This window comes from Cervus canadensis, chromosome 4 (assembly GCF_019320065.1).
Source record: "Cervus canadensis isolate Bull #8, Minnesota chromosome 4, ASM1932006v1, whole genome shotgun sequence".
Taxonomy (NCBI): domain Eukaryota; kingdom Metazoa; phylum Chordata; class Mammalia; order Artiodactyla; family Cervidae; genus Cervus; species Cervus canadensis.
Window position 1 is genome coordinate 78,473,992 of NC_057389.1, and position 144,179 is coordinate 78,618,170.

A 144,179-nucleotide genomic window follows, 5' to 3' on the forward strand; every position below is an offset into this window, starting at 1 on the left:
CAGGTGCCTGAAGATGGTCCACGCCCAGGCGCCAGCCCCCATGACACTTGTATGTACCTTCCACCCTTCCTCCCATAAGACTTCTCTGCCCTACATTACATTTGCCTATTTTGCTTAAGTTAGCTTAACAGGTTTGTGCTACTTGCAGCTTACAAATCCTCCACTAAGCCAAGGTGGCATTAGCAGGCAGGGGTACACAGGTGAGCCTGGCAAGAATGGAGGGAGCCTCAGGCCCTAGGAGCCCTCATAAGAAGTGGGACAGAGATATGTGGCCTTCTGGGAGAATGTTGCATTTATATTCAGCGCAAGTTCATCGGCTTCCATCACTAGACAACGAGGGGGAAGTCCCTTCAGCTGACCCTGGGGACGCTGCTTCGTCGCCTGCATGACTTGAGCCTGCCTCACCAGCCAGAGTCAGCCACAGGAACACTGCTGGGCCCCGAGACTATCACACGGGGATTTTAGAAGTTGCTCTGCCAGAGCGTGAGGCCCCTTGAGATAGTAATCATTATAGGTAGCGGGGCTCTCCTGCGCTGCAGGGCACTTTCTGCCTCTGACCCTGCTGCTCAATGATTGGACAACCAAGACTCCAGGCGAGGGGCAGAAATGAGTCACCCCAATGCCCCACCTCTGGGCACATCTGGCTGTGTGGGCAGAGGGCCTCCTGGAGCTCCTGGCTGGGACTCGCATCCTGCTTCAGCCCCAGCCTGGGGGCAGGATGGACCAGGAGACAGTCTGGTCCCCCAACTACTGCCATCCTTTATTGTTTGTCCCTGTATCTCATCACCGAGGGTAGAGTGGGGGCTTGGGGGTTGAAGGCAGACACACAGGTACCTGGGGACTTCTGAGGCTGAGCCCAACACACTGGAAGGTTTATGAGCTTTGGTCACAGAGTCCCCAAAGCAAACGCTTATCTGTGCACCAGATCTTTGCAGTTGGCCAAAGGTCCATAGGCCCCTCTGTGCCCAGTTCTGTAGACTCCTGGAGGATGCATAGAAGGAAGGGCCGTGCAACGCTGCTGAAGGGCTGTGAGCCGGCGTCTGAGCTTTCAACTGCCTGGGAAACACCAGGCCCTTAAGAGGAGCTCAGAAGATGTTTCCCAAATGAATTCTGCCTCCTATCCTGTTCACCCACTTTCAAAATTTCTTCTCTAGAAGGAAGTTAGTTACTAGATCTGCAAGTGCAGCACTAGCCCACCCCCCATCAAGTCAGGGTGTCCATCCTCCAAGGGGAAGCAGGTTAGCGCGTGCACACTGGAGCCCAGAGAGGGTTGGTCGTGGGTCAGAGCACTGGGGCCATTCCATTGTCTTCTTCCTCACCAAGCATTCTACTCTCTGCGAGGAGAGGTGGGTGGAGGCAAAGAGGATCACGCCTTATGCAGTACCGGACCACCTAGGACCACTGGACCACCTAGAAGTTACCACCTACGTCTGCCTTTCCAGCAAGCACAGGACTCTCTTCAGAAGCAGACAAGGCTCCTTCTCAACCTAAATTCTCCAGTAACCCTAAGTCAAAGACTCCAAGCGTCGGCCTGATTTCTTTCTCAAAGAACCTTCCTTTTTCTTGGAAGGGTAAGAATCACCCCGTGTCAGGGGGCTAATGAGCTTTCCCTTGGAATACCAGCGCCTGAGGCATGCCCTTCCTAACCCGCCAGTCCCCTTACCGTCTCTCTCCCCACCTCCACTGCATGTCTGTTCCAGTAAGAACGGTCCTGAGCTCCTCATTTCTCTCTGGAGTGCTGTCAGCTTGCCTGGGGACAAGCTGGGTCCCTCTCAGTCCTTACAAGCTATAAATTCCAAGAAACTTGGGCAGGGAAAAAGGACAACATAACTCCGGGTGTGTGTGTGTGTGTGTGTTAGGGGTGGCAGTGAAGATAGGCACCTGTTTTTGCCACCAGTAGAGCCCTACTTGGCAGGTTTCTAAATCCTTTTTCTTGTCTGGGATGTTTAGTGCAGCCCATAACCCGAGTTCTTCAATTCTGTCCAGCCACCAGACTCTTTAGGGGAGATTCAGTTCCTCCCAAGGGTGCCTCTGAGTTCTGCTCAAGTGCAACCACCTGCCTCATCCTGCCCACCCACACCCATCCTGTATGCAGACCTACACCTTGGAAGAACCACAGAGGATGCCAGGAGAATGTATCAAATGCCACGGGGCCTCAGGAAACATTCATTCTCAGACAACACAACATTTACCTCCTTCTTCTTTCCCCTCATGGAACTCCGGTTCTAAACCATGTCAGCCCACCGTGCCCATGCATGATCCCAGGGCCCATTCTCATCCTTCTTAGCCTCAGAAGGTCTTGACAATCTCATCTTCTTGTCCATGATGATTTAGGAGATGTGACCCAGTTCTGGCCGAGGAGCCATGGGGGGATGTCTGTCAGAGGCATCCAAGAAAGGTTTCTTCCCTCCTGAGAGAGAGACAGACTCAGTCCTGTCCCCTGGACATTGATGCCTCTGGATGGGGCTCCGCAAACTCTCACAGCCATCAGAGGAGGAAAAAAACAGGACAAAGCAGAGTGGTGCAGAGAAGCAGAACCAGCAGTATGGAGGGCTCTGCTTGGAGCTCACCCCACTCTCCGCTTCATGTTATGGAAAAAAACACTTTTCCTTATGGCTTAAAGGCATTCTGAGCCATGGTTTCTATACACGAAGCTGAAAATATCCAACTTCACAACCATCCTGCTAGAGATGCCCTCCTCTCCATGACTGTGCTAAGAGGTCACCCCTGCTAGGCTAGGGACTGTACCCCTCTTCCACTAGCTAATAACCAGTCTAAAATAGATCCTGCAAAATTTGAGATCTGATCTAGAAGCAAGGGGTGGGTGGTTGGACTACCTTCTCTGGAGAGTGATGGGAGATGGGACCACCTTCTGTTTCCACCCTGTAGCCCTTCAACGACTGCATGGTGCTCAGGGTGCCCTTGGGCCCCTGACCCCTGCTACCCTTATTAGGAAGAATTTTCGAATCAAACAGCATGACCAACCCCCAGCACATACCATTTGGAACAAAGGCCTGCTGTAATTTTTTTTAAGGCTTCTACAACATTAAAATAAAGTAATTCCAATAAAGGATTACAGAAATTATAGTTAAATGTTTACTTTCTGCAAATGTAAATATGTTTCACATATACCCACTCCCTAATAAAATATACTAGAAAAGGATCTGGTTATTGGAAGTGAGTTTAAAGTTGTGGTTTTAAGGTCTTCCTTTTCTAATCTTTTCAGAAACCCTCTGGGACAGTAAGCACATCATTTGGAGCTGATTAAAGGTCTGAATTGGAGACCCTTTGTGAGACTCTATGATGGTCTCTTCGAGAATCACAAAATCATCCACTTTCCCCGGCAACCAGTCAGCCAAGCACCCATTCCCGCCAAGTCCAACTCTTTTCATTCTGAGCTTCTAGTTATCAGATGTAGGTGGTAAATGATTCAAGGAGGCAAGGGCCATCATGACAGCCAGAAAAAAGGTAAGATTTTTGACAACTTCTGTCATCTGTGTGCTGAGGACCCTCCAGGCTTCCAGGATCTGGGTCTGGGTCGCCTCCCCGGCTCCAGAAGACTCCACAAGCATTTGTCTCATAGCAAACTAGAGACAAAGGCTATGCTTCTCTCACTGGCCCTTCTGAAAGTAATACATAGGCTAGCTTTTGTTAAGGGCTTCCCTGATAGCTCAGTTGGTAGAGAACCCACCTGTAATGCAGGAGACCCCAGTTCAATTCCTGGGTCAGAAAGGTCCTCTGGAGAAGGGATAGGCTACCCACCCCAGTATTCTTGGGCTACTTTTCTCAGATAGTAAAGAATCTGCCTGCAATGTGGGAGACCTGGGTTCAACCCCTCCCCTAGGTTGGGAAGATCCCCTGTAGAAAGGAAAGGCTACCCACTCCAGAATTCTGGCCTGGAGAATTCCACGGACTGCGCAGTCCATGGGGTCGAAAGAGTCGGACACGACTGAGCGACTTTTCACAGCTTTTGTTAATTACCTAGGGACTTTAGGGTCCTTTTCTGAAGCAGCACAACATAGTGGTCACAAAGTCAGACCATCACTTACACAGCGATTTCTCTCACAAGTTTTATGTCTTTGCCTAAGTTTCCTCAACTCTAAATGGGGATAGTGATTGGTTGTCATGAGCATTAAGTGAATTGTTTATGTGATGTGTTTAGGAACAGTGTCTAACGGATACTAAATCCTATATAAATGCTAGCTCCTATTATTCTCTGTGTTACGATTTCTACCCAGGCGTAAAGGAAATTGTGTTGGGTGGATGGCAGGGAGAACAATGACCTCCCAGAGAAGTCCACTTCCTAATCCTTAGAACCTGTGACTATGTTGAGTTGCACGGCAAAGGGAAAACTAAGACTGCAAATGGAATTAAGGTTGCTAATCCACTGACCTTGAAATGAGGAGATTATCCTGGATTATCTGGGTGGACCCAATTTAATCAGGGATCCTTATAAGAGGGAGGGAGGAGAGGAAGCAAAGCTGTGATGACACAAAATCAAAAAAAAAAAAAAAGCACACAAAAAAACCCCTCCATAAATCAAAAGAAAGATGAGTCAATAAATAATGATTCTGGTTTCTCGACTTTTCTGACTAAAGGAATAATGGTTGCTTTAAAACACTGAAGGTAAATAAAATAACTTCTAAATTTTCTAATAATGGGAAGCACAGTTCCATGTTAAGTCTCCTGGCTTGAAAATGAGGGGTTTCTGACACCCTTGAAAGATACAAGGTCATGATTCCATCACTCAAGATGTCAGTTTCTCAGAGGGATGCCAAACTTACTTTATTTTGATCCATTTTTAGCAGCTGCCTGGAGACCTGGCCTGAGAACTCGGTGGGATCTCACCCATGTGAAGCTGGGGAGTTGGAATGATTAGTCATTTCTGCTATGGACCCAGGTAAGGAGTCTGGCCCCACGTGCACCAGCTACTCGTTGTTCCATGAGAAAGACCACAGGTGGGTCAGGCCACCATACACCTGACCATAAACTTGGACTGTGAACTGGACCACATTCGTGGGCATCTGTGTCTTGTGTTCATGATGGCCCTGGAGAGCTTTCTTTCCTCTCAATTTCCAGGTCTGTCATGTTTCCTTTCATTTTATTTTCAAATGTCTAAGTTAAAAAAAAAAAATCTTCACCGAAATGTACAGTGCATCTGGAAAGCTCCCTAAGTTTATTTCTGTACATGAATCAAATGACACTCCTTGTGGGAAGGAAATCTGAGTTCAAGCCCAGCAACCACGTAAGAATGACTCCTTTCTCCAGGTTTGCTAACTGGAATGTCTTCACTCCAGGGAAAAATAATATGCATTTTAGAGAGCTAGTGTGAGGATTTTTAACAACATACATAAAGTGCATTTTCCAATGTGAGGTGCTGTGAGTCAAATTCAGCCCTCAGACATGGGTTTTAGATTGAATTCATTTTTAATCTATAAAAGCTACTAATTATTAGGTTAAAATCTAGGTCATCCAACTCTGTTTTTAGAAGATCGGGCCCATGTTGGTCAAATGAGCACCCCCACTACACTTTCATGAAATCACCAGGCATCACAGCTGGCTTTTACATCTTCTAAAGGAACAAAAAACAAGAAGGCACAGTTGTGTATCTGTGGGAGGGGAGGTGGGCAGGAGATCTGGATTGCACATGACCAGCTGGCTCACAGCCTGGGGTCGGGTGGTTAAAAGTTGCTACTGGCTTCGGGTGGGTAGAGCCTAGCTCAACACCCTACAATGTACACAGTCCAGCCCCTACCCTCAGCCCCTAACAAAGAACATGCTCTCTAACTCTCCAAAATGTCCATAGTGCCAAGGCTGGGAACCCCTGCTTTAGAGAGTGATTCCGTTAAGGAAAATAAAAAAGAAACTATGACGGAGGCACTGCTAATAGTGGGTTTCACTCTGTTTTTCTCTCCTAAAGTTAACTGAAAAGCAAACAACATTTATGACTCAAGCTTCTGCAGGAAGCAGGGAATGGATGACTGTGGTTAGTGACAAAAACAGTAATAAATGGCTTTGCCTGTCTTGTCTGTTTCAGAGTCAGGGAGGGAATGAAATGACCAGTAATTATCATTTAAACTGCTATTTTATCCTGTATCAATCAGAGCTATTCATTCTGGTTACTCTCAGACCCTTGGGCTGAAACCACACTAAATCAGGGTCACAGTCAGGGTGAATACATAAGGCCAGCCTTTTTACCCAGTAAGTGCTAATGACCTGGGCTGAACATCAATGGCCAGTTTCCATGAAAAAGCCATCTGAGATCCTAACTAGGAACAAATGGTTCTATACAGAGCCTATTACCTTGTTTTTAATATTCTGTATTCGCTGGGACCACAGCTGTAAACAACTCTTCAGTCTCATTTCTCCATGAAGTTAATTTGCACTGTGTTAGCACTGCAGGCTTTTTGCATATGTTTAGGACAAGTTGATATGAGCAGGCCTGGAATGAATAATGTTTAGTAAAATCAATAAACCCTATTATTAGTCACTAAGGGGAATGATTTTATGTCTATAAAAGTAAAACAATTAGAAGAGTATTAATGGCAGATTCATCATAGTAATATAATAGAGCCAAGTAGGCTTGTCTTTTGGGAATCTTTAATTTACCATGCAGTACTGACTATGTACTCAGCCAGAGACATGGTACACATAATATAAACAAGCTCTGGCCTTTGGCGATTCATGTTGTCATCAGCAGGGACAACACTGTAACAGTAAGGGGAAGAAACAAAACTTCATTCAGTGATTCATGGAAACCAGTTATGAATAATGTTCCAGTAAAAGCCTGCGGGGAGAGTTTATTCAAGGTACAAAGTGCCTTTGGTCATGTACCTCTTTGTATTTATCAAGACTCCTCAGCACTCTTGTTTATTGCAGTAGAAGAGTTAAGCATGGTCTGATGTCCATGTTTATATCCTATCTATTTAGGCACCTAACTAGAAGTATAATTAAAAGTCTGTATGTAATAAGCATATATCTACTCCTCTACAGCTCAGGTGAGATGAGCTTCCATATGATTTTTATTATTACTAAAGGCAGTAAAATCACCAGGAATCCACAGTATTCCCCAGCCACCAGCACCAGGAACATCATCATGCAGCTGGCGAAGATGCAAGCTGTCCTTAGTTCTGGTTCTGTGCCAACACTGAATTGTTCAGTCAGTTCAAGAACTGAGGCAACATGTAGGCAACCAAAAGTCACACTTCAGATGATATTCTGAACAGAGAAAACATCATCGTTTAACCGGAATAAGACGAATCACATTAGATCTTCAAGGATACTTCAAGATGTGGTCTAAGAACTGAAAAAATTTGATAACTTTAAAGAATGAGGAAAAATAGGTGGAATCCTCTGAAGCATAGGAATAAACACCACAAAAAATGTTGGATGATATTCATAACAAAAGCCGTTTTCAGGTGACTTCCAAAAATAGAGCAAGTATTTTTGATTGCAAATATCTATTCATCTGTGAAGCAAAGGCCCCTCGGTAGAACTAACCAAAATATACCAAGACAAAATCTGTCAGCTTAGGAAACCAAGGGATAGAACCATCATTAGCAATTACAATAAAAGCATTAGAACTTACAGCTGGGATGAAGCATCAACCAGTCCAAACACACGATGCACATCCCCACTTTTAGGACTTTGGCTTTGCTTTTGCATCTCACTGAAGCGCTTTCCCCCGGAGATGCACATGGCTGCTTCCTCATCTCCTTGAGCGAGATTTTCCCATTCACTCTATTTGTAAACACCCACAAATCCCTCATGCCCACTCCCAGACTCTGTTTTTCTCCAGGGTATTTATCAACCATCTCACATACTCTGCATATTACTTACATACTTTATTATGCTTACCCGGACCTACTAGAAAATGCAAACAGGAATTTTTGTCTGCTTTGTTCATGGTTGTAACCCAGCACCTGTACAGTGCCTGGGATAAGGTAGGTGCTCAGACAGTATTTGCTGAGAATAAGGGAGAGAGAAAGGGAAGGAGGGAAGCAAAGAAAAGAAAAAAGTGAGGAAGCAGTTAATTCTGTATATTCAGCATAATGTATGCTAGTAAAACAATTTAATGACAAGTCAATCAAATGGCTAGCTGACTAACTTTTCATACATTTTACCTACTGTCCACATGTCCAAAAGACTAACATCTTTGGAATTATCATTCCATACCACAGAAACCTGAAATTTGTAGTGATGCTACATTTCATGTTTAGAGTAAATACCCAATAAAGATACATATATGCACTGAATTAAATCCACTATTTGGTTGTTAAACTTGGGTATCATGTAAGAAAAGTTAATATCTCTGTACTATATCTTAACACACTGGACCTTCATAGATATTAAGGAACTGTTCTTTGAAAATAAGAATTATTATCAGGCAGCTAGAAATAATACGAGACAGACAAGAAGCCATTATATATATAAAAAAAAACCTTTTTAATTCTGATTGCCAAATTATTTAAGGCAGGTATAAAAAAGGAAAGCATTCAATATACATTTTACATAAAATAAACTAGATTACAGCATAAAACAAGTAACCAGGCAATGGCGTTAAAGTCTCTCTCTTCTAAAACTGGATAATTGTAAACATTAAAAAAAAAACAAAAAAAAACTGCAGGACTATTCAAGTAATAGAACAATCACAGATGTCTCTGGTATGCAGGCTATTGGGTTATTTGCCATTCAAGATTATCAAAAATGACACCTCATTATTCACAGATGCTCATTATTTCCCCACTTTAATCTTTACATTATATACAACACAGTTTTTGTGGTACTGGCAACCCCATGCCTTCCAAAAGTATTTTTTCCACAATACACAAGTACAAACAGTGACTACAGGAACATTTTACACTGATGCGTCTTAACAGGAGCCACCATATAGACATCTAAATTGTACCAAAGTGTCATCATCACAGTTAGCCTTTCTGAGGGGTTTATGGGAAGTATATGAAGGATATGCAAGGTTCAGGCACACTGATACATAACATTATTTATTTACAATTTTGAAAAGCAAAAAGAAAAAAAAAAAAAAGAAAAAAGAAAGTAAGCAGCCTTCTGAGGCTAATACTTTCCAACTTGACAAATACATTTTTTATCTCCTTTACTGAGTGGTTTGCGACTTGGCAGCAGACCCTGTGTGTGCGAGCCTGGTTACTGATACAAAAAGTAAAGAATATATATATATATATATATGTATATATACATATATGTATACGTATATATATATAAAACAGAAGTTTAATTACAGCAACATTTGTTACTCTGTGATAAAATCTGTAATTTACAAAAATGAAATGACTGGTTTTTGCCTGCCATTAAGGCATTTCAAATTAACACCATGGAACTGATGTCTGTATAAAGCGCTTCCCCATGTGATCCAGTCACATGACAACGTACATTTCCAATCTTGTTATTCTCTGCAAAAGAAAAGAAAACCTTAGCAAATGTTCCATCCACATTTGACACTGAAAATAAGAAAACTGTAAGACTAACAGACTTATATTTAATTCTGTTCAATTCAAGGAATTCAATCCCAGAGAAAGTGAACGAACACAGGGGTAATGATACACAACATGAAAAATAAATTATTTTCCTTTTTAAAACAACTTGAGCAGTAACTGAAAATATCAAAGAACAAACATTGCTTTCGCACTATGAGAGTAAATTCCTTCAGTTGCAACTTCATTTATAAACAAAATAAAACAAAGGGAGTCATAGTGAATTGTTTTAACAAAGCATTGAAGACAACTTAAGAAAATTTCAACTGTTTAACAAACAGATCAGTTAATTACTAATGTACATTACAGCTATAAAAATGAGGCTCACGGTATAGAAGCTGCATCTGAAAACACGGTGATGTAATAACTACATTCACTACAACAATATCAAACCCTTAGGAGCTAAGTTTTTGTTCTAAAAAGCCTACACTTGTTTCCTCCCACCCATTACGAAGTCTCTATCTAGAAAACTGATTCAAAACATGACGCTATTTACCTTCTTTGTGCAGGAAACATTCCTGACGCAGATGCCTGTGCAGCCACCTGCTGAGAGGCAACGAGGGCAGCAGAGGTCAAGCCTAATGGGGGAAAAATGCAGGGTTTCTGTGACTTTCAGAAAGGTTAAGAGTAGATGCAGGTCCAATGGTGAAAGGCTGCAGACCAGTGAGTAGCAATCTGGCCTTTGTAAACACACATACACGTGAAATGTTTCATGTAGCAAGGACAGACTACAAACTGCTCGGTCTAACCAGAATCCATCTCTTCATTGAATACTCTGTGGTTTTCTTAATAGCTATTCAAAGAGAATATAGCATTCCATCTCTCTGGCTCTGCATGGTGTTAAATGGTTTGCACGCATTCCTGAATAGGAAGCCCAGGAGAAATAATAGGTACCAGGTAACAACAGGAATCCAAAGTCACAGTGAATTATAGGAGCGACACGCTATTTGCTTAGAATACAATACTTTCATAATAACTTTTATCACTTTAACGTTTTCCCCAGTGACTGAACAATGCATCCCATAAGGTACATGGAATCACTGAATTGAACTTAGAAACAGTCTTAACTTTCACCCTACAAGAGCAGGGGAGCAGTAAGAGAATATAATAGATCCAAATGGCATGAAGTTCCCTAACAGGAAATTCTTTTAAATTCTATAGAAAACAATCATGGAAAAAAGGTAGAGGAAATAAAAGTAAACCCTGGGGAAATAACTCCTTCTATGTTCTCTATGGTTTCTTTAATACCACTATTTGACACCAAGTAACATGGAATTAATAAATTAAAATGACCCTTTCACACCTGGATGGCACTTCCTACTTTTGGAAATACCTTCAAACGTATTAGCTCGTATTCAGACAGCAGAGTAAGAAGGAACCTGGCAAGCAGATACTTGTCCTTTGGAAGGACACAGATTGAATTGTGTCCTTCCAAAATTCCTACGTGGAAGCCTTAACCCCCAAAGTGACTGTATTTGGACCTATACGGGGTAATTAAGGTTAAATGAGGTCCTAGGGGTATGGTCCTGATCTTGTAGGATTAGTGTCCCTTAAGAAGAGATAGTAACTCTCTTCCCCCCACCTTCTGGTCCCCCAAGAAGTCACAGGAACACATAAGCAAGATGGTGACCATCTACAAGCCAAGAGGAGAGCTCTCTCACCAGAAATCAACCATGCTGGCACCCTGGTATCAGACTATCAGCCTCCAGAACTATGAGGAAATATATTTCTGTTGTTTAATGCCATAAAGACTATGGTATTTTGTTACTGCAGTCAAAGCTAAGACAGCAAGTTCCTAGCAAGTGCTCTACTGGTAAAGCTATTGCCAGTCCCCGCCCAGGCCATGAGCTGACAAAGCTAGGACAAACAATCTACTAAAACACCACAAACTGTTCGTGGTTCCCCATGTCAGTGCTGTGGCTTTTACAAATGTTTCTCCTCTTTACTGCAAGTTTCAGGAGCATAGGCCTGGAAGAATCTCAGGATTAGGTTATAAAAAGTGCTGACCCTGACCACATGACTCCCATTACTTCCTTGGGAAAAGGAGCAACTTGGAGGCCTGAAGAGATCAAGGAAAGTCATTTCACCAAAGCCTCCCACCATCCCTCCCTGTCTTTGACAGTTTTCCTGAAGCAGTTATCTGATCTTCTGATTGTTATATTCAGTGCCCCAGACACTGGCCATGACCAATAACATCAATAAGCGACAATTATTAAGTGGTAGCCACTTCACGTCTCATTAGAACACAGAGATGTGGGAATAGCCTTACCTGTGTCCCAAGGATATACCAGCAAAGAAGTGTTAAAATCCCACCCCAGAGCTAATTAACTAGAAGCTCAACCATTTCATTTGAAGACAAGAAACAGTTTTGGCAACGTTTTTCAAAGCAGGATGAACAAAGACAGAAGGAGAACGGATCTGCTGACCTTGGAAAGGGTCATACTGCCCAGGGATGAGTGGGTACCCCATGCCCACGTGGGTGTGGTGGTGGGTATGCAGGTGCCGCTGGCCAAAGGGGGAATGGCGGTCCCTCTCCCTCTCGGCTTCCCGCTCCCGCTCAGCTGAGGCCTTTTCCACAGGCTGCAAAAGAAAAGACAGAGTCCCCCTCCTTAATCCTTTGAGCAACCATTTGGAGGGGTGTAGTAAACCTCCTTGGTCCCTTCAGCAGTGGGTGCTGCTAATATTAAAAAAGTAAATACACAGACTCTTAGAAATTCTTTATTAATGGTAAATCATTTCAAAAGACAGGCATTTCAATTGGAATTAAGCCAACACTCCAGTCCTGCTCTGCACCACAGCAATATCAATGTTTTCCTCAAATGACTGAAATAAGAGGACCTCTCTATTCCCATTCATAACTGCAGGTTTAGATTGACCCAATTTCTTCCTAAAAACAAGTTTCACATAGGGATTAAGGAGAAGGTGTTGCAGAGACTTCTTTAAGGTCAAGTTTTCTGATGACTCTTCTATTTAAACTACATTTTGTGAGGAGAATATACCTCACAATTTTAAACCTATCTTTATATTGGGCTCCACTGAGAACACACATCCTAATATTACATATTACATCAATATCAAGCACATGAAACCGTTGCCCTGTGCCTCTGGAAGAATTCCAAAATCTTTCCATCTTTGAACACTCAGAGAAGCTCCAGTCCTCTAAAATCATAATTTGATTGAGGATCCTGTGTTTCTGAGACATTTTTTACCCATCTGAGCTTAATCGGCCTTTCACTGAAGCTCTTTTTCTTACTTCTTGAAAAAAAACTTTATACTAGGAGGGCTCACAGTTAAAGATGCATAAATCACTTTTTTTTTTTTTAAGCTTCTTTAGAGTTTCACGTAGACACACTCAGATACACATCACAAAGCCTATGTTTAATTTTTCCAAGCTTCTTTTTTCTAGACCAGAACTACCACATCCTTTGTATTTTCTCCCTTCCCAATAGTCTCTGGGGCTTTCTTTGCAAGGGGTGGGGAAGCAGAGCCATCTTTCACAAAGATATATGTCTGAATCACTTCAGCAGAATTACAGGGATGTGTGGAGGAGTCAGTGTTGAAGCAGAACGGATGCAGTCACCACTCTTTAGCCAAGTGACTCAGCAGCACACGAGTGTATCACAAGTATTTTGCTCCGAAGGTTGGTTCCTATGAATTTAAATGTCTGGCTTAACTAGCATCCTCCTGGGTAAGCAAGGTAACAGATTTTCCAACAGAAGAGGCTGCTACTACCATACATGCTTTAACATTTTTTCCCCTCGTGTGTGAAAGCATCTTATTTTAAACATGCCATTCTTTCCTTATTAGAAAAACAAAACAAAACAAAACAGCATTCTTAAATCACAGCTGGGTTCCAAAGCCATTTATATTTCAAGACTGTTCTCTAGCTTGTCCCCTCTTCCCCCTAAAACATAGTGCTTTTAAGTGACAACAAAAGGAAGCTTACAGCAGGAGACTTGCTGCGGTACTGGTTGGCATGCTGCTGGAGCAAATCCAGTGCTTTCGATTCAGTGGCTGTTTTCGTGTTGATGCTAGGGCTGGTATTGACTTTCTCTGCCTCTTCTCTCCCTGACATCTTCCCATAAACAGGATAATGAAATCCTGGAGAGAGATAGGCCCCTGCAGACACACAACAAATGCCACATCAAGTTACGAACGACATCTTTAAACAGAAACAACAAACCATTTGGATTGTATGAATTTGGGATAAGAGTCGGAGATCTTAAAATAGGGAATATTCCATTAAGAATGGGCTATATCATCTTTAAACTGTATCGAGGTTCTCCGATTCTCTTCTCCTCGTTAACCCATCCTGATGATCAGAGGTTCTAAAAAAGAACGAGCTTACGGCCATTTCATCTGTTTACGTCAATTAAGTCAAAAGAACAGTAACTGTAATGATTATGACAGTAAGTGTGCAGAATATATTCCTAGGCAATAAAGTATCTTTCAGTCTCATAGCTACAGCAGACCATCAGATCCTATGGAAACTACAGCTAGTTTGACATTTCATCTAAAAAAAATAAATCTTCCATTGATTCCATTTTAGCTTAGGGACATCTTTAAAGAGCATTAAAAACAAGCCAAACATTGTCACTCTTGAAGCCTCTAATTTATCCAGAATTTTAAAACAGCTAGTACTTGAACACAGCTTCTTCCCTCCAATACAGTGAGATCCCATGACACGTACCAGGGTAACTGTGCATTAGGACAGGAGAAACAGCCCGGTATGCAGGGTGGCTGGGGTCATACATCTGCGGGTAAGGATAAGCATGCAAGTACTGTATGTAGGACTGATGCTGACTCATGGGCGAGGAGACAGCCACTCTGGTTCCCCGAGAGTCCTTCCAGTTCACGGGAGTCTTCCGGTCATCATTTTTTAGTTTGCCCTCATCCAAGGACTGAGAATCAGGACGTTTGACCTCTTTGGGCTCCTCTTTGATGCTTGTTAACGATACAGGAAGGCTGGGCACACCACTCTCTTTGTTGGGGGTTTTTCTGGGACTATCCTCTTTTAATTTCTTTTCTCTATCAAGTTCTTCTGACTTTTGTGGATCCAGGTACTTGGGTTGGTAAACATAATGATGCCATGTCCTTGTATCTGGATCCTGGTTTTGGAAAAAAGACTTATTAAAATTAAATTAACATTTTTAAGAAAAACTCATCCATCACCATGACAGCACTATTACTATTACCTCTAATACTGAGGTAACATTTATTTATATGCTTACACTGTGAGCTTTACTGCCTCCTCTTATGAACGAATGATGTCTAAGGCTGGCATGATTAATAATCTCTTTTACAGAAGACAAAAGCAAAGCTCTTAAAACTCAAGCAGTATCAGGGTCACACTGCTGCCCAGTTTGTGGAGCTGGGCTTCAAAACTTAGCTTGGCTGGAATTCAGAGCTGGGGTGTTAATGTCAATTCTTAACATTAAATAACACCCTCAGACATACTCAGTCTAACTCTCATTTTCCCCTTTACTATCTTACATAGGTAAAAAGAATATAAAAAACTCAAGCTGATAATAATGTTTTACCTACTGTTTAAGTTTTAATATAGTTTAAGTAATTATATCAATTAACATCATTTAGAGGGGAAAACTCTTGGTTTCCTAATACACTTTCTTCATCTACTGCAGCCAAGGCTGACTATATGCCAGATCGTTTCATTAATCAAAACAAAATTAAAAATTACCACCACACATCATGGCTTTACTACCAGGAAACAGAAGCATCCATAACATGCCCCCCCCCCCCAAATTGTACAGTTCTAATGCAGCCCTGTGATGTCACGGCCTGATTCGACTCAGAAGTGGAGAAACTGAGGGTCTTTAAAATGGTCTTTGTGGCTCCCCTGTAACCCATCCCATTCATGCTACAAACCCACTGGGTGCTTAGGGTTAAGGGCCAACTTTGGGGCAGAAATAAGCATGAAGAAAGGATTCTGTTGCTCTGATTCACCGGGGACCTCTATATGCTGCCTCTAAGTGAGGGCTGGGGTGCTGGGAAATACCAGAATGAATGCTTCTGGGACTACAGTTGAGTCAGGATGTCTGAATTGTGACAGAAAATGCTAGCACGTGTGGTTTCATGGTGACCGATTTTCAGGTGTCGGCACATTTAACCTCAGGCTGGCCGACCGCGGGGCTTTGGGATGACTGCCTGAGGCCCATCCCCCTATCTCCTCACTCTCCTCACAAGCAAGAGGCACTGAGCCCTGCTTTGAGGCCCTTAATATAGAGCATAAAACAGAAGTCTAGACAGTTCAAGACACTCCAAGTTTCATTAAAAAGATAAGTAGGAAATGTGAATTTAAGGACCCTGTGTCTTAATATTCCCAGAAGATGCCAAAATAAATTTGGAAATGTAAAATAACAAATTATTTGAGTTCTCAGACTCAGAATCTTAGAGTTAGAAGGGACCTCAGCCACCACAGGGTAGAATTCCCTCACTCTGGACTCAGTAAGACAATAAGGGACTTCATCAGAGTCAGTTAGTGGCAGGGAACATGAATCTGCAAAGCACACGGCCAAGATTCTTTTTACTACACAACATAACAAGGAAATAGTGAGCAATGTACATTTCAGAGGTACACAAGAAATCCTGAGAGAATCACTTAAAACACTTTTCAAGAGAAGAGAAATCCAGCCTAAGGAACCCTTGGTTGATTTCCTGTGAAGAACTCTAACCAGATCGAGACCAGCCATGTACAAGTCGCAGGCTGCACTCTCCCTGTGGGGGCCACGCTCCCCAATCTTACTTGTTTAAATCTCGAGGTTGGGTCTACACCTGTCTGCTTCATAGAGTCCATGACAGATTTCATTTCTACAGCCTCCTTAATAAGCTGGTGGTTTTCCATCTGCTTAGCTTTGAAGCTGTCGGCCTGAAGCTGCTGCTGGTGACTGGAGAGAAGCTGCGATTTACCTGTCTCCTCAGTTTTATTAGGCACTGACGGCCCTAGTTTAGAATGGTTTTTGTTAGGCTCCGGAGTAGAGGGAGCTTTTGAGACTGTGGCCGATGGCATGTTTTTCTGTTTACTGTCCTCCTTGCCCAGCTCTTTCAAAGGGAGCTCGTTTTTCCTTTCACAGTCTCCTCTCCCAGTTTGGGCCATTTTCTGCTCTGCCAGCCTCTGGTCCTCATAGTACTTCTCATACTGCTGTCTATAGGCAGGGCTGGTGGCCATCAGAGACTTCTGGTCCATATAGAGCCCGTAGGCATACTGGCCGTAATACAGCGACTGAGCCAGGGCCGGGTGTCTCTGGGTGATTACCGACTGGTGCTGAGGCTGTAAGGATGCAGGGTTATGGTCCACCTTCTTAGCCTCGAGCTGCTCTGCCCTGTCTTTCTTGTCCGCCTCTTCCTCGGACTCCTTCTTGATCTTCATTCCCTGTGTGCTCCCGCCGTTCCCAGCTACAGGGGCGCCCACTTGTCCAGGGTGCATGTAACTGGGGGAATAATAAGGATCGTAGCCATGGTAATAGGGAGAGTGGGACTCTTTCATTTGAGATGATTGTGCTGTCGTTGAAGAGTGCCCTTTCACAGCGCCGTCCTTACTAGAGAGTATATCTGATGGGGAACTGGTCTTCGACCTCACGCCCTCTGACCTGCTGTCAGAACCACCGTCATCAGCAGCATCGGAGATGTCTGAGTAAGCGGGGCTGCTTGTCTTGGCCGCGGAACTCTCGGCCCCATTCTGGGTCAGCACGTGCAGCGGGGCCATGGGCGCCTGGCCGTTCACCAAAGTGCTGCACTCCATCCTTGAGGCACTCCCGATGGAAGGGCTGGGAGCGTTGTCTGTAAAAGTGTAAACCTTATCAGCCTCGGCTTTGATACTAGCCATCCGACTCTCTTGAGACTCGGATAGTCCATTTGCCAGCCCATCATTCTTGCTGAGGTGGTCCTTTAAAAAATGTCCGGATAAATCTTTCCCAGTGCCCTTGGCATCCTCTAGTTTGCCCAGCTTTGCATCCATTTTCGGGCTCCCCGTGTCTTTCCCTTCTTTGTCCTTCAGCTTTCGCTTCTCCTTTTTCTTTTTGTCCTTGAGCGACACGAGGGCTGGGTTCACGGTGATGGGCTCCCCCATAATTGTGGGCTTTGGCTGAATGGGTTTTAACGGAGGACTCTTTGGTGTGGCCTGAACAACTGTGGTCAGTCCGGGTATGGTCCCCGTAGTGGTGCTTGGAAAGGCTGCAGTGGGAATAGCGATTAGCTGTGGGGGTGTGGGAGCCGGGGCAGGGGCGATGGGCCGGGCAGTTTTAAGTTTAGAGAGGTTTTTGTCCATTTTGCAATTGTTGGCTTTTTTGCCCTTTTCTTTCTCTCCCAAAGTTTTCTTGTCAATTAATCCTTCTGCTTCCAGTTTCGGCATTTCCACAGTCAAACTGCCGTCCACGGCTGAGCAGCTGTCTAAGGTGGCTGTCATGTTGGAGATGACTGGAAGATTGCTGAGGTCATTATTAAGACCCTTCTTTTTGCCAGAATTCTTCCCAGCCTTCGATCCAATAACAGAACCTGGGCCGTTGCTCAGCAGCTCTCTCTTTCCCTTGGGGGTGCCGGGGGGGTTCCCTGAGCCAGGGGACACTGGCGCCTTCACCTGCTCGTAAGCTGATACACTTGTGCTTGGCTCGCTGCATTCCAGCGCCACACTGCTCAAGGCCTCCTCGCAGTCTGAGATCTTGTCCTCACTATCTGGTTCGAACTCCAGCTTGTTCTCTGGGTCTAAGTGGGCATGAGCCTGGTGGTACCTGAGGCCGTTGATGTGCTTGTACTTTTTGTTGCAGTTTGGGTGGGGACAATCAATCAACACGGGAGAAGAACAGCCCTGGTCCAAAAAAGTCGTCTCTGGTTTCCCTTGAGGGGTGGTGGGAGTGCTTCTGGAATTCGTGCGGACACGCTTCCCAGGCTTACTGTCCTCAGAGCTGGAGTTCAGGTCTAGCTCCATTGGAGGCTTGTTTTTCCTTTTGTTGGTGGAGGAGGGGCTGGCTTTGATGTCCTCAGCAGCACAGTTCGGGGGTGTCCTCCGCCCGCTGGCGTTGAGGCTGCCCCGCCTCCCCTTCCCATTGGCCCCCCCTCTGTTCTTGTTCTGCAGTCCTCTGGACTCTGCGAAGCTGGCCTCCGAGCCCGGGGCAGCTGCGGTAGACCTCGCTCTTTTCCCTCGGCCGCGGCCCCCTCTCATCTCCAGGTCGCTGGTTGGTGACTCGCAGAACCTAGGGAAGCAAGTAACAGCCATCAAAACGAGCATTTCCAAAGGAGCCAGGTGAAATCACAAGGCATGCAATGCAGTAAAGAGCAGTCAACACCCCAGCAGCTTGAGGGCGGGGCCCGGGTGAGGAAAAGACACCCAATTCTTCCACCGACAGTTTCAATACCTATGACAGATCAGGCTACCCATGGCTTATGTTCTTCCCCAGAAAACCAGCTCAGGTAGCTAAGTTTCCAGTGCAGTTCCAATTCCCGTGTGGACAAAAAGAAAACAAAGGAGATAGAGCAGGGGCAGGAAGTAGCGATCACCCTAAAAACAAGCAATGTGGCATCTGCATTTTATTGTGTTCAATCCTGAATTGCTCATTGCTCTTTTGCTTAGCTTCAATTACAAATTGACTTTCAAGTATTATTCATCTCTCTGCAGTTTCCTTGCAAAGAGAAGGAGAGGGGAAGAAGAGGAAGGAGAAGAGAAGGACAGAGGCTGAAATCAAAGCCCCGTGCCTACCTGGGAGGGGCCCAGTCGTGTTTGGTGCAGTCCAATAAGGTCCCTACGTAAGTCTTGTTCCTCCACGTGACATTGACCACTAGGACACCTGCAGGAGTGGGGAGTGAAGAAGGACCAAGGTTAGCACAAATTACCCTATTTCCAGTTCATTTATTATTACCATTCTTTTTACCAGCAAAGCTCTATTCTCATTTGCTTTCAAAAGCTGTGGTTTGCATTCTTCCTCTTTCTGGTTTCAGTGACCTCAAGCAAAAACCCACAGGAAATCGTGTGTGTATGTGTGTGTGCGTGTGTGCGTGTGTGTGTGTGTGTGTGTGTGTGTGTTCATGAGCATACTTGTGTGGTACAAAAGGGTAAGGCTGTGAGTGAGAGGGTAATCAAGATACTGCTGACAGAAGGAAATGGTTTTTGCCATGTCCTGCTGTAAAACAGCAACACTCACCTCTTAATTTTTCTATTATTACACATAATTGCTTTCGTTTGGCAAGCAGCCAACAAAAACTAAGTGCCAGTTACCAGTGCTTAAAACAGAAAGTGGCTGAAAGGAATCGGTTTTGTTTCCAATTCAACAATATAAAATAATGGCGATTTTTATTTAGGGGAAAAAATGATGTGCGTGCACAAAAAGAGGTCTAGAGGCAGGGAAAGAGGGAGCTTGGAGTTCAGATAGGAGACAATCAGCTATGATTTCTTTTTCCTAATCCTGTCCTCTCTGGCTTTCTGAGACAAGAATTAGCCTTAGTATGGTATCTATTTCACTGTTTGGTCTTGTTTCATATTAAGAACTCCTAAAATAGCCCTCTGAGGAAAATATATGTACACAATAGGTTTGCTCTTGGGGTTATCTTTAGAATCAACTTTAGTAAGCATTTGCCACAGAGGATAAGAAAAAAAAAAAACAACCCTCAAAACCAACACACTTGTTTCCTGCAAGCCATTCTGCTGTTCCCAACTGCTTTGCACACAGACAATTTAATTTAGCACTGCATCTGTGAATTACTAAACTTAAGTGCACTTAGTATACCAAATGTCATAGGGAAACAAAATATGACATCCTCTTTATTTCTCCAGAGGACAAGTGCCTTAAAAAAAAAAAAAAAAAAAACCTCATTTCTTTAAAAGCACACATTAAAAGGAGGTAGATTTTGCTTTTGAGACGTATATAAACTACTTGGGTAAAGAAATAAAGTAAGTGTGTCTTAGCTTCTATAAACCACCAATCTCCCTTTTTCCTTGGAAACACCAAGGGACAATATTCAAAGTCTATTTCTAGCTGGTTTACACACGTGCTCACTGCCATTTGAATTCTGCAGAGAACTTGTATTGAACTCCTTTGTGGTAAGGGACACCTCACAAGGTAAGACTCATTTCCTTGGGCATGTCTTTAACAGCAGGTAAAATATTTGGATAGTTGGGACTCAAGTAGTGGGGAAGAAAGGATTTCTTTCAAAAGTCCCAAAAAGAGATTTAAAAATTATTTCCCATATGGTCCCGTGACAGCTGAATTTACTCACTATATCAATGGTGGTGGTGGGAGGGGGAGTTACATGAAGGAAAGTAAAGCATTTCCTCAAATCATAGTTGATTCCATTCTAATTCCTTCACAGGAAAAAAACAACAAACACTCAAGTCATTGAGTATAAAAATGCTTATTGAGATGAGAGTCAAAGGTAATTAGGCATTTGGTAAAATATGTGCACAAGACAGAACAATTGGAGGAAAGGGTTCTTTATATGAGCACAACCCTTCAGGAAAAGGGAGGGGGTGGAGACAAGGCGAAGGGGAAGACGGAGCTGGTTTTCTCATCATCTGCTCTCTGGGGCACTGTGTGTGGTGTCAGAGACCTTTGCAGCTGCTTAAAATTCTTTAGCATGTCAGCTATATTTACAGTGCAGGAATATATCTGTATTGCCAGAAGGTTACTGCATTTTAGCTTTAGATGCAATAGGCTGAATCACTGCGTTCCTGAGTCCCTGATGTAGCACAAATGTATAATTAAAATTGCTTGAAAGGAAACATGAAAGAAACAACAAACCCTCCTTTCTTACAGTAATAAAATTAAAAACAGGAAAAGTCTGCACAGACACTTAACATTTGTCTGCAGTGAAAGGCTTTTGTTATTGCTTTTCCCCTAAGGGTTTCGCGTTTCCAGCAAATGCTGGCCGTGGATTGGCCGGCGCCTGCGGGGAACGCCAGCGTCTCATTGGCTGAGCCGAGGGCGGCCGCCCGGAGCAAAGGCTGGGGATACAGGAGTAGCGCCGGGGGAAGAGGCGGCGGCCCGGCTGCCGCAGCGGTGGACCGTCCGCAAGGCGGGCGCACGCTCCCCAAGCCCGGGTTCTCTTGGGGACGGAGGGCTGCCGAGCTCCGTAAATCAATGCGGGCTGGTCCGTGTGATGAAAGGCTACTGTCCACGTGGCCGTGCTGTTTCCCACCACGACCCACGCAGAGTTGCTCCATGAAGCACCCCAACCTGCACACCACCCTCAGCGTCGAATTCCTGGTCTTGGAACAGCACAAAGGGAAACGTGGGAGCCGGAGAGAAGGACGGGACCCCGATATGCAGTAGTTAATCACTGAGTGTGTGGGGTTATCGGGTGAAGCTATCACAGGCGAAACAACTTCCACACTGCAAAACTGTTCCCATCGCCTGACACTATTTCTAGACGCCACACTTGTCTAAGTACAAGTAACAATCACCATTATTAGCACTTGGTGGGAATAAAATTCTTTTTTAAAATGTCCATTTTCCACCTAAAAGGGCCTCAATAAGTTAGGCTAATTTCCCTAGAATCCCTCCATATTTTAAAAGATGCTCAAAATAAATGCTCTAATCCCGGGAAGATCTGAATAGTTTCTCTAATGAAATACAGGTGTTTAGTCTATTTTTCTGTTATATGCACAATCCACTTCACAATGTCATGGAATATTCATGTCAGCCTAGAATTCACTTGCGGAATACAAGCATGCACATGTTTATGCAGCCCGATCTGCTCTGTGTGGGAATGAGGGCTTAAGGAACGCTTCTCATACAAACTACAAAGCGTACTGTTTTGTCAGGAAGTCTATGTTCAGACAACATCCTATTGTGAGGGGCCAAGTACAAAGGTAGTGTTGAGCTCTAAAAAAAACATATAAAGGACTTATCTTTTCGAAGTCAGGACATCTTGAATACTTTCTAACCCGTGGTGATACAAAACAGACTATACTTTTGTGAAAATGAGTCCTTTCAAAGTTTAAATTTTATAAATCTGGGCATGGTTGTTTTTCTCACATAAACTAAAAATAAAGGTACATTTATTCCAAAAGAGTTAATTTTACTGCACATTTATTCTTTCAAACATCTTGCTAATTTGTCAGGTGCTGGGGACACTCTGTACAAGTCCTTTTCATCTTTATCGTCTCAAGTATCCCACCAGATTTATCATCTTCCCTTCCTACCCACATAGGGCTTCCCTGGTGGCTCAGATGTAAACAATCTGCCTACAATGCAGGAGACCTGGGTTCAATCCCTGGGTTGGGAAGATTCCCCTGGAGAAGGGAATGGCTACAACTCCAGTATTCTTGCCTGGAGAATCCCATAGATAGAGGAACCTGGTGGGCTACAGTACATGGGGTCCCAAAGAGTTGGACACAACTGAGCAAGCTAACACTTTTACTTTCATTTTTCCCACCCACAATGGTTTTTCTCAAAATGCTAATAATGCCTGCCCTGTAATACTTTATATTTGAAAAATATCTTAAGATTACTACCAATGAAGTAAAAACAAAGCTGAAAAGAGCAATGGGTGGTTTGGGTGAGCTTCCCACATAGAGTTTTCTTCCTTGTATTAAGGGTATGTCTTAGATCCTAATGCACAATCTGAGCTGCCACCCCCACAAAGCATTACCACTACAAGACACTTTAATAAGAAGGTGATCTGCGTTCTATAACATGAGCCCCTTCCCTACCTCTACAAGCCAAAGAGCCCTGAGATCCCCTAAGGATTCCACATTCACGGCATTCTATTATCTCCTCTTGTCAATACTTAGCAGTTAAGTGATCCCAGAGAGATGGTCAGGCCCATTAAGCATTTATTGTACATCTACAGGGTATATACAACACTAGGAATCTATTTAGGGTTATGGAGTCAGCCACAGGTTGCCTGTAACTCCATCCAGACTTTATACTTTTAAAAGTCTGCAAACAGCACACAAGCATACCTGCTAGTCCAGAAGTGGAAGTATAGTTAGCATATTACCCAAACTAAAAGTAGGTCCCTTACCCCATCTTATTGAACTAGACCCAGCATGAGACTTTCACAGTAACTGCTCTGCCTGAAGTTCCTGTTCAGAAGGAAGTCTTAGGCAAGTAGGCTCCTAGACCAGTAATCCTAACCGTGGCCTCATCTGACTGCTCTAGGTAACTAAAGCAGAGGATGACTAAACAAGGACTTGCTTTGGGAATCTGACTAGTGATATGGAAAGCGAAGTTGATAGTAAGAGTAGAAACCTATAGGTCACAAGGTACTGAAGGTTGAAAGGCCAATGGGTGGCACAAGGCCCTCATATTTGTGTGTCCCCTTTCCTTCGTGCTTCAACTCTAAAGGGGCAGAGGATAGGGGCTGGAGACGCTCGCACTGGTATCCGGGCGGTCCCATTATTTTTTAGTCATCTTGTTAGAAAGATGCTCCTGGACTAAAGATCTGTCTTTGAACACCTAGGTCCTGGCTGTGCCTTCTGATACCATACAGATAGTCCCCTTGACAGCCTTTCACCCACACAAGGACAATGACCACGTCAACACTCCCTTCCCCTCCGGTTGTCCTCTTTTTTTCCCCTCCAGCATAAGCAAGTTTCTTCAATCATTCTTGATACCACATTTTTAACTGCCCTGGGGCAGGGGGGAAACTTTAACGATGGACTCATCCAAATTCTCAAGGCAAGTTAAGGCTTCTAATAAATTAGAACCAGAGACTGGGCTTCCCAGGTAGGGCTAGTGGTAAAGAACCCACCTGCCAATGCAAGAGACATAAGAGACACAGGTTAGATCCTTACGTTGGGAAGATCCCCTGGAGGAGGGCATGGCAATCCACTCCAGGTGAATCCCATGGACAGACGAGCCTGGCTACAGTTCACAGGGTCGCAGAGAGTCAGACACCACTGAAGTGATTTAACACAGAGAGACCAAGTCTAACGTTGGCTCTTCCATGAATTCTCTCCAGACACAAAGACCTTGTATACCATTCAAAAATGGCTACTTCCTCCTGGGTCCCCACTACATTCCATCCAAATGCTCTCCCCAGTGGATGCCCCCCAGAATCCATGGTTGCCCTCTGTGTCTACCGCCAGCAGCTTTTTCAGCCTCCCTATGGGTTAGATGGGGCCCTGTCCCTCAGTTCTATAAAAGGCAAATGAACTGACAGGCACCACTGCCAGGACGAGCCCAGAAGAATCTCCCACGCACATTCCTCTGATTTCTTCACCTTCCTGGCTGGCTGGGACAGAGACCACGGTGACTCTGAAGGTCACAAGAGGATGGGAGAGTCTCCTTTAGCTAGGAACTTACGACAAGGAGAACCCCTGTCCTACAGGAACACCGAATTCAGTCCACACTAGATGAGCGCCAAGTAAACTCTTACTATTTGAATACTGCTGAGGCTGTTTTAACTTAAACTACATGGTCCCTTTAACAACGTACTCCACTCATACACACGAGGCCGGTCTCTTCCAACCAGACTCCATTCCTTGAAAACAGGAGCAGTGCCCAGCCCGCGGAGGGAGTGCATTCAACCCCCAGAGACTACCAGGTGATGACTGAAGAAAATCTAGATCTGAATGCTACCTAGTGTCTTCTTTTCACGATTCCCATACTTTTTCAATAAGTATCGTCTCCCACTAGTTTAAAGATGATGGGAATTCTCTGTGGAGAGATTTTGCTCTGAAGATGTTATAAATGTGGTTTATGAATTACTGTTTCTGGTATTTGTGAAGATGCTTCCTCTAGAACTGGGCAAATGCCTGATTTCCCAGTGGATCAGCCAAACTCTGTTTACATTACAATTTAAAGACTCTCGCAGCATCTTTAAAGTGCCTCATCCCTGGGACAGAAGTCTTTGCCAAGCAGTGCAAATGCCAAATTTGGTCTCTGACGTCGTTTCTTGGCCCTCTTATTCAGACTGCCACATCTGGACGACCAGAGTGTGCACTTGTGCAGAAAACAGGAACGTCACTGCAATAACACCAACATGGAACCCATTTATGGCACCATCTTTTTAGGTTTATACATTTCTTTGCTTCTGTGTGTGAATGTGTGTGTGTGTGTATGCGTGTATATATATATGTTTTTTTCTCCTCTAGCAGAAAACATGAGTGACAATAAAAATGTCACAATCTGCTGTTTCCTAAGTACAGGATAAAGTTCATATATTCAGGATATCACATTACTCTTTTTCAGACAATGTGACTCCTATACAAGGTAACATTTATCACCTCTCCTCTGTACTGAATCCCCTCCCTCTCATATTTTGTTGTGCTGGTTTTGTTGGGTCCAACACTGGTACTATTTAAAAAGCCAAGTCTTGTCTAGTACACTTGTTCATTTTTCCGGCTTCAGAGCTTCCAGTCTTATAGGTAGGTCTTCTTCAAAGGTCAAAGTGGAATTTATCATTCTTGGAAAGAAAGAAAGATAGCACTAAGTCATGTCCGACTCTTGTGATCCCATCAACTGTAGCCCGCCAGGTTCCGCTGTCCATGGGATTCTCTAGGCGAGAATACTGGAGTGGGTTGCCATTTCCTTCTCTAGGGGAACTTCCCGAGCCCTGGAATTGAACCCAGGTCTCCTGCATTGCAGGCAGATGCTCTACCAACTGAGCTACACAGGAAAGCAGACTTTAGGGGGGGATTTTAAATTCCCCAATTGGATTGCCAACAAGGCACCTGAGAAAGAGCAGAGGGACGTTTTCCTATTACCTCTGCTAAGGATATACAAAGCATCAGGACCAGGAAAGTAGGTGTCACATGGCCAGAAAATTCAATTTTTTTTTTTTTTTTTAAAGAGCTTTACTGCTGGGCTGAATGTTTGAAGAGTCACTTTAACCACATCCTGTAATCAAACCATCTGGAACACAGTGCTGCAATTAGTCACCCTGAACACTGGGCTTTATCTGAACAAATAGTGGAGGCAATGGAGCTGGGAGATGGGGCAGCACTAACAAGGGGAAGCGCAATGAAGCCCTTTATACCCTAGCGTGCGACACCCCAGTCATAAACCCCAGAGACACACCACCCTGGGGTTAACGTCCAGCTTTATGAAAGCACAGTGAGCTTAAAGATTAAAGGGCTGAAGGGCTAAAAACTGCTGGTTTGGATAGTTGTTCTCTGTCCACGACTGGAAAATGTTGGCACCACTCTATCTATGTTAATTATAACCTCTCTGATGACAGTTCAGCATTCCTAGCAGGGTTTGGTGTTATTTTCAGGACATTAAGAACAAGGTTCATTTATGGGAGGAGACTTATGATTCTTTATTTGCCACAGGTTAATCTGAACACTGAGACAGTTCTTTTTGGTTCATCTAAAGCCCGTCCATAAATAACAAGAAAAAAATCCAAGGCCTTAATCCAAATAAATATGCTAAACTGATACCAAGAAGCAATTGCAAAATGCTGCTTCTAATCTACATTTTAAAAGATGGTATCTTTCTTGCTTGACTAGCTTATCTCTTTAAAAAGTCCATTTGATCATCAGGATACAATCTATGGAAATCTTAAAAAAAAAAAAAAAACACCTGAAAGGGTTCCCCCCGCCACCCAAAATACATAGAATAAGCTCTAAAAAGAAGGGAAAAAAACCCCCAAAAACACTGGCTAAAGAAACCTTGTTTCCCCATGGGCCTTATGGTTTAATACACAAAAGAACACAGAGCCACTTCCATCACTGTCGCCTCCCCTGCAGCCTTTGTTCTGAGGCCTGATGAGCTGTATTGATTTGGGAAAATCATTGAGCTTCTTGGAAAACTAGACTCTCGCTTATTCACTGCCATCTATTTCTTTCCTGTGAAGACAGGTGGTCGATATCCAGTTGACTGGTCAGCGCAAAGAAGCTCTCACTGCTTTTCTTTTCTCGCTTGCCTAGAAACATTATCCTTCTCTACTTCTAGAAAACACAATGGCCTGTGAATAAGTCTTGTGGGTACAAAGAGGGAGCAGGAATAAGGCTTTTGTGAGGCACCCCTGGGGAACACAGAAATACCACCCCACATATTTGCATGGAAGCTTGCACTGCCTACGGATGATGACGGTATTTTCACTACCAAGAATTACGCAAGTTTCAGCACTCACGAAAATTTTGAGAGCCCAAAACGTAATTAAAAAAAAAAAAAAAATCAAAACACTCGAGATCAGTAGATCATTGGAGCTCAAATAATATTTACTCAAGAGGTGCTTTACTTCTTTTAATAATTAGTGCTTATGTTTTAGCAAGTTTCATAGTTTATAGGTGTCACTTTAAATATGGTCAGTAACAACTACAAAAAGAATTGCTTTTAAGTTAGGCAGACACACATCCTAAAGCAACATTATGCTTGATGGCTTGAGGCTAGTGTTAAATATGTACACACATACACACACACACACACACACACTCTTAGATCAAATACAGAAGCCATTAACACCACAACATGTAGCCTGTGCTCCTTAGGCAGTTTCTCTATGAGTTTCTGTGTAAAGTCCCAGCTTGGGGACAGACAGCAGGACAGGTTGTGATGACACTGTTGGGACTGTGGGGGTCGGGAAAGGACAGACCCCTTAGTTTGCTTCAACAAGGGCAGCAAGTCACAAACACGTAGGTAGGCTGCATCAAAAACCACCCTTCATGTCCCAAGAAGACGCTTTTCAGACTGTGATCCGTTAAGGCTCAGCCAAAACACAACAGGTAAAAAGATAAAAGATGAAGGAGGGGGAGAGGCAGGAGGGAGAAAGAAGAGACGGAACAGAAAAACCAGTCTCTGAGACAGACATTTAGAGCAGTTTAAATGCATTAACTGAACAGGTACATGTGCGGAGTATATGTACACACATACACACATATGTACAAACAGATTTCATTTCTTGTCTTTGATGGAATGTTTCAGTAAGGTATCCTTTGAGGCTTGATAACATGGAGGTAAGCAATAGCACCACTCTTGAGTTTCTGGGGCAAAGTTCTTAACTTGAACTTCTCCTCCTCCTCTGCAGGCAGGCATTGGTTTAAATGAATGACTTCAAGTGCCAGCAGGTTTCTCGCACCCTCTCCTTTTCTGAGGCACAATTTCCCTCATTAGAATAGGAGGATGATGTCTCATCTCTCCCCAGGCCTCCCCGCTCCCTCCCTTTCTCCCTGGGAAGATGAGGGTTCAATGCCAACAGTAACAGAATAGCCTCCCCTCCCCCAATCCAGTCTCACAAGCCTCAATTATTAGCTCGTTGGGAAATAATTTATTTTCTTCGTTTAAATAAAAGCATTTCAAAGTTTGAGGAAGGTATGTGATAAGTATTTACTGAAGGAGGCCTACAATGAGCCATGATAAGGATATGGTTGTTATTTTATTACCTCTTAACACATGATTCCTTTAAGAGGGTTATTTTCAGAGACAGCTGTGCAGGGGGGGCCCTGGGCAGACAGCACAGGGCCAGCTTCCCCCCAGGAGGAGAAGGAAATAGCCTCTACACACTCCCACTTGCAGCCTCTCGGGCCACTGAAGATAAGCAACTGAAAGAATGCAGGCCTTTCAAATCATCAGGCCCAGTTTCCTGTACTTAATATTAATTACAGGATCTTTTCAGCTAACAACTTCTACAGCCAGGATCTCCACAACGCTGTTTCTGCAACTTGAAAAGCAGGGAAATAGACCAGCAAGACCAGACCAAAGACAGACTATCCTGAAGGCAGAAGATTCCCCTCAACACCACTGCCCCTAAAAGAGGGGTCTCTGGGGCTAAAGGGGAAGAAAGGTGCAAGCAGCCAGGAATTCAACAGACACCAGCCCTGTCCCCTGGCTCCTGATGCAGACTGCGGTCTGTCTCTTATCCAATGATCCCCTGAGGCAGGAGCAGGAGGAGAAGGAGCAAGAGGGGAGGCAAAGTAATAACTGAGATGAATGAAACAGAAAGATGCAAAGGAAATAAAATCTAAGACTGAAAACCCTCACATATTTGGCGAAGTCGGTTATGGAGGCATCAGTTCTCCCAAACCTTTCATCATCTGTCTACCTCCCAAACCTCTTGCAGATCAATCTCGGTGGGTGATGAGCGGATTTAAATGCTAGTGGATTGCTTGGCAGAATCTGTGTAACACAACTGCAGATTTGGGGACTGTGTTTTAAAATACTTTCTTACCATCCACCCCCAGTCCTTGAGATACAAGGAGACGGTGGGAACCAATCGACAATTACACTCACATCAAAAAGCTGCTACTGATGCATGCATCTCCCTGGGACTGAAGAGCCAGGCTTCATATAAATTATGATGCTTTATTTAAAGCCAGAGCGCTTATTTGCTTTTGTGCCAGCTCTGGGCCCTTTTCATCTGCAGCTCTACTGGGCCCAGGAGAGCACACATTCCTACAGCTCCGCTGGCCACCAGCTGTGTCCCCGTAAATCATAAAACCTCTGAACAAGCCATTCTTTACAAAGGCCAACAGCATTTACTGGAAATGATCACTCTGCTATTATTCCACTTGCTGAAATTTAAAATAGCAATTTACAACAGCAGCTGAAAAACAGGGAACTGCCTCTCTCAACTGTGTGTGTGTGTAATAAACAGGAAGGCTGTGTGTGTGTGTGTGTGTGTGTGAGTAAACGGGAAGGCTGTGTGTGTGTAAGCAAACAGGAAGGCTCTGATTAATGTGTATGGCACACAGGGGGGTGTATTTTGTGTATTACCTAAAATTCACCATCTTTGCACAAATAAAAAGGAAACAAGGAATGCAGACGTCAGAGAAGGCAAAATCCACACCCTCACAATCAAAGGCAATGGGTGAGTGAGGAAGTGAGGATTCCGTCACCAGTGACCCTCCCTGTTCGCACCTGGACGTGGCCGTGCCCAGCAGGCAGCGCTGGAGGTAATCCACACCCTCTGCTAAGTAAAGCCACATAACTATGGCTCCGGTTCAGAATGTAATTTAAAAAAAAAAAAAAAAAAGGAAGAAAGAAACTGAAGGAATAAAGTCTAATCAAGCTCAGAATGCAATCAGTTTTACTGCAAGGACGGGACAAGGGAAAAAGAAAGGATAAGAGTCACTAGGGATCGAACAGAATAGCCTGAACTTCTGAAGAGATGGCTCTGGAGGCAGACTCACCAGGCTCAAAGCTGCTTCACCTTGAACTACCACTCTCAGAGCCTCCATTTCCCCATCCACAGAGTAGGGAATAACATGAGTATCAAAGAACGTGTAATTTATGGAAAGCAATTAACATGCGCGCTGACACAAAACATCATCGGCAAATGAACTCTGGCTTCCTCGCCTCTGGACTCTCTCGTAATCCAGGTGGAGGGAGATGTGAACATACTAAGAATCTCCTTCCCAGAAATACAGCCAGCATCAAGCAAGGCCTCCTGAGTCTCCTCCAGAGAAAGCATTGTCAGACAGGGGCACCTGCACTGATTATCCTGTATTCCTAGTGGCCAGGCTTACTGTACATGTGCTGTATCTGTCTCTTAGAATCTTAGGGCTGCAAATTCCAATATTAAAGACTTGTATTATTTTTTGATCCACAACAAGGTCCTACTGTATGGCACAATATCCTATGATAAATCATAATGGAAAAGAATATTTTTTTAAAAAAGAATTATATATACGTAAACCAATCACTTTGCTGTGTAGCAGAAATTAACACACCATTGTAAATCAACCACACTTCATTTTTTTTTAAGTTTTATTATTTCTAGACCTACCACCAATTTCAACCAATCAAAAGTCATCATTCCAACCATATCCATTATTTAAAGTGAACATTTCCTCATTTCACCACCCAACAATAATGCCACTACAAAATGCAATCTGAAGCCTCATCTCTGGGCTGGGGGTAAGGAAATCTCACAAGTTTTCAAGAACAGTGAACTGAACCCCTGACATCTGTCTAAATTATCAAAACTAAAAATCCAAGGTCCCCACCACCTGACAACAGAAACCAGGCCCAGCAGCAAGGCTCTTGGGGATGCAGAGAGAGGTTAAATGCAAACTCATCTTTCCGACCCCAGCTGAAAAGACCAGTTTTCATGATAATGGTCAGAGGCTGTCTTCCCACCCTCCCCCACCCCACATTCCAAAGTTCTTATCTCTCAGGGAAGAAAACAGCCCCACAGAGTTACAAGTATTTCAATAAGGTGCTTAGAGACCAGCTCTTTTCTGTAAACAAGCCTAATGAAGCGTGACTAATAGTGCTCTCTGAGAGCTGAGCACGGAAAAGCGCCTTTGTTAGCACTTACTGGAGCAAGTCATCGTTTTGCTGGAGCAGAACAAAACTTAGCTGGTTATTGATTGACCAGCCTCGCTGGTGTCACTGCTCGGCTGTATGCGTCTATGTACCATGTGTATAAATACATGTGTTTATGTGGAGGCAGATGCTCTATACACACACTCATGCATAGTCACACGCAGCCATCTCAGCTAACTTTGGGTGACCTATCTTCTGCAAACCTGATGAAAGATTCAAGGCACCTAACTGTAACCTAATTCCTGTATCCCTTCCAGCCCGTGATACTCCCTAACATTTTCTCTCCACGCAGTCAGTACCACAGACCTCAACTTCACAGGCTGTAAACCAACACTCCCATGGACACTGTGCTGGCTTCCAAAGTCCTATGATTATATCCTAGAGGTGGTTTTCTTTTGCTTTTTAATAAATTCCAAATTGCCAGTGTTTCCTTCCCCAATTCACCTATAGATTCTGAAATTTAGCCTCACATGATAAACACCAAATAAATATCCCATGAAGATCTGAATTCTTTTCTTTGGTTAAGTTTGCCATTAAGTATTATTCATACTCAAGCAGTGATGTCAGCAGGGAGACCTGACGTTGACCTGGACTTCTTTTTAGAACCAATAAGAATTTGTGTCAAAACGTGCTTTCCTTGTGACTCTGAGCACAAATTTCGGTATAAATTATTGACTGCACTTTGGCCTCATCTGAAACATTAGCCCCGCAGGCTGATAAGTTCTGACCCCAGGTGGCACATCAAGCCTCTCAGAAGAGGCAGGAACGTTCCTGCTTTGCACCGGGGACTAAGGCGTGAGAGCCAATCCATCAAACGCTCTGACAGCCTTTACGGCCTCCGAGCATTAAGCCCAAGTCAACCTCCAAGACTCCCATTGTTCGCATTATTCTCCTCTTCTCCGGTCTGATGAAGTTAGGGTTAAGTCCAAGGCTTCAGCAAGAGAGAAAGGCTATTGTTAGTAACTCCGTCTTTATTGACTCTGACCTGCAGGGCGGCCAGTCTGAAGTCTTTTCCAGAAAGTAATGCACTGCTAATTGCTGTTCATCATCAGGGTGTGTTTCATATACCTCCTTCCACGGAAAGAAGACCTGACTCAACATTTCAACATCTTTCCAGGTTTCCTTGTAATTCTTCTGAGTGAAAACACACTCTCTCTGTGTCTCTCCCTCCCTCCCCCTCTCCACCAAAATCTGATTTGTACCCACCTCATATCCTGAATCTCTAATAACTGACTCAAACATAGAATGTTTGGTGGGACAATGCTAACACTTGAGAGTTGGCATATGGAACGTTATTTTTTTTCCTTCTTCTTTCACAGCAAGTATCTGTGGGGATTAGTACACAGGGCAAGAAAATGCTTGATGGAGAAATGAGGTGGAAACGTATTATTTCCTCCTGATGTCCTTTGCTTAAAATAAAGATCTTTTCCAGCTAAAACAGGAAGTTAGATTTGTTAGCAGCTAGCAACTGACTGGGTGAGGGTGAAGGTACAGAATTCCACTCAGGTTCTGTTTGAGGAATGTTGCACTCTAAAGCAGTTGCAGAATTACTGGTCCAAAGGCTTTCTCAGTTTTCTCTGAAAGAAAAACCAGGCAGATCAAAATAGGCCTCCCAGAGAAGAAGGGCCTGGTAAAAGGTAAGCACCAGGGTACCCAGGACTGTCCCTCAAGTGCAATGGGTGCCCAGACCAGGCTAGTCACACGGCAAAATGCCCCCAGACCTGCTGAAACTGTTGACCAACAGCCCGAGTCTGACTGGTGCCAGGGAGAAAATTACATGTTGACACTGCAGAAATCAACCTTCTTGGATACAGAAAAAAAAAGGGCAGAAAATCCCAATGGCTTAGTGTTCTACTAAGCTTTTGATTTAGAGGTTTTGGGTCATGAAGTCCAACAACATTTAGCCACGAGACCCATTATGCTACTTTATTTCGTATATCCCAGTGTATGAATTAGTAACAGAAATTAGTGTTTTTCCAAATGAGTGAACAGAAAGCCATTTTTCACTGTGTGTTTGATAGCGCACTAACTCCAAGGTATGTGAATGGAATACTAGATTTGATAAGGTTTCCCAAGGGGTGCTAGTTAAGAGAACAAAGTTTCTTGGTGCTGCGGATTACATTTTCTGACGCCACTCAATTCAAGTTTAATATTAAAGAAAAAGAGAATTTTCTAATTCAACCAAGAATGCATGGTCAAAGAATTCAAGTATCAAATGATACTCGAAAGTATCAGGGGGTACCAGGGCCAAACACTTTATTTTGTAATGTACTCAAGACAAAACTGCATGTGTACCCTGTTCTTATATAAAAGGTCTTTCTATGTCTCAATGCCCAGAAATAAAAGATTCTGAGAGAAATCAACTAAATATTCAAGTAGCTGCTATATATAAAAACATACTCTGTCTTAGAGTCAATAATATTAAAGCTGCAAAGGGGCCAAATTGATCACTAAGATGAATTCGAGATTTGTTCACTGAATCTTGGGACAGTTGCATTTGGGGTCTCCTCTGAAGCTGCAAAGATGGCAATCCAAAATTATTAAAAGCAGCATTATTTTACACAACCGGCAGTTAACATTTGTGTTACTGTCCCCAGGGGGTAAAGAGAGAACATAAATATAAGAACATTGATTGAGTGCTTTATTACGTGTAGGTCACAGGAAGAAATGTTTGTTACATAGATTATCTCATTTTTTTCTCAGCGTCTACATGCCGGGTTCTTTTATTATCACTATTTTACTGATGAACAAATTAATAAGAAAGTTTAACTGACTGACTTGCCCCCAGTCAGAGATGTGAAGACAGGCAGGCTGACTTTTGATACCATGCTTCTAAATGCATTGTTTAAGTTTAAACAAACGTAAGTTTATGAAGAACACAATTTCATGAAGGAACTACGCACGCATGGATGAGAATCCACAAGGTCACATGTAAGTGACGATCAGTAGCTGGCTTGCAGGCCAGCGCATGCAGCTTTTCCCAGCTCTACAAGAGACGCCAGTCGTGGAAGCTTAAAAGTGACCATGGTGAGAATATATACCACAGAAAATAGCAAAGAATACACATGGGTGTTCTCTTCCTCCCAGCCCCCAACTCCCACCCCAGTAGTTAACAATTTATCAGCACCTCCCCCTGTTTTTCACTCAGTCGGGTCCAACTCTTAGCAACCCCATGGACTGCAGCCTGCCAGGTTCCTCTGTCCATGGGATCCTCCAGGCAAGAATACTGGAGTGGGTTGTCATTTCCTTCTCTAGGGGATCTTTCCAACCCAGGTATAGAACCCGGGTCTCCAGAATTGCAGGCAGATTCTTTACCACCTGAGCTATAGGGAAGTCCGATTTATCAGCACACCAATGCTTAAATGCTTAGTTTGTTAAATTACTCATCTCTCTTATAAAGTACCTTGTCAGAGAAAACACTGGTCTGGGAAAAGCACAGAATCTGGAAACGCTTCTATATTCAACCTATGTTTAACCGCTTAGCTGGTATTATCTATCCATATGGCAACCCACTCCAGTACTCTTGCCTGGAAAATCCCATGGACGGAGAAGCCTGGTAGGCTGCAGTCCACGGGATCGCTAAGAGTCAGACACGACTGAGCGATTTCACTTTCACTTTTTTCATGCATTGGAGAAGGAAATGGCAACCCACTCCAGTGTTCTTGCCTGGAGAATCCCAAGGATGGGGGAGCCTGGTGGGCTGCCGTCTATGGGGTCGCACAGAGTCGGACACGACTGAAGTGACTTAGCAGCAGCAGTATAAAATCAAGGGATGATTCTAGAACTCACTATGGACTACACTTCTAACTTCTTAGGATTTTAGACATGTTTAAAAGGAATCACAATTCACACCTCCAAACTTCTAGTCTATTTAAGCACTCATATCTCATCAGTCATCAAGTCACGCCTACTTTGACTCCTAACCAATCTCGACTCCATTCCCTCCCTTTCATCCACACCACAGTCCAGGCAGGCCTTGGTTACAGCCCCTACCCTGCCCCACTCACCACTTACCTCCCCCCTCTGCCTCACATCACAGAGTGCATCTAAACGTCCCTGGCACACAATGCTGGTCACTTCATGCTTTGTTCCTATCTTTTGCCTAGGGAACCTGGACTTGCCTTAATCTTCGGAGTACAAGTTCAGGTGCCTCAACTCAAGGAAGCCCTGAGGCTGCCTGACTGCATCTGAGGATACCTCTATCATAGAACTTACTGTCACATTTCAGATGCCTGATTTTTACCTGCCAACCTCTCAGAAAGGCCAAGCACGAGCTCTTTCAAAGTGCCTGGCAAAGAATAGGTACTCAATTAAGTGAGTTTGGCAAAGAATAGGGACTCAATTAAGTGAGTTTTTGTTTTAAGGCAAGTGAAACAACAAAATGAATAAAAGCACAGAAGAACCCTCCTACACTGTAGGTGGGAATGTAAGTTTGTGCAGCCACTATGGAAGTTCCCTAAAAAACTAAAATACAGTTGCCAAATGATCCAGCAATTCCACTCCTAGGCATGTATCTGGACAAAACTCTAATTTAAAAAGATATATGCAAGCCCTATGTTCATAGCAGCATTATTCAAAATAGCCAAGACATGATAACAATCTTAATGTCCATTGACAGATGAACAGATAAAGAAGATGTGGTACAGATACACAATGGACTACTACTCAGCCATTAAAAAGAATGAAATGTTGCCATTTGTAGCAACATGGATGCAACTAGAGATTATCATACTAAGCGAAGTCAGAAAGACAAATACCATATGATATTACTTACATGTGGAATCTAAAATATGACACAAATAAACCTATTTATGAAACAGAAACAGAATCATGTACATAAAGAACAGATTAAAAGTTGTCCAAGGGGAGGGGGCTGGGGGAAGGATGAGTGGGAGGTTGAGATTAGCAGATATAGGCTGTTATATATCGAATGGATAAACCACAAGGTCATACTATATAGTGCGGGGAACTATATTCAATATACTATGATAGACCATAACAAAAAAGAATATGAAAAAGAATGTATGTATATTCATATATAATATATGTATAACTGAATCATTTTGTTGTACAGCAGAAATTAACACAACATTGTAAATCAACTACACTTCAACAAAAACAATGAAAAAAGCATAAAGCAACCACTACATTATAACTATATACACAAATCAAAATATAAAAGTGAAAAACCATGTAACTGAGTATTCATCACCTGATTCTGATAATTACTAATTAAGGGAGCCCATCTCAGTTGATTCTTTCCATTTTTATTTTTTATTTTTTTTTTTATTTTTTTTTTCTTTTTCTTATTTTTTTCAGAATATGGAACGCTTCACGAATTTGCGTGTCATCCTTGCGCAGGGGCCATGCTAATCTTCTCTGTATCGTTCCAATTTTAGTATATGTGCTGCCGAAGCAAGCACGATTCTTTCCATTTTTAAAGTAACTTGATGATAATATAGATGTAAACAATTTGGCTTTATTTATCTATTTTTTATTAGAAAAATTTGTGAACTAAGTATTCTTGTAAGTTAAACCAGGAACTTTCCTCTGTGATTTCAAAAGCCATTCACTTCTAATGAACTATTACAAAAGCAATTGATGAGGTACATTTGTTGCTCACATGATGCAGACACTCTCAACACGGACCATAACCCGCCCAGTCCTGGCAGATCCAGATCTGCTAACCTCTCCCCTCACTTCTTCTAAAATTTAATGAACAGTCAGATCCAGCAAATCTCCGCCCAGTAGCCTGCCACTGGTTCTTCTCCCGGACTCTGGGCCCCAAAGAGAGATTTGTCATTGCTTAAATAAATTTTACAGATGTAACAGATAAAGTAATAAAGAAAACAGAGCTTTTATAAAACAAAGTTGACAGAGCAGAAAGCTCTGTCTCTATAATGGGACGCACGGTGGTACGTGCTAGGCGGCTTGTGTGTACCAAAGGGAAACAGACAATGAAGCTTAGGAAGCATGAAATGACAGCCTTCTTTGCCTTTCAGGGAACATAAATTTTATTTGCTGAATGTAAATCTTAAGGCTGTGGTTTTCAATCTGCATGTGTGATCACTAGAAACTGATTTCAAGGAAATATACAATTATTTAACTTACTGCTCAGCAATGCAAATCCAGGGTCACACATTCATGATTATAACCAGTGGAAGACTCAGGTAATGTTTTGAGCGATGTTTTTCCAGGTGTGATCCTTGTTGGCACAGATGACATCACCTGCCCCTTGGTTAGCGTTACTGGAAGTGGTACAAGCATCATTTGTCCTCAACAAGGAGCCTATGACTTCTAATAGGGACTTGCCTGGTGCCAACTGAAACACAGAATGATGGTTTTCTTTCCCAGTGAACATATCCCTGTTCCCCTAATAACATATATAGTTTCTTTTAAAATGTTATGTCTTTAGGCAGTTTGGGAGATGCGCCTGGTTCTTCATACAAGGCAGATGGATACCAACCTCTTCCATATTCTTCACAATATAGTAAAGGCAGTTCCCTCCACCCCAGAAGATTAGTAACTCACTTTGACTAGTCTCTACAACTTAAATGATCAACATATAAACTGGGTTTGCTCTGTGTGTTTTAATGGCCTTATCAGATTGTGGCGTTTAATGCTGAATTCTAGTTAATTAGTTAATTAAAGTAGCCTGATTTTATGTGAAGGCATATTTTTAATAGAAATCTTGTAAGTATATGTAAATCATGGTATGCAGGCATACCATATTCTACAAAGCAGAACAACCAAATTATAAAAACTGCTATTCTAAAAAATGGACATAACAGCAATAATACAAATGCCAGTAATCGACACATGAGTAAATATGGTCAAGGCAGATGCAGAGAGTGTCTTGAGGAGAGAGGACAATAGACACGTAAACTTTTATTTACTTTAATATGAATCAGCAATTCAACTGAGAATGCATGTTATTTATAATCAATCCTTCAAGATCATTTTTACTTAGGGTCCACTCACAATCCCCTCAGAAACTAAAAAAAGAAATTTACTGACGTGAGTTTGGGGGCTGGAAAGGGGGCAATAAATATGTCCCCATGAAGCACTGTTCCCAGTGACACCGGTTCTACACCTCTGCCTGTAGGTTACACTGCACACGACCCACAGGAAAGCTGTCTGACAAGCACTCAAAGTGGCCTCCCAGGAACGAGTGCTCATTCACGGCAGATCCCAAGAGCATGCATTCCCTGACCACGGCATCTCTCTCTGCTCACGGTCACCCAAGCATGCTGCAAGGTCTTGCTGTCAAGGCACCTGCTAGCCTGACATAAGTGTCCGAAAGGACACTTGATAACATTAACACTGCTCTGAGTAACTGTAAGAGAACCCATAGGAATGAGGGTCTTCCTATCTTCTAGGTAGAATGCCACATTTTAGAGAATGCGCTGGCAGGCTAATGAAGAACACTACTGTCTTTGCCTACAACAAATATTACAACGCTCGGGACTGTACTTTTGTTTGCCTGTACATTTAACAAGTGCATTTTGTGATGAATATATTTCAGGCACTATTCAAAATGTCTTACAGAACTGTAGGACTCAGCAATCCCACTAGTGGGCATATGCCCTTGAGAAAATCATAATTCATAAGGACACATGTACCCCAATGTTCACTGCAGCACCATCTATAATAGCCAGGACACGGAAACCACTTACATCAATCAACAGATGAATGGATAAAGAAGATGTGGTGTACAATGGAACAGTACTCAGCCACAAAAAGGAACAAAACTGAGTCATTTGTAGAGATATGGGTGGACCCAGAGCCTGCCATACAGAGTGAAGTAAGTCAAAAGGAAATACATACAGGATATTGATGCGTATATATGCAATCTAGAAAAATGGCACAGATGAACCTATTTGCAGGGCAGAAGTAGAGGTGCAGAGGTAGAGAATGGACTTGGGGACACAGGGGGAGGCAGGGTAGACAAATGAAAAGTGCAGCACGGACATATATACACTACAACATGTTAAACAGATGGCTAGTGGGAAGCCGCTCTATAGCAGAGGGGGCTCAGCCCAGCGCTCTGTGATAACCTAGAGGTGGATTGGGGAGGGGGGTTCAAGAGGGAGGGCCAGTATATATACACCTACAGCCGTTCAATGTGTTATTCAGCAGAAAGTAACACAACACTGTAAAGCAATTATACTACAATAAAAAAAGAAACTGTCTTATGGATCCTTAGTCATTTAATCCTCCTATAAAACACAGTATGTTGGGGGGGAGGGCACGAGGGGGAGAGGCACAGTATATTCATCTCCACTTACAAAGGACAGACGGGGGCATGAAGCAGGCAGTGAGTTACTGCCCAAGGTCACACAGGCAGTAGGCTGTGGAACTGAGAATTGGAACCCTGGGGGTCTGGCTCAGTTTGTGACAATGACCCAATGTCCCCATATACACTGGGGCAGAGGATGAACGCTGACCCTCGAGTCAAGGGCTTTACCTTTTGCTCTAGTTTCTTTTGGGCTTCCCTGCTGGCTCAAATGGTAAAGAATCTGCCTGCACTGCAGGAGACCCAGGGTCCATACCTGGGTTGGGAAGGTCCCCTGAAGAAGGGAATGGTAACCCACTCCAGTATTCTTGCCTGGAGAATCCCATGGACAGAGGAGCCTGGTGGGCTACAGTTCATAGAGTTGCAAACGGTTGGACATGACTGCACAACTGATACTGTCACTTCACTTATTTATTTTATACAATAAGTTTCATGATATCATATCTTGAATTCTCAGAACATAAGCAAATCAAAAAGCCATGCAATTTTCAAGCACAAAAGAATCTTGAAGATCACTTATCCCAAACTTGCTCTCTGTATGGAGAAGGAAACCGAGACTCCAGGGACATTAGATGTCTGGTCCCAGCTTCTAGGACAAAGGGGAACAGAGCCAAAACCGTAACTGAGTCTCCAACATCCTTCCCTTCCAGTAATCCTCTGCATCCACACACAGGTACTCAAGGTGAGCAGCAAAGGATGCCCGTCAACAGGCTCTCGGCGCTTCTGCGGGGAGCAAAGGGTCCCTTCAGGGCCCATCACACAGCTGAGTGGTCTGACCACCAGCCAAGAGCCACCGCAGGATTTTGCTCCAGTGGGACTAACGCTCAATCCAAGAGATTGGAAATTGCTTTGGAGGAGTGGGACGATCAAGAAAAGGACTCTGAAGTTTGGGCAAAGAAAAACCTGGAGCATGAGCAATAACCAAAGTCTTGCAGGAACCAGAGACTCCCCTTCTCATTTAATGAAGCCTAAACAAACACGCACACGTGCCACCTGCTGAGTGAATGATGTCAAAAATAACATTGCAAAGTAGAGTTTATCTAAACTTGTACTAAGAACCTTTTGTTCTACTTGCTTTATTTTATCACAGGGTTCAAAAGTAGCCAATGAAGGCTGAAAGTCTGGGGCTGCATCCCAAGCATTTGCAGTCTTTGCTTTAGAGAAGGAGGTGTTCTCAGGATGGCTGGCAATCAGTCACTACACCTTCCTGGCCTGTGGAGATGGTGTGTGGCCAAGACGTCTAGCAAGAATGGATGGGCAACACACGATACCTAAACCAAACAGGGTGTTAGCTACAGTAAACTCCACAGAGCAGCACTATTCACAATAGCCAGGATACAGAAGCAACTCAAGCGCCCCTGATCAGTCAGCCATAAAAAAGAACAAAATTCTGCCATCTGCAGCAACGTGGATGGACCTAAAGAATGTTATGCTTAGTGAAATCAGGCAGACAAATTATTGTATGATATCACTTAAATGAGTATATATGCAAAACAGAAACAGACTCATGAAAACTAGTGGTTACCAAAGGGGGGGGTCGGTAAAGTCAGGGTATGGGATTAAGAGACACCAACTACTACATATAAAATACACAGGCAACAAAGATATGTTGTATAACATGGGGAATTATAGCCATTATCTTTTTGTAATAACTTTTAATGGAGTATAATCTATAAAAACACTGAATCACTATGCTGTATACCTGAAACTAATGTAATATTGTAAATCAACTACACTTCAGGTTTTGTTGTTTTTTTTTCTTTTAAAAAAAAAGGAATCAAGGTTCCAATTTTGGAGGAAATATAGAGCAGGTTTCTGATTGGACTACAGAGAAATCCGTCAATCTCTTCACACACACACACCAAGATGATAGATATGGGTTTCAAACCCAGGCTAATCACATTCTATTTTTTTTTTCTCTAGACTCCAAGGATAATACAAATCCCCTTGAGTGCTTATTAAAAATACTGATTCTTACCACTACTCATGCTCTAAGCATCTGAGGCGATTCTTACCAGAGAAACTAGGCTAACAGACTTTAAAGAAAAATGTTCATCAAACAAAAAAAAAGATATACATAAACCATGTTGAGTTTTAGTAGGAAAGAAATGGGGCATAATGATTTTGATTAATTACTTTCTGACATTCTGAGGTAGGAGGTATTATGTTATTCCTTTGGGAAAAGTCACCAAGGAGCTTGGAATGAGGCTGAGAACTTTTTATCTGCCTGAGCCCTTTGACAGGAGTATTAATACAACAGCTTAACTCGGTTTAAAGCAAGAATTATTTCACCATCCACACTAATCTCTTCTGGCAAGAGGCAGAATTCTGCTATGGCTACTCACAAAGGATGATGGAGCCCAGCAATCCTTTCTTCACTGAGGGGAATTTGGGGCTTTTCAAAATATTAATATAAGCTCACTTATTAAGATAAAACGATGTGTTAAAAGTACTGGAAATTCTCACAGTGGAGCAGCTTTTTTTTTTTTTTTCTTTTCTTCATAAAAACAATCTATAATTAAGGGTATCCATTTTCACATCCTAGCCTCAAATATTAGCATCATGATATGCTAATGCTACATATTGTATGCTCTTTAATCAGAGATCAAGTAAGTGGACAGGTACTGTGCAGATCAAAAATAAAGTGCAGTTTAGAGGCAATGCCAATAGCACTGTTATAGGCAGGATGCTTCTGCCAGAGATACAGTGTTAGTCACTCAGTCGTGTCTGACTCTTTGCAATCCCATGGACTGTAGCCTGCCAGTATCCTCCGTCCATGGGATTCTCCAGGTAAGAATACTGAAGTGGGTAGCCATTCCCTTCTCCAGGGGATCTTCCCAACCCAGGGATCGAACCCAGAGATATATAGGCTTACCTGAGGTAGGTTTGGCTGAGTACAGCTTCTAACTCCCACCTACTCACCCAACCTCAGAATTAGAGTTAAGCAGTACCCTTTTCATTAAGTATATCAAAGCCCTTTTCTTTGAAAAGGATGAGAGAGAGGGAGGGAGGGAGGAAAGAAAAGAGAATAGAGTAGAAAAGAAAGGAAAAAAGGCGGGGGGAGGGGAATGAAAAAAGAGAAAAGAAGCAAACAAGCTTGCCTTTCTATACTGCTCCACCACAAAAACCTCTTGTGAGGTCTTCAAAAATAACAATTCAGCAAAAAGGGACAGCGGAGCAACCACTGAGGCAACCCTTATAAGTCCTTTTCAAAAGGCTGCTTTCAGTGAATCAATTTTCAATGTTGTTTCAGTTATTCTCAGAAAACTTTCTCCCCCCTCCTCTTCTCCTTTGGAAATTTGGTAACCATAGTTTCTGTATCCTGCTGAGACTTGATATGTAGAGCTGTATTCTACCTGCTATTAAGCTGCTGATAGCAGTGTTTCTGTTGCAATTTATGAGCAATGTCAGTTGAAGGCAGAGAGTATTGTACACACTATATTTTCCCAGCTGGAGATCTCCGTGAATGGAAAGCAAAAACATGAATACACATGCATTGTGAGCTTGAGGGAATAAAAAGGCAGGGGAAAAAAGTCAGCAGGCTAAAATCAGGTGGGTGGTCCTGATTATAAACCAAGGAGATAATAAAATATTCAAAGGAAGCTCTAACTAAATAGTCAGGAAATGGAGACACACAACACAGTGAGAAACCCCAAAAAAGTCTTTTTTCTGCCTGTATGTCTCCCACTCAATTCTTAGCATTGGTGATGCGCCAAGACTCACCTGACCACCTGGGGTTTTCAAACAACTTGCCATAATCAAAGGTCATTTGAAACCACGGAAACAAATCCCATTCCACATTAAGTTTCTGAGAATGACTTTAGCCTATGGTTAGTACAATGGATCCAATTCCCAACCTTCTCTTCTAAATGCCTCAACTCACATGGTACCTAAAGAATCAAATTTGTCTCTTTGCCCTTAACCAAAAGTATTTCAGAAGAACACAGAAACTGGGTTTTATTTTTGTGATTAAGCAACAGACACGTTGGGCTTCTTTATCATGGAGCACACAAAAAAGATAACGGAGCTCCTGGACGCTCAATTCTACAGAGAAACAAAGGATCCAACAATGATTCCAGAAATTACCCAGGAAAATTATTTTAAAAACAGGAAAATACCTTTTCCCTAAATACTCTAGAGAAATACAACATAAAATATTAATAATTAGCACCTTGTTAGATAAACTTGATTGGCTTGTATCAGTTGTCCCCATTAGAACTATGGGGGGAAAGTTTTTATAATAACCAAACTGTGCTCTGACCCAGAAATATCGTGATTCAGTTTATCTGCGTTCCAGGACTAGCACTTTTTAAAAAACACAATTCTAAGGACTTCCCTGGTAGTCCAGTGACTAAGATTCCGCAATCCTAATTCAGGGGACCCAGGGTTCAATCCTTGGTCAGAGAACCAGCTCCCACATGCCACAACTGAGAGTTCACGTGCCAAAACTAAAGATCTTGCAGGCTGCAACTAAGACCCAGTGCAGCCTAATTAATTAATGAAAAAAAAAAAAAAAAAAAAACAACCAAACACGATTCTGGTATCCTTCCTTATATGAAAACATTCAATCTTAAAGGAATAAATCAAACTATGCCCTCAGTAACATCAGTAGGCTAGAATGACTTGTAAAATGGGAAAACTGTTTTCAGTACAAAAGGAAAAATGCATACAAAATAAATAACCATGAAAAGCAAAAGGATCATTCACTTATTTTCATTGGAACATAGTTTAAGATTTTTCCTAAGCTAACACTGGAGCAGATCTTTAATCAAGGTGTTCAGTTGTCTTCCTAATCAGAATTTAATGTTTTTGATTCAAACATCTCTCTGTACCAACAATATAAAATAAAAAGACCAAGTCTGTTGAATTTATCAAGCCCAGAGCTAAACCAGAAGAAAAGTAATTACCATTTAAATAGCAACATGAAGTTCTTTGAAGGAACAGCCTTTTGATGTTAGCATCTTGAACACTAAATGGCAAAAAATTTCAGATCTTAACATTGTTCAGAGGAACCCCCCCAAAACTAAATATATCTCCTAGAAGTTCTTTCATCAGAAAAAAGCGAGAACCCAGCTCATTTATCATGGGCTCGTCCTCAGTACATGGTGACAGCAGTAAAGTCCTACTAAATTAAGGTGACTTTAAGAAGAAAAAAAAGGAAGGGGAAGTACAATGGACTGGCTTCTAAAACGGCAGAAAAAATTTTAACAAGAGAGGCTAGGCATAAGCAGCTAATAAATTTCTGGAGCCCCAATATCCAACAAAGGGGAACTAACTGTAGTATCTATATCTACACGTCATCTCACACCCCACCATCAATGTGAGTGAGCCCACCTGTGCATCTTTCAAATGGATTCTGCACAAAGTTGAGAATACTTGTCATTATCAAATTCTGTCTCTTAATTTACACAGGGAGGGACATCTTTTTCTACAAATGATTGCAAATCTCTTACAAATGACTAGAAACACCCGGCAGTATGATGTATTGTATACATCTCTTAATTATCCTGCAGTTGATTAACCAGTTGGTAGATAAAACAGGCTGCACATTATTCAGACATTGTGAAACATTCATATTTATCCTCCAACCACAAGAGATCTTCTTTTCATTTCCAGTGGTTCACACAATGCTAGGCAGGTAACAGATTTTGGGGCTATTCTATTGAAGATTCTCGGCTTTTCCGAGAATAACACAATAGTATATTTGTGTTCAGTCACTCAGTCGTGTCCGACTCTTTGCGACTCCATGGACTGTAGCCCACCAGGCTCCTCTGTCCATGGGATTCTCCAGGCACGAATACTGGAGTGGGTTGTCATGCCCTCCCCCAGGGGATCTTCCCAACCCAGGGATCGAACCCAGGTCTCCTGAATTGCAGGTGGATTCTTTACAGTCTGAGCCACCGGGGAGGCCCTTATCTCCAAAAGACCAAATCATGTAAGAGAAATGGACAAAACACAAACCAGACAACAGCACCAAACTTTAAAAAGATAGGGTGGGGCAGGGCGGAGAAGAGGGGGGAGGAGAAGGTCATCACCCACAACCAGATTTTTTCCTTGGCTTTGGCTTTATTTATCCATGACATCCCTACTCATTATAATCAACACTTAAGTTGAATCTGCCATATTCCTATGATCAAACATTCATCTCTGAATAGGTTTTTTATTTCAGACTTATGCAGCATCTAGTTTCTGGTTATTTAACTAAAAAAGGAGACCAACTGTTCAATTAAATTACAAAATTGACACTTTTTCCTGCTTATATACATTTTCCTAAGTCTTACAAACCTTGCTTTCATTCTTCCTAAGATAGTGAGTGCCTACAAAGCAGGTTTTATTTGAGAGGCAAAACAAATCGATTATAAGCAAATCTACTCAGAACTATAATATGGTAATAGGCCATGTTTCCCAAACTTGCCTAATCATAACACCATCTGGGGAGCTTGGGGTTCCCAACCATTCCTCTGGAGATTCTGGGTGGAGGGGGTCTGCATTTTCTTATGCAATCCAGGTACATCTTATTATCAGGCAAGGTTGCATAGATTGTTCTGGGTCCCGTGCTGTGTTTGAGCAGCCCACAGTTCAGTGCTAAAGGTTCCAAAATGCTGCACATTAGAACCACCTGAGTGGTCTTTTAAACCACCACCCCAAAAGCCCACCCCAATTTAAATGAGAACCTCTGGGAGTGGGCTTCAAGCACAAGCATATTTGAATTTCCCCAGGTGACTCCAGTGGACAGCCATTTCTGTGAACTAATAATCTATTCTAGTTTACTGCTTCTCAGCAGCCAGCACTGATCAGAAAAACTTGTGGAAAGCTACAAATTAACAAAAAGAACAACACCTAGACTCCATCTTAAACCAACCGAGTCAGAATCTCTGGACAGGAGACGTGAGCCATGGCATTTTCCCAAAATTCCTAAGATGATTTTAATGTGCAGTCTAGGCTGAGAAAAATGGGTCTAGTAGATTCTAAAGTTAATAAAAAAATTTTTAAATAACTTAATAAAAGCTTGTATCCAAACACCTTTTCTCTGCCAAGCACATGACTATGTTTGTTCAAGAGAACAACAAATTCCAAAGAAAACAGTCTCTCTTTTGAAGGAGGGCACAACTCAGCTGGTCAGATAAATAATACACTAAATGAACAAACAAGAGAATATTATGAACTATCAGTAAGGGTAGCATTTCTAAAACTCTGAATATATAAAACTGTTGGAAGAGGGAAATAAAAATGTTTTTTGGAAGTGTCAGCTCATGTCAGCTAGGTGCCCATACCATTTAAAAGCAGGCAGACTCTTGATGAGAATTACTAAGGCTGATTTGGAGTCATGCATGTGAGATAAACAAGTCTTATGGCGCCTTTCAATTCGACTGGTCCTTTTGTCTTTAAAGAGCGTTTTTCTACAGGAAAACTCTAAAAACATTCCCAGTTGAAGTTCCCTTCAACAACCTTAAGAGCGAATGTGACTGGCAGTTTATACAATGTCAGCAATATATACAATAGTAACACATCTTTTCCATTTTATATCTATTAATTTTTTATACTTGCTACATCTATAACCCCATTTTATAGATGAGAAAAATAAGTTCCTAAGGGGCTTGCTGACTTGATTAGAAGTCTCTTATCTCTACTAGAATATACTACATGAGACTATAGCCATGCTTTACTCACAAATATCCTTAGTCGACCTGTTATTTAAGGAAAATTCATTTACTCAACCCAATATGATGCCCCTTACGTGTGCTGGGCAGTACTGGGTGCTTGGAATACAGCAGTGGGCAAGACAGACTCCGTCCACATACCAAGTGGGACAAAACGCAGAATAACCAAATAAGCAGCTACAACTTTAGGTACGAAGTCTCCGAAGAAATAATGCGGTACAAGGGTTTAAGAAGTGACAGCAGAGAAGTTAAGTTTAGGGATGGGAGTCAAGGAATGTTATTCTAGGGAAGTGAAATCTGAGCCAAAACCAGAAGGGCATTGAGAGCTGGCCATGCATAAGACCTGGGAAAGGAAGGCTCTGGGCAGAGAGCAAAGGGAAGCAAGGCCCCTGGGCAGCAAGATGAGGCTACAGAAGACACCCAGAACTCTTTCTATTCAACACAGCATCTCTGGGAATACATACTTGAAGAGCCGTGCATATTGACAGAGGACCTAGTGTGTTCTCAATTTTATGCGAAGTTGAAGAGATGCCATCAGAGGCCTTTAGTAAGGTCACTAGAGACTCATAACCAGAACACCTAGTGGCAAGTGCTAACAATAAATGCCCCATGAATCCAGGAAAGGGAGGTGAAGATAGCGCCCATAAATGAAGCAGGTATTTCTTGCTGGTTTTCTTAACATTTGTCTTTCTGATCTTAAAATTCCATTTGACTCTTCAAGCTGCAGTTTTAACAAACATTAATGAAAGGCCTTTTGTAGCAACAAGTACTTTTATCTGGACCACTTTTAAGAGCATAGAAATAAAGCTACTGTTCTTTCATACTGTTGTGTAAATACAGGTCTTTCTTTGAAGTGTGTAATAAATGGTCATTTTATAGTCTATAATACCTGGAATATTTTGTGGGATACCCTCTTAGCAAAACAAATCTTAAAAAAAAAACAGCATAGTGTATAAAGTAGATTGGTTTGTTTTAAAACTGGCTTAAGATACTAGGAGACATGTACAAGAATGTTCACATGGAGAACATTTGCAATAGCAAAGAACAGGCCACAATCCAAGAGTCCATGGGCACAAGAATGGATAAATAATAATGGTATATTCAAACCTGATACAGTGTGAAAATGAACTAGATCTTAACGTTGAATGAAAACAGTAAGCTGAAAAAATATACTGTACATGATCCCCCTTATATGAAGTTCAAAAACATGAAGAACAATGTATCAGCTAGAAATTCAGAGGGATGAAGGAAGATGTAGGCATAAAAAACAAAATATTCAGAAAAGTGGTTTTGTAGAGAGAAGCAGCAGCTGAGTGGGACAAAGGAAGGGCCACCAGCGGTTTTCAAAAATCATGAGACCCTGATGCTGGGAAAGACTGAGGGCAGAAGGGGAAGGGAGCGACAGAGAATGACATGGTTGGATAGCATCACTGACTCAATGGACAGGAGCTCGAGCAAATTCCGGGAGATACTGAAGGACAGGGAAGGCTGGTGTGCTGCAGTCCATGGGGTTGCAAAGAGTCAGACATGTCTCAGCGACTTAACAACAAAACTGTGTTCTATGTCTTCATCTCAGTGGCAGGACATATGCTTTCATGCTGTTCTTTATACCTTACATACATATTTAAAACAGTATTTCCTATATATTTAACAAAACAAGTTTTTAAAACTGACTGAGCAAGGACTCAGATCATCTCTGCCCAAACGCAGCTCTGGCTTATTTCACATTTGTGTATACACGCCTTGTTGGAAGCGTTAAGTTCAATATCCTTTCTTGAGTTTTCAGTGTGTTGATGAACATAGCCTGAAGAAAAGGAAAACACCTGAAAACCCAAGGCAAACAGTGAGTGGGAGCAGTTTTCCCTGAAAAGCTGTGGGACCCTGGGGCTGGTCCCCCCTGACAACACAGGGCCGGTGTCCTGATCTACCCCAACCTGGCACAGAGGCTGTGTGGTCCAGCTCGGCGACAAATGCTACCAAGGGGGCCTTCAACAGGAAACCAAGGATTAATTTCCCTGAGGCTCAGAGGCAAGAACTTCCAAAAAAGGGAAAAATCAAACTATTACATATCCATGCAAATCAAAATTCACAGGCTGGTGGCAGGCAGCCAACCCTACTATTTCAGGTCTGCTCGCCCATCTGCTTGGCCTGTTAACTGTCGGAAAATACAAGCAAATCGCTTCTTCTGCAACTAATTCTCAATAGGGCTCCTAAAAACCAGACTCCATGATGCAAGTTTAATAAGACAGAACAGCTTATTATGATCAATAAAGCACAGCCTTCCCGCAGTCCCGGAGCCAAAACCGGCTCCAATGCCTCTTCACTGGACACGGAGTATGAACACCATCCCTCCCCAGCATCGTGGAAGGCCTGGGGCCAGACAAGGCGCCCACACCAGGAAACAGCTCTGTCCTGATTCTCCTCCACACAAGAACCCAAAGGCCATCTCATCCTGCAGATTTTATTAGCCCCAATATAGGGTAATTAATTTACTACAGCCTCTTAATTCATAAATGGATCAAATAAAGCCCCACATGGCTTTTGGCAGCTAACCCTTACTAAATTATGGTGACTAGAAGTTTGTTCAAATGCAGCCCATAAGTCCAACGCGGCCCCCTCAGCTTGTAAAGTTCAATTAGTTCTTAGCTCATTGTGTGCCTCCGAGCTTCAAAGAAGGCATTATTCACTCATTTTCCATTGCCAAAAAAGGAAAGCTGGCAATGAAGCAATTCCTAGAATGTTGATCCCAGTGTTACCAGGAAATGTTAAAAACGTCAACTCTCAGTACCCGAATGCCTCCACTTTGGGACAAAATCTCAGCGAACTGTGAAAGACTAAAATTAATCAAATTAACTACAGAAATCCACATAATAACGAAAGTTCTGACCAAGAGTGTACAAACATAACCACCCACCGGAGTTTCTTTTTCTATGGTCTCCTATGAAGCACCCATGGTGTGTTCCTGTAAAAGCCTAGACAGGCTGAAGGCTTAACCAGGGGCCAGGAAGGACATCTTGAAAGTGCCACCCCTACCACAATGGGCTGTCATGTCAGTTCTCATATTTCCAACTGGGGGACAAAACCAGGGTGCAACCTGGTCAAGTTTGAATCTGACTCCGTTTGCTGACGTTGCACGGTGGTTGCCGGATGTGGGTGTTCTGGGACGCTGTCTACCTCGGGCAGGGCTGACAACAGCTCTACCCAGGAGAGCGGGCAACAACTTTCGCTCTGATGGTTCCCTTCCCAGCAGGTAAGTGACCGGACGCCAGCTGGCCTTCCCACGGGAGGTTCTGTGGTTGCCCTCAGATATGAAAACGGATTGGTGTGTTTTCCCAAGAGCACACCATTAACTCAGAAAAGTCCCAGGCAACAAATCTCCATGACTGTCTGCAAAAGAAGAATCTGGTGCTGCCAGCTCTGTAAACATCCAGCCTTTCCTATGGCCGAGCAGGAGACTTAGATGAAGGAGCAGGAAAACAATTCCACAGTGAGCTACTGCCATGGAGGCCAAGGCACTAAATCTTGAAGCTGAAAACAAATTCGCAGCTTTGTCTGCATCAAGCTGACCCTCTGAAAGAAGGCTTCTTTTCACTCCAGTATTACAAACTATGCTCCTCGAAGATAACACTTTTAAGGATATAAAAATGTGTCCTGCAGCTTACCTCCTGCACCTTATTGACTAGACCAGCAGAGCCGTGCAAAAACCCATACAAGATTTCTCTGAGACTCAACATGGGCTTGAGCCACAGGGAGAAGGGGATGGGGGACAAGGGGTGGTTTTAAAGACATGGGCTAAACTCAATACTCGGTAATGGCCTATATAGGAAAAGGATCTAAAAAAGAGTCGATATACAGACATGTATAACTTAGACACTTTGCTGTATACTTGAAACTAACACATTGTCATAAATCGACTATACTCTAATAAAAATGATAAATACACTTTAAAAAATAAAAATAAAGTCATAGACTGACTTGACCTCCTTTCTTTTCACCATGCATTCATTCAGATAACATTTTTTTACTGGTTGCTTGCCCATGTGCTGGGAACTAGGGACACATGCACAAACCAGACAGACCAAAAACCTCCTCACAATAAAATACTGATGTAATATTTACAATCAACTTTTACAGTCTTTGTACTTGGTAAGGAAGATAAGTATCCTGCATTATACAAAAGTAGGTGGACTAAAGGGAAAAGCTCCTTTCTAGGCTAAGAAGAGAAACTTGAAAATCCAAGTAATTATATGTGGTTAGTCAAGTGAGCAGGGTGCTTCCAGAGACCCTTGGGGCCTGGTTCTACCACAGGACATGGCCACGGGACCTTGGTTTTCATGGGTGTCTTCAACACAGCTGTTCTTTGTAGAAGGACATGCTTACGAGGCCTGTCTCAACTTCAGAGTCTTAGAGGTGCAGATGTTAAAGGGTTAGTCAAAACCAGGGGGATAAGAGTTTTGCTACAAACACATGAAAGGAATTTCTGAAAAACCAGCTTGGTGAACAATCCCTGTTGCTCAATATAGATAAAAAGAACAGAGTTCAAGCCCAAAATAATGAACCAGCCAAGACCCATAGGGAGATGGAAAGAGCTGGGGTTAGGGGAGAATCTGTCCATCCCAAAAGCTACTGAATTTCTTTTATTTAGATAACAAACAGCAAAACAAAAAAGACGGTTTGTTGTTTCATTTATATGCCACTGTTTTAGGTTTCCAAACTTCAAATCTATCTGAAAACCAAGCATAATTAAAGCCCAGTTTGGGAGTGGGGGGGGGAAATAGGCCAAGTAAACCATGACAATAACAAATTAAATGACGTGATCTATCTATAGAAGTGATCATTATGATGGCACAATATAAATCAACTGAAATTATCTCAGTTTCAGATCACAAAATAAATGGTAGCTGCCAAGAAACTCAATAAAGGAACTTAAGGCTGTTTAAGAGTTTTCTCATCTGTATAATGGAGCTAATATTGAGTTACTTTAAAAAAAAAAAAAAAACAGGAAGATGAGATTATTTTTTTTTTTTTATACAATGAAGAGTGAAACCGTCACCCATTTTCCCCTGAACTGGGCACCCCAAAAGCTGGTAGACAAAAAATCAGAGAAGACTTTTTGGGGGAAACTGATCAAATCAAGAGAAAAGGCAACTGGGCAGTCCCCTAGAGAAACAATACACCCAGGTCTCCCTACACCATCAAAAAGGTACCCCTGAGCACGTGAAACTTCAAACCAGCTTCTCAGAGTATCATTCAGATGCTGTCAGCCAAGGAACATCAGGCACCCGGAAAATCTCCAACACCAAAGAAAGAGGCCAAAACAAACACAAACAAAAAATGGAAATTAAATTAGAAACAACGCTAAGAGAAAAAAAAAAGAGAGGGAAAGGGTAATTACTATCTTTAAGGAAAATGAGCAGACACTGCATTCATGAAACTAGAATAAGAGGCTTTTAAATAAACAATTCCAGTAACAAAAAGAGCTTTTAGAAATGAAAATTATATGAGAATGGATTTCTTCTTCAATGAAAAAATTGAAAGATAAAGTTGATAAAATCTCCCCAAATCAGGAAACATATAAAAACCTATTAAGCCAGAGATATGAAAAAGGACAGAAAAAGATCAGAAAAGTAGAAGATTGACATAGGAGGCTCAAACGTTAAATAAAAGGAGCTCCAGAAACAGCATAGAAACAGATTTTACATCCTCTCCCAAGAAATACATCTACAAGACTTTTAACCCTACAGGGCCTGAGTTTCCAATGACAGGATCAAGTCCAGCACAACACATTAAAGAAGGGTGTCACCGAGAAATGTCGGAATGCTGGGGACAAAAAGATGAAGGCTTGGAATATGGGAGAACAAACAGGTGTCACGCAGAAGGTCTCAAATAAGGATGGCGTGGAACATGTCAAAGACAACACTCAAAGTGATGGAACCACATCTTAACAGTCTTGAGAGAAAATTATTTTAATCAATTCTTCATTGAACCACTATATCAATCAGGTGAGGGAAAAGGAAAACATGCTCAAACATCAAGATTGCAAAAACTTGACTGCCCATGAACCCTCTCTTAGGAAGTTATTGGGAGATGTGCTTCTCCAAAATGAAGGGACAAAAAGAGAAAAGAGTACAAAGACCCAGGAGACAGACTATTTAACACAAGAAGTAAATGGAATGAATCTGCAGGATGTACAAGAGAAAGCTCTGACTGTAACACCTCTGCATAAGGTGTGAGTTATCAATCCAGACTGGAGTGCAGCAGAAGACTCTATAGAGAGACTACTCCAAAAGATAAAACGTCTAGAAACGCTTGCTGTAGTCAACAAACTGAGAAGCAGTTTATAATCCTGGCATGATAGTTTGTGATGAATTAGTAAAGGGCACATAGAACATTAAGCAAACAAAAAAATAGGATAATTATTACCCCAGGGAGAAGACTGGATAAGGAAAGAGACAGAATCATAGTACATGGCTGTGTTCTGATTAACATATACATAGCCATGATAACATTAACCCTGATTACTGACCTAACCCAAAATTACTGTGGAGGGCAACTCCAAAAACTCTTGAGCGCTCTGCATCAATACATTTTAAAGAATCTACTAAACAGGTATTAGAACCATTGCAGCTAAGAAAATAAAGGAGAATTTTTAATAAAAATATTACAAATGTTTCTTGATTTAGGCAACTGAGCCCTTCCAGAAAATCTTAATAAGCACAGTATTTTGTATGAAGTATAAAATATTCCTTCTGTTTAGTTATCTTGGGAGATTAAGAGGGCACACAGTATCTCAACATGCATTTTTTCAGTCGGGTACTGTCACTCAAAATACTTTTCACTATTCAAGTAACCAAAACACAAAAAGAAGTTCATGTGCAACAGAAGAAAGGCTTTGGCTTGCCTTCTTTGAAAACTGACCCTCTTTTGGATTCTAACTAATCATATTATGCTTACCAATAGGCCTGGCACTTCTGCTATTCCTTGTCACTTTTCATTCATAATCAGAATAAAATAAACAGGGCAATGACATCAAACACGGAACCATAACAAGTTAAAGCCGCCATAATTTGCGGAGGGAATGAACAACACAAAATTCAGCTCCCTAATATTCCTTCTACTTTCCAAATACACAAAGGTTTACACTGAGTAAATATGCCCAAGATGAAGCTGGCTACCGCTTGGTTGAAAAAGCCTGATCACAAGTGGTCAGGGTGGGAGTCAAATGTGAAGAAAGAAGGGCTTATCAATGAGCCAGAACCCAGACCCCAAGATTTTGGGTAAGCTAACTGACTCCTCAGAGGAGGAACCCATATGGTCCAGTCCACATCCTTCTGAAACCTTACATTCCTTCCACGCCATCACTGAAGCTACTGAAACTTTGGGCCTTTATTCTCCTTTTGACCCTGCCTTGATTTCCACCACAGTCATAACTTCGCAGACTCCATTTTCCTCACTTTGAGAATATGAGGCTAATGATGCTAACATCATAGCTTCAAATACTTAATGGTCATATTCACTATATGTCATGCTTTGTTGAAATTCCATCCTTGGAAATGTGCTACTACAAGAAAAATGCAAGGCAGGCTGCATGATATCTAAGAAAGTACTTAATTCAAAAGCCATATATAAAGTTGGAGAAGACTCTTAGGAGTCCCTTGGACTGCAAGGAGATCAAATCAGTCAATCCTAAAGGAAATCAGTCCTTAATATTCATTGAAAGGACTGATGCTGAAAATGAAACTCCAATACTTTGGCCACCTGACTCCTTGGAAAAGACCCAGACGCTGGGAAAGATTGAAGGCAGGAGGAAAAGGGAACGACAGAGGGTAAGATGGTTGGATGGCATCACTGATTTGATGGACATGAGTTTGAACAGGCTCCAGGAGTTGGTGATGGACAGGGAAGCCTGGCATGCTGCAGTCCATGGGGTCACAGAGTCAAATACGACTGAGTGACTGAACTGACTGATATATAAAGTAAGATGTCCTAAAGGGTATACACTTCAGAGATTCTCCAGTAACTGGCTGAGGGTCTGAGGTTAACAGTCTCCTACTGAATCACTGAAGACAAATGTGCAGTCAATATAATTTTAGCTGGCTCACTGCGTTTTGCTTCTTTGAAAACTAACCACCCCCCCACCCCCCGCAGCCAACTCCGTTCCTCTAATCCCCTAATTGGGTCATTTGTTCCACTACCAACTCAAAACTTAACATTTTTTAGAACTCTCACTGAAGGTATGATGCCTTTTAGTCACCCTACCAACCAGAGGTCTCAGCAAAGAAATGAGAACATGGCGCTAGTGCTTTTGCAAAGAAGACTGTCACAGCTCTGGCTTATGGCCTCCCAACCTGTCTGCCCTTCAGTATTCGAAGATTTCGTGAACTCCAAGCACCTTTTGCGTGCTTGTTTATTGCAGGCACCCCAGTTCGATTCAGAGAAAGTCCAGTCGATGCCACTGATCTCAATGCTGGTTCATCTGCTCTTCCAGGATCCACCCTGTACAGGTTTGTCTTAACTAGAAAGCTTTTCATATTCTAAAGAACTCCTGGGGCTTCTCCTGAAGCTGCAGAAAGTGGTGGGAAGCCGTCTTCCTTGGCTCTGTTCAAACAAGTCGGTCTCTGCTGCTACTCAGGAGAAAGAAGACACATTCAGTGTTCTTCGCTGTCAGCCTGTGACTTCCTTCAAAAGTTGCCTGTCAACGTGGATATCAAGAAGACATCGACATGACAACATACAAACGGTGCAGATGTACAAGGGAGCCCCTGAAGGGCTGGCAGGAATAGGCTGCCCGCTGAGCCAGAAGAACATGTGGTACCGCCTCTGACGCACCGCAAGTGCTGGGACTTTTTTTTTTTTTCCCTTCTTGTTAAGAAATATGGAGTTGAAAATGACATTTGGGGGTATTTTTGTAAAAATATTTGGTGAATATTAAATTCTTTAAAAACATTTCCCGCTATAAGCCGAACTGAGTTCCCACATTTCAGTCAAAACCTCAAACTGACAAGCAAATGTTTATTTTCCTTCTAGCATATTTTTAAAATAATTGGTTATATTCATACAGACACACATCAACAAACACAGACATAAAACTAGGCAAGGCTGATCATTTTAGGTAAGACTCTCTGGAAATCCAGAAAGAACCTAGAGTCACTTTATTGAGACTGGACCCTAGGTTCTCTAGAAGTATAACAGGACTAATTATAGGAGTTTTCCACATAAATGAGATGCTAATTACATGTTGGCAGAGCACTGTAAAGTTCCCTGGGCAAAAATGTTTAATTGTTCAGGCTTGCCAAACATGTCATGTGTCATGTGGAGGAAACAGCGATACTTCTTACACCTGAGGACTAAAATACTACGAATGTGTCTCAAAAATATATTTGAGTCAGAAGGCATCATTAGGAAATGAATATATATATTCACACCAAATATATATATATATATATATTCACACCATATGTATGGTGTGGTGAGTATGTAATTGCTCGATTTACAACCCAGTTATAAGCAATTATCAAATGAGCAATAAGGGTCTTGCCTACCTCGCGTCACTTTTTACCCACCCTCGCCCTGGGTCTCCCCACTGTTATATCAGACTTTGCTGGATACTCTGCAATTGTCCCCATGAGCTTAATTTTCCCCCAACTCTGCTGAGAAAGGCTTCTTTTTTGCAACCTACGCTATTCCTTCTCCCCACAGCTTCTTTTGCTTTTGCCTGGGAAATATTAACCAAACTTATTTGAGAACAGAAGGCCTGGGTACATATGGGAATACTTTGGTAGATACTACTTTTAAAAACTACCTCAATAGTTCCTCCTCCTGCAGCCTCTATACACAGAGGTGGCCAAGGGAAGAGGCCATGGGAGGAAATAGACGCCTGGAGACAGAGGGCAGGGCAGAGTCAGGGTGTGCCACAGAGAAATCCACAAACTGCTGGGATACAACGTATGACTAATGATATGTTACCAACAAACCATGCAGTGCAAAGCTTTCTCTATAAAGACCCTATCCTTTGTCGATCTTTATTCTGAAGGAGCAGAACCGAAAAGAAAGATGTTTGCAGAGACAGAAACACGAGTGATTTCAATTCCTTCCAGTTCAGAATGGATGCTTGACAGACTAATTTTCTCCCCTGGGTGTTTGAATTTCTCAGATCTAAAAGTCTCTTTAACTTCTTTCACTGGGGGAAAAAAAAAGCTGTAAAATGTCATGCTAGACATAAGCAGGAGTGAAATCTAAAGCTCGCTACCTCCAGAGCAAAGCTCGCCACCAGGCAAGGCCTCAGCCACAAGCTCTCTTGGGAACACCACTTCACTTGCACACCTGCCTTCTCAGGCTGGACCATTTCGATATTTACTACATGAGGAAGGTCCTATTCCCTTTTCTGTCTAGGACAGGACCCTGGATATTGACTCTGCAAGCTACGCATTTTACTTAAAACCTCATGCCTTTTGTCATCAAAAAGTCACAGAGCCCAAAGTTGAGACAGGTAACGAAGGAGGGGCTCCACTGGCTGGGAACCAGTCCACCTGTTGGGAAAGTGGTTAAGCAGTTACTATCTGCTAGTGTATTAAAAATGCCTGCATGCTTTAACTCAGCAATTCTCCCTGAAAACTGCTGCTAGCCTAATAACTGCACATCCATAAAACAATACAAAAACTTCATGCACAAAGATGACAGTTATCTAAGGAGTTGAAGGCAGTGTAAATAGTTGCCATGAGAGAAATTTAGATATTTCGTGTCCATTCCACGTAATTTTATAGCAGTGAAAAATGCATTTTAGAAAGTATTTTAATAACATCAGAAATGCTTATCTTGTAATGTTAAGATTAAAAGAAGAGAAAGGACTATTCAAGAGTGTGCTACCGAATGACCTCCATTTTGACATTTAACATTTTAACATTGAATAAAAATGTTTATTAAAAAAAGCTAAGAAAGAAATCAACAAACTGAAGTCTTGTCTGAACAATGAGATCATAGATAACTTTTTCGTCTGTATTTTTTCTCCCCCCAACGTCTTAAAATGTATTTCTTTTAAAATATTAAAAATAGTCAAAACCATATTGAAGATATAAATGACTGAAGGGAAGAGGCACGCCAAATAGTTTGTTTCTCCTTTTTTGTGGAGATTAGTCTAATAATAGCAAAGCTGGAAGCTGAAATATAATAAAATATTGTCAGATTTTATAACGGCTTAAAAAAAGTCAGTAATAAAGTAGATTTCTAGAACTTTATTTTCCAGATTGTGTAGGCCAAACTTAATTTAAAAGTAACATATTCCTGAGTAGAAAGTGACACTATTCAAACTTAAACAGGTATCAAGACCAGATCACTTTGTTCTGTGAATTTATTCAACATTCAACAAATATGTATGGTGTATTACTCCGTGCCAGGCGCTGGGGATCCAACAGTGAACAAAACAGATGGGGTTTGTGCACGAAGGAAGCTTATGGCATAGTGGGGCTGAAAGGGATGGTTTGTATACAGCAACCCAGCTAAGGCTGATTCAATGACTTCTGCCAAAATGAGCTGCTAGACCTACAGAGAATCTCCTATCACTCCGTGCTTAAAAATAAAAACCCCAGCTACTATTATCAAATTTAATCCTTCTCTCCAGAGAGCACTTTGAAAGATACACTGGAACTTTTCAGCAGTGACAGAAATCCAGAACACCTAGGAGGAGGTTTGAAGAGGCAAGGGCTCAAAGTCTAACCGCTGTGGGTTCAAATTCCCTCACCAGGTGAATCCCTTTCTAAGTCTCCTCTTTTAAAATATAATGAGTGAGGTCACTTTGGATTTTGTCCTAAGCACTGAAGGAAATCACTGGGAAAGCATGCCCAGGATGATATCTGGCACAGAAAAAGTGCTCAACAAAAAAGCCTTCCTCTTCTCCATGAAACAGACATATTTACACATTAAAGAAAACAAAAAATCAGGTTAGGACAAAGAAGTAAAAGTCAGTGAAATGAGGGACTGGGGTAAGTGGGAGTGACTGCTAATGGGCATGGGGTTTCTTGGAGAGTAATGAAAACATTCTAGAATTAACTGTGGTGATAGCGGCACAATGCTGCATACACTAAAAACCCACTAACTTGTACAGTTTAAATGGATGGATTGTACATTACGTGACTTATATCTCAATGAAACTGCTTTTTTAAATGTATTCTTTAAAACTCAATGGAACCTTTTAATACATATGCCCAGATGGGCCAACAGCTATTCTTTGCAACCCATGAGAATGAGTGAATTTTGTAATTAGAAGATAATACCTTCAGTTCCAAGTCACTATAATGTTAAGACTCAAGTTTTCTTACCAACTCCTTCACAGGGAAAAGATATACGAGCATACCGGATAATACCACACACACAACTCTTGAAAGACAACTTCTTAAATCTTCTACTGTATATACCTCAGTCCTAAGAAAAGTTCAGTTTAAAATATTTTACATTCTGTATTCACATACAAGACTAAATTTAGATACAATATCAACCAATCAAAAGGGGAAACAAAATGCCTTCAGAACAGTGAGTTTGAAACTTAGCACTTCATTACTTAACACCTAATGTCACCACCAAAATACCTATTAAAATAACACAAAAGAACAAATGTTTGGTCCAAAGACATTATGCTAAATCTTACCTAATAGCCGCTTATTTTTCACGTTGACAAGAGATGAACTGACTGTGTTACGGCTTTCCAGCAACACACAATCACTCATCATATCCAAATTTTTTCATTATGTCATCAGGAAAGCATAAAACAGATCCAAAAAAGCATAAAGCAAAAAACCCAGGAAAATGGCCCAGACAAGTCTTCCCTGCTCCTATCCTTACTCCTCCTTCTGTCAACACATCTTTACTGAGCACCTACTATGTGAAGACCTCATCTCCATCTTTACCTTCTGTATTTTTCTGAAAATATTAGTTTTAGTAATCTTTTAAAAAAAAAAGTGATATGAGCTTTGTAGTTGTTTCTAATATACCCCATCAAAAACAACTTCATTTTATTAAAAATTTTTTCGCCACTGTAAACAGAATAATCAGAGAAAATAAAGATGGCGTATGGTTCAGCAAGGGTTTCCCCAGGTGGCTCAGTGATAGAGTCCGCATGCCAAGCAGGAGATGCAGGTTTGATCCCTGGGTTGGGAAAATCCCCTGGAGAAGGAAATGGTAACCCACTCCAGTATTCTTGCCTGGGAAATGCCATGGTCATAACCCGGCAGGCTACAGTCCATGGCATAGCAAAGAGTCGAACATGACTTAGCAACTAAACCACCACCATCATGATAAAGCAAATATATGGACCTGATTTTCTATTTGGGTTGCCTTTTGCATGTGAAAATGAGCAGCACTTGTACATTTTGGAAAGTGCATCCTTTGAGCTGCTCTATCACCAACGGTGATGTATCTTAAGAAACAATCCACACTTTCATTGGCAACCCCCACAGTGAGATGGCCCGGGAAGGTGAGGGTGTGAGCGGAAGTAACTTGTAGGTCTTTCAGCCCCACAAGCCCTCTGAGAAGTTTATGCGAGGATCACATTTGGACCCTTTTTCTCATTTAGCGATTAAACAACTATGCTCACCTACCAAACTCATACCCTGGGGGCTGAGTATCTCCATTGAGTACGGTCCGAGCAGGGAGCATGGCCATCAGCCATCTTAAAGATCCCCCTCACTGCACAGCCTTAATCATCAACTGATACGGCAGGTAATGAAATGCAGAAGTGAAAGTGGGCATCTTACTCCGCTTGTGAGTCAAAGCTGAATTTATAAAATCACTGGTAACTATCTCAAGAAATAGTAATGTTTCAATCATTAAAGTACTAGACCAACTCTGTGTTCAATTACTAAAAATACAAAGTAAACTTGGATTAATACTTAATCTCATGAGTCAAAATTTAAAAAGAAATGTTCTCTTTTCAAAAAGGTTGGTAAGTAAACACTGCAGAATACAAATAGCAATACCAAACATTAGCTCCATCGTCAAAAAAGCAGAGATCATCTGCTTTTTAATAAATTAGCTTGAGGCCCCCTCCCCTGCACCTAAAAACACTATCTTTTTTGCGACTTTGGAGATGCAGAAAAAGCAGAAGAATTTAAGACAGAATTTAATTGGTTTAAAAGAGAATCATTAACTTCTCTAATTAAAACATTAATTCCCAAGATCACTTTTCTTTCTTCAGAAAACACACCGAATATCAGGTGAAGGACCTGATATAAACAAGCATTCTTCCTCTCACACTAAGTGTTTTCTCATAAAAGAAAAGAAAGTGAAGTCACTCAGTTGTGTCGGACTCTTTGCGACCCCCTGGACTGTAGCCTACCAGACTCCTCTGTCCATGGAATTTTCCAGGCAAAAGTACTGCAGTAGGTTGCCATTTCCTTCCCCAGGAGATCTTCCTGACCCAGGGGTTGAACCCAGGTCTCCCGCAGACACTTTACCATCTGAGCTACCAGGGAAGTCTCTTTTCTCATAAGTCATAATTTTTATTCCTGTTATCCCCTCTGAAAACTCCCAATGTTTTCTGAGTACAATCTTTCATTTGCTACTTTTATCAACTTTCCTTAATACTTGGGTTTCTGAACTATTTAAAAAATAATTCAGCAGGCCACACAGAAATGAAGTCACAGTATCTGGCTTACTGGAGAAAGAAACTAACGTCTGCCTCACTGTATTAATAACTTAGGATGAGTGATACACCAACTAATTGTTCATTAAGCCCCTCAAAACCTCTGTGGGGTTCATATTCAGGATCAAAGCTGGGCCCTCTTTCTCAGTAGCACAGTCATTAAACAGCTATGCTCACCGGTCACACTACGGCATCTTGATAGACATTATCCACCCTGTGAGGTACACAGGGCAGGTGTTTCTGTCCATTTCATACCTGAGAAAATGAGGCAATGATACATGTGACTTCCTTAAAGGGAAAAAGTCAAGCAGCGTGCAAAGGGCCAGGACATCCCCTCTTTCCCTTGAGACAATGGTTCTCATAATTGTTTACACATCAGAAACCCCTGGGGAGAGTTGGAAGAAAATACCAGTGGCAGGTCACCAAATTGCCAGCCCAGACTAAGGGGATGCCTGGGTATCAGTGTGGTTTAAAAGCTCTCCAGGTGATTCACAGGCACAAAGTTGAGAACCATTGATATATAACCTACAGATGTTTAAAAGGCCTTCACTGACAAATAACCAGTTTGCTTTCTCTCACTTCCTTCTCTTCAGGACAGAATGGCAGAGCCATGGTAAACGACAGTCATAACAATGAATAGTGGACCCAGCTGAAAAGTATGTTCTCAGGGAGGGGAAAAAAAAAAAAAACAATAAGAAACAAGATTCAATAAGAATCAAAAGGAAAATACAGGCTCGAAATCTAAAAAAAAAACCAAGCTCAACACACATGTATTTATACAAAATGCTGTACACACCATGTTTTCTTTGTTTTCCCCCCAAAAAGAGCAAATTTTCAAACAAATAACTATACATTGGCATGTGTGTCCCAAATGTCAGGAATGAAATGCTAAGGAAATTCTTTCTAACATCTGTGAGTGATTTTGTACAATACGTCATTGCTCCTATGCATTCACCTTAAAGAAGAAAGATCAGAGTGGAGTAACTATACATCCAAATGCAGTAATAATTTTTCTCTCCTATTAAGCATGATCTGAAACCCACTAATTATTTCCAGAGGGAACTTCTCTCCTAACACTTTATTCCTGAGTGCAGTTTCTGGCAGTAACACAAGCGGGAAAGTCTATGATTAAAAGAACCCTCCTCAAATGAAGAATTCCAAGCATAAGAAACCATAACGTACCTAGTGGGGATGTCATATTTCAGTTATGCTGCTCCTACCATCTTCCAATGAAATCACAAGAACACTTGATATTCCCCCAAAGACTGCAAATGGGGCCTTTTAAAATTTCTAGGATCTTGGAACAAGCACATACAAACTTCACACATGGGTGAATGCACATAAATTGGGTTTGTGAAAAACACTACCAGAGATACAATATCTTCAAATTGAAAATACCAAGGAAGAGATTTTATTCAACTCAATCTATAACATTAGTCAAAGGCAACTGACAGTTTTACAAGTGCTTGATCTGAAACCCTTTGTTAGTGAAACCTAGTACTAGAAAAAAAGAGGCTCCCTTTCCCTTCACTTCTCCCCAAATCCATCTCTTTTAGCTCCATCAGATAACTGGCTCCAAATGTGTTTGTTCCGCTTCTCTCTTTGTTTTTCCCAAAAGGGAAAAATTAATGGTCAAGTGGGTTTAATTTTTAAATTGGTACAAGAGTTTTAAACACACTGTACAAAAAAAAAGCAAAAAAAGTGCAAATGGAATGCTCTTGAAAATGGTTACACATTAAACACACATCTTATGACCCAGGTCTCTACTAAGGCAAGTTCTTAAGTTCTATGGAGGTCAGAAGTTTAGTTTATTCAGCAAGAATAACTCTATTAACAGCTCCATCTCCTTGTCACCACAGTAAACATCCACACATTCCAAATCCTGGAGAATGTGAGGCAATTCAGAGGAGGCAGGAGCTGTGGAAGACTCCACTACTCTGCCTGAGAAGCTTCTAAAACTTGTCTGCCTGCCATCTGAAGGAAGTCACCCACAGGGATTCAGCGATCACAGAGGATCAGAGAAGGCACAGTGGGCTCAGGAGACGGATTTTCAGAGAACGGCAAGGAACTGGGGAGGCTTTATGCATATCAGTTCTAAATACTAATGATGATAAAAGCCCAGAGCATCAGAATTTCTAATCAACATATATACTGCTATTGTTTTCAAACACAGATTTTCTTTTTTTTCTAAATAATCCCATCTTTTACTAAAGTGAAAGTGAAGTCACTCAGTCGTGTCCAACTTTTTGCGACCCCATGGACGGAGGCTTCTCCGTCCATGGGATTTTCCAGGCAAGAGAACCAGAGGCACCGGACTGGGTTCCCATTTCCTTCTCCAGGGGATCTTCCTGACTCAGGGATCAAACCCAGGTCTCCCACATTGCAGGCAGATGCTTTACCCTCAGCCACCAGGGAAGCCCATCTTTTACTAAAGGCCAAGGTTAAAAGTAAAAAATCAGCAGACTCCTAAACAAAGTGAAAAAAACAAACAAACCACCTAAACTTAGAGCTGTTTCAGAACCACAAAAACCTTCTGGATTTTTAATTTAATTTTACAGCATCTACCATGCAGGAAGGTCACACTTGAAGGAACCTGTCCTATCCCACACTGAAATAAAATCATGACGCACCATAAACTGACAGGCGCTAAGTCACAGCTAGGAAAGTGGAAGACAGTGCTTCATCCTAAGGAGTCAGTTATCCAAGTACAAGACAATCTGACTTTCAACCTGATGTAAATTAATCCTTACTCTTTTCAAATCTGTTTTATACCTGAAAATCAGCACCTCCACTAATTAATCTTAATAACGTCTTGAAGTCTTTTCTACGTTTTCTCATGGAGATGCCAGTCTGCAGCCCTTATCCATCACTTCTGCTCTAGGAAAAAAAAAAAAAATCTAAGGGAAGATCAACCGTGCACAACCGAGAGGCAAGGAAGGAGAAGCCAGCTCCCCACGTGGACCCCCTGCACTGGGCGGGGTCTGAACAGACAAGCAAATGACAGGTTTAATTCCAGCTCCTCTGACACCGATTCCTCCCAGTGTGGTTGTGTAGTACTGATTTAAGTGGCTTTCCAGTTTAAGGTACAAAGAGGGAGAAGACGCAAAACCTCCCACGTTTCTAAAACCAAGAGTAAATTTTAACTGTCAGTTCTGTTTGAGCAAATAAGAGAGCTCTCCGGATCTGCTGCTTTCATGCCCTCTCATGGCTGCTTCCTATAGAATTCAATCTTGATTTTTCGTTACTGATGCTATCAACCAAATTTTCTGTCTAATGAGGAAATCCATCCTACAAGAAGAGTAAATTCAATGTAATATGTAGAATCCAAAGATTTTCCTTAGAAGCTTTGTTTTGCCATCTTGAAAGAGCCTGAGCTATTTTTTTGCCTTCTCACAGTCATGCTTGTTTTCAGTCATTTTTACTCTCATTCCCTAGTTTGTCACCATTCTTAACTATTTTCTCCCAACCATTTCTTCCCCAACAATTACCCCCAATATATTGTCCTTTCCCATCCACTCAGCCTCTTCGGCATGTATTTTATTTCTTCTCCTTCGAGTTTCAGCCCCCAGTTCTCCCCCTTGATACAGAGCAATCTATTGATTTTGCATCTCAGGTCCTTCTTGTTACCTTTATCCTTGCTCTGAACTGCTCTCCTAAAAGACAGTGATACTGATAAGGGTCATCTCCTCACTCTTGACCAATCTAGCTCAGAGGAAAAATGTTCCCCCATGTTTTTTACTTTCCTTTGGTCCCCTGGTGTACCCTGGGGCATGCTTCTTCCCCACGGCAAGAAGCACTCCGCAATGGAGCAGTGGAGCTCTCTCCTTCATATTTAGTTTGTATTAATTATCTACTGGCCTCTGTCAAGGACACTGGCCATATGAAACATGCTGTACTTGATGATCATGTACTATGAGATGTGGCCAACCATGTCTGAATCCACTGTCAGTATGACACATATCTGATGTGTACTTCCAGCAGGAATGAGAGATTCACCCAACCTATTTCTCTTGCACCTTGGGTCTCATGCCTAATGGACAGCACTTGCCAGAGGGCCTGCTGCTGAACTGGTGGACCAGGAAGGTGCTATGTCTCCAGCCACAGAAAAGAACTGACTGACTCAACTGCAGCTTACACCTTGGACCTTGGCTTCATTAACTGTGAGCAACAACTGGCCACAGTCAATTCACAGCAATGGCCCTTGCTAAATGTAGGAACACTGGCTCAATTCAGAAGGTAAATATAAGCCTCAACAACACAAAAACAACCACCTCAAGACAGATCAGTTGGCAAACCAAGAACAAAATGAACTTGAGATCTGTTGCCCGTTCCAATTTTCATGATACCTCCTAGGAGAAAGGGTAACCTTCACTCTGCTTCTCAGAGTCCTTCCAAGTTAAAGCACTTAAACTGGAGAACCACTTAGACAGACACCAGACTGCTCCTGAATGAATGTAAAAGCAGCCACGAACAAAAACAGAAACACAGCTCTTATTTCAACAAAAATCAAGAGCGCATCGAAACCACTTTTCTTTCCTCTCTGAATACCACAAAGCAAATCCCCATTACAGGTAGACACAGAGACATCACCGGGAAGAGGACATGAGGGAACAGATAAGAATAAATTGTATTTACCTTCTTCCGTTTCATGCCACACGATCCCTTCCAAATTCACACTGGTTCCGGGTTCACAGGGCCCAAGACACTCTGGCTCTGTCACTACGCCAACTTCGCACGTATTGACACCCACGGAACGAGTCCGAACCAAGAGCTGTTCAACCGGTGCTGCAATATTGGATGAAGATGGGGGAAAGTAGGAGGGCAGAAGCTGAGGCGTGAGACTGCTGGCAATCGGCGGCGGAGGTGCTGGCACTGTAAACAGGGGGTCAACCTGAAAGACAGACAGGCTTACTGCAGCGGCGCTACGTGCTTGGAGCTCTTTTCAATGCAATCTGTTTACATCACTTCCAGAATACATCACCATTCCAAATTCTATTTGCAATTATAATATGCTTTGAGTGTGCTTTTAATGGTGCCAAAATACAAAGTAGAAGAGAAATAAGCATTTTCATTTTTCATGACATACACAGTAAACATTGGAGCTCTAGCTTCTTGGGTTACAGACAGGCCTTTGGGGTCCTTATAAATTCACCAATTGACAATCTTTAGCCTCAAGAGACGTGAAGGAAATATGCTTTGCAAAATGAAGACTATTTCCCACTTGTCATGAAACTGTATTTTCAACATAACAATATTTTCCAAAGGAGAAACTCCAATAAATATCCATATAGGCATCACTGGACATTTAAGCATAAGAGATGGATTAAAATTGTTTTCAAAGTACTTTATAAACCATAATGAATTCAATCACTACTAAAATAGATTAACTTACTCTGCCAAACATATAAAATCATTAACTTGATTACACACACAGAAACACAGAAACTGGATATTATTAGCATATATTAGGCATCAACTTTTAACTAAGTGTTCTACTGCAAAGTTTGACAGCGTTCATAGAAATGGAGAAATACCCATAAATGCATGTGCTCAACAGAATCTGAGCTCCTCCATGCACAAGTCCTTTAGTGCTTCAGCCTGTAAAGATCCCTGATGATTTTGATCAGGACTTAGCAACTCCAAGTTCAGGAAAGAGAAATGTCAGCCAAAACGAGACCCTGTGGTGCACCTGCTCCCTTGCACCCTAATCCTGAGGACAACAGCAAAAGTGTTCTTCACCATAAAAAATGTAGGAGTCAGGCCACTAATGAAGCCAAAAGCTACATATGTACTAAGTAGGTAGGTCGCCAACAGACTCATCCATTCCTTCCACCCATTGTAACAACTGTTGTGACTGCTACAGAAAAGCTCTGGCTGACAGGTTGTCACATGTAAAGAGCCAAACGCACAACATCTCTGCATAGGATTCCAGATCACCTGTGTCCTCAGGCTGCATAGAGACATCACTGACATACAAGAGATGATATTTTATATGTCTTATCAGTTGGACTGACACGGGAGATGTGTAAAAAGGATACAGAGAAAACTCTTCTGATAAAATCCCATCTTAGTCTGTTCATATATTCTCAGTTAACATTTGTAAGAAATCAACATTTTACACAGACATAATAGTGCATAGTCTTTGTTCTTTTTTAAACAAAACACACACACAGAGTGTTTTTCAAGAGAAGTCATATGAGGAAGTGTGCTCCTCCTTCAACAGCTGAAGCAGTCATCTGTGTGGGCTTCTTGTTCATATGACTGGAGGAACTATTTCTACAGTTTGCATTTCACTAAAATGATACAGCGACGTTCACTTGCCTGAGTGATCCAAGATGCGACAGAACAGCCCTTCATCCAACTGCACACTAAAGAAAGTTAATTTCCTGCTCTCCAAGCTGCCATAAAACTCCTTTTGCTCCATGCTTTTTATTGTTCTTCATTCTTGATCACAGAGCCCGAGAAAGAAAAGCATTTAACAGCCCCAAGCCCCAGATCTGGTGATTTATGCTTTCGTGTAAATGCAGCTTAATGTGGATCAAAGTTCGCACTGATAGTTTCTATTTTAAAACTGAGCTGACAAATGAAGAAAAGGGTTCAGAGGAAGAAAATTTAAGGGGGGTGGGGGAAGCCAGTGCAACCCTGTAGTCTTTATTACAACTAAAGGATTGCATGAGACTGAAGTCACTTACTAGAATTTAAAAGAAGGAAAAAAAAAAAAAAGACCAAAGAAAATTATAAACCAGTTACTGCACATTTTTTTGTGTGATTCCCAACAAACTCTTAATTTGTATAGTTAGTTGTAAATTGACTGTAATTTGGTGCGACACATATAAACTGAAAAAACAAAATGGAACAACATTCTCAAAATAGTCTTCCTATCCTTGATGGACAGCATACATTAATTCTAAAAGAACAAATACAGCCTCAGTTAGATAAACAAGGTTGAATAAAATAAAAGAGGTGAGGTGTCTCGGAGAGTATCAACTCTCTAATTTTGAAGCTTAGGATGCGTGGAAAAACATGTACAAAAGAAGTTGTAGGGATTGGGTGAGTGGACAACAAGACTTTGGCCCCACTCCCACGCTAAGTAAGCCTGTGACTTGTGAGAGCCATTTAACCTCACCGAGGCCCATGTTCTTCAACTGGAAAATGTATTTTCTTGCCTTCTAATAGTGATGATGAATCCTATCACAACACAATTTCTAGATTAAATCTCTATTTCTGTATAACTCTGCTTATGAATATATTTGCAAGGAGATACATATATACTCACATACTCTTTAGGATATTTATGTAATTCCAAAGATGAAGCTTCTAAAGAATCTAGATGGCTTGATGGGACAGGCCACGGTATCCTAGGCCTACTGGCAAGTTAACTGTGTTTATTTCCATTAACACAATTCAAAAGCAATGAAAAGAGTTCAGCTGATGGTACATATAGAAGGGACCCTGGAGCCCTGTGCACACTCGTTTTAAAATGAGAAAACTAAGATTCAGAGAAGTTTGACTATAAATATGAACATAATCATAAAAGCCCCCCAATGTAATAACAGTCTAAAACTCTTAAACTTGACAGGAAAACTCAACAGGTTATATGGTTTTATAGGTTAAGCTCTTTGACTTACAGAAGTGAATTTCTCTTAGTTTTTCCACTGAACTCACTTCCTCAATGCAGCTCAAAACCCCCATTCCCTTAGTCTTGATTATCATTATGAGAGTAGAAAAGCAAACTTTTCTCCCTTGAGATTTCAGGATTTGGAGTGGAAAACAAAGACCATCCATGAGGTATACCGAGGGCCCTGCTCTCCCAGAGCTTACCAACTGGAAAGGGGGTGGGGAATTACAGCCACTCTCAGAGGAGTTTTAGTTGGCAGGTATGCCAGTTTTAAAAACATTTTCTTTTTGCCAACACAAAAAATTAGGGAGAAGTCTGAATTTCCACTCTCTCGTATGTAATAATTGGATCATGCGCTATGCTGGGCCCACATTGCTCATGGCATCAACTGACAAGGCTGAGCTTCCCTCAGCCTGCAGTGACCTGCCCAGGCATAAGCCGCTGAGTTTGCATTTCCAGCTTTTTGAGACAACCACAGAATGTTCTAGCTAGGAGGTCATCTAAGCCAGCATACTCATTCTAGAGAAAACCAGGGCCCGTATCTGTGCAAGGGCAATAGTTTATCTCTAGTGGCAGCCCAGGTGAATATAGAAGAGCAGCATCCTCTAAGAAGGACCTTTATAAAGGAAGTTCAACATACACTGGGAGGTGAAAGAGGCATGGAGGAAATAATTTAGAGTTTGGTCATCTCTTTGCACTAGTGAACACCCCCAGTGGGACATGTTCTCCCAAAAAAGGAATTGGTTCTTGTGTATTTCATGGTGTCTAATACACAGCCATGTGAGGCTACACACAGCGAGGGTTTTGAAAGTTGTTTTTGCCTTATACAAAAGGTCAACTTTCACTGTCCCCTGATTTCTCAGGTCATTCACTCCTACACTGAAACACCCAGTGAGGCTCTTTAAGAGCAGCAACAGTTCCTACGAGAGTGTCTGGAAAGGAGGCAATGTACACTTGGACCTGGGTAATGACAAACCTCAGGCTGTTCTGGGTTCAAATTCTGATCCTGGAGGTACTTGCTTGTGTGGGATTCTGAGCAAATGACCTTCCTATTCTAGGGTTCAGTGTCCGGATCTAAGAAATGGGAGTACAAATAATGATTATCCACAGAGGGTCTCAGTGAAGATGAAGACTCAATGAGATAACTCATGCCCAGTCAAAGCCTGGCATGGCACTTAGCTCAGTAAACAACGGCTTAGGAAAAGAAAAAAAAAGTCCCTGGTCTGATATTACAGTTCTCTAACCCTGCATGCACTCTTACAAAGCTCCTTTTTATATCCTACTATGTTTAACATAAATCTATAATCCCCTCCAAATGCATGGTTAAGTGCGGTTAAAGTGTGTTAGAAGTATAAGAAAAAGGGCTTAACCCTGAGAAGCTCAGCCTGAGGAAATACTGCTCCTTTCATGCACGGGCATCTGGCAGTCGTCCACCAGCTTAATCCAGCCCCGTTTTACAGCAGGCCCTGATGAGTCCTCCACTTCTGCAGAATCTCCTTCCACTCATCTCTTGCTGGACCTCTTCTTTGTGTGTGCTATGCTCCCCTCAAAGTTTCCTTTTAGTCACCTCAAATTGATCACATGTCCACCCAATAAATAATCACTAACACACCTGCTGTGTGCCAGGTGCCACTAGCAAAAGAGGGGGCAAGACTGCAGCAATAATCAAACGGTCATACAAATCCAGCAAAATCGCAAGTGTCGCTGCGGCACTTCACGTAAGGGGCTATCCAGGGTGACCCGAGTGTGAAAACCAGCATGTAGAAGACAGTGCGGGGCAGAGATCAGCCTCTGTAGCTGCAGTCCATGTCAACCTTTAGCAACAGAACCCTGGGCAAGTGGCCTGATCTTTCTGGGACTCAGTAGTTTCATCTGTAAAATGGAAACAACACCTGACTACTAAGGTGACTAGTACCCAAGATCACACAAAACGACGTTAGCCCAGGGCATGCGGTATGGAATAGCCCTCAATAAATAAATGCTACTGCCATCATCAATATGATTATTATTATCACAAACATACCTGAGACCTGAACTGAAAAGAAATGCTAGGTGGTTCAGCCAAATGCTAGGATTTGCTACTCAGAGTAGCAGTTATATATACCTTTTGGGAGGGACATACCCTAAAAGAGTATTCCTACCATCTTCCATTTAAAAATCGATAGGGAATTGTTAGTCAAATGATACCAATGACTGGACTAAAAGAGGAGGAGGGAGAACTGGCCGGTTTTAGCGATGGTTCCTTTGTCAAAGCTGTTTTCTGTTATCCTGACGGAACACTGACGGGACACTGATGTAATCTACTAGAGCCTGAAAGAGGAAAGCAGCCATCTCCACTGGAGGAAAAAAAAAGACCCATAAGTCTAACAGCTGGTGGTGGCAGCCTGTCAAACTGAGGAAAGTTAATGTCAAGAACAGACGCGCGGCAGTCTCTCACTGTTATTTTTGCATGATTATTCCCAGGTGTTGGTGCACATTGAGCAGTAGCCTGGCTATTTATTACTCGAGAGAGCCTCAGAGCATGGGAGTGGGGGAGCAGAGAGGGGAGAGAGAGGCGGGGAAGAAAAGGTTATTTACACAGATAGCTGCACTTAGGGTGAGTAATCAGAGGACCAGGGGGGAGGAAATAGTCTGCAGAGAGATCCTGGCAATATTTTCTCTGTTCACCTTATTTCAAGAGCTTCCTGAGTGCTGACGAGCAAGGAAGGCTCCAATGCTGGAGCGTGGCGGGCAGCAGCTCTGCACCACTCGGGCACGGACTGTGGCCACTGGTGACGGCTTCCAGCAGCTGGAAACCGACAAGCGAGCAGAGGTCGCCTGGGCAGGGCTGAGCCGACAAAGGGACGGTCCGGTTGGCTCCACTGCGGGGATGGCGAGCACTGCCAGGCAGATGGGAAGTTCACCACCAGGAAACAGGCAAGCCTCAAGGAAAGGTTCCTTCCCTCACCCCGGGGCAGGTCTGAACCTTCACTGGGGAACTTGCCTGGGTTTCTTCCATCTGTTGCCACAAATCTCCACGCTCATCTTGCTCTTAACCCCTCAATCCTGGGATTCTCGGGTTGCCAACAACCAGAGCAGGAATGGTGTTTTATTTTGTTCAGAGTCAATATTTTTACGTTCTGTGAGCACACCGGGGCACACTTACTTAATGCTCACGTTTTCTCCATATCCTGGTATTTGGCTGTTTTATGAGATTGCCCACAGTCACCTCTTTAATTTAAAAAGCATTAGACAGAGACGGCACTCCATGTAAGGGAAATCACAGCTCTTTAAAGGTGACCACTGGCGCAGCCCATCACTTTGCATTTTAACTACCCTTTCTGCCAGACATCGTTGCTTCATTAGTAAAGCAAGGGAAGCTTAAAAAATGGTTTCCTTAAGCACCGATCTTTTCCCCAAAACGATTCGTCAAGGGTGAATTTTCATCCTTGTAGGACAAAATTGGAACAACTGCATTTCAGTATTCCTAATTCTGTCTTTCCTACATGTAGTGCAGGCTTTTCTTTCTAGAAACCGTGATCAGGGCAAAGTAAGCTCTACAGCTTGCCACCAAACAACAGGGGCAAACTCCTTCTAAGGGACTACTGTACACCAGGCCCCAGATGTTTTCTATCTCCTCTGACACTCATAACATCCCCATTTTATAGAAACAGAAACTGAAGATCTCAGCGAATGAGCTCCTTACCCAGAGAGGTGAAATTCAAAGCCAAACCTCTCTGACTTCAAAGTCTGTGGGCTTTCTTGTAAAACTAGGAACAGTATCAGTCACTCCTGTTTAACACTTATTACACAGGAGGGCTGATACTGTGTATTCCCTCATTCAGTCTTCACAAGGTTGTGACTGAGAGTGCTTAACAGGTGAGGAATAAGGAACTTAAACTGAAAAGGTCACTTAGGGTCAGTGGCTGAGCCAGAATTTGAACTCACATTGATCAAACAGCAAAAGAAACTCTTCTCAATGTAAAACAGAGCACAAGGTAGAAAGAGACCTACCTCCCCGGGTAATTTCTGACCCTTTTCTGCATGTTAGAAGCCATGCATCTGATTATTTTCTCAACTCCTAGTTCAGGATGGTGCATCTTGGTGTGCCCGAGCAAATACCGCAATTCCTTCAGAAACCTCAACCACAAAACCTTGCAGAGACCATAGCTCAGGTTTTGTTTTGCTGCTGTTATTGTTTTAAATCATCCGACTCCAAAAGCAAGAGCTATGTACAATGACTGGGAATCACCCTATTATTTTCACTTTCTCATTCCTAGGTATAAAGACCAGAGACCAAATCAAAAGCCAAAGTTCTAGATGATCGCACGCTTTTAAAGGCTTAGCCGCTGAACAGGTGGGTAGGGCTCAGCCTCAGGATGGACCAGGGCTCCAGTTCCAAGGCCAGTGGGGTCAAGATGGATGCTTCCGTCTCCAACAAGGACTCCAGCCCTGCTGAAGTCACAGAATGCCAGCCCCGGGTGTCTGTGACGCTGCGTGGGGATGGTGGTCAAGGCAAGGTCGCTGACTGTTAAGTGTATTATTCAAGGAGCAACTCCATGTGCGGGTCACAAAGCAGGGGCACAGACAGGCCAGCCACGGGTGTAAACGATATTTTAAACAACAGTGACGACTTTTAACTTCATGCTCTAGACGTGACAATTTTTCAAAGCAAAAGACAAGGCACTGAGTATGGAAAGACAGCGTAGAATTAAACTACCCTGGACCTGGTGTCTTAAGCTTTCTGGTTGTTTTGAAGCCAAATCAAAATCTCCCCTACAAGGCCCTCCCCCAAGCTGTCCCAGGTTCCCTGGGGAAATGAAGCTGGTGGAGGTAGAGGGGACATAGGGACTCAGCCTTGGGTACTTTTCAGCAACCACAGCAGTTGTTACACACTCAGCCTCATCTGTGTTCTTTGTCAGGGGAGGGAAGGGAACCAATCCTGTCTTATTCCTGAGCCGCAGATTCTTCATCTGTTTTAAAAGGGTCGGTGACACTACTCAGCAACCTAAGCACGTTTTAAATAGCAGTAAATGACCAGTGTTTTTCTATCTTGTGCATAAGGCTTCTCTGATTTCCTCTCATCCTGCCTACTTCCAAAGGCACCTTAAAAAACAAAATTAAGCCACAAAGAAAGGAGGTGGTGATAAAAGTACTTTAAAAAAAAGTCTTCTTGGATTAATCCTTCTCCCTTTATTTTGTACAAAACTAAACCCCTGTGTATACCTCAGATATGCAGATGACACCACCCTTATGGCAGAAAGTGAAGAACTAAAGAGCCTCTTGATGAAAGTGAAAGAGGAGAGTGAAAAAGTTGGCTTAAAACTCAACATTCAGAAACCGAAGATGATGGCATCCGGTCCCATCACTTCATGGCAAATAGACGGGGAAACAGTGGAAATAGTGGCTGACTTTATTTTTTGGGGGCTCCAGAAATCACTGCAGATGGTGACTGCAGCCATGAAATTAAAAGATGCTTGCTCCTTGGAAGAAAAGTTATGAGCAACCTAGACAGCATATTAAAAAGCAGAGACATTACTTTGCCAACAAGGGTCCATCTAGTCAAAGGTATGGTTTTTCCAGTAGTCATGTATGGATATGAGTACTGGACTATACAGAAAGCTGAGCGCCAAAGAATTCATGCTTTTGAACTGTGGTGTTGGAGAAGACTCTTCTCCACTTGCACTTGCACTGCAAGGAGACCCAACCAGTCCATCCTAAAGGAAATCGGTCCTGAATATTCATTGGAAGGACTGATGCTGAAGCTGAAACTCCAACACTCTGGCCACCTGATGCGAAGAACTGACTCAGTTGAAAAGACCCTGATGCTGGGAAAGACTGAAGGCAGGAGAAGGGGACGACAGAGGATGAGATGGTTGGAGACGGCATCACCGACTCAATGGACATAAGTTTGTGTAAGCTTCGGGGGTTGGTGATGGACAAGGAAGCCTGGCATGCTGCAGTCCATGGGGTCACAAAGAGTCGGACATGACTCAGCAACTGAACTGAACTGAAACCCCTATAAAGTTCCACATCAATCCCATTTCTTGCAATTAGATCTGGCCCTTGGTCCTGAAGAGTGGAATTTTTAAAAAAGAAGCCCAGAGGTGAAACTCTGGATTTTGCTCCACGTGGGTGCACCTGGATCAGCGAGCAAATCAATTTCAAAACCCCTGATTACTGAGTATCTCCGCAGATAACTGGCCATTAAAGCATTGCCTGTCTTCGCATGACCCCTATTTCTCCTTGAAATTAATAAAAGGATGGAGGTCTCTAATCCTCAACTATCTCAGGACACAGACATGAATTCAATGAAGGGAGAAAGGAGGGGAAATGAAAGAAAGAAAAGCCTGTTGGGAGTGTGTGTGTGTGTGGGGGGGGGAATAATCACCTTATTCCTAATCCTCTAACCAACAGCACTTCTTTATAGTAGAAAATCTCACCTGCAACCACCGAAACATAGTCTTTTCAAGGAATATTGTGGACATTTCAACTATAAACACAATACATGCTGGTCATAACAAGTTCAATGGCAAGGAGTCAAACCTTATGAGAACTAAGATGCTTCATGGAAAGAGTCAAACCCCCTTTCCACAGCAGGGTGGGCCAGTTGTCACTTCTTGCCCCACATACTATTTTGGTACCATTCCCTCCCTGAAAAAACTAAAGACTACTCACAGAAATTCAGGTCTAGGACACTCAGCATCAACCTCTTATCTCTCATCCTTCCTTTCATAACTCCCAAACACTGATTCAAAGGAGCCATCACTCTCTTAATGCAAGCTTTAAAATTTTAATTTCGTATCAGATCAAACTCAGTAAAGCTCTCCATAGCTCATCACAGAGATGGACAGTTACAGACAGAAAGAAATCATGCCGCTCCCCAGCCATCTTCATACCCATCTTTAAGGACACCTTGCAGACATTTTTTTTTTAACATCCATTCTTATTTTGGCTCTATGGAAAGACAAGAGTGGCCTTTCTCATCTGATTCTGTAGACTAAAGAAACTAAATTCTTAAGAGGTAAGTGGCTCAGTGGTAAAGAATTTGCCCATCAGTGCAGGAGATATGGTTTCGATTCCTGGGTCGGGAAGATGCCCTGAAGGAGGAAATGGCAACCTGCTCCAGTATTCTTGCCAGGAAAATTCCATGGGCAGAGAAGTCTGGCGGGCCACAGTCCATGGGGGCACAAAGATTCAGACACAACGGAACACAACAGCACACAGCAAGGTCAGGAGCCAAACAAGAGGCCACAGGCTGTCCCAGTGAGGGCTGCTATGCCCTCCACCAAGCTCTGTACCATAACTCAAACTTTCAAAGTTCTCTTCTCACAGAACTTTCCCCACCCCCACAAAGGAGTTTCCCACAGGCCCAGAATTCTGTTTTCCCTCCTGAGAACAGAGCAGACTTTAAAAGCCCAACAGGTCATTCTCCAAGGAGAGCCTCTCTTCTAACAGTTTCCTACGTAGGCATCCTTCTAGAAATTTAATCCATATAAAAAAATGCAGGGCAATGGGGAAGAATCAGTTTTCATTTTATAGCCTCTGTGTTTGCATGAATTTTAGCATGAACATGTACTACTTTCACGATTTTTTAAAAAAAATTTAATGAAAAGATGCTAAGCCATTCCATTCAGAATGGAAGGAAACAAATGCTAACGCAGGAGGGAGAGGGCCCAGGATTGAGACTATGATTTCAACTCCTTGTGCAGAGGTCCTGAAATGAACAAGCCAAGGTGGCGCTGGGACCAACTCCGTGTGCAGGGAGGTGGTGTATTGACCCTGTGTCCTCCGCTTTACAAGAGCTGCTGACTGAAGCCCCCTCACCACTGGGGAAGTTGTTTCCTCATCTAAAAAGTTTTTGCTAGGTGCTACCATCTGCATGAGCCTGGAGGGCCCTTGAGGCTGCGGGGGAGACCAGCAGTGGCCACAGAGCAGCCTGGGGTCAGCCAGGCTCAGGACATCGTGGGAGCCACCAAGGGGTGCGGTAGGGAGGGTGCAAGGTGGATCTGAAGGAACTGCAGGCGTAAGGTTGGGCAAGGGTGGGAGACATGGACAGAGATGAGCCATGCTGGACAGTACCGTGAGTTTAGGAGCTTAGGGGGTGGGTCAGGAGGAAGATAGAACATCAAGGCTGGAGAAACAGAGGGCTCATGAAGAGCACAGGGCAGACTAAGAACGTTGGGGGATGACTGCAACGGTAGAAGAGCGTGCTGAGGATATTAAAGCAGGGGCATGGGAGGATGGATAGTTTCTCTGGCAAAACCGAAGCTGTGGGAGAACAGATGTGAGCGGGTTGAAACTGGAGGAAGGAAGGAGGGCAGCTGAAGTCACTGGAGTCCTTCACAGAAGAGGCGGCAGATGTGGTGGGGGTGCGGGAAGAGAGGAGACTCAAATGCCAGCCCCAGGTTTCTGCGTGAGCGGGCGAGGGCATCGTTCCCTGGGATGGAGAGGATGGGTGGAGGGTGGTGGGGTGATGTCGATCATGCAGAGGGACAGAATGGTGTAGAGCTCAAGAGAATTATCTAGACTAGAGAGGGGTCACTGGCAGAGGGAAAGCGGTGAAGCCAGCAGAGTGGACAAGACGGCTCAGGGAGCCTGTGAAAAGTGATGAGAAGGGGCAACAACATTTCTCCCTGACATCAATGTGGAGTAAGAGAGGAGGCGGCGTGGCTGTTGAGGTTGCAGCAAATCAGGAGAGAGCTGAGTGACCACAACCAAAGGAGACAGGCTCCGAGGTCACCGTGGTCTGGGAGGTCTGGTGGCTGACACCACAGGGCAGTCAAGGGAAGATGGACTGCGGATCTTTGGGGAGCCGGTTGAGAGGGTCCCTCCCTTCCCTCTACCCACCGGAGGAGCAAGACTGCTAGCTTTTTAAAAGCAAGCCCTGAGTTTCACCCTGACAGCTACTGGCAGCCCCAGAGAGTGGCCCCTACACCCTCCGGAACCTTCTGTTTCAATCCAAGTGAAGAAATAATGACTCGACACCGTGGCTGCAGCCACTTTTCCTCCATCAGATGACTTGATCCGCGAGAACCCAGACTCCCCCTCTCCAAATGCCAGTTCCTGCAGCCCTTGTGTCACCAGCAGCCAAGGTAATGAGGCCTGCACTTCAGGAGACGGATCACAAAACCAGTAGTCATCTTGAATATGCTTTTTCAGACTGCCTCCACCTGATGCTACCCTACCCAGAGTGATGTCCTACACGGTCCAAGGCTCATTCCCTTGAGAATCAGTGCTGGACCCTAAATAGAGACAAACTCACTCATATTCCTTTCTATCTTCCTACACGGGTACCCTAAAATCATGTCCCCCTCATTGTCTACGTTCCTGTTCCCTGCCTGCAATCCCAATCCCCACCCCCCGCCCCCACCTTCCTCCCATGTGAATGCCTTGCCTTTTCAGTTTCCAGGGAATTAGCCTCTACAAAGGGAAGAATATCAGCAGTTTACCCTGCTTGGGATGGCTTTGGTCCAGTCTAGTTCAAGGGTCAGCAAACAAAGACCAGAGGGCCAAATCTGGCCCAACTGCCACTATCTTGTACACCCCCACAAGCTAAGCACGTTTTTTACAAATGATGTTTTACGATCAGTTTAATGATAGCACCCACTAACTCTGAACCCACAGTAAGTGAAATGTTATCACCACCCCCCATAAAAAGAGAATTCCATTCTTCTAGTTAGTAGACCCGTATTACAAACAAAGTGCACTCAATTACTATCATTAGATTTTAATTTTTATCAACTGAAAAAAGTCTGTAGAGACTGTTTACTCTCCCTGGTCATATCAGGACCTAGATACTACCCATGATACTGCATCTGGTTCCACAAAGTTAAAATATGTACTATGGACTCTCTACAGAAAAAGTTTGCTGGTCCCTGCTCTAGTTTAATGGGAAATGCTAATCCTTTAAGTAGCTCATTTAGGTTCACCAGTGGACTCTAATGAATGTTACCAGGGAGAGGAAGTGAGGATGGCATGGGGGGTGGGGGGTGTTGAAAAAGAGCAGGAAGGAAGAGAAAAAAAGAAGCTGGGAAAAGTATAGGAATATGATGAAGTAAGCACACAGATTCATTTATGAATGAGGCAAAAAGGAAAAAAAAAATTTAATGCACTACTACACTTATCTCTCCCACCAAAAATCAGGAATCACAGTCCCACAAAAGAGACAGGAGGTATACTTCAATTCTAACTTAAGCAGTCATGACTTTAAAAACTCAATAAATATTTATTGAGTATCTCTCTATTATGACAGCTTGGCACTAATATAAGGATAACCAAGACAGCTAAGATTCCTACCTAGACAGAGCTTACACACAAGTCAAGTTTTTTTGAAATAACAACACTGTTGATAAATTATACCCCTCTATTCCTATAAGAATGGAGGAATGTTAAAAATCCCACATAACTGTAACATGTTTTTGGTCACATTTTTAATCTTAAAGCTAGGATATTTTAGCTTAACTTCCTCTTAAATGAATGAATAAGATGAAATTATCATTATCAAATACATTTGGTTGGGAGCTAGAAATGAATCAAGCAATCCCAGAAATCTGAGTTCTCTATGCAGAAGCCTTGTAATGAATGGTTCAACTAAGACTGTCGGTTCCAGAAGCTACTTCTCACAGAGTATCACAACAGACAGGTCAATATCTCATGCCAAGCATCCCACTAATACTTCTGAACTCGGTAAGAGCTTGCATATTACAGATAAGTCTCTGTGTTTAACTCTCAGATCATTTACAAACTAGTAGCATCATCTTACAATTTCACTGAACTCTGCTAAGCCTCAGTTTCCTTACCTATAAAGTAGGAGTCATAGTATATAATGTTATCAACTTGCATTTAATATAATGGACACATGAAATGAGGTCACTTAAATCAAACCCTTATCATCCCCATCTTGTAGTAAGCCCACACACAGAGTGAGTGGTCCCTGCCACAGTTTCCATCAAAACCTCAAAAGCAATGTTTTCAGGACTTGTTCAATGTGTCACATGCCTCAACCAACACATTAAAAACCTGCTCCTATGGTTTCTGGAAACCAAAGGATGGTTTTTCAAATAAAATGAAAAACTTCAAAACATCTGGAGATAAATCTATAGTTGAACATTTATCATTACTTAGAATCAGGTATACGATTTGATTTTACTGGGGAGGAACAATGATTTTTCCTCTTCTAGAAACTGGTGTCCTGGGAGGAATCTTAAGTCTAATAATGAAATCAGGATCAGTATTCACAAAATGGCATTAAGAATGCTTGCTTTAGCTATTTCACAGAGGGACTTCAAGAATCAAAATAAACTGAAAATGATCTCAAAAGAAAGCACACATATTTTATAAGTATGGTCATCTATGTATACTCACTAACCCAGTTTAGTTCCTCTCTAGCATGGAAAAGGGAATGAAGGCTAGTGGGTCATGAGAGACGGGGTCACATTACCTTAGCATCCAACATCCGCATTCTCAGAATATTTAGTTTTACTGTGTGTTTTGTTTTTTTCCTGTCAGACCCCCCCGTTCTTCCCACTTCTTGGAGAAACACGGCACGCAGTGCATCTCCTCGCCTCCGGCTAGTGCTCAGGACACTCGCACACAGCCCGCTTGCAGGAGCCGCCAGCCCTGCTCTAGGACACGATTTCTCCTGACTCTGTTCTTCACTTACTGCATATCCGTGCCTGATGGAAGTGTGTGAAATACTGCTCCGACACCATTCAATCAGCATCTGTCTTTATACCGGTGCCCTTGCTTACTGCACATGTCACCTACAGCAGCAGTTTAAGGGGCTCTGCGGGACTGGAGTTCAGGAGGCCTGCGTGCAGTTGCTAAGAGACCGGTCACACGCCTCATGAAGGCAGTCGGGAGACAGGTCTGTAGGTTTGCTTTTCCACATTCTGACACCATGAGCTACTGAGAATAAGGTTTAGGGGGTCTTGTTGTGCTAATGGGCTTCCCAGGTGGCTCAGTGGGTAAAGCAACTGCCTACAATGCAGGAGACCCCAGGGATATGGGTTTGATTCCTGGGTTGGGAAGATCCCCTAGAGGAAGGCACGGCAACCCACTCCAGTCTTCTTGCCTGGAGAATCCCATGGACAGAGGAGCCTGGCGGGCTACAGTCCGTGGGTCACAAAGAGTCGCACAGGACTGAAGTGACTGGGCACACGTGTTTTCCTTCAGGATAGATTTCAGATGACTACAAGAAACTACTAAGACTGATTTTCAGAGGCAATTCACTCAATCTCATACCTGTCAAATAATACCTGCTTTAAATCTTGTTCACATAGAACTGTAAGGAATCAGTTTAAAAAAAAAAAAAGGCACATTTTTAGTGGATATGAAGCCAGTGAATAAGAAATTCTTATATGACGTATCCCCAAACAAATGATGGAGAACATGTACTATAACACAAGTATCAAACTATAAGCACTCTGTGGGCGATGGAGCGTTCCATATTTATATTAAAATGTATATTTCTAGTATGCTATGCCTTCATAGTACAGTAAATTTCAGTCAGTTGCTAAACACCTGCAAAGAGAGTTAGCATCAGACTAAGCTAAATTTAAATCTAGTTGATTTGAATTATGATTTAAATCATCAGTCAAGAAGAACTGGTATCTTTTTAAAATTAAAAAATGCATACTTATTTTTGCCGTAATGGTAAGCAACAAGCATCATAAAACTCACAGATAACATACATATGCTACTTTTTTAAAAAGTTATTTAAATATGATATTAAAAAATCTTTTAAAATATTCTAATTATTTTAATTTTTAATATTACCATCCAGCTCTTACATATGCATACATATTTTATATGCTCAAAGACAAGACTCAGTACCTCTTAATAGATTTTTTCACATTTTACAGCTACATTAGAAACTCTAATACTTTTCCTTTACACATCAAAACTAAATGGAAGCATCCGTTTACATCACTGAACGACTATCTTTTCTAAGTTAATCATGAATTTTTTCCCACAGTGCATTAAGATCTAATAATCATAGGGAATTCTCTAGCAGCCCAGTGGTTAGAACTCTCCACTTCCACCGCAGGGGGCACAGGTTCGCTCCCTGATCCGGGAACTAAGATCCTGTATGCCACGCAGAATGCACCCCCTCCCCCCAAAAAAGAATTAGAGAATCTATTAATCATAACTAAAACAACTGCTTTGTTTAACTTTTTAAAAGGGCATTTTCCGTAAAACAGTCAACAAGAACCTGCTGTAGGGCACAGGAAATTCTATTCAATGCTCTGTAATAACCTATACATGAAAAGAATCTGAAAAAGAATAGATAAATGTATCACAGAATCACTTTGCTGTATACCTGAAACATAACATAGTAAATCAACTATATTTCAATAGAAAATTTAAAAAAGACAAAGGATATTTCCCTCAACCACAAATCATTTTAAGATAAGCAGCCTCGGCTCTTTTTAAGTACCTTTTTGTTCCTCAATGCTGTGCCCACCAATGTGCTAAGTCACTTCAGTCATGTCTGACTCTTTGCGACCCCATGGACTGTAACCTGCCAGGCTCCTCTGTCCATGGGGCTTCTCCAGGCAAGAATACTGGAGTGGGTTGCCATGCCCTTCTCCAGGGGATCTTTCCAACCCAGGGATTGAACCCGAGTCTCCTGTGAGGAAGGCAGATTCTTTACTGCTGACAAAAGTGAGGACTCAAGTGAGAAACTAGAGAAAAGTTTTATGTATATAAAATATCAAATAGTATGTAAAAGACACATCTATCAAGCAGTTGCTTTAACCAACAACTTTAAGTATCTTTTGAATAATAACTCTGAAGCACTCTGACATCTTATGTGACTTCTGTTCTGTTTTGTTCTAATGGGATGGCGTTGGGGGAATCTGTTTTGGGTAGGCCTGGTACTGTGTGTTCTTCAGACTTCTTATATGCTAGAATTCTGGTAACTCTTTAAACTTTAACAATTTATTAACAAAACCTCTACTCCCAGTTTTTGCCACATAATTTTATTCTGAATACAAATGGTATAATTTGAAAAAATATCTAACCTCCTGACACACCATAACCAATATAAATGTCTCTCAAAAGCAATGTGGTTTTTAAAACCAGTTTTTAAAAATCCAGTTCTTAAAATCACAATTATAAATACTCCTTTGAAATCTAATAATTGCTCTCAAAATTTAAGTGAAGATTAATTAACTAATGTTTTAGCAAAAAGACTTTAAGGGGCTCTGGAATAACTCAGCCCCCCAAGGATATGCAAAACAACGGTAGAAATTAGTCTTTCTCTCTCTTTTTTTTTTTTTAAAGTTTCACAGATGAGCAAAGTTAGCTCAAGGACACAGGCGTTTATAGCGAAATAAGGGTCTAAGTCTCAGCAGAGGTTCCCAATCCAAGCACCGTGTGTGTGCAACGTGCAACCCGGTTTCATCTCTGCAGAGCCCAGGGTTCTGGGCTGAAAGGGGGCGTTGGGAGTGTGTGTGGCCAGTGAATGTCTCCATACAGGCAGTGAAGGACAACAGATGGGACTCCTGTGGCTGTTGCCTCTTCCTCTCGTAAATGTTCTTGCTTTTTCTTGTGCCCTTGTGCAGAGCAGAGTCACACTGCAAGGCATGGGGTTAACATACATAGTGTCACTGAAGCCTCGTAGTTCTAGAGAGCCAACCCCAGACATGTCACAGTTTGAGACAGGCCCACATGCTGAAGACTTCCTCCCCAGCACCCCTTCCCTTCTTTCAGAGCGCTCTGAGTGGCGTGGCCCCAATCCATGCACCTAAGTGTGAGTATCCAAGGCAAAAACACCACCTGGGACCCCCAACCTGTACCTCTTCCCGCCGAGAGCAGGTAAGCCTTCTCTGCCTATCGTTCTCCAAGTGCCTGGTTAGAGGAACAAACACGTGCTCTTTCAAGTGCGTTAGGAAGTCTAATATTTTGTCAAACAGAAATGAAAAATAAACCTAATCTAAGCTGTCATAGAATTGTGAGATGCCTCTGGCAGTTCTATCAAAGTATGGAGACATGTTGGGACTCTTTGAAGAAATGAAACTGCAGTTTATCAAGTGTGATTTATAAGCAACACTGATGTAGCTGGTAGATAACACTGCTGTCTAATCATTAGTAGTCAGACAACAGCCATGTGAACACATCAATTATGGGCCACGGCCAAAAGCCCTTGAGATCTCGGAGATTAACAGCCAATCCTCTGTTTTACAAGCTCACATCAAAAAGAATATTAATAAGAGGAGGGGCAATGTGAAAGCTTGTCAGAGTAATTCAGCCACTAAAACAAGGCATTTTTTTCCCCTTCTCCTCTCTGTTGAGTTGGCCCAAGGAAGTAGCTGGCATCAGCTACAAGGTGCAAGGCTGCCAATTTCTTGGGAAATGTTTTTCACTAACATATGGGAACTTGTAAGGGTCTGCAAAACTGCTATTTGGTGAAGAAAGACAGGCAAGACTTCATGTTCCTTTTTAAAATACTGGTATAAAACAAACAGGGTCATTATGGAATTAGTGAATTACTTTTAAATTAATATGCATGGAGAAGTAGCCATTGACTTTGACTCTACCCAAACTATCAGAAATTTTGTAAAACCTCACATCATTCTTTGACTTCCACCAGTCAAGAGAATTTAATTGAGTAACGACTAGTAACTACTCTGCACATTAATGAGTTTCTTCAAATCAACATGGTTCTTTCCAAAGTAGGACAAAAATTTAAAAATGTGTGGTCTCTTAAGTACTTAAATTCCTTCTTTCCAAGTACCTCAGGAAGACAGATACAAACCCCACTGATATTTCCACAGTTAGAATTAAGCCAGCTCTCACAACCCACACATAGAAAGCATTTGCCAAAATATATGCCACAGGCACAGCGTATTTTTCACTTATATTGTTGTTAACATACGCACCAGTGAGGACTGCTATTTTCTTGCAAATGATCAGGTTAAACCAAACAGCTGGCAACTAAGGGTTTAGTGGGGTTTTGCAACACAAGCCACACTACAGAATGCATGGCCTGGGTTTCCCCTGTGACTGAGCAATCTGTTTGCATTTTTATTTATAAAACACTCTATATTTATAGAGAGTGTTCCTAATATTTCTTTTGCTGCTCATCATTTCAAACTCAGCATAGGGTGGTAGGAAAAATCATCAAGGGAGAAAAAAGCAGCATGGGGTTCCTATCACTTGTCAGCAGTCAAGCTGTCTGGCCCCCAAGTAAGTTACTGAACTCAAAGGCTTGCTGACAAGCAATTGTTACATCAAAGATTCTCTACCTTGGGTTCAAAGACTTGATGGAGTCTGGGAAACCCTGTAATTACAGAAGCAAAGGTTCATGTTAGCACATAGGTGCACTTTCTCCTTCTCTTTTTTCTGGGGAGAGAGTCCATAGATGTTCAATAAAATCATGACCCAGAATAGACTTAAGAAGCAAGAACCAAGTGGTAAAGTCCAGGGCAAGAGCCATGCTTCTTTTTCATTACAATGCAACCTCAATACACGTTTGCGCAAGTAAAGGCATGGCATGAGTTCTAAACCTTGGTGTCTTCACCTATAAAACCAAAACAGTAACAGCAACACGTTCTCTGATGACCTTTGAAGGTTATCACAAAAACCTACAGTACTTCAGAAGTACTTAAACACAACTGAAAGTGTTAATGAATGAAACATTCCTTGGGTAGCCGGTTGCTAGGCACCGTACAAAAACTAATAATTATTGATTGCATTTTTGATATTAGAAAGGAAATAGTCTTCTGAGTAAACAGTAGGAACTTCTGGGGCCCTAGGAAACTTACTGGGGCCCGGGAAGGGTGGGGGCAGGTAGGGGGCCTCAGAAGAAAAAAAAAAAAACAACACACAACTGTTTCCTGGCTTTGCTGATGCTATATTAGAAACTTACTATAAAAGATGTTTCAGTTTCAGTTATGGGCATCATCATCATCATCATCTTTCCTTTAACATGTAATTATGAGATTTCTTTTCTCTACCACTTTTCCAGTCAAAGCTCTCATCAGAAACCAGAATTAGTAGTAACTTAGCAGAAACTCTAGAAGAACCACAACTGTGCCCTGGCCACTCAACACAGCAAGAAGAGAAGAAAAGGTCTTTCACAAGAAACACAAGAGAGTTTCAATCTATTAAATGTATATTTGCAAGTGTCTTTTTTTTTTTTTTGAAAAACATATTTTAATAACACGTTGAGTTTAATGGGCAACTTCAAGGTAAAAAACCAAACCACTGTTCTATTTAACAAGTTATGACTATGAATGACATATGATTACAGTCAATGATTATCCACCAAAGCTGTCAGAATGGGCTGTGCTCCAGGTTCTTAGACAAGCTTCATCAAAGATAAAGGGGTCAAATTTAGCTCTGAGACTTTAAGATCTTATTACACTTCAAACTCCTGAACTGGCTTTTTCCCCCAAAATATTAGATTAACTTGGTTTAAATAATTTTCCCAAGGTCACACCTGAGCTGTAAGTTATAATAGACACTCTCTCACTTGAATAATGACTTTTTTTTTTAGGAGTAGTCTTCTATTTTAGCCCTGAGGGTTTTGTGGGTGACAAAGAAATCATCAGACAAAAATCTGCCAGCAAACAGGATGCCATTGCAATCTGTTATTCTGACACAGCATAACCCTTCTGGGTAAAGCATCTTTATCTTTGTTCTTTAAAATTCAACAGACACGCTCTAGCAGACCCAGGCAAGCAGGTGCAATAGAGCTGATTACATACAGATGACGGTGCTTTAGAAAATTAAAAATGCTGCATAAATACAAGATACATCAAAATTCAGATAATTCCCAGCAACACTTTTGCCTGTGATCTCTGCGTGGAAGAAAGACAGAAGATGTGGACTCTCCATGGAGCTGGCTCGAGGCCCTCCTCTCTCCGCAACCCTACTAAGAGAGAAGCTAGTTCAGCACGTAGTTACTGAGCATTTCCTAGAATCAGGCACAGTGCCAGGGGCTGGGGGGCATCCATGCTCTGCAAGGTTTCATGCTGCAGGAGAAACAGAAGAGGTGCAAGTCAACTACACATGTCTCAGCGCAGCAGCTAGGAGTGGGGGGGGACTACACCTCTTTTGAATCTAAAAGGACACTCAGAAAACACAGTCCAAGAAGAAACCATTAATAAGACACAGCGGTCCCAGAAGAAACTATGCCCAGGGTCATAAAAGAAGTTAGTGTCAAAGCATCGAGTGGGACCCAGTCTCTCAATCCCCGTTCCTAAGCTTCTCCCCCGGATCACGACCCAGGCAGGAAGCAGGGTCGAGGGCCTCCCACAGGGAACAGTCTACTGAAGGCAGGGGGCCAACATCAGCAGGACTCAATGGCCATGCTCTGCTGACGAAGAGGGCACGAGAGCAAATTGGCAATTTTCTGAAGACCAGTTGACCAGGAGAGACGACCTCCACAGATCAGTCCCACGGCAGTAAAGCTCAAACTGCACTCAGACACTCCTCAAAACCTGTGAGGCAGTCTCCTCCTACACGTTGCTAAACCAAATGGTTAACTAAGGAAAGCCGTGGCCATCTTTACTACTTAGGCAGAGACTGTGTCGGTATGCCTTTGCTCTAGGATTCTAAGAAACACAACAAGGGTGTTTACCAGGCTCTAAATATCACAAGGGCTGGAGCTGCAAACCATGAGTCCTTCCTGTTCCACCTGCCATGTGACCAAGTATAGTGTTTAACCACCTATAATGTAAAACACTTCATGAAGCCTTACTTAAAGCAATATTGTGGTGATTTTTCTATAAAAAACCTCAAAACAGTAAGCAAAAACAGAATTTTTTTTTTTTAAACAGAAAATTTTAATAACCATTCCTAATGTCTGCCTTTGAGAGAAAGAGAGAGATAAAGAAAGACACTTTCAAATAAGCTATCTGAAGCTTTTCCTAAATGCACACAAGGCAGTCTCCCTCTGTGGGTAGGGGATCTGGGACAGGGTATTCTGGGAAAGGAATAAAATTAAGTACTCTTCAGGTGATCCAGATGTAAAGCTCTGATTAAGAAACAATGCTTTTGGTTACAGGATTTAGGAATTTTGCATAGTGGATCAAATATTATTTATATTCCAATGTAAACCCAAAAGCCAGTAAGATGAAAATCATGTTCACCTTTGAGTCGGAAACTATAAACACTGCCAATTACCATCAAAATGGTACAAGAAAAAAATTTTTAATAATCTTGGAGAAATATTTTTCTACACCAGTACAAAACCCAGAGTCCACAAAAGGAAATGAATTTAAATATAAACCTAACTACACAATTTAAGACATTTACACAGGAAGTTAAAAAAAAAAAAAGCATAAACAGGATCAAAAGACAAATGAAGAAATGAGGGAAAAATTATAAGCACATGAAAAAATATTTGTAAAACACGAAGTGTACTTAACTAATAAACACTGAAGTACTTGAAAGTTAGTCGGAGGTTATAAACTGCTAACATGTAGGAGATACAATCTGCCCTTTTCATGTTTACAACATGAAAATTTTAAAAAGGGCCTTCTCTCTGATTATCATAGATCAGAGCCAAAGAATTAAAATTCAGAGCATTAAACTGTAGAAATATATGTATTTCATGTTCCACTGTTGGTGGGAATGTATCTGATGAAATCAATTTGGGGGACAATTTTGAAACACATTCAAAGTAAGATTCACAAGAGCCTTTTGTAACTGAAAAAAGATTAGAAAACACCAATGCTAGTAGCAGAGGATCAGTTAAATAAATTATGGAATCAAAGGGAGCAAGGGAACATATGATACCTCACATATACAGTGATGTGAAAAGAGCAAGGTACAGATCTGTTTCTTTACTATGCTCTGATCTTATAAGGAGATGAGATATATAAATATACATGCTTGAACATACGGAGACTATTTCAAGAAAGACATACAAAACTGTTCCAAGTAGTTGACTCTGGGGAGTAGGTCTAAGGGGGAAGTAAAACTTACTTTCCATTATATAATATTTGCATACAGCTTAACAACTTATATACTGCTTTTCAAATTTTAAGTCAAATTTTAAAAGTATTTTAATGAATTCAACTAGTTTGTCAGGGTCCTAGATCAGTCTCCAGAGTAGCAGGACAGTTAAGTACCCAGGGAGCATACAAGAAGGCCAATGGGATGCAAGGGGAAAAAATTAGAATTTCTATTTATACTATGACCACTTAAAATTTCTGTTGTAATTTGAGTAATGATAAACTGCTTAATCACCAATTCAGCAGACATGAGCTTAGGCAAACTCTTGGAGATGGTGAGGGACAGGGAAGCCTGGAGTGCTGCAGTCCATGGGATGGAGGAGAGTCGGACATGACTTGATGATTGAAGAACAAACTACTTAATACAATAGGGTACATGCATGCATGCGTGTGTGTGTGTGTGTATACACACACAACTAGAGACATCCATTAAATATCTACTCTTTTTAATATGGTTTGAGGAAAGTACCATTTTGTTCACTCTCTGGCAAAAAAGTTTTCATGCTCTTGCACCTGAAATCAGTTGATAAAAATCACACAAGATAACCCCCTCTATCTCCCTTAACCACTCAGAAACTACAATGAACTAAAAAAAAAAAGAACAACTACTTGAGGAATAGAGAAGGAAGTTAAGCTTAGGGTAGGTCCCAGACACGGAGACCCTTCTGTAGCCTAAGTCACAGCCTGGCCCGCCCCTGCTCAAACTTCTAATCCCCTCCCCATCTCTGAATCTTACTTGAATTCTTCATGGCTCCCTGGAGCCTGGCCTGACCCTTCCACTTGAATGTCACCTCCTTGCCCTCTCCCCTTTCCCTCACTCAGCTCCAACAACACACAAAACACAGCCTCTCCTCCAGGGCTTGTACACCGGCTGTCCCGCTGTGGCCTCCTAAGTTCTCTCCCCAGGGAGTCAAGTGGCTCCTCCTCACTGGCTGGCAGGTCCCTACTCAAATGTAAACAAATACTAACTCTCCTTTCCCCACATCCCTCTACCACCTCTTGCTTGATTTTCACTTACAGCACCTAATACCAAGCAAAATATCTTTATTTGTCCCAAAGAAACTTAGAATACCAGCATCATGAGAGCAGCAACTTTGCAGCCGATCGTATCTCCAGGACGCAGGCTGTGTCTGGCATGTAATCTGTGTTCAGAAACCATGTGCTGCGTGAAGGAATGAATAAAGGGATGAATGAAGGAATAAACTGAGACCTATGGGGACACCTTCCCCTTTCTAATATTTCTACTGTCAAAACACAAAACAGTCAAAGCTCTCTAAACTGTAGGAGGAGGCAGAGAATGGCTATCCACAGCATCTGTATCAAAAAGAATCCCTTGACAGAGCAATAATATCCTACACACATGACAAAAAATGAAAACTTGCTCTCGTTTTTCCATCACAAAACATACCAACCACCCTCCCTCCAACATCTGTTCTCATTTTCTGACTTTCCTTCTTTTACTATGGAGGACTTGTCCCACTCCAGAGGCCCACAGATGCACCCATGCAACAGATCTTCCCCACCTCAACCCCGTGCCTACTCCAAGACACCTTAACCCCTCTCTCTGGAATGATCAGCTTTTCTCCCTCTCCTGTATCAGCTTTTCTCCCTCTCCTGTATCAGTCCCATCAGCAGACAAACAAGTGTCCAACTTCAAAAACTGACAGACACACATTCCCTGATCTCAGATGCCCCTTATATAAAAGCTAAACTCATCAGCTTCTGTTTTTCTCTCATGAAATCCAAGGACTCCAGACTGTTACTCTTCTCATTCCCATCCCTCACCCAGGACTACTTGTCTCAAGATTGATCACCAATAGCCACCATCCTTCCAGGGACAGGAGTCAATTCTGAGTCTCATCTTAACCAGACTTCTTGGCCTCATTGAACATATCTTGTTGCATCACAACTATACACTCTTCTTGCTAAAATTTCTTCACTTGCTTTTCAGAAACATGAGACTGGCTTGGTCGTCTTCCTCCTCAATGGACAGCAGTGCTGGCTCCCTTCAATGTTTGTTTCGTGGCTCAGCACCAAGCCCCCGTAATCTCCAACTATACTTCCTAGGTGACCGATTCCAGTCCCATGACTCTAAAGTCCACCTGTACTTCCACTGGTTCCAATCAAGGCCTCTACCACTTGGCATCCAATTTGAGTAACATCCCTTGGCAGCTATGGGGTATATCAAAAGTCCCAAATCCTGACTGCACCCACCCCAAAATCCTACTTGTTACCCTTAATTCTCATCCTCTCACAACGTCCTACGAGGCCCTCCATGATCTGACCTGTGCCTAACTCCCAACCCAATATGACACGGTCTGCCCAGAATATAGTTCATGTGTACTATCTGGGTGGACTTAACAGCACGTATAGTCAACCAAGAGACTAGGAAACATATCCAGAAAAAAAAAGTGCAAATATCCAGTCAGTCAGGAAACAGGCTTTGATATCCCTTCAGTTAGCCCAATTCTCTCTCTCCCGTCTCAGGTTCATACTTGACACAGCTCCCTACCCTGTAACTGGGCTTCAAATTCATACCTACATCAGACACTGCACTTCACATTCATCTCTTACACCCAGTTCCTCGTGTCAAAGTCTTAAAGAAATGTCAAGAGAAGAGGTCCTTCAACAAGTAGGCAAATCTACTTTATTTTATCAGTGACTCTCTTCTCCACTGTGTCCTAAGATATGCCAGGGTTCCAACAGAAAAAATATATAACTGTGGGCTTTGTCAGTCCTAAAACCATCTTCTTTTCCTAAGTCAAGCCTTCGGAGGAAATTAAAGACGAACCTGCTTGCACAGGGCTTCTCTGGTGGCCCAGACGGTAAAGAATCTGCCTGCAATTCAGGAGACCCAGGTTTGATCCCTGGGTCAGAGAAGATTCCCTGGAGAGGGAAATGGCAACTCACTCCAGTATTCTTGCCTGAGAATTCCAAGGACAGAGGAGCCTGGTGGGCTACAGTCCATGGGGTCACAAAGGGTCAGACACGACTGAGTGACTAACACTGCTTGCAGAAACTCTGGGAACTCTGGCCGGTTGTGAGTTGACAGGTACAACTGGTGAGTTTATTACCCATTATCTTTCTGACCTGTGTCCTTAGAATTCTAGTAGCCTTGACCTTGTGCAGCTGCCTTCATTGATCTTTTTCAGTAACACAGATTATTTCTATTATTTTTATTTTTCAAATCAAATTCATCAGGTAGAGTAGAAATGTGCCAAGAAAACACAACCTATATAAATGAACACATATATAAAAATATATTAACACAAATGAGAAATAGAAAAGTATGACATTTATACTACTATGAAGTCTGACTCACCCCATAACCTAATGGCAGTATCAGTCCTTATCAGGTTCCAACTGGAAGCTCACTCCTTACATTAGTTAGAAAAGTCCCTTACAATATCCGCTATGAAATCAAGACAAGGGGGGAAAAAAGCCATGTCTGACTCTACTTCAAACTCATCACTTACACACCTTGTTGTCAGCCTCAGATGTTAAGAAACACCTACAGAAGTGGTTCCCTCCAAAACCAACTTCACAAAAAAGTCAGCTTTGAAAGCCCCCAGCCTCTCCTCCTACCAGAAAGTCCCCACACCTGAGCTCCATTTTTGGGCCTTTAAAAGTCTACTCACAGTGGTGACCATCTTAAAATCACCTTAATCTCTTTTTTCAGTAGGTTGCTGTAGGGCAAAGCTCTTGATAAATGGAGGAAAATTAGGCTCTAAGCAGATGGGGAGATATCAGAAGGTAAAAGAAAGGTATATTTAAAATGAACATAGGCAAAGGAATCAAAGCAAAGGCCATCTCTGCTTTGGGGTGGCTGGCCTTCTGTTTATCTTGCTCTCCCATGCTACTGATAGTAGTCTCAAAGATCTACGCTTAAGTCTCCTCAGGAAGTGCCTTTTTTTGGCCTGTATTACACAGGTTTTTCCATGATCTGAAAAGCACTAGCCCACACAGCTGGCCGCCTGCTTATCTTCCTGACCATAAAAGACAAGCTCAAGCTTGTTCTTCGTACCATTTTTAAATGCTGAGGGCTCAATAATCATATACTAAAGCACCGGACACATGGTAAATGTGACACATACAAATTTAACTCATCTCTCTACATTTTCTGAATATTATGAAATCTGTTTATACACACACACACACACATGCATGTATATTTTGGCATATTTGCACTTCCTTGCCTAGTAGATCACTTTTCCATGAACCCCAGCCTTTCTGCTTGAACCAAGCAGATCTTATCAACAGCCCCATGGTCTAACCTTCTCCTGCCCCATGATACTTTTTTTCTCTTCTTCCCTCTATCTCTTCTTACATTCTGGGTAATACAGATCAAGTCCACTCTAAAGCCCTACTAGCCTACAAATTTCAAAGCTAATTTACTGGACCAAGACTTCAGCTCAGTGGTGTCCCAACTACAACAAAAGAAGGGGACCTCTCTATCCTTCTATCCTTTAAGCTCTGATCTGTAGAGGAAGCAGCCAGAAGATGATCCTGAGCATCTGCTTAGATGATTGTACTCATGTTGGAGCAAGAGCTATTTAGAATAAATGATGCTGAAAAAGAGGCTGGTCCTTCCATAGCACTAATTATTACCTAACCACCTGTTTCTGCAAGTTTACTCCCTCTTTTGAGCTTCACAGCTTCAGGGATAGAAGAACAGGCTGGCCCAGGCCTCAGAGAGCACCACAGTTAAGTGAGGGAGCCCCCGCCAAGGTCTGAGCCAGATTGTTATTTCCCGAACGCTTGATGAGGTCATTGGCAACACTCTTTAACCAAGAGAGGATGACAGGAAAGTGGTATCTTCTTAACACACTTGAGAAGAAACCTATTTTGAGCCCAGGAAAGGCCAAACACACACATAGTAGGAAACACTTGAGAGATAACATACTAAATCACTAAACATTAAAAATTACTTCTCTTCTTGATCCCAACTGTTCTTGCTGACTGGTATAAAAACTTCTTCAAATTTTCCCTTGACTGTATATACAGACATATATGTGTATGTACGTGCATGTGTGTTTATAAATGTGTCATCTACAAATACGCTATATATAGTGGCTTACTTCTCCTTCTCTTTTGTTGCTTAGTTGTTGTTTCCCGCACTCCCCCAAAGGGTACTTTGAAATCTTTCCAGTTTTTACAATTAAACCTAACCATCTGGACTAAAATCTTCACATTCACTAAATTAGTCACAGATTTTGTGGGTAAGCTGAGAAAGTAAATGCTATGCTCAGTGCTAGGATTTAAACCACATCTACCACAGCAAAACACTCTCTCTCCAATAATCTCTCCAATTATGCACGCACATCCAGGCTCAGATAACACGGAGACAACTAAAGTTTGTTGCACAGAATATTTGTACAGTGAGTATTACTCTTCAGATTCCTGAGTTTTACAAACAAGCCAAAATGAAATTCTTCAAAAATCCTGCAGAGTTTATTGTACAGACAAAAGATAAATAGGTGTATTTTTACTCCACCATTTAACTTCCTGCTATTACTAGTGTGTGCTGACAAGCTTTTCACCAAACTCAGAGGCGATTTGAGGAGACCTGTATCTATGTGTTGAACACCAGTGAAAATGTGATTTGAAAACACTGGACATTTTCTAGATTTTTTCAAGTATGAAAGTCTACAATCTCTTCAGATTTCACTATCTGTGTCAGAAAGGAAAATTTAACGTGTTTAAGTTTTCAGCTGAAATGCAACAATGGCAAGTGATTTTCGTGTCATCAGCCTGTCACGGGTAAAGGACGGGTAGATGGTACAGAACTTCATCCACCTAAAGCTGAATAGGAATATCTACAGCTGTGCTGAGGCCAGGTAAGTAGAAAACACTGGTTTTTACAAGGAAATAAGGTACATGAATTTATAGAAGGCTTATGGATTCATATGCTAGCCTTTCAAAGGCAACATTAAGCCTTTAATGTGAGCTATAATAGAAAGTACTAGACTTTTGAGTAAGCAGGTTTAAAAAAATCATTTCCAGAGCATCTTAAAAAGGTTAGCGTGTTTCCTTTCACATTTTATATGGGCAAGAAAAAGCATCCAATTAAAACAGTATGTAGAACAGGTTAGAGAGAAGGAACCAGACACAAGCAGAACCCTTGTTAATATGGCAGGAAGCTCAGCACCACTTCCCTGTTCTGTATGTACATGTGAACACAAACTAAACTCATCAAAATACATGGTATGTTCAGATTAAGTGCTTTTTAAAATCCTCAGCAACAATCACATTGTGGAGGCACCAACAATCCGGGGTAGGGGAAGAGTGGGGGAGGCTTTCCTTCCAGGGGGGATTAAACCAGCAAAGAGATTTCAATCTTGCAAAGCCTCTAAGCGGTGATAAATATTAACACGAGCTATGCTTTTTTATCTTTGCGCTTTTGTTTTGTTTTCCTAAGTAAACCTAGGCTGAGCACAAGTATCAATCAAATGATACCCAAAGAAATCAAATTTAGGTGGGCATGTGCAGGGATTTACCACCTCTTCAGTAAAACAGGACCTTCTGGGGCATGATTTTTTTAAAAATTTACACAAGCTTAGTCTACTTTGTGACTATGACAGTGTTAAATTTTATAAGATTTAAAAATTTGAAGTCTTACAGCACAGGGAACTATATTCAACATCCCAAGATAAACCATAATGAAAAAGATTATGGAAAAGTGTGTGCGTGTGTGTGTGTGTGTGTGTGTGTATGCATAACTGAGCCACTTGGCTATACAGCAGAAATTAACACTATAAATAAACTATATTTGAATAAAATAAATTTTTTTAAAAGTTTTAAAAATTATGTTGGATGCTCAGAGAAATAAAATCCAGTCTCTTTCTTCACTAACATAGAAAATGTTAATAGAAAAACATCAGGAATGAACAACAGCATATTAAAAGTCACCAGCTTGACAAGGATGAAAATATTTACACCTCAATCTTTATACCCTCCTTGCTTCCCCATTCCTATAACCCTCCTGCTGCTCACCAACCCCCTCAAAAGAAAATTTGTAAAATGAAGCTATCAGCTATGATTTAGACTAAAAAATCAAGCCATTTCAAAAGGATCATACCAAAAAAAAGGTATTATAATTTAGAAAGGATAAAAACAAAACAAGATCATGGTAAGCCAGTTTAACATACTTGAGACTTTATCAAATGTGCATCAAATAACAAGTAATTTTAATGTTACAGAAGGAATGAGCTTTTTCATGGCCAGACAGCATACAAAGATATCATGTAGAAACAATACTTGTAAGTAACCAGAGTTATCATTAGGGTGACAGTTTATACACAAAAGAACTTTGAGATAAAGGGTTTCACTTCCAAGATTAATGTTAAAATAAGAAACAGTGAACTGGGGAGTGTTCAAAACGATACTTCTAGAAAATAGCACTTTACCAGTGATTTCCTTAAGCCCACTGTCCACAAATGGATTCGAAGGAATACAACTACAATGGGATAAATGCCATGATTTCTGGTCTTTACTGTTCAATATAATCTGTTGTTGGTGTTTGCTGTTCAGTGCTAAGTTTTTGCAACCCCAAGGACTGTAGCCTGCCAGACTCCTCAGTCCATATGACTTCCCAGGCAAAAATATCTAGCCCTGAAAAAAATTTAAAAATACAGAAAGAACAGAAACGACCACCTCCAATTCTGGTTGCCAGGCAACCCCTCTGCTGCACCACTTCACTGCCCTGGCTGGAAAGTTCCTCTCTGTTCAGTACCATATGCTGTGCTGCGCCGGGTCGCTCAGTTACAGCCGACGCTGTAGGCCGCCAGGCTCCTCTGTTCATGAGGATTCTCCAGGCAAGAGTACTGGAGTGGGTTGCCATGCCCTCTTCCAGGGGATCTTCCCAACCCAGGGAGGGAAAGCAGGTCTCCCGCACTGCAGGAGGATTCTTTACCGTCTGAGCCACCAGGGAAGCATTCAGTACCACAGTCACTAACTAATGAGATAGTAGGAAATTTCTGTAGAGTCCCCATTATTCAAGAGACTGCATTGCTGATGGCCATTTTAACAAAGGCTCTCCACCAACCACCACCTTCCCCACCCACCTTCTTCCCACTTCTTACTCCCTACCTCTATCACCAGTCCACCTCATCTGAACAGGAAATTCAGCAACAGCCAGTGTACCCCTCCCAGTTGAAAGAACTTTAAGCTTTTAGTTTCCTGATCAGGCAGCAAAAAAGTGACAGCCTGCCTTGGCCTTCCTCCCCTCTCTCTTTATATCTTAAAAAGTACACTTGGCTGAGCAGTTCTCACCATTCACTGATTCATTCTTTTGTGAAAAACAAGGGTAAAAACAGCTAAGCATGATCACAAAGCAGAACACTGGGCACTCAATTCCTATATCTTACAGCCTCCTTCTTTTACCTCCTGGTCCATAGGATTTGGTGACTGAATAAATCTTAATCTGTAAACAAATGGTTTGCTCTACAATTAAACCATTCATTCTTTCTTTTTTTCTTTTTTAAACTGCTTGGCTGCTACCCAACCCAGAGACTTCTAGGTTCTTCCATTATTTAGTGATCCCAATGGTTAAAAGGCAATAAGCTCATTTGGAGTTTATAAAACTATGCACCGTCAACAAAAACATGTAATGTTTCCAAGACGCACAGTGGCTTCTACACACACAATGGGGAACTGTGTGTAGTCTCCCCCAAAACAAAAATGCCCAGCCCCAATTAAGCACCCTGGGGGCCTTCAAAGCAGTTATGCTAAGTTGCAAATACAGCAAGATCCACTTGAACTCCAATGGTCTTGTATGCTTTTCCTCCCAAGGTAGGGAAAAGGCTGAGGCAGACCAACCTCATTAAAGGGTAATTAGTGAACCCCGGGACTTGAGGGGCTAGCACAATCGTGCCCATTGTAAGCATTTCACCATGGGGCCACTCTTTTCTCTTTTTCTTTTTTTTAAACCCAGGAGGTCTCTACAATCTGAAAGAACCACATTTTAAATTTTTAAGGATTTAATCTGGCTCTTTTTTCTACTACCAATCTTAAGAGTAAAAAGGAAGGAAGCAAAACAAAGAGCGTTCCTACTTCTTTAGTGGAATTCCAGCATAGCTCAAAGTTTTTCAATAAAATAACTTGAATAATTCATATTCTACATACAATAAATAATTTAAGTTTACTTTTAAACAGTGAAACAAATGCTCTACCTCCTGGTTATAGAGATTGAAAACAACACATTTTTAAAAAGGACATTATAAATCAATCAATATAGGGCTTTTATAATTACATGTGACAATGCAGTGGAAAAAAATTGATCTATTTACATGTGAAGGTGTTATTTAGAAACTAATACAGATAATGTGATCAACATAACCACTTTACCATCAATAAAATTCTTCACACCTCTTTAAAACCATTATTACTGCTGATATCAATCTGCCAAGATGCTGAAGACTGAACACTACTATAAAATACACCAGTAAATGTGGCTGTTTACACTCTTTAAGACTACCACCTTTCTGCAATACCAAACCTGAGATCCCACTGCCTTGCTACTAAAATTCACAGTACAAGAGAAAGTAGTCTTTTAGGCAAGTAATAAAGCTAAATTTGAACTTCTCAGCAACCAAGATGTAAACAATTCTAATATTTACATATTATATGTAATATAATGGATGGATCAGTATCTTTGTTTAAAAAAAAAACGACACTAAAACGGAGGAAAGAGTTTGGAGTAAGTGACTTCCCTCGGAGTAGAACCACCCCCAAACCCATGAAACACTTCCTTGCAGTGGACTATGTAGGATAAGGGGTACTAGTCACAAGAAGCCATCGACCATGCCCACCGCAGCCCACCAGGTCCAACAGCTTCCAGAAGCTGTGCTCAGGATCTGGGCACAAACTGGGGGGGGTGGGCGGGGTAATGTTAGTGTCCATAGTGATGTCTTTAACCCTGCCCTTGTATGTGTTAAGCCCAATTAATCGCCGAATTCATGTAATTTTTTGAGTATCAAATTAAAGAATTTTAAAGTGTGTAACAAATCATTTGTGTTTTTACCACATGTTACATTATAGAGATGATATACTTAGAAGCAAATTTGTGTGTATTTGTGTTCTGTTAAAACGTTGCATCAGGAGGTACCCTTCATGAAAACCTGGGCAAACATCCCTGTTATATTTTAGAAATGCAAAATTGATTTGTGTTAACTTAAACATACACAGTTCATTTTGAGAAATCTTCAAAAAGGTGGGAAAAGCTTATTATGAGATGGTGGAGGGACCCCACCGTGGTTATTGTGCTGCTTCTTTAAAAAAAAAAAAAAAAGCCAATCTTGTGTATAGAAGGTTTCGAGGGGAAAAAAAAATGCAAATCCTGGAAGTCATTCCCAACAGTTGGAAACTCTGCCTCTTCAAGCAAATCCAAGGGCTCAAAAAATAAATATTCAAGAGCATTAATTTGTTTCTAGATGTGTGCGTGCAAGTAAAACAGCAGTCATAATGTGGAAATTTCAGTCACATTTTGCAACTAATTGGAAGCAGATTAGAATTCCGCCTCAGGGGAACGTTGTCAAACTAGAAGCAAATGAAGAAAGAGGTGAAGGCGTCGTGAAGAGCTGACAGATTTACAGCGCTCAGGGCTATAAACGGGTCCAAGCTGGGAAGGAGGGCGCGGCCCGGAGGCGCGCCCCCGACACGGCCCCCACCACTCCCACCGTCGGGAGCGCGCAGCGCGGACACGCCCCCAAGGGCCCTGGGAGCTCCATCTGCTCCCCCAGAGAAACAATAAACCAGGCCTTCCTGAGAAATCCGTGGTCCTGATAAGATAGAAAACCTGCAGGCTGATAAACTCAGGAAAGAAGAGCAAACGTCAGAGGGAGAGAAGGTTTTTTTTTTTTTTTTTTTACCAGTGGGGGAGGGGAGCGAAAAAGCAAGCAGATTGTGGAGGATAATACAGCCATGGAGTAATGGAAACAGCTGCTCGCTTTCTACTTCAGTGTCTGGCATCTGCTGCGGCATCATGGGAAAGGCTGGTGAAGGATTTGGGCAAGGAATGTAAATGGAGACAATTGGCCAAATGGAGTTTGATGCGGAAAAGCTCAATTGCTCTGTCTTCAAATCTTGTTGTTCCCTTCGGGGAGCAGAAGCCAACAATATGACTGGACTCACATTCCACTTTCAAAGCAGTTGAAAGGTTTGGGAATGTGAACCGCTCTTCAAGCAGTTACTTCAGATGTGAAACAATATAAAGGCATAAAGCCTCGTTGTTGGAACAGCCTCCATTTGTCAAAGTGCGCGGCGGCTCGTCTTCTACTGATCTTCATGGAAAAGTTAAATCGGAGTCCTTTCTCCCCTATGGATTCCACTTTGAGAAAAATGTTTCTTAAATCACCGCTGCTTACTTACTTCTGAACTGGCTCAAGAGACAATTTCTACTTGTGGTGCCTTATTTTCCCCTTGGCTGCAAAGATTTGGTTCTAATTTCATTTCCATCACAAAAGAATTTGCAAAGAAGGAAAATGAAGAAACACATAACTGAAGTGCAGCTGTGCTAGTCATAAGCTTATAATAAAGCACAGATTTGATAGCATTAGCCATGTACTGTGGTGAACCACACACAAATAAACAGTTCTCCATGAAGAATGAAAACCCGAGGCTTCAGCCCTTCCAATTCAAACATTATTGTTGCTTTTAACATGAGCCATCCATAAATCAGCCGAGGAGGTGACAGGAAATCCAAAAGTAATCTGGTCTGGCTAGGCACACTTTGTTAAAAAAAATAATAATAACAATAAGAGATTATTTCCAATTCATCCTGGTGATGTTCTCAGTGAATGGGTAAAACTATAAAATCCAGGCATGGAAACAAATAGTACTTTTATGCCAACTGAATTCAAACACATGGTAGGTATAGCAACCAAAAAAGTACAGCCTTTCAGTAAGAGGAAAGCATGTAACCTACCAGGGAAGGACTTAAGGACCTTTGAACCTGCAGTGACTAATGCAAAAGACAAAAAGGGTGGATCTAAAGCAGCCAGAGGACCATATGTGCTTTCCTGAGAAACCAAACCAGGAGTTTTCCTTAATCAAAAGGACACACAGTGACTTCTAGGAGTTCCTGAAAGTGTGACCAATTGGAATTTGGTCGTCTGTTGCTAATTGAAGCATATAAAAGAGTCCGTTTCTTAAAACACACTTTTTAAAAAAAAATTCACTGCCACATGACAAAAACCAGAATCAAGTTGACTGGTAGAACATCAGTGCAACCAAAGACCAAGCTATTATTTCAAACTGTCAGGGGAAGGCAGTAAAATTGCTACCAGGTCTCCTTAAGTTACCCTTCAATAAAAAGAAGCCATCAGGGAAATAAGAGGAAAAGAAAACACATCAAAACCTTAAAAGTCCCTTTAAGTAAAATTATACGTCTGGGGCACCATGCCATCTGTTCTCTGGTTAACATAATAAGCCAATTCCACGACCTAAATATCTGCTTTCTAAAATCATTATGTACAACACAAAATATAATCAATATATTTTTAAACTGTAAAAGCTGTCTTTTACGGCATTATTGAAATATGCCTAGATGTCCCCATAGGCACTTTTTTCTTAAGGTGCTAGTGAGAATAAGGATTCCCAGGAGTTGCAAAAAGCCAGTGGGTGAGCTAGAACAGTCACAGTGAATAATAAAAAAAAACTGGGCTGGGAGGTAGGGATGAGAAAGAAGAAAGAGTAGCTTTGAAAAATCAACAGCAGTGTCTATTTATCACTTCCAACCCATTTGTTTGAGCACCCTTCCCTTTGAGTTCTCTATTACAACCAAAATATATATTATTAAATTTTCATTTAGCTTCACAGGATGGAATGGGGTGGGGGTCGGGGCGGGGAAGAGGTCTTTCTGAGTACCAGATGAGATCCACATGGTTTAGGGGTCACTAACCTATCAAAATATAAGAAGTATTTGCTTTGTAATCTCTTCGGTTCTTCAGGCAAAAGCCATAATCTATTTCAATACCTTTTCAAAGGTTATGTCTACCCAGAATTTAGCAGGTATGCGGAACTCAATTCTAGGAACAAGGTGCCAATCTCCCTGTCTTGAGTATCCTTTATACCACCCCAAAACAACATTACAAACTGCCCAACTGATGATTAATCTACTATGAATTATTTAACAACCCTTCATTCAGTAGCAAAGGCTTTGTTCCCATTGCAAAACCTTTAAGGTTGAATTAAAAAGAACATGCAACAGAGAGCAAGAAGTCACTAAAGAAACATCATCTGAAAGAGAGACATGGATGGATATAGAGGGGCCAATTACTTTGTAGCAGAGTGGAACAGAAAAATCAACTGTGACTTTTTTAAAAAGAATAAAGCCCACAGTAACTAAAAACTCCCAATCCACTCCCAATCCAACAGCTGTGTATGAAATTATAACATTTCTATATATATGTCTATGAATAAATACCAGTCACAGAGTACCAATCTGATCCCTCCGAGAGCCTGTAGTGATGACTGAAGTCATTCCTGAGATAGAGATTTCACCTGTTCTCTTTCCCTGTAACTTTAAATATACAGATTAAGAGGGTATTATTATTTATTGACAATAGTACTAGTGAAGAGGGGTTATTTCTACTCTGCTGTTGCTAAGGATCTCTCAGTATTTCCTTAGTTCTGGCTTCTATGTTCTACAAGAATGCAATACAAGGAACTTAAGGAATCAACTGTTTAGTATTCAAGCAAAACCCTTGATGTTCAGATCACCGGCAAGTTCAGAGTGCTGGCAATCAAAACTATGTTGTGCTACAGTAATTACTATGAAAAACTTCCAGTGCTTAATATTAAAGAATAGAATAACATGATCATTCCACCTCTTCTGCACGTCTAGAGTGTGTTCAACATGGCAATTATCTCTGTTCAAGAAGCAGAGAGTTTAAACTGCATTGAAACTCAATTATAGCCATGACTTTTTAAACATACACTTCAAAAGGCAGGTTTCATCACATTCAAATCATTGAGCAAAATCTCCCCAGCTTAGAAAAAACTAGATTTTATCCCTCTCCCACAAGACCTCTTCAAGAATAAAAATGATTTCTTTTTAGTTTTTGGACCCACTTCTTCCTTCATTTAAGTAGGGGGATGACTGAGCCATGGTGAAAGACAAAGAGAGAGATCCCATCTGATAAAAGCATGGGATGTGCAGCTCTCCCAAATGTCATTACCACACCACCTAGAACTGCCACCATTCTTAAAAACAAGATCACACACTTGTTAACAAAAAACACATCACTTTGCTACTTTGAAGAATGCAAAAGAACTAGGAGTGGTAGATTTATGAGTTAAGTGTTCATGGCTCAAATAGCTTTCCAATTATCAAGAGCCTCTTAGGAAGAGCAGGAATGCATGTGTTAATGACCACAACCAGGGGTTCCTTCTCCACTTTTTTGTCAGAACCCAGGCACATCCTCCCTGCAGCTTCACCATTAACATGTCTGTTTCCTGTCAGCCCACTCAGAGATAATGTCATTTATCTCAGGGAGGCACAAGCCCAGTCATTAGCTTCTATAAAAGACCTCAAACAAAGGCCGGATAATGCTTTACCCAGGGCTCTTACTAAAACCAGAACCCAGAAGCTTGGCGGTCTAAAAGTCAAGGACTCCAAAGTTATCGTCGTTAAAAGAATATTTTCCTCATGATCAACAATCCTGGACTAATAGCTCTGAACCAGAGTAAGGTCTATGGAGAGCAAATACCAGTTCAGGACACTACCACATACAATTAGATCAACCGATAAACGCTGACCAGAGCTAGCCTGGGAGAGCCTTTGCCCCTCTTGCCTCCAGGGGGAAAATTGACAGAATAATTCAGATACTGACTAAATAGTTAGATCTTTGAAGAACTGACCCCTCATTGTGACTGCCTGCAGGAACTGAATAACCATTATAAAGTGTTCAATGGTTGGGCTTCTGGAAATCTTTTAAATAAAAGTGGAACTGGTTAAAATAAATGTAGGAACATGTGTTTTCACAGTGTTGCTCATATTACTGCAATTCTGAGTTTCTATGAAGTACCAGGTGAACTTTTTTTAAATTAAAAAAAAAAACAGGCACATACAGACACAGTCAAAATTGGAGCAAATCTCAGCCATTCAACCCATGTTTTTCATGCTGAAAATGAAGAACAGATGGTTCTTTCCATGTTGTTTGAATCTGGTTATTGAACACCTCTGTGGTTAGGGAGATTTCTGCTTAGCACTTTCGGCATACATTTCATTTACTAACTATAAAATGCTGCTTAGGAAAAATAAGTCTTTATAACACTCTAATTAAAACCATCTTGCAGCCAAGCAATTTTACTTGAAGAGCATTCTTAACCTCATGACATTTTGACAATCAATCCCTCTCGCCCACCCTCCCCTTCTTTTTACAGACTATTTGCAAAGTTATTAAAAGTTGGTAAACATTATTTATCTCTTTTAGCACAATCAGTTGTTGAGTTTTCTTTTTTTTACATCTCTCCAGCAAACCCAGCAGATTTCAGATACTATGCTCAGAACCCAGTGATGTGCCTGGCCATGCAAATATGCCAAGCTTCCATGGGTTCTCACAGAAAACTTCCTTGGGGAAAGGGCAGCCCGTCTCAAAAGCCCTGTCACCCTGTGAGGAAGCCAACAGAAAAGAAAGGGGCTGCATCAGTGCTGATTGGGAGCTGCCCTTAGTTACCAACCTTTTTAACAGCTAAGTCCCTTATGTAGCTTTCCAAACAGTTTGCTGTCTAACACCAATGGACTTTGTTCTTTAATTATAGCAAATGACCCTTCTGCCCTTTTATTTCACAGTAGATAAACTGTGCTCTCTAAGTAGAATTTGTAGGGGGCACTGTATTTGGGGGGAAGCCTATCATTCACAAAACTCATTAATCAAAATATGTTCTTCAACTACTCACACTCACTTAGACAACGTGCCAGAATTCCCTAGTGAAGTGTAAAAAGCCTTCTACAAGAGAATAAAATGAATGATATCCTTTATAGCCAGGTCCATTTGTAGATACCACATGTAGGCCATTAAGAACCAGTTTAATGAAAGCAGCACAATATTACTGAAATCATTCTCTTTGCTAAATGTGCACTGAATAGTTAGAACTCCAGACCCAAACATAAGATTCCCTGTGCTTTTTATGTGTATCTGAAGTCTCAGCTGTTTTTAAGAATTCATCTATGTATTTTTTAATTGCTCAGTGATCAAATAAACCCATATACCGTACTGAACTTTAGCCCGGCTGATTGCCTGTGTCTGATAAGCCAAAACTATAAGACAGTTAAGGAGAACACATGCAGAAGAACCTCAATGCAGGCTATTATGCTTCAAAAGAAAAGGAGGGGGCAGGTGGAGAAGCAGGTTTTAACAACCAAAAGCCAACCTGTCAAATCTACTTATTCAGACACGTCACTGGTGGCTTAACCACAAAATGGGCTATAGAAATACAGCTCAAACATCTTAGAATTATGGCATGTTTTGATTTTGTTCACGTATTAAGGGAGTGGCGACTTTTACAACATACTTGTGGTTTCCACATAAAGGAGTAGAACGCTCATTGATTTAATTAGGTTTCATAAGGTCCAATTTATCATGTTTTACATGACTTTCTGTAGTGAAGAAACAGAATAAACAGACCAAAAATAGACATTTAAGCATGCTGTGAAAATTAACCGGTGACAGCAAGTCTTATGAATCTCCTGTGAACCATCCAACCACGGAGGAAAAAAAAAAGCACATACACCATATTACACCCCCCCCCCGCCCCCACTCTGGTTTTCACATTTGGCCCCTTCATGAGCCACATCCGACTGCTGAAAATTAATCATCTTCACTTTTGAGACACTTACTCTTCACAGCCCAGAAAATCAAACAAGGCTTTGAAATTAAAACATTGTACAAAAACGTCAAAAAAAGGATGCCTCAGTGTCTGAATTATCTTGTCAGGTAAAGCTTGTCCTACTAAATCTTTCCCTCCTCAAGAGGTCTCCTCCCATCATTAGAAATTATTTTCTAAATTGAAGTCGCATTTTACACAACCAAGAGTTAGTAAGAGTTAGTAACTGGAGTTACTTCCCTGGGAGGCATCTGTACAAGGCAGTGCTATTCCTGTGTGCCAAGGAGGAAACATTCTTAAGAAAGTCCTGCTGGGGTGGGGTGGACGTAGACAGGAAAGCCTGAAGGAGCAAGCTCCCAGATCCTGGGCCCACACTACAGGATTCAAGGCCCTGAGCGCCATCCCTGAAGGGTCGCTGTGCCCACACCAGCAGCTGTGGTTGGCAGTGGTGTGAATCGAAATACACTATGCCTGTTCCCCTCCTCCACCCCAGACCTGTCATGACTTGTATGCTCTTCATTTAGGTCATTCATATTATCACATTTACACTGCTCTGACTGAAGATGAGTTGCATATATATGAATAATTTAATTCTTTCATTTTTCATCCAGTTTCCTCTGTGACTGGAAAGTGAAAAGAACACAAAAAAACTGGAGAACCAACACCATGCTCTAATCTCAGTTGCCATGACAGCAGCCTTTGAGATACTGAAATGTCCCGATTGCCAGCTAAACAAAATTGTTGAATGTGAACATTTGGCTGGAAGATTAAAAGGCTAAGGGGAATGCAAAAGGGCAGTACCTCCCACATTCCAGGCAGCAGTGAATCCAATCAAATGGCTCTGACTCCTTAACCACAGCCATTGTGAGCACTGGATTAGGGCAATTCATCTAGATAGTTAGAGCAGATTAGAACTGCAATTTGAAGACTATTGGCAACAAAAGTAAATGCACTACTGTACTAATAAGACTTCAGAACGCCCTTTAGCAGAAATTGTGTGAAACCCTACATTTCAGCATAAGAATCAAAACCTGGATTTTTTTAAAAATGTATTTAAGTTCATCAGTTCAAAATGCTGTCTGACCAGAAGCAGGCATGCAGAAGGTTTTTTTGATTTTGGCATCATCTACACCTTAATGTACCTTCATCAACTTCTAAAATTATAAAACCAAAACTTCATTCCTGTACTAACATTTAAATCTTTAACAGAGGAAAACAAAAAGATTTAAACAGACAGCGGTGAGTAATTGGACACAGAAATTGTCACCCTAAAACATTTCACAATTCTGATAATGTGAGAAATAGCAAAAATTAAATAACTGAATAAGCATATATATCCAAACAATCATGCCACCAACCACATGATATGCATTCTGCTTCCGCAAGGCCCAATCTACAGCATTAACAGTTAACTTTATAGAGTCAGCACTTCTCCCCCAGCTCACTCTCAGCCTGCTCAGTGGACTGAGTGCCTTCAGCTCTGGGACATTACTTAATGCACAGTCATTGCCAGAGCTTTAAGTCCTAGGCCTCCAGCACTAAGCCACACAACACTGGGGGCAATTTTGCAAAGGCAATGTCTCACCAGACTTTCAGACAATGACAAAAGATGGGCAGAAGGGTCCAAATTACCTAAATCAACCCTCCCCACTGCTCAGATGCAACACATATTTAGAGCACCTTTTGGCTCTGTTTTCACATCTCAGCACGCCAATCCACCAAGTCTATTTCACTTTTCTTACCAACCTTCCAGCTCTCTGGTCAAGCCAGAAATCCAAGCGATAACACTCTTCAAATCTCTAGCTAAGAACTGGGCAAGGGAACAAGGAAAGAGCCCTGGCAGCCACAAAAAAACCATTCCACTCTTGCTACACAGTTATGAAACCAGTGACCCTAGGATACCAAGGTTTCAGTCAAGAACAATAACAGGACGATATCCTTTAACAGGATTATTCTGGAGAACATCATGAGAAAATAAATGTGTGGAGAGTGGAGTGTAAATTAGAATCCTAGACACACTTCTATGGTGAGAGAACGTGAACCCTGCACCTAAGGACACATTACCAAAAATACTAGGACATGCACATGAAAACAGAAGACAGTTCTCCTTAGGGGAGAAACCAGGACAAGAGGTACATGGGTCCAGGAGCAGGTTTTCTATTAAAAGCACATCGCACCTGGCTGACTGGCCAACAGCACTTGGGTAAAGCAAAAGGTACTTAGAGCACTAAGACCCTCCCACCTGAGGACCCAAACACTAGCACCAGAGGCAGCAGTAGCGGCAGAAGCAAGAGCTAAACACTGCACCCAAGTAAGCTACCCCAGACCAAACGTTCACAGAAAAGATGCACAGAAGAGAAATCTCACAACGAACCAGAAAGCACGGAGAAGTGCAAGGCACATAGAGGCACACCCCCCCCCCCCGCCCCCGACTCCCACACAAATGCACACAAAGAGAAAAGTAGGAGATCTAAGAAGGCGACTTTATCCTACCTTCTCAGTTTTCAGTTTCTTGATTCGCCTGTGGCTCTCCTCCTCCTCCTCTTCCTTCTTTACCAACACAGAGTTTCCCATGAGCCCTGAATCCGGGGCACTTTTGCTAACTTCCCCGGCAGCCGTGACGCTGCCACTCCCAGAGCCCCCGCAGTGGAAGGGGCTCGCGCCACCTCCATTGCTCTTGGCCCCAAAGCCATAGAGGTGCCCCCCGGAAGGGGCCTGGCTGCCACTGCCATTCTGGTGGCCCTGAAGCAGATCGTGCTTGTCCTTCCTGGATTTCCCCGCATCCTTATCCCGCTTGGCGCCTCGGTTGGTCTGGCTTTTACCTGGCTTCTCCTCTTTGCTTTTCCCGCAGGAGGCCGCCCCCGCGGTAGCGGCGGAGGTGCCGGTGCTGGTGCTGTTGCCGTTCGGGTTGCCGCCGCCGCCGCCGCCGCCGCCGCTCACACTTTGACCCAGCGCTGAATTCATGCCAGTTGCCTCTCCAGGGCGCCCTTGGACTTCCTGCCTCTTGCCAGTGCCGCTGATCTCGGGAATCCCATACAAGGCAGCAGAAGGCAGAGATTTATTAGCATCCTTAGAAGTTTTACTCCTTTTCACTTTTGATTTGCTGGTCTCTTTGTGTGAATTCCCCTGGGGAGCAGAGGGCTGAACAGAAGCAAATTTTAGGCCATCAGCTAAGGCCGCGGTAGCACCGGCCCCACTGGAGGCCAGACCTCCACAATCCTTGGAGTTGCTGCTGCTAGTAGTGTTGGTGGAATTATTCATTTCAAATTTCTGTCTGTCCTTCTCCAAATCAGCGTCCAAATCAATTATTAAATTTCCAACCCCGATTTCCCAATCATCGCCACTGTCATAAGTATCAACCGTATTTGGATCCACACCTTTTCCTGCCGTAGAAATGTTCACTGACATCCTGAAGATGAGATCTCTAGAATAAAAATCCGATGAACTTTCCTTTGGAGATGAGGGGACATTCGTTTAGCTCCGCTGGGCTTTCTCTTTAAAAAAAAAAAAAAAAAAAAAAAAGTCTTCTAATCTTCCTCTTCTTTTTCCTGCCCCAGGAATGGGTCCAGGGATTTTACACCCTTCAGTCCAGGTCCACCTTTTCCTGTGAAGGGGGAAAAGTCGAATATTTCTTGTCTGGGTGTTACCAGAATAAAAAACGATTAATATTGGGGAGTCAGTAAGGGGTACAGGGAAGGATGGTGAGGAAGGTGGCTCATGTATTGTCTCCACAGTCCAATATCAGGTTTAAAGAAAAATAACCAAACCCAAAAAACATACCCATGACAGTAAGCATCTTACAGTAGCTAAAAAAGAAAAGCCCTTTATCAACGACACAAAGATAATCACTTTTAAAAGGCATTAAAATATCTTAAGGATCTGAGTGAAGTCTAGAAAGGTTTAAGGAAAAAAAAAAAAAAAGAGTTTAGCTTTTTTTTTTCCCTAGCACATACACATGATAACAATCCCAGAAACACAGGCTGAACACTCAGACAAGAGGAAGGAACACGTTTTAAACACCCTTAAACATGTCCTAGATCTCACAATTGAAAAGACCAGACCCTGGAAGTTCTCTGAGGCCAGTTTCAGAATGATGTTGCTAAATTTTCCTCATTTCTAATTTTATTACTTCTTTTTACAAATTGTCTGGGCAATCTGTTTTTTGTTCCCAGTAAGGAACAGAAAAAAACAACCAATACCCCCCCACATCCCATACACATGCCCCCATCTCCTATCCTCTCTTCCCCAACAGTTTATACAATTTTGTACACACACGTCTTTAAGATCATTTCTCTATTTTAAAAAAGACAGTGCTAAATAAAAGGCTAAATATCTGCCTTTTGAGGAAAAAAAATTACATCTAAACAATTCTACCATATTCCTAGGTCACAGACTGGCTCAATCTGTTAAATATGGTGCTACTGACTGTACGGGAAACTGATTAAGACATACACTTTAAGTGATCTGCGCCAAGGTGGCCTCAATGACCGCAAATGAGTGTGTGTTTGACAAAGATCAGTTAAAACGGTTTTTAAAGGGATCAGCCCCTTTTTAACAGTTGATTGTCAAGGAAAAAAAATAAATATACATACACACACACACAGACATTGCTTACCTTTAATCCTTTATCATTTTTTAATTAGGCCAGCAAATCAAAATGCCTTTCCCACTCCACTCGGCAAACAAGCCTGTGCCTCATTTTACTTAAACACCAAATGATCAAGAAGGAACGAACCAAATAACACATCTCAGCCAGAATAATCACTCGATAACATTATTCCACTTCCCCACCCCCCCTTTTGGCAAACGGATCAGTCCTTTTCTCCTTAAAAAAATGTGTCACTGTACAGCTGGAAGATGTTTCACATTCACAACAGAAGCACCAAAGGGTTTTTTTCCCTCTTAACAAGCATCGAGAATAATAGTTTTAAAAAAGAGAGCGCTTAGAGAAAAAAGTTTTCCCAACTTCTCATTCCGCCTTCAGTTCCAGACTTCAGAGTCACCGTGATCAGTAAGTAATGATCCCATGTAGCAAACCTACAGGCGTCCGCTAGTAACAAGACAGAATGTGCTAACATCGGGATAAATTAGTGAAAGGGAAGAAAGAATAAGAAGAAAGGACTGAAAATCTGGGCTGGATTCCGCCTGTTAGTCGGGAAGTGGCATTTTTCCGCCCGTCCTGACAGATTTGATTTCTTGAACTAACTTAAGAGGAAAGGGGCGGGGGGGGGGAAGGGGGGGGGGGAGAGAGGGACAGAGGGGAAGGAGGAAGAGGAGGAGGAAAGGGTGGGATGAGAAGCTGAACAAGAGGAGAAAAAGAAAGGTGTGGAGGGGGAGGGGAGCAGATGATTCAGTGAGCTGATAAACCAGTTACAACAGCATTCGCTCGGGGCGGCGGGCGGCGGGGTGGGGAAAATAACGGCGTTTAAAATTGGTTCAGTCTTCGAAACCTGAAAGGATGTGATGTTTTCCTGTTTTATGTTATTTTAAGAAAAAGGAACCGAGTTCCTAGTATAGTCCCCGAGGGGGGGAAAAAATCCGCTGTCGCTCAAGCCAGTCATGTGGTAATTCGATAATTAGAGTTAAAAAAAAATTTTTTTTTTAAAGGCGACCTTTTTCAGGACAGTTTTTCCCATTTATAGTCGCAGCAAACGGTGCGTCTCCTTTTTATTTTTCTCTCCTCCTCCTCCCTCACCCACCACCTCCTGTGTTTAGTCAGATGGCCCCGGAGCTTGGCTTAGTATTTTTAATTAGCTGGCGTTTGGAAGCTAAAAGCAGTAATGAATTGTTGATGGATTGGAAGTGGAGAGTCGCTTTGCTGGAAATGTCGGGGCTGGGAGAGGGGGATGGGCGAGTTAGCAACAACCAACCATCTAAAAGGAGCGATTTTGTTACAGTGCAAGCCTTTCACATCACGTGAGGATCAAGGGCTCAATTGGTTGTCGTGAGAACAAAAATGGTGACAAGCGTATCAAGAAAATACTGATCTGGTCTTTAAAAAAAACCTGAAGGTCTCTCCCCTCCCCCTGCACACACTCTACCCCCCCCCCCGCCACCTCCCCCCCACCCCCGCCCTTGCAGTGGGAGCAGCTACAAGTTATGAATGTGAAACATTTCTCGCAAATCTAGGCTCTCGGAAGTTCGGAAGGAGTGAAATGTAATGAGCACAAGAGCAAAGCAGATGTTTTAAAGAAACACCTTATAAACCTTTCCTCAACTTATCTCCAATTTGTCGGCTTTGCCAAGGGGCCAGGGATGGAGAAGACTAGTCGAAGGGGGAGGGCACCTCCACGCTACTTGGATTTTAGGGAACCCCCCCCCCCATGTCTTAAACAAAGAAAAACATTTTACTAGCTCCAAGCCAGGTCCTGTAATAAACACACCATTGTTACTATTTGTGGGTTTGTTTGGGTTGGGTGGGGCATTTTTCCCCCTTAATGGTGTTTTTGCAGCTTGCTTTTTTAAGGAGGTGGAAAATGGTAATTATAACCATTACATGTAGTGGGTGACTATTCCCTTGCTTAATATTAAATTATTGGGCACTGGATGTGACAAGAGACAGAAATCGGCTTGTTCTGCCCTTGCCCCCATTTTCCTGGCTCGGTTTTGAAGGGGGTCCTGTCCAGCTAGGACAGGAGAAGGAGAGGGAGAGGTGAGGTGCGCTAGAGAACGGACACTGCAGATCAGGATTTGTAACTGTGTCACTTTTATTCTCCTTGGGTGAGAGCCCCAAAGGTAATTTACTCTTAAGTTACCCCGAGTGCCCAGTCAAGCTTAATTTGTGTGAAGAAGTTACAAATGCTTCACCCTCCACTGAATAAAAATTCACCCTTCTTGGGTTGCTGTTCTCAATGCAAAAGCCAAACCCTGTAACTAGTTCCTCATTTCAATGCATAAAACTCGCACATTCCCCTGCATGAAGTCCCCGCTAAGTGCTATAGAGAGACACACCACGCAACCGTACTTACGGTCTGTATTGGATCGAGTTGACCTTTTCCTTCTAACTGCATTGAATGTGTTTGGTTGCAGCCGCTTTATTTTGGAAATTATAATCTCTTCAACAAATTTATTATTAAAGAAGATGGACCATCAAATGTCACAGACTGTCCTGTGTATTTTTTTATATAAAAGCAAAAATTAAAAGAAAAAAAAAGGAAAAGAAAAATCCCCCTGGTGCACACACACAAGCTTGTTCTGCAACACTGAAATCAGGACTGAAACACAACACACACACACAGGGGGAGTGGAGCGAGAGGAGCTCGCAGCCTCTATACCTGAAAGGGACTTTTCTTTGTTCCCATTGCCCTTTCTCATCGGGCCAATCAGAGAGCAGCTTTTATGAAACTGGGCTCTCTCATTGGTTAGCTGCTTTCTCTTGGCTACTGTAGGGGGTTGAGATATACACACGTATAAAACACACACAGGGAACGGGTGGGGGTGCGGTGGGGGGTGGTTGTGGAGACAAAGCGTTTTATTTTCCAACCAGGTTGGGGTTGAGGAACCTCCTGCAGTAAGATTGAAAAAAAAAAAAAAAATGGTGCGCCCGTTTCAATTACTACATCATCCACATAAAACACTAATTTATTAAAACAAATCTCAAACAGGCTGCGAAGAGAGGATGTCGGTAAATACAAGTTTGATTGTGTTATCTTGGGGGAAATAATGTATGTGATCGCTCGGGTGGCACAGGGAAGCCAAATGAGCCACTAGCGCCTAGCGAGGAGAAAAAGGAGGCTGGCTGTGTGGAAATGACTAGGAGCGTTTTGCTGGCTTCCCTTCCGTGTTGCGAGGACTCGGCAGCGCGAACTCCCAAGACTGATTTTCTGTATTGCAGCTTCTGGCTTTCAACCCTCCCCCACCACTTTGCCCTTCTTCCAATTTTTTTTTTTTTCTTTCCCTGTGTCTCTCATTTTACTCGCTGATTAAATAAGAAAAATCGATCTGGGGGTGAAGGCGGTGGTGGGGAAACAAGTAACCCTTTTGTTCCCAGGCTTCTGGTCCACAAGCAATGAAGTGTGAACGCTAGCAACCATTTAACCACCACTACGTGAATGGTTCTTCCCTGGAATTAGTAACAAAGCTTTTCCACCTGGTCCTAGGCAGCTCCAAAAAAATTAAAAATAAATAAGGTCCCAGCCAACCATATTAACACCTCGGGCCAGCCTCATTTTTTAAAAAAATCGATTTGTGGGAGATAAATACACTAGGAAGATTAACCCCTTTAAACAGTCCCTGTGCCATTTTTAAGCGGAGGGATTGTCAGAGTTCCCCTTACTCCAAATATTTAACCCCCTCCTGGGGAAAGCCGGTGTCAAAGTCCTCAGAAGGCAACACCCTGCGATTCACTGAGAACTCGAAAATATTTTAGAATGTATTGTAGGACAAATGCCAACAACCTAGTTAATGGAACTCTGAGGTCACAGGACAAAAGAGGTTAATATGAAATAACAAGTTCAGTATTGTACTGTAACAGTGAATATACTTAAGTGAATGTATTTATATATATATTAAGCTTTTAAAGCACTTTTAGTTTTAATTTTTCATTGTTATTTTCTATCACTTTTAGGAGCTGTAATATGGAAACTTTAAAGTCAAGGGTGACTTTTCAAATTTAATTGAAAGCGTCAGGATCTTAAGTTTTAAAGATCCAGCACTACTGGGTTTGTAATTTCTGCATGACAGTTACAATTTAAGAATGTGTCTTAACTGAGTTCAACTGGACATATAAAGTGAATTAGAGCTAGCAGAAGATTGCTTATGATGTAAATATTCAGTGATGACCTTGTGGATCAATAAAAATATGTCACATGTTTTAGGTAATGTCTATGACTCGTGTTTGAACTTTCAATATCTGTAGTTCATTTTTTTAAAATGCCAATTAGTTGTTTCACTACCCAAGATGAACTTTATTCAAAGCTGCAAATAGTAATAAACAGCAGTTTACATCCCTTGCTGAGGTACATAAACCAGAGGAATGAATCTATAAGAGTCCTTAGATCTGCCTAAAAAGATTTACTTTCAAAGCAAAGCTATACATTAACAAATAAGGCAAAGGAGATAATCTGATACCGACTTACCCCCTATTTTAACTTTGATATTTGCTGTATATTTTTGAATGGACAGGTTTACAATTCGTGTGTGTCCCATTGCTAATAGAGCATACATACTGATTTTGAACTTTTCTTCTTTTAGAAGAGTGGTTCCTCAAAGGACCAGATCACTCAGGCACTTCCTGTGTCCCTGAAGGATCATCTATATTTCAGCCTTTAAAAGTCCATGGCTACCCTGTATATTTTATCAGCTTGGAAAAAATCAATAATTAACTTTTAAAACAACAAGATTCAAAAAGTCACAGAAATAAGACCTGATAAAGTTCAAAAAGGGTAGAAGAACTCCTCCAACACACTCGCTTGGTAAAAGGAAATCACAGGGTCTGCAATGTAGATTTAGTGTAACTAAAACCAGTTTAGGCTTCCTAATACTCAAATGATCTGATCTAACCCTAACTTCAAACAATACCTAACTCTAATTCTTAAATCCTCTCTAATAAACCCCACTTGGTTAAAGATAAAGGCTTATGCCAAATTCAATCACATATTTAACCCAAACCATTTTTGATAAACTCAAGCATTTTCCTTCCATTCCAACATTTCCATGCTCCATTAACACCCCACCCCCTCCTCCTGCCCTCTAAGTTCTGCCAAGAGGCTTGAATCAACCAGAGTTGTTCTGCTGGCTTTGTGTGTGTTTGTTTTGTTTTGTTTGACAAAGGGGCCAATCAAGAGACATCAGAGGGCTATCAGCTAATTGATGAATGAAACTAAGATAATTAACTACCACTTAGAAAATAAGAGCTACTCCTCTCACAAATTGGGAAGTTCTACCATATTTTGGAAAAGAAAATTTTATCTTCATCTCTTATCAAGATAACAGGGAACACACTAGTTTGTATATTGATAGCCACACACTGAATAATACCAGTACATTGTTGTATAACATGTACACTTTGTAATTTTACATTTTAGTGCCTGCCTGGTAGAGGGGAGGAGCTGTCCGGAAAGGAGTCCAGGAGAAATGACAACGTGGGAAGAGCAGAAGGATGGTGTAAAAGGAGCAGTTCAAGAGTGCTATCCCATCTCCAGCAATCACCATCACCAACTCTGCCCCTGCAAATTACTGCTTCCATTACTAGGTGATCAGAAGATCCTGGCACAAGACTTTTCCTCCTTTTTAAGAACAGAGAGCTCAATGCTGAGGAGGCCAGGGGCTTCAAGCAAGAACACAAGAAAACACAGTGATCTTTCTTTGGTGCCTGTTTCCTCAGATTGATGCTATATCGCTAAGGATCAGAAATAATTCCTTAGATTTTATTTATTTAGAAGGGAATCTAAATATGAGTCTAGCTTTTCTCAATCTGTGCCAACCTTGACACTACAAAGGGACTCAAGACCAAGTGGGGAAGATAGAAAGCAAAGCTACTTAAAAGAAAAAAGAAAAAACATTACCTGGAAATGGACTTGTATTATGAGAAAAGAAACTTAATTTAGACATAATGAGAAACTCTCTGGCTGCCCAGGAAGATTATGGGGATAGAGTCTTATCTGTCTGGGCTTAGATATGAACAGACCTGCCTCAAGGCTGTGGGGAGGCGACCTGGTTTCTAGGGAGTATGTGATTCATTGAGACACCCACACACTAGGCATTCTTCACTATACCTAGGGGTGACATCCTAATTTCCTACCTGAGGGGGAAAGTGAAAATCATTCAGTCGTGTCCGACTCTTTCCGACCCCATGGCCTATCCAGTCCATGGAATTCTCCAGTCCAGAATACTGGACTGGGTAGCCTTTCCCTTCTCCAGGGGATCTTCCCAACCCAGGGATCGAACCCAGGTGTCCTGCATTGCATGTGGATTCTTTACCAGCTGAGCCCCAAAGGAAGCCCAAGAATACTGGAGTAGGTAGCCTGTCCCTTCTCCAGTGGATCTTCCCAACCCAGAAATTGAACTGGGGTCCCCTGCGTTGCAGGCGGATTCTTTACCAACTGAGTTATCAGGGGCCTAGGAAAGATCTTTTAGAGAAAACTCTGTCTTTTCACACATGCTTCCTGAATCTAATTCAAGTTTCTGTATTTTCAACAATAACCAGCTCTAGACAACTGTCCCCCAAAAGAGATGAGCACTGTTCTTGATCAAACATTTAATGTTTTTGCAATATCCTGAAACACTACAGGACCAGGAGAAAGTGCCAAGCAGCAAATGTCTAGTGGAGAGAAAGGGTCTGGCACATAAGCATTTCCCATCCTTCCCTATGGGGGGTGGGAGTATGAAAGGAAGAAAGACATGGATGATGTTCACACTGCCATGGGAGACTCCTTATGAGAGACTCGTGGATGTACTGATAGACATTTGGTGAATATAGACATTCACACACACTGTATGACACAGCTGTGTTAACTTTTCAGGTCATTTCTATGTCCTATTAGTTCACCTTCAATTTAAACTCTTTAGAATAAAACAAAGGGACTCTACATCCAAGGGAAGGAGAATAATGTCTACCTTCCAAAATCTTTATAACATGATTCTGTTTAAACAAACTGAAATGATATAAAGGAAAATTTCCGTGCTCTGATTCACAACTACAGTGAATTTTAACAGTAAAGAAATGTCAAGTTAAAGGAGGAATTTCTCTCTATATGGGTAGATACTTCCCCATTCCTTCTCCCAGTCCTCAACCTGAAAAGAATTAAGCAGCAAATCTTGTCCCTTTAATGCCATAGAGTCCTGGGGAACCCAGCAAAATATTGCAAAGCAGCACATTCTTCTAAAGGAAAACATTTGTATACCGCTCACATTCAGAGAACTGAGATGTAGGTCAGTGTTAAGTATCTGAAATCTTACCTCTGTTTGGCTGGCCTTTCTGGTGTGGTGTGCGCTACTATATCTGAACGGGTGCCCAAGTAAGGTCTACAGATCGGTTAGCAAAGGAAGGCAATTTACATCTCATGTAACGAAACCATTTCTGGAAAAGGATTTTTCTTTTATGCCAGTGGAGACTGGGTGCATAAAGAAGATCAAAACACAAGCTACATTTTTTAAACTACTTATTGGAGATTGCTGTTGCTGGTTTTATTACAATATGTATTTTACAGATTTAGGTAATAACCCTGATTTTTCAAATCGACCTCTGTTTAGACACGTTTCACTTTGGGCTGTTTCTTGTCTGCAAAATTACAGTCATTTGCACGTTATTACAGTGAGTAGGAGACAGATTGTATTTAGCGTTGGGTGGGGGAAGGGTTATTATGGGAAGTGATCTGCTCCGGTCAGCACATAATTTCAGCCTGAAGAAAATTGCTTCTGAATGGCTGGTCTATTAGCTAGCCAAGGAATGGTCACTGGGAGAGACTGAAAAATGCTTCTGCTTAATCTGCATTATAGAATTATTCTCATTTCCAGAAAGATGGTTTGTGGAAAAAATGATTGTAAAATCAAGTTTAAAAACATGGAGGTGAAATGTCACTGCTCTATTTGAATCTAAAACAACTACAACAAAATACAAACCCACCAAGCAGGAGGGGGCCAAAAGGCAGCAGGATATAGCCATGTTCCACTCCATCTTTCCTCCTAGCTTCCCTTTTTCTGTCACCCACTCCACCCCTGCTTTGGTTGTTTTCAAAAATCTTTATGATTTAATGACAGTGGATTTTTACATGTGTGTAAACATTTGTGAGAGTAATACCAAATACATTGATAAAGGTATAATATCTCTTGCTTTCATACATACATAACTGCAAGAAAAAGCTTTCCTAATATAGCTTCTTTTTGAAGAGTAGCAGAATCCCCTTAATTGTGAGAGTGTTTCATATCCTTTTGGTGCTAGAACTTAAGGATTTTTCCACCCTTTACAAACTACATTGTATTTGTGCATATTTCACAAAGCTGACAGATTAATAAAGCAAGGATGATGCCTATCAGAAATTATAGCCCCTGTCTAATTTATAATTTAAATTGAACCCATATGAATCACCTAGGAAGTCTTAATACTTGGTTAGAAAAAAATCAGGAGCCTTGGGTTTATTTTAAAGAAAAATAAGAGTATGATTATACTCAGCTCCTTGGCTGCCGAGTATCACTTTTGTTGTGAACAACTGTGCCTCTTTTGTTTTCAAAACAAGCTTTCCTAAAGGATGAATCACTACAATCATTTGGAGAATATGCAATAAACAACAGAAAGCCAGAAAGTTGTTTTGCTATTTTCTCAGCAGAGCATTTCTGTCCCATCCTCAGCTCAGCTGAGCCTCCAGTCCACCAGCCAATCATCATTATGGAAATATGGTTCTCAGCCTCCTGATTGGCCGATTCCTGGGCCAGTATGTTAAGGTTTCCTCAGCTCAATGTGCACTGCATGCCAGCCTGCTCTGTGGACCCTGTTCTTCCAAAAATATTTTAATCGCCTTTCTTTTCTTTCCTTCTGTCTTTTTTTCAAGATTCTTACAATTATCCAGGGAAGAACTTTTTTTTTTTTTTTAAACACTTTTAAAACATAATGATCATACTGGGGATCTGCTAAGAATAGAATTTAATGGCCAGGGACATTTCTTCTAACCATACTTTAATGTTTTCTGTTTACTTGGATTCTCATGGTGTTTCCTTGGATTTTAGAGGAATTCCCACACAAGTTAAATGAACAAATCATTCTAATGTATGCCTTAATTTTTTTACCTTAAACATTATCTGTCCCAACTAAAAATTTTTTTCTCTAAGGTTTTTAAAATTTAAACCATGAAATTAAGACCTTTTAAAATTAATACTGAAAAGTAATCATATCAAACCATTTTTAGGGGGCTTCCCTGGTGGCTTATTGGTAGAGAATCTGTCTGCCAATGCAGGAGACACAGGTTCAATCCCTGATCTGGGAAGATCTCACATGCTGTGGAACAACTAAGCCCCTGCTCGACGACTACTGAGTCCATGTGTGGCAACTACTGAAGCCCATGTGCTTGGAGTCCTTGCTCGGCAATGAGAAGCCTGCACCGTAGCTAAAGCGTAGCCCTTGCTTACTGAAACTAGAGAAAAGCCCGAGCAGCAACGAAGCCCCAGCACAGACAAAAATAAATAAATAAAATAAAATAAATAAAACATTATTTCAAAAAATATTTTTAGGAGCAAAAAGGCAATGTATTTTTCTTCATAATTAAAGCATCTTATCTATAATTTTTTAATGGTTTACAATTTTGCCTCATTATCCCTCCAAACCCACAATGTCTTAAGGATGCACAACTTTTTCAAATTTAAAACAGGTTTGTAATTCATGATACTGAATAATAATAATAATGGGAAAATACATGTGACCTACCATGTTCCAGAAATTCTTCTTAAAATCTTCATATGTATTGACTCATCTAATCTGCATAGCAGCCTCATGAGACATAATCATCAGATGAGGAAACTGAGACAGAGAAAAGATAAGGAACTTTTTCAAATACTGAAGCTAAATCTTGGTGGAAACAAGATTTAATGTAGGAAGCCTAGCCTGGATCTGAGTGCTTAACCACTGCATTTGGCTGCCACCAAAACATGGTTCCAGACAACAGTTCCACCCATCTTGTTGAATATAGAAACATTAGCGGGTGACTGGCAACTTCTCCTCCTGAAAGAATAATGGATTCAACTGCTTTTGTATCAAAGAAAAGTCATTGTGTCATTTTTCCAAGACTGTGCCAAGCAGAAGTCATGGCACCTAAAACTCAGGATTAAAAAAAGAAAATCAGTGTTTCTTCTCATTACACAACTGAAATGTTCTAAACATTAAAAAGAAAAATTACAGTGGGTAGCAGAGTGAGGTTAAAAATGACATAAGACTGGTCATTTTTGAGACTGGTGATGTAAACATTGGGATCATAATATTATTCTTAATGTAATACACATATATATATTTGGAAATTTTTATATTTCCAAATAAGTAAAAGAAAAAAGCTGCTACATCTGCAAGAAGGAAGAGCTATCAGAAACACAATTTATTCCTTGGCTATGGAACATTTTTGGCATTAACCTAAATAGGGTAAAATTATCTCAAATGACAACGCTGTGTATACAAACAAGCAGCAATAGATTATACTTGCTTCCTACCATTTGTTTACTCGAGTTTTTGTTTGTTTTAGGTCAAACTCATGTGCTGGGCTATATATACTAAAAATCTGTAATGTTCTATTTATATTTTCAACATGCGCTGTGTGAATACTTACTGACTTTCTGTATAAACTATATTTCAATCAAGAAGGAAAAAAATCAATCCCACATAGAAATATACTCAATAGAAATTAAGAAAAGAAGATTCAATACTTCATTACAGGTATACTATACATACACTGGGAGAATGAAAAACATTATTTGATGTTTAGATTTCTTCAGTGCATGTTTTCTGTCTTATTCAAAGAAACAGAGTTGTAGGATTGAAATCAACAGTTCAGACACAGAATTAAATTCTTTAAACAAAATAATAACATACAGTGAAAGCCACTATATAAGAAACATTGAACAGAATTAGACTAAATGAGGAGAAAAATGTTTAATCTTTGCACAAAGAAAGCTATGACATTGAGATTAAAAAGAGCATTGAAGAAGATGAAATCATGGTAACAGCTACTATTCTTAACAAATATGATATAATTTTGTGAAACAATGAGATTATAACACAAGGAGTCACTGATAAAACTGTTACAGCAGAAAATGGATAAATCATTAAATATAATGAAATTTAACTATCACTGTGAGAGAAATGATATGTAATTAGAAAAAGGAATAGAATATAAAAAGAAAGCAACGCTTCTATCTGTGGTTCCATATTACTAAAAGTCTAGTGATAAAAGAAGAGTATTTCTGAATCTATTAATAAATGATGGACACAATTATCATTAATTATAATAATAATAGTCATCTCAGATCCAAACTCATGTCCTGTCAACCTTTCATTCTATTTAACAAACACCTGTATAGCACTTACTCTGTAAAAGTCACCATACTATATATATGTGTGTGTGTGTGTGTGTATATATGTATATGTGTGTGTGTGTATATATATATATATAAACTAAAGAATCAGTATAGACTCTAGGAAAGAAGCAGGTAAAATTGTTGTCCCAATAGGATGGAGCTGGAAGGAAGGTCATGCCAGACCTTTATAAATATATATATATATTTATAAAGAGAAGGTAGTCAGGTTCAGAAGGTAATAAATGAATTAAATCATTCTGGCAGAGTTCTTAGAAATCACAATGTTCAAAAAATTGTTAAATTATGAACCTATACCAACTTCTAAAAGTGAGAAGAGTAGAAAGGATTCCCCCCAAATGCAGGGAATCATAATGATGAACAAGCAGCTCAAGGTGTATTGAGATAATATTCAAGCCAACAAGCATACTCAGTGGAAAAATGATAACAATAAACATGTAGTAAACCAACGCTGAACTTAGAAACTCTCAACTTAGAAAGTATAATTCCTACAAGAATATTCTACAGCCAAATTAAATAAACTAACCAAAACAAAGAGAGGTCTTTATGAATGAAAACCTGTTGAAAAATAGGTCTTTATGAGTGAAAATATGTCAACTGAATCAAAAGTTAATGTCAACAAATAGAACATAGGGTCAAAAATAGTCCCCCTGGGGAACATCAACATTTAAATTTGGGGCAGGAAATATAACTGCTTGAGTCATGAATGAGTGAGCAGAGAGAATTAAAAATAAAAGCAAAAACCATCAGGGAAGAGATACCTCTGAGAAGGACAGAGTGATCAGCAATTCAAAATACATCAGGAAAATCTAGTATATGTAAGACTGAAAAGCCTCCATTGGCTTTTACTTGGCAGAAAGACTTAGTGATTGCAGAAAGAGCAATGTAAGTAAAATAGTAGCAAAACCAATTGGTTCAGGAGTGAAATAGAGGACAGCAAATCAAGAGATTAAATGAAGCCTACTTTTTGGAAGCTTGCTATGGAAAGAGAATAGGGGAGAGTAGTTTGAAGAGAGTCTGGTTGGAGACTTTTATTGTTGTTAATATGTAACAGCCTTCAACATCCATTTTGAGAGAAAGGAAGTGGTACAGAAAGGAGTTAAAGTTTTAGACGTTAATTGGTGAACACAGATCTGAGCTGAAAAAGGAGGGACAGGGAAGGAGACCACTCAGCTGCATCTGCAGCAAGAACTTTCCATCATGAACAAGAATTTCTAGCACAGAAAACCCAAAGTGGAGAGAGTAGTAGAGACGCGGGGATCTGCTTGAATGGGGAGAGTGCCCCTCATGCAGCAGGAGCATAAGGACCTCAGTGGAACCCAGAACAGTCTTAGCAGGCGATAGAAGTGAAATAGCTCATACGAACAGAGATCCCAAAATTAGAATTTTTTTATTTAGACACCTAGAACTCTTATCCAGTAATTTCCTGGGACACCTATGAGTTAAGGGAAAATAAATTTGGGATATTAAAACAGATTGATCTTCTCAAAGTATAAAAAGTTTAATGAGTGTGTTTTTCTAAGTTAAGTGTCTCACTTTCTTAACAGTGTTTAGATGATAAAAATAAGAAGGAACTTTAAGACCTTCTTTACATTCCAACTTTGTATACCTTTGGGTCACACATGTCTACGGCAAAAGGCTTCTGTACTTACAGCTAGTTGTGAAACCAAAGTGAAGGTTTGTCATTAATCCACATTTGAAGTACTTGCCTCAATATAAAATGTAGCTGACCTAATTAAAATCTTACTGGTTTATTTTGCATCATTATTTTACTCATTTATTTAAATATCGTTTATCAAACACCAACTGTATTCCAGACACTGTGCTAGACTTGATACAAAAAATAACTTTATTGGTTCATTCTTGAAAAGGACCTATTTTTTATATTCATTTTTTTCACAAAAAGTTGGTCACTTAGGGAGGAACCTAATTCTACAGAGTCATTAACCTTTGCACTCTAGAAACAAACTAATTAATGAACTCCCTGCATCCCTTAGCCGAGGCATAGGTTAGTACCAGTACTACGATGGCCAGTTCTCGCAGCGAGGTTGTCAAAACCACAGGTAACACCAGAACATAAACAAAACTTCCAAGACAAGACTATTTCAAATCTGCAACCTCAGCAGACATCTTAGAAAATTTATTTGCGTCAATAGAATAAATACTAAGAAAGAGGAAAGTCCTTGGGATGATAAATATTTTACTGCCAACAGAATCAAACTGTATACTAAAAATGATTATGCAAAATATTCAAAAAATATTTCCTAAAACATTCAAAGATGTTCTAATGGAAAAAATAATTGAAAATGGAATCAGAAAAGATTTATGGAAGTCATGAAATAGTGCAGCTCTGAAAAAATATTATAAAAATGCAAACATGTAGGCACCAGATATGCATGTGATATCTGATAAATCTTAAAACTATTAAATGAAATAGAAGTAGAAAAACCAGTTACCTAGCACTTCTCAGACCTTTAAATATACATTGTCTATTTTTCCATTTGAAAACTTTAGCATATAATTAGTGCCTGACTTTTAAAAAACAATTTTATGGATATATAATTTATATACTATGAGATTCACCCATTTTAAGTGTAGAAGTCAATGAACTTTAGTATATTTATAAAACTGCAACCATCCGTCACATCTAATTTTAGAATATCCCCATTAGCCTAAAAAGAAACCTCTGCCTATATACCATCACTAATGGAGTTTTTTATAATAATTTTGGAAACAACATTTAATGCTTTGGTACTCTACAAAATGGTATTCATATAAAAGTAGTGATTGGAAAATGAACTTGATATTTCATCTAATTTTAGATGGTGATATTTCATCACCATTTAAAATATGCACATTTTTAAAACATCTAGATAATCCTTTCTAGAACTTGATAATAAGTTCAAGACATGATGAAGTAAAATCTTGATGTATCAACATATTTCATAATAATTATCACAGTTATCTTTTTAGAGCCACTCAGCTCTGAATTCATCCATTTTGTCCACTTGGTAAAAATGAATCTGAGCCTTTTAAATAGTTTTCCTAGACAGCAGGCACAATGTTAAACTTTGTTAGTAGAAGGTGCTAGAGAGACATCGCAGAAGGGAAGGGTTCTGCATCCCAGTTCAGGCATATTCACTTACCAGACTCCTGCAGCATGACCGCTCCTCCTGCGGAACATGGTTACCTGCAACCTCCCTTGGCCGCCCCGTGACTGCCACCATTGCTAAATGCCTCTTGTGAGTCACCTCCCTGTGTCCAGCTTTCTCCAGTACTCTAGGGCACAGATTTCCTGCAAGTATTGCTGGCGTGGCCCCACAAAGACTACATCATCCAATGAGCCACGGCCATGTTGTCTTCAAAAGGTCTGGATTTCAGTTCTAGGTGTGACGGAGCAGAGAATTCTTCCTCAGGTGTTTTATCTCAGCACTTGGGATAGTGGTTATACTCTATAGTATTATTTCTGATATTATATATCTTTTATTCTTACATTTTTTAAAGTTCTCTGAATTTCTCGCTAGCTAGTCCCTCATTACTACAGTCCCCTGTTATACTTAATAATTATTTATATTAAACTTTCCTTGCTCAAATTATTATTTGATTTCTCTCCTTAATAGATGCAGAGTGATATAAAGATATACTGTGAGCCACAAATATCTGCTTTCTAAAAAATCTTTATAACCATTCCTTTATCAAAAGAGAGTTTATTTTCACATCCACTTACTACAGACCAATAACTGTATGTAATATCTAGAAAGCTATGACTGGATTTAGGAAGAGAATCTATAGTAAGTTTGAAAGGAAAAAGGAAAAAGTCACAATTCTGAATTGTGGTAGACCAAACACCGGGCCAGAACTAAAGCAACATGAGAATCTACAGATAATTTCAGCCACTGTTCTAATTATCTACAGCTATGTAGCAAGCAACCCCCAAACTTATGGCTTAAAATAAAAACCAATTTTATATACTTCTTGATTTTGAGGGTTAGTAGAATACATCATGAGAAACGCTGGGCTGGAAGAAGCACAAGCTGGAATCAAGATTTCCAGGGAAATATCAACAATCTCAGATATGCAGATGACACAACCCTTATGGCAGAAAGTGAAGAGGAACTAAAAAGCCTCTTGACAAAAGTGAAAGAGGAGAGTGAAAAAGTTGGCTTAAAGCTCAACATTCAGAAAACCTAAGATCATGACATCTGGTCCCATCACTTCATGGGAAACAGATGGGGAGACAGTGGAAACAGTGTCAGACTTTATTTTGGGGGGGCTCCGAAATCACTGCAGATGGTGATTGCAGCCATGAAATTAAAAGATGCTTACTCTTTGGAAGGAAAGTTAGGATCAACCTAGATGGCATATTAAAAAGCAGAGACATTAGTTTGCCCACAAAGGTCCACCTAGTCAAGGCTATAGTTTTTCCAGTGGTCATGTATGGATGTGAGAGTTGGACTGTGCCAAAAAATTGATGCTTTTGAACTGTGCTGTTGGAGAAGACTCTTGAGAGTCCCTTGGACTGCAAGGAGATCCAACCAGTCCATCCTAAAGGAGATAAGTCCTGGGTGTTCATTGGAAGGACTGATGCTGAAGCTGAAACTCCAATACTTTGGCCACCTGATGCGAAGAGTTGACTCATTGGAAAAGACCCTGATGCTGGGAGGGATTGGGGGCAGGAGGAGAAGGGGACAACAGAGGATGAGATGGCTGGATGGCATCTCCGACTCGATGGATATGAGTTTGGGTAAACTCCAGGGGTTGGTGATGGACAGGGAGGCCTTGCGTGCTGCAATTCATGGGGTTGCAAAGAGTTGGACATGACTGAGCGACTGAACTGACCTGAATAAGGCCAGGCCTTGATGATGAATCTTTCTGTTCTGTATGGTGACGAAGAGGCCACTTGGTGATACTTGGATGGAGCATGGGCTGTTCTAGAGGGTCCAGGACAGCTTCCTCACATTTCTGGCACCTTGGGTGAAGGGCTGAGTTCAGCAGTAACTGTCAATCGATACACTTACACAGGACCGTTCCTACCTGGTAGTCAGTCTCCTTACATGACTCCTCAGGGCTCTAAGAATGTGCCTGAGTGAATGAGGTGATAGCTGCCTGGCCTGATTTTCTATCATTTCAGTGAAGTTTAAGGTGTAAGGGGAGTTACATGCTATGTTTAGGCCATTATCTTGATATAATCTCTGTTGAGTTTTCAACTGAAGAAATAAAAGTAATCACGCACATCTTAAAAACCTAAGAAAAAAAAAAAAACCAAAAAGCAAAGAAGAATAAATTGTAAATGTATATAAAGGAAAAAGGCAGAAGCTTCTTTACTGATATGCACAGTTTTTTTCTTACTAAATCTGGAATTACACTATTACAATTTTCCTGCAATTACTTTTTCACTTAAGAATAAATGATGGATTCCACATATAAGAGATGTCTTAATGATATTCCTCCACACAGAGAAGGAGAAATACTGTATGACATCCCTTATGTGTGGAATCTAAAAGAAACAAAAGTACAAAATGAATTTACTTACAAAACAGAAAGAGACTCATACACTTAGAAAATGGTTATGGTTGCAGCTTATGGTTGTCAGCGGGGAAAATGGGGGGGAAGGATTAGTTAGAGTGTTTGGGATGGACAAGTACACACTGTTATATTTATTTACAATGACTAACCAACAAGGACTGACTGTATAGCACATGAAACTCTGCTCAATGTTATGTGGCACACTGGATAGGAGAGGAATTTGGATGAGAATGGATACATGTAAATGTATGGCTGAGTCCCTTCACTATTCACCTGAAACTATCACAACACTGTTGGTTGGCTATACCCCAATACAAAATAAGAAGTTGTTGTTTTTTTTTTAAAGAATGAATGATAAACAAATTTTCCAGTCAGTACATATAAATGATCTCATTCTTTTTATGACTACATAGTATCTTTAGGATGGAAATACTACCATTTATTATGTCAGTTCATCAGTCCAACTGATGAATTGCATGGACCGAATATTTATGTCCTCTCCAACCCAAATTTACATGTTGAAATCCTGCTGGTTAGTTGATGGTATTTGGAGATGGACCCTTTGGGAGGTGCTTAGGTCAGGAGGAGGAAGCCCTCATGAATGGGATTGGTGCCCTTATAAAAGAGACCCCAAAGAGTCAACTCTCTCCTTCAACTGTGTGAGATTACATTAAGAAGATGGCCATCATCGAGGAAGTCTTTCATTGAGGAAGTGGACTCTCACCACTGGCGACCACTTGATCTTGGACTACTAGTCTCAAGAAGTATGGAATATAAATTTCTCTTGTTTAAAAGCTGCCCAGCCTATGGTATTTTGCTATAGAAACCAGAGCAGACTAAATGGATATTTAGGTTGTTAGCAAAAAGCTTATGGTTTGATATCAACACCTCAAAAAGTTATTATTATTATATAAGTTAGGAGTATCAAGTAACATTTTATATCCCTATAGAAAATATTCTTAAACCACTACTAAATATGGAAAATGGAGGCTAAACCAGAAAGAGTCATTTAGTTGTCTCTTTTATGCTTAGGATTTTTAAATTATGAGACAGAAAAAACTAAGTAACAGCGGCCATGGCTGAGCATGAAAGCAAGCAGCTCATCAAATATTTACTTTACATGGGTCATTTGAAGTTCTGTCAACTCTGAGCATATTGCCTTAAACTGCTGAAAATTCAAAAATAGTTGTGCTACTGCTCTCCTTATTGTTCCTTATTCATCCCATATCAGTTTACTTCTGTTTTATCCTAACATTTATTTAAGGGCTCTCTGTGTGCCAGGCATTGTACTAAATGCCAGAGTATTTAACCAGAGTATATTATTTAACACATAACCCACTCAGAAAAAATAACTTTGTTAGCTGTGTGATCTTGTGCAAGTAATATAATTTTGAGCTTTGGTTTCCTTATAAATAAAATAAGGACCATATTCTAGTATTAAGTGATTTAATACACATCTATTTGTGTTTTTACTATGTGCCAGACATTCTAACTCAGGCAAAGTTATTTTCAGGATTAAATGAAATAATGAGTATAACATACTACTTGATATAAAATAGGCATTCAGATGGTAATTCCTAAGGACTTCCCTTGTGGTCCAGTGGTTAAGACTCTGAGCTTCCAAGCAGGGGATATGCGTTCAATCCCTGGTCAGGAAACTAAGATCCCACATGCCACATGTTGTGGCCAAAAATTAGAAAAAAAAAAAAAAAAAAGACAGATAATAACTCCTTTTATTATAGCTAGAAAGACACCAAGCTTGACCCAAATCTATATGAGTTCAAAATACTCCTCCCCTCCTTTTTTTGTGATTCCACGCTATCTTCCTAAAAGCAACAAGGTATGACTGTACCTGTGATCCACTACTCTTTTCGCTGGTTTCTGTAATCTGAGTCACACAATTCTTCCAAGGTTAAAAAGTAAGTCTAAACCCACCATCATTTCTCGTCCAAATAATTTTTTACTTCTGTGATTTCATTATTTCTTTGCATTGTGTACTACACTAGTTAGCTCTCCATAGGTTGTCATATATTTTTTTCTCCAGTTCCTTCTTAAATGTACCTTGTGTTTTGAGACTTCAGGTGGACACAAGGTACTTTCTACTCCTTTTATGTTTCTTTTATAAGGTTTAAGCTGTGACTAGACATGTAGTCAATTGTGCAATATACAAATGAAATCTGATTTTACACAATTTACAAATCAAAAGAAATGGAAGGACAACTACTATGATACGTGGATTCACTAGAGAAAGAGGTAAGTGAAGAAAGAGTGAAGAAGAGGCAAAATTTTAAAACATTGAGGCTTTCTGAAGTTGAAAGAAATTAGTACCAATGTCCTTGGTGTTATGGGAATAAAACTGTGAAGGTGAGTGGGAGTCAGCAAGAGTAAACAGCTAACCTAACAGTTCATTCAGAGTTGTAAACAGATGCACTTCACAGTTCAAGTGGTAAGCATTTTTCTCTGCTTTCCATAAGCAGCAATGTTACCCATTCTTCACAAGAATATTATAGTTTATTATTTTTAGCTGTTTAATAGATGACATCCACACTAAGATCCATACCAGAGGAGATAATGGGTCAGTAAAGCCACGCATAGCCAAGATATTTATTATCTCCAGCGACATATCACATCTAGAGCTGAAAGTTGCAAATACTTATATCAGCTTTTCACATGTGTGTGTGTGTATGTTTTTTCACTTTTATGTAATAATTGCTTGACTAACTCTGCACAAATGAAACAATGTAGTTAGAATAGGAGAGATCTCTTTATGGCAGCAGAGAGGATCTGGTGATTTTCACTTGAGGGTATGAGCAAGCTGGCTGCAAACAGGGGCAGACACCATGGAAAGAACCTTGAATTCAGAGTTAGAATCCTGTGTTCTTGTCCTAGATGTCACTAACCAACTGTGGTGCCTAGGGCAAGCCACTTAAATTTTCTTCTGTGCCCTAGTTTTTCTTGTTATAAACTGGGACAGTAAGGCTTGCTCTACTTACCTCATTAGTTTGTGAGGGTCATGGGAGTGAGTGTATATGAACGTATTTTGAAAACATAAAGTCACCTGTAAATGCAATGCATTTTCATTTTAGATATTGAGTAATGAAACTATCAAATAAGCCTGTAGTTGGATGATACTCCATCTAGGTTGCTATGGATCATACAAACAGGAAGAATAAATTTACTAATATTATATACTGAAATTACATCTCCAGTATGAATTGACAGAAGAGTCAAATCAGTTCTATATATATGAACCTAAGAGTACGTTAGAAACTGATAGCTGTTGGGGGGGTGGGGTGGCTATTGAGATAAAGACATAATAGAAATGTGCATTCTAGAACACTTAGTTCAATAATTGATAAAATAATAGTGAGGCTGAATGTTTCATTATAGTAAAAATTCTTTGAAAATCTAACCTTAACAGGTATGGAAGTAAAGAAAGTATTACATAATTAGAATCAAATGATTTTGGCTGGAAAAGATCATATAGAATATTCTACTCTCATTCGCTTTCATTTTGCAGCTGAAAACAGGAAAACTCAGCCTTAAATATGTTTTGCCCAAGACCACAGTTTGAAGTGGTAGCAAGATTATACTCAGAGCCATCTTTGAAACTATTTTTTAAAGTCCAAAGTGAGAGACTGGCTCATGGTGGTGGCTGAATTATGAATCTGGGATTCTAGAGATGAGTAAAATGGATAATGCTGGTATTGCTAGGTTAGGAGACTAAATGAAACTCACCGACAGTCATGAATAAAGGCAGATTTGTTGAGTGATCTATTCCAACGAAAGAGCAGAAGCAGGTCAAACAAATTGTAAAGGCTAATGAAGGGAGACCTTGAATTGGAGACAAGGTAGACATAAGGAATATATTTCAGAAGTTAAGGCTGGCTAACCAAACTGGACTTGGGAATAATTGGAGAAGGAAATGGCAATCTACTCCAGTACTCTTGCCAGACTTGGGAATAATAGAAGAGAATAATAATACTTCTAGTTCTTAGTGCTTATAGCCAACTTTTATTGGGTGCTAGGTGTTTTATATAATTTTCTTTAAAATCTCACTCACTGGAGAAGGAAATGGCAACCCACTCCAGTACTCTTGCCTGGAAAATCCCATGGATGGAGGAGCCTGGTAGGCTACAGTCCATGGGGTCGCAACACTCTCCCTCTCTCTCTTCCTTTTTCATAGCTGAATAGATCTTACCCCAACTCTTCCACCTCACCTTCTTTCCTAGAATTTAATTTCTTTGCCCTATATAGTCTTGGCTGGCCGAGACTCCTTAATCAAAGGGTCATTTATCAGACAACCTCAAGTATCCTAAATATAATCAAAATGCTTTAAAAAAAAAATAAAATAAAATCTCACTCACTCACATGAAATTCAGATGGAAACTATTTTCCCATTTTGGGGAAGAGAAAAGAAACGTATAGATGGAGAGGCAGAGCTTGGCCTGCACAAGTCTAAAGTCTACATGCTTAACTGCTATGTTCCATGACTTCCAAAGGAGGCAGGAAGAGTAAGAAGACTGGATTTATCAACACCAGTCCTTGATTCATAGACTGGTTGGTAGGGTTGCAGTGTATGAATTCACAAACGATCCATGAATTTGAATAAAACAAACTACCTAAAACCTATATCTAAGCTTCATTTCAAAATTATAACTTCACATTAGCATCTTGTACCAATTCTGTGTCACTCATTTGCATGTGATTTTTCCTTTTAGTGTAGAAATGTTAAAGGATCAATAGATGTAGAAAGTTGACATTGGCTTGCAATTAATTCTAGCAGATTGATGTTCACACCCAACAAAAATCAAAGTAATCAGATTATTTCTATACCAGTTAAATATTTATAGAAATATAGAGTCAGAAATCTATCAAATGTTGATTTTACAAGGAACTATTTCTAGTCACCATATTACCAATGTTCATTCATTTAACAAATATTACTTGAACATCCACTGAGTGCCAAGCTCTCTTAAAGGCACCAAGTGTATGTGTCATAAATACCAAAGTCCCTGCTGTCAGTGGACCTTATATTCTAGTGAAATTGAGAAATAATAAGTAAACAGGTAAATAAAAATGATAATGTCAGATATTAAGAAATGCTACAAAAAAAATACAAGGGCATGACATGAGGAATCATGATTGAGGCAGGAGGAAATTTAATTCTTGTACTGCCCCTAATCCTTCCTTGAAGCAGCAGTGACAATCTCCTTTCCTAAATGTAGAATACTCCTCTGAATTGGGTTTAAAATAAGCACCAAAAATGCCTTTAAGGTAATATTAACTAAGCACTGTCCATCTAAAAATAGGGCCAGCCCCAGAAAAATCATGTCCTGGTTCTATGTGACCAAAGGATGCATAGGAGGAGGGCTCACTGGGCATCTTCCACTTCATCCTGACCATTTGCTGCAGCCTCTTTCAGGGCACAGAGCTGAGAAGCCAATCAGCTGGAATGATCTGATGAAATCATCAATAAGACTTGATGAAATAACTAACTGCTGTGGTCTCCCTACTTTACGACTAAAGGCATAGGACATCACTTTCCTTTGTTTGATGATAACCACTGATAAAGTTAGGCTAAGTTGATAATACAAGCTGGCATTCAGAAGTTATCAAGAAACTCTCAACACTGGCCAGATCATTTTCATAATGTAGCCATTTCACTGTCACAAGCAAAAAGGCTCCAACTGGGAAACAATGCTTGTTCTATTAATACTTTATATGTAAATGCAAACCTTCTGAAGTTCAGAAGCCTAAAGCTAGGGAAATGTGGAGCTCTAATCAGATAGATCCACATGTCTGAATGGATAACATGGAAATGATGAATGCAAAGTTTATGACTTTGAGATAAGCTGCAATAAAAATGTGACTCAAGATACGGTTTTCACGAAAAAATTTTTCAAAAATCACACTTCAGGGGAATCAGGTGGTGAAGGGGAGAGAGATTGTGAAGTAGAAAGAAGGGAGAATTGTGAATAGGAAGGAAAAAGTCAGCAAAAAGAGGGGACTATTAAGAAGAGATGCTGATTGTCCCAAATTGGGCCTTGACCATAAATACATACATCTCTTACAATAAGAATCCTCTGTATCAACTTGTGGTTGCCAAGGGGGAGGGATGGATTGGGAGTTTGGAATTAGCAGATGCAAACTATTATATATAGGATGGATAAACAATAAGGTCCTACCATATAGCATAATATCCTGTGATAAACCATAATGGAAAACAGCACAACATTGTAAATCAACTATACTTCAGTAGAATAAATTTTTTTTTAAAATCTCTGTATCAGATTCACACGGAAATCCTGATGGGTACCACCGTCTTCAAAGGAAGCTGCTCCTTCTAATCACAAAAACAGAACCGGCAAAAAAAGTCCACTTTGAAAGATTTCATTTGGTTTGGGCCCAAATCACATCAGCTCAGTCAGGGGTGCTGTCCCGAGTGTTTTCTCTCAGAACCAGCAGAAGGAATGTATTCCCTTTCAGCCAGTCCGGAGTCCCTGCGGCATACAGACACCATCAAATGCAGATTGACATCTATTTGTAGCACAACTAGAAAAGGCAGTTTCATTCTGAATTATTTAACATGGCAACATTTTGCACATATAAATCATGTCCAGCTTTATTAGATTAGGCCAATTGAAGAAATATATACACCTGCCTGTCATGTAAAGCCCTTCATCTTGGGGAGTAGACTCCCCAGGGGGACATCCCAGGAGGTAAATTGAATACTGAGTGGTTTATCTTGTGGTGAGGCCTGAATTGAAAATTGAAATTCCTGCATGGACATCGAATTTCACATCAAAAATGAGGACCTAGTTTATCTCTCTTGGTTACCAGGGTACTAATCACTCTAGAAGCTTAGATTTACATGACTATGGCTGTTCCCTGCCCTTTATGTTGGAGCTGGGCCCTGTCAATGTGATAATGTTCGTCAAGCCCTTTGAGGTCCTCAGATGAAAGGCATTCTACAAAGACAAACTATCACTTGCCTAAATCAGCCAAGTCGCTTGATATTATTTCTCTCCATCTTTGGGTTTGCCAGAACAGCCCAGGAGATAGCAAATGGCACACAGTGAGATGAAAGGATGGAGATTAACAGGCGACTGCTTTTCAATCAGATAAGGCAAGAGGATGCACAGTTGATAGCCTGATTTCTATTACGAGAAAAAACACACCCAGGGTTGTTCTCATTGTGCTCAAAATCTCAGAGGAAAATCACTTTCATAAAAATAGGCTGTATCTCAAATGCTCTTCCTAATTCAAGTTCAGGAAAAAAAATTCACTTGTACCACTCACATAGAAGGCACTAAGAAAATGGGATTGGATTCCTTCTTCCCCCCTCATTCATTCCCTCTCCCCCTTTTTTTTTTTAAAAAAAAAAAACAAAAAACCTTGTTAAAGGGAGAAAGTATGCATCTGAAAAGAAAAACACAAGGAGGAGACCCAGTGCCATTACTTTGGAGAGCTAAGAGGTGGAGAATGAAAAAGCCATTGGTCTCAGTTTTACTGCCACAATGGCCTTTTATGAGAGGGATTAGACACGCCAGGAGCTGGCGCGCATTCAGTGCTGCCCGACGACAATCTGGAAGAAGGACGATAAAAATCAGTTTGTCATAAGGTTAAATCGCCAAAGACTTCCTAGATTGGCTTTTCAGATTGTTTCCCTTCGGAAAGAAGATGAAAAAAAGAAAGAAATATGGGTGAAAGGCTGGGTTTTTTTCTTTCCCTTTTCTTCCCCCCTCAGTGCAAGATGTAGCATTCAGAAAACATGTTGAGCGAGCTGAAGCATTAAAAAGATCAGTCTTTGGCTGGTGAATGAAAGGCTGTTGTGTGTGTGACTCACATACTAAAAGGAAACCTGCCTTCAAAGCCTATTTTACTGCCTAATTATATATACACAAAATGTAGCTGTCTGTTTCAATCAAATCATAGGAAAAGGAATAAAACTCCTCTAAAGATGCAATTTTCATGGTTTGTCATAACCTTAGAAACACTGCTAATGCAAAAGGAGGAAGTACAGCTGCATGGTCCAGATAAGGCTTCAGTAATTGTTTTTCTTTTAATTATTACTTTATAAAGACATTATACCTCCTACTCCGAAGAAGGAAAATTAGTGTCCTCTGTCTCCTCTCTTTATCCCCTCCCTGCCCATTTTCACACTATGCTGGTTGATATGCATTTCAGCTGTGGCCAGAAGCCAGCGTAGCTATGGAAATAATATTTAAGTAACCACCCTAACTACAAGCTCTCAGAGGGTTCCAGTCAGGATGTCTTTTCCAAATTTATGTTTTGAATTGAGCAGAGCCTTCCAAAGCACAAAATAGAGTGCCAGGGATCAAGATAACACGCTCAAACCCAAGCAACTATGTGAACTTGGCTTTCATGGAAATAGGTTCTATTCATAACATGAATATATTTATTCTTTTAAATTATGAATTGCATGAGCATTTCCACTGTTGTCATCCCTGCTGAAGATGATGTAATAGAATACACAAAAGACATTTTTCTCTCTAACATTTTATATGTACAGACCTTTTTTGTATGATAACCCGAAACCGTAAAGTTTAATAAGCCATTACTAATTTACATATTTTCATAGATTCAAATCATTAAAATGCAATGATAGTTTAATGGCTTAATATATATCTAATTGCAAATTAAAACTTTTTAACACTGGAGACGGCACTGAACGTACTACCAGGGGGTTCCAGGTACCTAATTCAGAAAGCGTTGGTAGCTACTAACATTTCTGAGGGAAACATGAGGTTTATCACTGGGTGAGTAAATTGATTATCTTATAATGTGCATGTTTTTAAAAAGTCATCATTTTAGCTACACCTACCCCTCTTCTCCTTAATCTCTTCCAGCCTACTCCCTGTTCTGTCTCAAGCCCTATTAAATTTGGAACCTGCTGTATTAATCCATAGAATAAACAACTCAATTAAGAATTTTATGATTATTAAGTAGGTATGATCATTAAGCTACTCTAAATGACTCTCAGAAATCCTGGGGCATGAGAAATATGGAGAAAATCACAAACAGGCAAGAACTAAATGAGGCTTATGCTCTAGAAATTACTGCCTACATTCCAAATTCCAAAATGGGATTTGAGACCTATTGAAAACAAATGTGCACAAATGTTCATAGCAGCACTGTTCATAATAGCCAAAAGGTGGAAAAAACCCAGATATCCTTCAACAGATGAATGGGTAAACAAATATACAGACACACACTCACACATAGGAGTATTATTCAGCTATAATAAAGAACAAAATACTGATATATGTTACAGTGTGAATGAGCCTTGAAAACATGCTAAGTGGAAGGAGTTAGACACAAAAGGTCACATGATATATGACTCCATTTATATGAAATCTCCAGAATAGATAATTTCATAAACACAGCAAATTGGTGGTTGTAAGCAAGAGATGACTCTACACATGGACATCACCAGATGGTCAACACCAAAATCAGATTGATTATACTCTTTGCAGCCTAAGATGGAGAAGCACCATACAGTCAGCGAAAACAAGACCTGGAACTGACTGTGGCTCAGATCATCAGCTCCTTATAGCAAAATTCAGGCTTAAACTAAAGAAAGTGGGGGAAAACCACTAGGCCATTCAGGTATGACCTAAATCAAATCCCTTATGATTATACAATGGAGGTGACAAATAGATTCAAGGGATTAGATCTAACAGAGTGTCCCAGGAACTATGGACGCAAGTTCATAACATTGTACAAGAGGTAGCGATCAAAACCATCCTAAAGAAAAACAAATGCAAGAAGGCAAAATGGTTGTCTGAGGAGGCCTTACAAATAACTGAGGAAAAAAAAAAAAGAAGTGAAAGGAAAAGGAGAAAGGAAAAGATGTACCCAATTGAATGCAGAGTTTCAAAGAATAGCAAAGAAGGGTAAGAAAGCCTTCTTAAGAGAACAATGCAAATAAATAGAGGAAAATAACAGAATGGGAAAGGCTAATGATCTCTTCAGGAAAATTAGACATACCAAGGGAACATTTCATGTAAAGATGGGCACAATAAAGGACAGAAGTGGCAAGGAGTTAACAGAAGCAGAAGAGATTAAGAAGAGGTAGCAAGAATACACAGAACTGTACAAAAAAGATCTTAATGACCTGAGTAACCATGATTGTGTGATCATTCGCCTAGACCCAGACATTCTGGAGTGTGAAGTCAAATGGGCCTTAGGAAGCATTTCTATGAACAAAGCTAGTGGAGGTGATGGAATTTCAGTTGACCTATTTCAAATCCTAAAAGATGATGCTGTGAAAGTTCTGCACTCAATATGCCAGCAAATTTGGAAAACTGAGCAATGGCAACAGGACTGAAAAAGGTCAGTTTTCATTCCAATCCTAAAGAAGGGCAATGCCAAAGAGTGTTCAAACTACCATGCAATTGTGCTCATTTCACATGCTACCAAGGTAATGCTCAAAATCCTTCAAGCCTGGATTCAGCAGAATATGGACCAAGAACTTGCAGATATACAAGCTGGATTTAGAAAAGGCAGAGGAACTAGAGATCAAATTGCCAACATCCGTTGGATCATAGAAAAAGCAAGAGAGTTCCAGAAAAACGTCTACTTCTGCTTCATTGACTATGCTAAAGCCTTTGATTGTGTGGATCACAACAAACTGTGGAAAATTCTTAAAGAGATGGAAATGCCAGACCACCTTACCTGCCTCCTGAGAAATGTGTATGCAGGTCAAGGAGCAACAGTTAGAACTGGACATGGAACTGGTTCAAAATTAGGAAAGGAGTACATCAAGGCTAAAAAGTAAAGATATCCCTTTGCCGACAAAGGTCCATATAGTCAAGGCTTATGCTCTTTCCAGTAGTCATGTATGGATGTGAGAGCTGGACCATAAAGAAGGCAGAATGCCAAAGAATTGATGCTTTCGAATTGTGGTGCTGGAAAAGACTTCTAAGAATCCCTTGGACAGCAAGGAGATCAAGCCACTCAGTCTTAAAAGGAATCAACCCTGAACACTCACTGGAAGGACTGATGCTGAAGCTCCAACACTTTGGCCACCTGATGCAAAGAGCCAACTCATTGGAAAAGACCCTGATGCTGGGGGAAATGGAGGGCAGAAGGAGAAGGGGGTGTCAGAGGATGAGGTGGTTGGATGGTATCACCAAACCAATGGACATGAACTTGGGCAAACTCCAGGAGATAATGAGGAACAGGAAAGCCTGGCAAGCTGCAGTCCATGGGGTCGCAAATGGTCAGACATGACTTGGCGAATGAACAACAACAAAAGGCTATATTTTGTCACCCTGTTTAACTTATATGCAGAGTACATTATACTGTTCATGCTGGGAGAAATATCAACAATCTCAGATATGCGAACAATTCCACCCTAATGGCAGAAAGTGAAAAGGAACTAAAGAACCTCTTGATGGAGGTGAAAGAGGAGAGTGAAAAAGCCAGCTTAAAATTCAACAGTCAAAAAACTAAGATCAGGGCATCTGGTCCTATCACTTTATGGCAAATCAGTCAGTCAGTCAGTCAGTTCAGTCGCTCAGTAGTGTCCAACTCTTTGTGACCCCATGAATCGCAGCACGCCAGGCATCCCTGTCTATCACCAACACCCGGAGTCTACTCAAACTCATGCCCATCAAGTTGGTGATGTCATCCAGCCATCTCATCCTCTGTTGTCCCCTTCTCCTCCTTCCCCCAATCCCTCCCAGCATCAGGGTCTTTTCCAATGAGTCAACTCTTCGCATCAGGTGGCCAAAGTATTGGAGTTTCAGCTTCAGCATCAGTCCTTCCAATGAACACCCAGGACTTATCTCCTTCAGGATGGACTGGTTGGATTTACTTGCAGTCCAAGGGACTCTCAAGAGTCTTCTCCAACACCACAGTTCAAAAGCATCAATTTTTTGGCGCTCAGCTTTCTTCACAGTCCAGCTCTCACATCCATACATGACCACTGGAAAAACCATAGCCTTCACAAGACGGAGCTTTGTTGGCAAACTAATGTCTCTGCTTTTTAATATGCTATCTAGGTTGGTCATAACTTTCCTTCCAAGGAGTAAGCGTCTTTTAATTTCATGGCTGCAGTCACAATGTGCAGTGATTTTGGAGCCCAAAAAAATAAAGTCTGACACTGTTTCCACTGTCTCCCCGTCTGTTTCCCATGAGGTGATGGGACCAGATGCCATGATCTTAGTTTTCTGAATGTTGAGCTTTAAGCCAACTTTTTCACTCTCCTCTTTCACTTTCATCAAGAGGCTTTTTAGTTCCTCTTCACTTTCTGCCATAAGGGTGGTGTCATCTGCATATCTGAGGTTATTGATATTTCTCCCGACAATCTTGATTCCAGCTTGTGCTTCTTCCAGCCCAGCGTTTCTCATGATGTACTCTGCATATAAGTTAAATAAGCAGGGTGGCAATATACAGCCTTGACGTACTCCTTTTCCTATTTGGAACCAGTCTGTTGTCCCAAGTCCAGTTCTAACTGTTGCTTCCTGACCTGCATACAGGTTTCTCAAGAGGCAGTCAGGTGGTCTGGTATTCCCACCTCCTTCAGAATTTTCCACAGTTTATTGTGATCCACATAGTTGAAGGCTTTGGCGTAGTCAATAAGACAGAAATAGATGTTTTTCTGGAACTCTCTTGCTTTTTCGATGATCCAGCAGATATTGGCAATTTGATCTCTGGTTCCTCTGCCTTTTCTAAAACCAGCTTGAACATCTGGAAGTTCTCGGTTTATGTATTGCTGAAGCTTGTCTTGGAGAATTTTGAGCATTACTTTACTAGCATGTGTGTGAGTGGCAGATTTTATTTTCTTGGCTCCAAAATCACTGCGGACAGTGACTGCAGTCATGAAATTAAGACACTTGGTCCTTGGAAGGAAAGTTATGACAAACCTAGACAGCATATTGAAAAGCAGAGACATCACTTTGCCAACAAAGGTCCATACAGTCAAAGCTATGGTTTTTCCACTTGTGGTTCAGTCGCCCAGTTGTGTCCAACTCTTTGTGACCCCATGAACTGCAGCATGGCAGATTTCCCTGTCCCTCACCATCTCCCAAAGTTTGCCCAAGTTCTAGTCCATTGCATGGGTGATGCCATCCAGCCATCTCATCCTCTGATGCCCTTTTCTCCTTCTGCCCTCAATCTTTCCCAGCATTAGGGACTTTTCCAATGAGTCAGCTATTTGCATCAGATGACAAAAATATTGGAGTTTCAGCTTCAGTATCAGTCCTTCCAACAAGTAAGTATTCAGGGTTGATTTCCCTCAAGATTGACTGCTTTGATGTCTTTGTTGTCCATGAACTCTCAGGAGTCTTCTCCGGCATCACAATTCAAAGGCATCAATTCTTTGGCATTCCGCCTTCTTTACGGTCCATGTCTCACATCCATACATGACCACTGGGAAGACCATAGCCTTGACTATATGGACCTTTATTGGCAGAGTAATGTCTCTGTTCTTCAACACAGTCTAGGTTTGTCATAGCTTTTCTACTAAGAAGCTTTTTTTCTGGCCAAGAAGGTTTTTCCAGTATTTATGTACAAATGTGAGATTTGGACCATAAAGAAGGTTAAGTGCTAAAGAATTGAGACTTTCAAACTGGTTCTGGAGAAGACTCTTGAGAGTCCCTTGGACAGCAAGGAGATCAAACCAGTCAATCCTAAAGGAAATCACCCTTGAATATTCATTGGAAGGTCTGATGCTGAAGCCAATACTTTGGCCACCTGATGTGAAGAGCTGACTGGGAAAAGACCCTGATGCTATGAAAGACTGAGGGTAGTAAGAGAAGGAGGCAACAGAGGATGAGATGGTTGGATGGTATCACCAACTCATTGGAAATGAGTTTGAGCACACTCTGGGAGATAGTGAAGGATAGGGAAGTCTGCTGTGCTCAAGTCCATGGAATCAGATGGAATGCAGAATCAGATCATAAAACAAGAAAACAAACCAATGAAGCAGATAATATTAAATAGTAATCATTCCATAAAGAAATTCAGATCAAGTCATTCAATTTTGCATGATGTATCAGAAAGACTCCATTGTTATATGAGATAAATATCAACCAATACCTCAGTCAACCATTTAGAACCCTCCATAATGGGATTTGAATTTACCTTATCCCATACTTTTACATTTCTATGCCCTAATGACCTAACTAACAAAGAGGAGGAAATAAATTTAGTTTTCACAATAATGTTATATTCCATATATTATTATTTCCATTTCACAGTGAAAAAAAAAAGGGGGTTTGTTTGCAGGGTGGCCATAATAATTCCTCCCATTCACATACTCACGCTTTTCTGCAAAGTGACTTTGCCTTTCTTCCCAACAAGAGGTAGAGTTCATTTCTTTACTCTTTGAATTTGGGCTTGGCCATGAGACTTTCTTTGGCAAATGGAACATGACAAACATGAGCAGAGGTTTGAAAGTGCTTGTACATAAGCTTGCTTTCTCTGGGTGGTGGTTACAACCCTGAGTCCACTGCATGGACAAGTGTAAGCTAGCCTGCTAGAATGGCAAGGGGCTGAGAAAGGAGGTGCCCCAGATGAATGTGTAAATGAGACCATCTGAGACGAGGCAGCCCCATTTGAGCCACCGTCTGACTTAACTGAATGCATGACCCCAAGAGAGAGCAAAAAGAACTCCCCAGTGGAACCTGGTCCAAATTTCTGACTCATCCAATAATAAGCACACACACACAAAAAAAGCGCTATTACTTCCAGCCTACTAAATTTTGAACTGCTTTGTTACACAGCAATAAATAAATGATTGCTAGAGAGAGGTTCAGAGAATTGCTCATAACCTCACAGGAAGTAGTGTTGGAGCTGGGGTTCCAACTCAGGTCTGCTAACTGCACCATCTATTCACTTGCCGGTGTGTACACTAATTCTCCCAAAGTGTCCCAAGAGAACTATTGGCAAGGTTAAACTATATGTGAGTGAAAAATGTATAATCACACACTTAGCAACGATCCAAACAGGGAGAACAGTTCTCTCAGAGGAACCAGATAGGTGGCAAGGCGGTTTGCTTGTTAAATTGAGCAATGTCTTATAAAGCCCTTAGCCAAAAAATAGGTTTGCCCTAGATTTGGAAAAAGCCTTTGACCCACTTTTTTCAGTTTCTAGAAAATGCAATACCTTTTTCCAGAAGTCTGTTTCCACCCTTTTAAAGACATCTCCGGAAAATCATGTAAGACTTAGGCTGAAGAGTAGTCCCAGTCCTTCTGCTCTTGGACTGCTGGGCAGGATTCCTCTGCAGTAGCTAGAATGGTAACACAGCGAGGCAGGAAGAATGGTGAGCTCTGGAATCATGATCACAGATAATCGTGCATTTATTTATTTTTGGTAGGGATTAAAATAAGAAGAGGAGACTTGGGAATTCCTTGGTGTAACGTCGTTAGGACTCTGTGTTCTCACTGCTCGGTGCCCAGGTTTAATCCTTGGTCAGAGAACTATAATCCCATAAGCCATGTGGCATGGCAAGAAGAAGATGAGGAAGAAGGAGGAGGAGGACCTTATTAGGCAAAAGAGGCAGAAATTAACTCTGTGTGGCCCTAAAAGTTGGTCTGGTCCTATAGGGTGTTGAAGAACGGCCTGGAGGCATCAGCAGTCAGGTCTGATGGAGCCTGGATCCTTTCTGAGAAGCCCAGGGCACCACGTCTTCAGTGCAAGTGTATTGTGCAAGGTGCAGCAGGCATCCAGACAAATGGGAAGCTGTGTGTGTGTGTGCGGGGTGTACAGTGAACCCTGCCTTGGACACAGAAGGTCTGAGTCTTTGGATGACACTTTCTATCCCTCAATAGGTTTCTGGAGGATGACCTCATGCCAAACATTTCAGTAAACCCCCAAATGGTATTCCTGAGTTCTACGCATAGTACTAAATTTTCTAATGATTTCTTGATACTGGATGATAACCAATTCTTGATTTTCAATATTAATAAAGGTGAGGCTGAGCATAGATGAATACAGTTTTAACCCTCTCCTCTACCA

The 144,179-nt window shown here is 41.3% G+C and overlaps 1 protein-coding gene and 2 non-coding genes across 7 annotated transcripts; all 3 read right to left on the reverse strand.

The window, feature by feature from the left end:
- Positions 1 to 8,424: 8,424 nt before the first annotated feature.
- ZNF608 (zinc finger protein 608) lies at positions 8,425 to 113,914 on the reverse strand. 5 transcript variants are annotated; one of them, XM_043465927.1, is made up of 10 exons: positions 113,621 to 113,891; positions 109,146 to 110,256; positions 66,894 to 67,149; positions 19,219 to 19,306; positions 16,273 to 18,715; positions 14,200 to 14,617; positions 13,456 to 13,628; positions 11,936 to 12,089; positions 10,006 to 10,087; positions 8,425 to 9,428 (listed from the first exon to the last, which is right to left on the reverse strand). In XM_043465927.1, exons 2-10 carry the CDS (start codon positions 110,058 to 110,060, stop codon positions 9,422 to 9,424), a joined length of 4,536 nt encoding a protein of 1,511 aa, XP_043321862.1. In that variant the 5' UTR covers positions 110,061 to 110,256; positions 113,621 to 113,891; the 3' UTR covers positions 8,425 to 9,421. The 5 variants fall into 5 exon arrangements, with proteins under 5 accessions (XP_043321862.1, XP_043321861.1, XP_043321864.1 ...); XM_043465926.1 differs by lacking the exon at positions 113,621 to 113,891 and adding an exon at positions 111,268 to 111,863; XM_043465929.1 differs by lacking the exon at positions 109,146 to 110,256 and having other exon boundaries at positions 113,621 to 113,914.
- On the reverse strand, positions 26,006 to 26,078 carry TRNAC-GCA. Its single transcript has one exon. It is a non-coding gene; the product is annotated as a tRNA-Cys (tRNA).
- On the reverse strand, positions 36,986 to 37,092 carry LOC122441055. Its single transcript, XR_006269200.1, has one exon. It is a non-coding gene; the product is annotated as a U6 spliceosomal RNA (small nuclear RNA).
- Positions 113,915 to 144,179: the final 30,265 nt, after the last annotated feature.

Coding starts and splice junctions, on each gene's coding strand:
- ZNF608 (XM_043465927.1), bottom strand. CDS start 110,060: ATGTCAGTGAACATTTCTACGGCAGGAAAAGGTGTGGATCCAAATACG. Junction 13,629..14,199: donor CCTAATGCACAGTTACCCTG/GTACGTGTCATG, acceptor GTGTGTCTGCAG/GGGCCTATCTCTCTCCAGGA. Junction 10,088..11,935: donor GCAGTATGACCCTTTCCAAG/GTCAGCAGATCC, acceptor TTCCCCCATTAG/GCTTGACCTCTGCTGCCCTC.